Here is a 144,179-nt window from a genome sequence, read left to right as displayed (position 1 = left end):
TCACTTTGCCTGATGTACTAGTTTCTTACTGCTGCCGTAACAAATGATCTCAAACTGATTGGCTTAAAACAAGATGAATTTCTATCTTCCAGTTCTGTAGTTTAAAAGTGCAGCACAGTTCTCACTAGGTTAAAAATCCAGGTGTCAGCGGGGCTGCATTCCTTTCTTTTCCAGCTCCTAGAGGACACCCATATCCTTGGTTCACAATCCTTTCCCTCCATCTCCAAAGCCAGCAACAGGGGGTTTGGTTTTCTTGACACCACGTCACCCCAACTTTCTCTTCAGGCAAATCCCCCGTTGCCTTCCTCTTATGCTGTTAAGGACCCTTGAGATTATATTGGGCCCACCTGGATAATCTACAGTACTCTCCCTATTTCAAGATTCCTAGCTTAATCACACCTGCCAAGTTCTTTCTTGCCATATATGGTAATAGATTAACAGGGTTCCAAAGATTAGGACATGGATATCCCTGGGGAGGGGGAATGGCAGTGGTTAGGGTGTACGTTATTCTGCTACCACACCTGAGAAGAAGTTCCTGCCCCAAGATGGCACTGGGTACCCCTCTTGTGAGGCCCATGGATGCTGCCCTGATTCCCTGTTGAGTTGTCTGTCACACGGATAGATGGGGTGTTCCTTAAAGGCAAGTGTGTCTTCTTTGCCACTCAGTTCCCAGAGTCCAGCACGCTGCTGTTCAACATAACTTAGACGGATCAAATTATATTTAGCTTAAGTTTTCTAGTGGCCACATTAAAAAAAAATAGTTGCACAATACATTTTAAGATTATATTTTATCTAACCCAGTATATCCAATATACTATCATTTCAACAGGTAATCAATATAAAATTATTAGTGAGATATTTTACATTCATTTATTTGGATGAAATCTTCGAAGTCCAGTCTATATTTTTACACATATAGCATATCTCAGTTTGGACCAGCCACCATCCAAATGCTCAGTGGCCATAAGTGGCTGGTGGCTACCCTATGGGACAACTCAGCTCTGGCACGATCCCTGGCGTTTAGGAGTGCTCCATGAGAGTTTCTCTGATAATTGGGGGAGGGGACCGATGCGGGGCCAGCATGAGGGCTGAATCTTAGAAGTGAGCGCCAGCTTCAGGGCGCTCCCGTGTTTGTGGCTTAAGTTTTATTAAATTTTACATAAAAATCAGAAAATCAAATGCCTTGTGCACACGTCTTTCAGTTTCTAATTTGGCAGTGTGCACACTTGGGTGAGGCAGCAGCCACTGCAGTAAACATTTACGGGGAGGAGTCCTCTTCGGGGGCTCCCAGGAGCGGCAGGTAGGTAGCTTGTGAGGTGAAAAACATATTTGCACATTTCCAAAGGTTTACCTCGCTTTCATGTATACCTCTTCCGAAAAGTATCCTCAAACCGCATTTTGAAAGCTGACCCTGCTAACTCTGGCTTCCCAAATCTCTTTGAAGTCACAGAACAACCTGAAAACAAAGCACGTTCACAGTCCTGGGACAGAAAAATAAACACACATCGCCCCTGAAGGGAGACCCCAGCCTCTGAGCCTCAGAGCTCAGTCTGGCAAACAGAGGAGGCTGACTGGTGTCCAGGGCCCTCGTCTCCATCACGATCACTCCAGACTGGTTTTTTGTCCTCTGCTTTGCTCTTTCAGAAAGCCATGGGGATCCTCTTAATGCACGCACGCATTTCCCCACAACCAGAGCACGTGCAGAGTTCTCTGAATTGAGCTACGTGTCGAGCCCTGTGATCTAGGAGGATATTAAACTATAGTTAGAAGCAAATTGTTGCCCTCCCCTGCCAAACGATGGACTATAAACAGAGATAATCACATAACCACGGTATTCTGTGTGGTTCTTTTCCGCTTTGTACACTCAACAATGGAGCAAAGAACCAGCCACATATTAGGCTGCTAAATGGTGTTGAATGCATGCATGAACTCTCCTTTCTTGCTCTCAGCCTTGCAGGGGGAATGGGAGGAGAGACCTATTGCTGGGGTTCACGCCATCCCTAGAACGCGTGTGTAACCAATTCTCATGAAAGAGCACCACGTTTCAATCTGATCTGCTCACTATCAAAGAGAAGACAAAGGGACACACGCCCAAAGATGTTAGGATTCAGGCTTTCACATAGTCTAAAATGAAGACAAGTCTCAAGGTAAGCCAGACACTGCCGAGAACCTGAGGCTCACTTTGTGTTCCGCAGAGCAGAACTGGCAGGTTGTCTGTCTGGTTGCTGCTAGAACTACCCAAGGGCAGGGAAGACCCTAGGATTGGAATGAGCATGAAGATAAAAATCAAGTTGATTGAGGCTGTCTCTGCACCCAAACTGTGTAATAGATTTCTGTCTGTTAAAGTCAGTAAATTGCAGCTTAGTTTATTTCTTTCTAGCTCCCCTGCATGGTTCAATTTCTCCAAGTGTCCTTTCACCCAGTGCACTTAAAAAAGAAGAGAACCTCATTTATTGGGGACATAGAGGGAAAAGTAAAGATAGAAATGGCAACATTGTCTTAAACCTCTTCATCCTGCCACTGCAGGGCCTGAGGCAGAAAGGTCTCACAGGTCTGAGCACAATTCCTCTCGCAGAACATATAGGCTACAGCAGTCATAAGGGTGAGTGTGTTCATGTTTCCAATCATGGGAGAGGAGGTTGGTCCTAGGGCATACCTTTGATAGGGAGCCAGCAAAAGCAACTGCAGAACCTACCTCACCTTCTGTAGCTCCAGCTTCTCACTGCCGCGCTCCTACAAGGTTGCCACGTCAGGGGAGAGATGCGGGTATGTTTATGTGTACACGCGGGAACTTTGTCACTAGCTTATTCCCTCTTAAGACCCAGACAGAATAGTGCCTGATTACTTCTCATTCATGATGTGTTTGAGCCACTTTATAAACTTTGAACAGACTTATATCCTTGACTCTTCCCTTTCCTTCTTTCCTTCCTGTCCAGCAAGAGTGGGGAATCATTGTAAAGGAAACCTGGCACGTGTAGTCTCAAATGCATCTTTAATTGCTAATTCTCCACATTTGATAAAGAAAAAAACAACAACAACAACAAAACTTGGATACAGATGCACTGTGACATGGAAAGGTAAAGTTTTGGGCCAGATTTTTAAGGCCAGATGGTGGACAGTGAAGAATAAAATCAGATTGAGGAATTGGGTGAGGCTGGGGTGTAGCAGCTTTTGCAAAGTAATCATGAGTAGTCGATCTTAGGGAAATGCGGGACCAAGTGGTGTGGGCCAGTTCAGAGTCTTAAGCTTTTTACCTAACTGGGGGAAAGAACAGGTCAGCAATGGATTTCACTTAAGCCAGATGAAAAGAATTACTGGAAAGCAGATTTGGGACAGGTGGAAGTCAGAAAATTTCCTTGGAATCAGTCAAGGTGAGTAGGGACAGGTAAGCCAAAAAAGAAGGTGGAACCACTGAGTCAGTTTTCCTACTGCCTGTTCTGGTTGTCCATGTCGTCGCTGAGTGTCAGCAGCTAAGTGTTGAGGCTTTGCGCTCCAAACCAAAAATGAAGGCTGCTCGTAACTTAAGCCTCTTTGTAGCTACTGGAGCTGACACTTTGTCCATTTTTTTTTTCATTGTAATCATAAAATTGGCTGGAGTTCCATCTACTTGAAAACTACAAAATTTTGGTAGGAAATTAAATGTTTGGATTGATGAGTGTGAGGTTGACATTTCAAATATTTTCTCTAAAGTTAGAGGCATCAATAACATTGATACGGCGACACAAATTTGATTCATCTCTTCAGTGGTGTTTATCCTGGGCTCGTTTTGCTAAATGCTTGGCTGTGGTATTAGGCTATTATGATAGCCAGGTCACTGTTTTAGGTCAAGTATATGGCTCAGAAATTGAGCCCATCTCTCTCTTATCATGTTCTAAATGAGTAAAAATGGTAAATGCTCTATGTAATGAGGAGAATTGGCATGGGGAATGGGGCTAGGAAATGCTGGCTATGTTTCTTGATCACTTATGCTCCTTTGGGACTGGCACCAGCAGCTTCTAAGCAAATGATTTTGTATTTGTATTCTTTTAGTGGTTATACTTACTCTTCTAAAAAATGAACTTTAGGTGAACAAAATTGGATTACTTACAATCCTGAGTCTGAGTATCATACATCCACTTATCTCTTTTCATTTATTTTTTTTTCCTTTTACTAATGATCCTTGGTCCCAAATTTCATTTCTCCTCATCACAGCCACCCGTATTTTTTTCTTTTTAGTCAGTCAATTCAATCTTATTGGATTTAGAATTATATAAATTATGTTTAACACAATGCAAAAATATTTAGTATTTGCAGATTTATTTGTCAAGTGGTATGTTTGTTCTACAACCATATTTTTTTGTACTTTGTGGAAAGTTTTAAATGTCTGATTGAAGAATGGTGCAGTTTGATTAAAGAGGAAATGATACAGCTTCTAAAGCAGGAAGACATAAAAGGCTGAATGATCCCTGCATTTTTCCTTCCCTTTTTCTCTAATCTGGGGGAATCTCTAACCCTTTTAAGAATATCTAATCCTTTTCAAAGTTAATTTTTTATATCAGATCACTCTAACTAGGGAGCAATTTTTTAAAACAGAAATAGCATTGGGCAGACCTTCCAAACCCTCATTTGGCAGGAAGGAAAAATTCTATAGGGTATATACAATTACTTAATTCAAGCCATAGAGAAAAAAGCACTCCCAAGTAAGAGTTCAGGTTAGTTTCAGCTGTTTCTCTTATTCACCAATTCAACTTTATGAGCATTTATCACTCGCTGTGTACAGGATGATCATGCATTCAAGTTTTCCCAGGACAGTCCCCATTTAAGTGTGCTTCCTGCCATCTTTCTGGCGATTATGCCCTGTCACTCTTAAAAGTGTCACAAGCACCCATTCTTGTGCTTTTTAACTTATATAAATATTACTGTATTAAATATCTGTCCTGTTCTGCTTCCTACTTTTTACATTCAATATTAATTACCTCAACATTTGCATATAACACATTTTGCTTTTCATTTCCTATTGGTGAACACACAGGTGATTTCAAACTCCATTACAGAGTGCACGGCAAATATTTTCATACATGTCTCTGTGTATATGTGGTTTTTTTCCTGGAAAATATTCCTAGTTATAAAATGTAGACATAAAATTTTTCACTAAATACTTTCAAACTGGCCCCCCAAATGAGGATACAATTCTCTCCTAACGTTAAAAAAAAAAAAAAAAAAAAGAAAAAAATCCATTAAAGGAGCCATTCGTTATACTGACAGAAGAAGGTATTCTTTTTTTCTCTAGCTTTATTGAGATATAATTGATACATAACATTGTGTAAATTTAAGTTATACATTATGATTTAATAGTCTTATATATTATAAAATGATTACCACAGTAGGGTTGTTAGCATCTCCATCACCTCACACAATTACTATTTCTGTGTGAGAACATTTAAAATTTGCTCTCTTAGCAAGTATGTAATACAGTATTGTTAACAGTAGTCATCCCACTGTACGTTAGATCCCCAGAACTTATTCATCTTGTAACTGGAAGTTTGGGCCCTTTGACCAACATCTGCCGTTTCCCCCACCTCCCAGCCCCTGGCAACCAAGTTTGGCTTTTTTAGATTCTGCACATAAGTGATGTCATACAGTATTTGTCTTCCGCTGTTTGACTCATCTCACGTAGCATAATGCCCTCAAAATTTTTCCCGTGTTGTCACAAATGGCACGATTTCCTTCTTTCTCATGGCTGAATGATATTTATCTCTGTCTATAACTTTTCTTTATTCATTCATCTGTAGGCAGACACTAAGGTTGTTTCCATGTCTTGGCTATTTTGAATAATGCTGCAATGAACATGGATGGTGATTTTCATACCTTTGGGTATATACCCATGATATATAAGGATTCCTTTTTCTTCACATTCTCACCAACATTTGTTACCTCTTGTCTTTTTCATAGTAGCCATTTTAACAGGTGTGAGGTGATATCTCATTGTGGTTTCGATTTGTATTTTCCTGATGATTGATTAGTGATGTTGAGGACCTATTCATGTACTTGTTGACTATTTGTATTCCTTCTTTGGAAAAATGTCTACTTATTTCCTCTGTCCATTTTTTAAATTAGTTTTTTCTTTGCTATTGAGTTGTATGAGTTCCTTATATAGTTTAGATATTAACCCCTTGTTAGATGGTTTGCAAATATTTTCTCCCATTCTGCAGGTTGCCTTTTCATTTTGTTGATCGTTTCTTTTGCTGTGCAGAAGTTTTTTAGTTTGATATAGTTTCATTTATTTATTTTTACTTTTGTTGCCTGTGCTTATGGTGTCATATCCAAAAAACTATTGACAAGACTGATGTCAAGGAGCTTTTTCCCTATGTTTTCCTCTAGGAGTTTTATGGTTTCAGGTCTTATGTTCAAGTCCTTCATCCATTTTTAGTTAATTTTTGTGAGTGGTGTAAGATAGGAGTTCACTTTCTATCTTGTGCATATGGATATACAGTCCATCGTCATATAGGTTGAACATATATTCGTGGGTTTATTTCTGGGACATTGATTCTGTTCCACTGGTCTATGTATGTATTTTCATGCCCATACCATACCAATTAGATTACTATAGCTTTGTAATATAGTTTGAAATCAGAATTGTGATGTCTCTAGCTTCGTTCTTCTTTCTCAAGATTGCTTTGGCTATTTGGGTTCTTTTGTGGTCCTATGTGAACTTTAGGACTGTTTTTACTATTTCTGTGAAAAATGGCATTGGAATTTTTATAAGAATTAATTGGATTGAATCTATAGATGGCTTTGGGTCGTATTGTTAATTTTAACAATATTCTTCTGATCCATAAACAAGGGATATATTTCCATTCATTTGTATTTTCTTCAATTTCTTTCGTCAAAGTCTTAAAATTTTAGTGTACAGATATTTCACCTTTATGGTTAAATTTATTCCAAAGTATTTTATTGTTTTTGATGCTATTTTGAATGATATTGTTTTCTTTATTTTTCAAATATTTTGTTAGTGTATAGAAATACAACTGCTCTTTTTTTAACAAGAAAAGTTCAGCATTTATAATGACAGCTTTTAGATATTATTAAAAGAAGATTAAAGGAATTATTTTCAAGGTATACCCTATTTCTGCATAAGAAGACTTAGAATAATAAAACATCAATTTTTCCCAAAATTATATTTCAAAGTAATTAGAATTACATTGGTCTCTTCTGTCTTTGATGCATGCCATTTGTTTCGTTTTCTTCTCTGAAACAATGTGGAAAATAAAGCACCTCCTAATGGCAGAACTTTGGTTGCTACAGCTCTTCCCTGATTCTTGGTCTGCTTTACTTTTTCTCTACCCATTATTGAATAATTGTTGGTAATCTGTCTTTTTCTAGAAATTATCCATTTTCCTCTAGATTATAAAATTTACTGCCATAAAGGTGCATACCATGGGGTCTGTGCTTGTAACTATTGATACTCTCCCATTTCTAATATTTTGCCTTTTATTCTTTTTCTTTTTTTTTAACATCTTTATTGGAGTATAATTGCTTTAAAATGGTGTGTTAGTTTCTGCTTTATAACAAAGTGAATCAGTCATACATATACATACGTTCCCATATCTCTTCCCTCTTGTGTCTCCCTCCCTCCCAGCCTCCCTGTCCCACCCCTCTAGGTGGTCACAAACCACCGAGCTGATCTCTCTGTGCTATGCGGCTGCTTCCCACTAGCTATCTATTTTACGTTTGGTAGTGTATACATGTCCATGCCTCTCTCTCGCTTTGTCACAGCTTACCCTTCCCCCTCCCCATATCCTCAAGTCCATTCTCTAGTAGGTCTGTGTCTTTATTCCCATCTTACCCCTAGGCAATCCCACTACTGGGCATATACCCTGTCATGTACCAAAATATTCATTGCAGCTCTATTTACAATAACCAGGACATGGAAGCAACCTAGGTGTCCATCATCGGATGAATGGATAAAGAAGATGTGGCACATATATACAATGGAATATTACTCAGCCATAAAAAGAAACGAAATTGAGATATTTGAAATGAGGTGGATGGACCTAGAGTCTGTCATACAGAGTGAAGTAAGTCAGAAAGAGAAAAACAAATAACGTATGCTAACCATATATATGGAATCTAAGAAAAAAAAAGGTCATGAAGAACCTAGGGCTAAGACAGGAATAAAGTTGCTTCCATTTTATCTTGTTCTGCTAATTTAACTTGGTTTTAGAACATAGGACTTAAAGCACAGTAAATCATTGGAAGTATTTCAAGACACTTACCTCTGAGCAGAGCTATCTCTTTGGCTTAAGACCACTCTGACTACTCTCTAGAAAAAACACTTAACCAGATGTTCCCTCATTCTCCTGAGATTCATCTTTCTTAGAGTGGATGGCAAAAAAATGGCTTTGAATAAAATAATAATATCTCAGAATTTTAATATTTAATTTCAGTAGTTCCTCTAAATGAGGACAGAATTTGGCCTGCAAATAATAATGGCTCTTTGAATTTTCTATTTTACCTGAATTTATATCAGTTATTTAAAAACTTGGAAACATTTCTGGAGACTGCTGTTTTTTTCTGGGAGAGGTTAAAGTGATTAAGCAGCTCAAGTGCCATCCCAACTCACTGAGTTTCCTTTCCTGTGGGTTACTACAATATCTATAGAAAATTAAAAAAATTATTTAAAAGAATTTATTTAAAAATTCCCCATAGAGTGATGGAAGTATTTTGTCTACTTTACACAGGCACCTTGAGTACAGCACAAGTAGCTAAACGCCAAGGCTCTGAAATGAGAAAGATTTGTGTTCTAATTCTACTGTTTATGAGCTGTATGATCTTGATTAAATTATGGAAACTCTCAAAGTCTCAATTTCTGTATCTGTAGATTGTAAGCCATCATATTACCTACTTGATAGAGCTGTGGGGATTTAAAGGTGCTAATGCATGAAAGCGCTTAGAGTAAAGCCTGAGATGTGGTAATTTCTCAACAAATAAGAGTAGTTATGATTATTAATCTTTATTAACCTGTACCTTTATACCTAGGAGGTACATAGTGAAATGCTCCTTCCGGTGAAGAGTAGAGAGAACCCCAGTTCTCCAGAGGTCTAGAAACAGTGAAATCACTAAAGAAGAATAGGTATACCCATCAGGATTCTCTTGGTTGTAAGTGACAGAAACCCAGTTTAATCTACTTAAAACCAAAAGGGGATTTATTGGAAGGAGTAATGTGTTGGGCAAAGAACATATGTTGCCTTTTATCAGGAGCAGAAGTCCAAACACTTCCAATCACTGCATCTTGGTATTGGCCTGCATGCATTCCTCTTGTGCTGCAGGAGAGAGACCTTGTCCCCTCCCCACAAGGGACAGATGTAGTACTGGGTTGGGCAGGTGCTACATAACACCTGCCCAGTGTTTTAGAGTTTTCAGCATGTAGGTCTTTCACCAACTTGCTTAAGTTTATTCCTAGGTATTTTATTTTATTTTATTTTTACATTTTTATTGGAGTATAGTTGATTTACAATGTTGTGTTAGTTTCAAATATACAGCGAAGTGAATTAGTTATACATATACCAACTCTTTTTTTTTTTAGATTCTTTTCCCATGTAGCCATTGCAGAGTATTGAGTAGAGTTCCCTGTGCTATACAGCAGGTTATTATTAGTTATCTGTTTTATTTATAGTAGTGTGTATATGTCAGTCCCAATCTCCCAATTTATTCCTCCTCCCCCTTGTCCCCTGGTAACCATACGTTTGTTTTCTACATCTGTGACTCTACTTCTGTTTTGTAAATAGGTTCATTTGTACCCTCTTTTTTTTAGATTCCACATATAAATGATATCATATGATATTTGTCTTTCTGTGACTGACTTCACTCAACATGACAATCTCTAGTCCATCCATGTTGCTGCAAATGGCATTATTTTGTTCTTTTTTTTATTGCTGAGTAGGTATTTTATTCTTTTTGACACAGTTTTAGATGGGATTGTTTTTTAACTTTCTGATGTTTCATTATTACTATAAAGAAGTGCAACAGATTTCTGTATATTACTCTTGTATCCTGCTACCTTGCTGAATTCATTTCAGTTCTAATAGTTTTTGTTTGGAGTCTTGTCTTTTTATAAATTTATTTTATTTATTTATTTGGCTGCGTTGGGTCTTCGTTTCTGTACGAGGGCTTTCACTAGTTGCGGCGAGCGGGGGCCACTCTTCACCGCGGTGCGCGGACCTCTCACTGTCGCGGCCTCTCCTGTTGCGGAGCCCAGGCTCCAGATGCGCAGGCTCAGTAGTTGTGGCTCACGGGCCCAGTTGTTCCGCAGCATGTGGGATCTTCCCAGACCAGGGCTCGAACCCATGTCCTCTGCATTGGCAGGCAGATTCTCAACCACTGCGCCACCAGGGAAGCCCTGTTTGGAGTCTTTAGAGTTCTCTATATAGTGTATCGTGTCATCTGCAAGGAAAGACAGTTTTCTCTCTTCCCTTCCAATTTGGATACCTTTTGTTTTTCTCATCCGAGTGCTGTGGCTAGGACTTCCAATACTATGATGAATAGAAATGGTAAGAGTGGGTGTTTTTGGTGTGTTCCTGAATTTAGCAGATGGCTTCAGCTTCTCACCACTGAGTACTATGTTGGCTGTGAGTTTGCCGTAAATGGCTTTTATTATGTTGAGATATGCTCCCTCTATACCTACTTTGGTGAGAGTTTTTATTATGAATGGATGTTGAATTTTACAAAAACTTTTTTTTGTGACTATTAGGATGATCGTATGGTTTTCATCTTTTCTTTTGTTAATGTGGTGTATAACACTGATTGATTTGCACATGTTGAACCACGCTTGCGGCCCTGGAATGAACCCAACTTGATCCTGGTGTATGATCCTTTTAATGTATTGTTGGATTTGGTTTGCTGGTATTTTGTTGAGGATTTTTGCAACTATAGTTATCAAAGATATTGGCCAAGGCCCCCATTCTCATGTGGCGAAGTTGGAGTAGAAAAACTGCATTACGTGACTGTGTTTCCCAACAGTATGAGCAGCTTGTGGAACTAAAAGTACCGTAGAAATTATTTACATTAATAAATAAAATTGGGTCTTGAAAACCACCAGTTATATCTCTGACTGTCTCTCATGTCTGCTTGTTGGCCTCATTTTCTATTATTAAATGACGTTTTCCCTTGCAGCATAGATCATGGCTACTGGCAATTTCCAGGGCCATATTTTAACAGCTTGGAAACCAGTGAGGAAACAGTATCTCTCTCTCACCTTCTGCTTAAAAAATTCTGGGGAAGGACTCTGGAATCGGTCAGATGTCCTGTCTTTGGACTGCTTACTGTGATCAGAGATTGGGGTACTAAGACAGGCCTAACCTGGGCCATGTGCCCACCTCTGTTACCTGAAGCAGGTGTGTTACGTGTATGCTGGGAGGTGGGGTTGGGTGGGGTTGAGGGTGGAATCTGTATAGCAGAAATGTGACCATTTAGGGAAGAGTTGTTAGAGAATTTTTCCAAACTCTTCAATTTACAGGCAAGAAACTGGAACTCAGAGACAATCAAAGGGTGTTCAAGGTTACCTGGGCGTGGCCTTCCTGATGAAATGTTCTCTGCTGGCTGGAAAGAGGCTTATCTTCATTTGGTCATTGGGGGAATGCAGTCAGTCAGAAGGACTCAAAATACTTCATTAAGCACCCACCAGCCCTCCAGTAGGAAGATTTCTTAGCTGGATTCTCTACATTCGAAGAGGGAGATAGAGCATAAGAGGGCAGGGAAGGTCACAGGACTTCAATTCGCATCTCTTAGAACAGTCGTTTCCTTCAAGCCCGAATGGGACACTAACCCCTCATTGGGTTTGCTTGTGAAGGCACAAGTTCTGTGAACACAAGCTTGGGAGGTTTGACTGGCCACCACAGCAGTCTTGGGCATGAAGCTGAGAACAACTTCACAAATTTTGCAGAGGAGAGAACCAAGTTACAATTTTGCTTCTGAGCACCCCTTCTATCCTCTAGATCCCTATGGGATTCTGTTCAACCTGTGAGTGGCCTGGTCTTATTTCTCAACTGGTATCAGATTCCACACTAGGGTGTACTAGGAGGTGTTCCATGGGGTGTGCTGGGAGAGTGGGAACCGAACATAAACTAAGAGCATTTTCTAGGTTTGACAATTAAAACATGACTTACAATTAAGACAAACATTCAAATATTATGCAGTGGAATTTAAGTAGTATTTCAATGTTTACTATGAATCAAGAGATTTTAAAGTCATTTTGATTTTGTTGTCAGTGTCCTGGCCCTGTGTCCTTGGTTCCCTACGGGTGGGCTTTCATTCTTGTTAACTTCTAGTGGTACCTTAGGTGGAAAGTTTGACAAACACTGGGGAACTAGTTGTACCCAGAGCTTAACTCTGAATTCTGTGGGAGAAAATCATCATACTTAGAAGTAGGCTCTTCCTTGGCCCTGCAAGCTTCCAAAAGTTTGTTTCCTTTTGCTAAGGTGATTCTGGAAATGGAAAAATGCTATTGGGGACAGTGTTATCCTTTGCTTTGAAATTCCAGGCTAAAGAACTTGGAGGTCCTTCATTTTTAAATCAAACTGATTTCCTTTTCTCCTTTCCTTTCATCGTGTTTATTACTTTTCTTATGGAGCTTCCTAGTTCCCTTTAAGTTTAGAATTTGGAAATATAGAATTTAAGAAGCAGAAGATGTAAGAGATTTCCTCACAAATGGAGAGCCTGAAGCCCAGAGAGAGGAAGTGACCAGCTGAAGATCACACAGCTCATCACTGTGGCAGAGGCAGGAATGGAACCCAGGTTTCTGACTCTCATTCCAGGGCTCTTACCATGATCCCTGATGTCCATAGACAGTACCCCCAAAAGGGTTAGGCTCTTGCTAAAGTTTATGAGGTTTTACTTCTCTGCTTGTGAATGTCTGCCTTAAGTTGGGTTGTGTTACCATCTCGAGAGACAGTACTATACTGAGATTCAGCTGTCTTTCAGAATGTATTTGCTCTTATTTCCTTGTATGTGTTGACTTTTATGACTTCCATGGTATCTAGAACATTTTTAGGGACTTTTACATTCACTTGTTAATTTCTGAAGTGTCACTTCCTCATGTTAGTGACACCTGTAGAGTCTTCTCTCCTCATCTAAATTCTGTAACTTGTACGCATGGGACACTAATTTGGCAAAGTTTCACCATCAAGACACAGAGCTTTTTCATCAGAAAGATATGTTCTCTTTCATTCTATTAATGTCATCAGTTATATTAATGGATTCGCTAATGTTAAAACCTCTTTGCATTCTGAAATGAATCCTACTTGGTTGTGATGTATTATTTTTACTGTAATTTTAGATTCTCTTTGATAGTGTCTTATTAACTTTTTGGGTGTCAATATTCATAAATAAGATTTGTGTAGTGCCATCTTAATCTGGTTTTGGTACCAATATTATTGTTATATTCACTTTTTTTTTTTTTTTGGCGGTACGCGGGCCTCTCACTTTTGTGACCTCTCCCGTTGTGGAGCACAGGCTCCGGATGCGCAGGCTCAGCGGCCATGGCTCACGGGCCCAGCCGCTCCACGGCATGTAGGACCTTCCCGGACCGGGGCATGAACCTGTGTCCCCTGCATCAGCATGCGGACTCTCAACCACTGCGCCACCTGGGAAGCCCTATATTCACTTCTTAAAAAGGATTTGTAGACTTCCTTTTTTTTTCTTTCTTTCTATACTCTGGCACAATTTAAACACCTTAGAAATTAACTTATTTTAAAATTTCACAGAATTTCCCTGTGAAACCATTCAGGCCAGGTGTTTTTTTCGTAGAGAAGTTCTTTGAAAACATTCTCAATTTCTTTAATGGAAATTGGTCTGTTTATAAGTTTTGTATTTACTGGGGTTTCACTTATGATTTTTAAAATATGTATCAGTAATTTGTCACTTTGCCACTTCTCATTTTGAATATTCTTCACTCTACCTTTAAAAAAATTAGGTTAGCGTTTTATATGTTTTTTGATTTTTTTGTCCCAATGCTTATTTATTGATTGACTTATTTTTATTTTCTAAATTATTATTCTTTTAGACCAATCACTTCTTTCTGATGTCTTTTATTAGTTTGCTGTTCTATATCTAGTTTTTTGGATCATTCACTTAGCTCTTATGTTTTACAGTTTTATTTAATGCTAAGCATTTTCCTCTGAGCACTCTTTGAAAGCTACATCCCACAGATTCTGATACGTTTTGTTTTCATTATTTTCTAGGAGTTCTAGAAAAGGCTGTTTTGTATCTCCCCTTTATCCCAAGAGTTGTTTAAAACACATTGTTTATTTATGTTGTCCAGGTGGAAAAAACCTTCTTGTTTTGGGGTTTAAAATTTTATTATTTTCTAATAGTTTCATTGTGTTGTGTTCAGAGCATGATACTGTTTTTATCACTATTTTTTAATTTACTGAGGTTTTCTTTGTGGTTGTATAAGTAGTCAATTTCTATATATATTCATTGTGTACTTGGAAGTATATCTTCTAATATTTGGATCTGGACCTTCTATACCCTTAGTATTTTTTGGTCTACGTGATCTGTTTAGCTCTGAGAGAGGTGAAAAATTCGCTTACTAGTATGTGTCTGTCTGCTTCTTTTTATATACTTTTAATAATAGAAGATATTTTTAGCATTTATGAATTATTTTGTTTGATGTATATTTCTTTATATAGCACTGAATTGGATTTTTTAAACCGGTTTAAAAATATTTTTTCTTTATAAATGATTGAAATCCATTTATGTATAAAATATGACATATATCATATTGCTTTATATTTCATACATGACATAAATTCATACTATATGTTATACATACCAAATAAAGTTTTTCACTAGTTGGAATATTTTTATTTCTTATTTCATGGTTTTTAAGAAGGTGTTTATTTTTGTTCTAGTGATTATCACTAACAAATACTTTTTTTATAAAGTACCTTTAGTTATCTCTTTAGATATTTAGGTAGTGTCTCTTGGTTTCCTAATATGAACCATTCTGACATGAGTTATGAATTCTCCTCTACCTCTCCCTTGCCCACTAATTTGTTGTTCAGGGTTTTATCTTTGTAATCTGAGATGAACATCTGTTACTTGATTTTTCAGTTTCAAATGATACTGTTTTATTCTCATCTAATAACAAGTGGCAGTCAGAGACCTTATTCTACTTTATACTTATTACCTTTCTTATTCTCTCAGTTTTTCATTAGTTGCATTATTTCTACATTCTCAGAACACTTGACACTTACTTATAGCTTTTATTGGAGTATAGTTGATTTACAGTGTTGTGTTAGTTTCAGGTATATAGTGAAGTGAATCAGTTAACATACACATATATCCACTCTTTATTAGATTCTTTTCCCATATAGGTAATTACAGAGTATTGAGTTCCCTGTGCTATACAGTAGGTCCTTATTAATTATCTGTTTTAAATATAGTAATGTGTATATGTCAATCCCAGTATCCAGTTTATCCAACACCTTTCCCCCCTGGTAACCATAAATTTATTTTCTACATCTATGACTCTATTTCTGTTGTGTAAATAAGTTCACTTGTACCATTTTTTTAGATTCAACATATACGTGATATCATACGATAGTTGTCTTTCTCTGTCTTACTTCACTCAGTATGACAATCTCCAGGTCCATCCATGTTGCTGCAAATGGCATTATTTCATTCTTTTTTATGGCTGAGTAGTATTCCAGTGTATGTATGTACCACATCTTCTTCTTAATCCACTCCTCTGTCGATGGACATTTAGGTGGCTTCCATGTCTTGGCTATTGTAAATAGTGCTGCAATGAACATTGGGGTGCATGGAGCTTTTCAAATTATGGTTTTCTCCATATATATGCCCAGGAGTGGGATTGCTAGATCATATGGTAGTTCTATAGTTAGGTTTTAAGGAACCTCCATGCTATTCTCTGTAATGGCCGTACCAGTTTACATTCCCACCAACAGTGAAGGAGGGTTCCCTATTCTCCACACCCTCTCAAGCATTTATTGTTTGTAGATTTTTTTTTAACATCTTTATTGGAGTATAATTGCTTTACAATGGTGTGTTAGTTTCTGCTGTATAACAAAGTGAATTAGCTATACATACACATATATCCCCATATGTCCTCTCTCTTGCGTCTCCCTCCCACCCTCCCTATCCCACCTCTCTAAGTGGTCACAAAGCACTGAGCTGATCTCCCTGTGCTATGTGGCTGCTTCCCACTAGCTATCTGTTTTACATTTGGTACTATATATAAGTCCATGCCACTCTCTCACTTTGTCCCAGCTTACCCTTCCCTCTCCCTGAGTCCTCAATTCCATTCTCTACATCTGCGTCTTTATTCCTGTCCTGCCCCTAGGTTCTTCAGAAGCATTTTTTTTTTAGATTCCATATATGTGTTAGCATACAGTATTTATTTTCTCTTTCTGACTTCACTCTGCATGACAGTCTCTAGGTCCATCCACCTCACTACAGATAACTCAATTTCGTTTCTTTTTATGGCCGAGTAATAGTCCATTGTATATATGTGCCACATCTTCTTTATCCATTCATCTGTCGATGGACACTTAGGTAGCTTCCATCTCCTGGCTATTGTAAATAGAGCTGCAATGAACATTGTGGTACATGACTGTTTTTGAATTATGGTTTTCTCAGGGTATATGCCCCGTAGTGGGATTGCTGGGTCATGTGGTAGTTCTATTTTTAGTTTTTTAAGGAACCTCCATACTGTCCTCCATAGTGGCTGTATCAATTTACATTCCCACCAACAGTGCAAGAGTGTTCCCTTTTCTCCACACCCTCTGCAACATTTATTGTTTGTAGATGTTTTTAATGATGGCCATTCTGACTCGTGTGAGGTGATACTTCATTGTAGTTTCGATTTGCATTGTCTAATAATTAGTGATGTTGAGCATCTTCTCCTGTACTTTTTGGCCATCTATATGTCATCTTTGGAGAGCTGTCTACTTAAATCTGCCCATTTTTGGATTGGGTTGTTATTTTGATATTGAGCTGCGTGAGCTGTTTGTATGTTTTGGAGATTAATCCCTTGTCGATCGCTTCGTTTACAAATATTTTCTCCCATTCTTTGGGTTGGGTTTTCATTTCTCTTTATCGTTTCCTTTGCTGTGCAGAAGTTTTTGAGTTTCATTAGGTCCCATTTGTTTATTTTTGTCTTTATTTTCATTACTCTAAGAGATGGATCAAAAAAGATACTGTTGCGATTTATGTCAGAGAGTGTTCTGCCTGTGTTTTCCTCTAAAAGTTTTATAGTATCCGGCCTTACATTTAGGTCTTTAATCCATTTTGAGTTTATTTTTGAGTATGGTCATATAACAGTTTTAAATCTGCCTATTTACCTACATGTACATATAATTTTACGTTTTGGGACACATGCTTGGTAGGGCATTTTCTGGGCCTGCATGCATACCAGTATGTGGTTATATTTAGCAGTATGGTTAGTAACCCAGAATTCCATACACCAAGTCTATAATTGTGTTGTTCCTGTGTTCCCCACACCACTACACTCAATAAGAAGTAGGTTTCTGTGTTATACTCTCATAGAATTCGGTACTCTTCATTTTTGACACATCACATACTGTAATTATATAGTAGTTGTGGGCTGTGTTACATTCCTGAGGCTGCCATGACAAATTGCCATAATTTGGTGGCATAAAACAAGAGAAATGTTCTCACACAGTTCTGAAAGCCACAAGTCAGAAGATCAAAATACTGGTGGGGCTGCGCTCTCTGGAGGCTTTGTGGGAGAATCTGTTCTTTGCCCCATCTAGTTACTGGTGATTGTAGCCATTCCTTTGTGTTCCTTGGCTTGTGGTTACATCACTCCATTCTCTGCCTCCATCCTCATATCTCCTTCTCTGTGTGTCTGTCTAATCTCCCTCTGCCTTTATTTTATAAGGACACATGAGATTACACTTAGGGTTGACTCAGCTTATTCACGATAAGTTCCTTCTTTCTACATGTTCAACTTAATCACATCCTTTGCCATAAAATGTAATACAGGTTCCAGGGATTAGGATGTGGCCCTATGTTTGGGCCCATCATGTAGCTCATTTCTTGTATCAGCCCTCCTACCAAATATCTGGTTGTTTTAGTTCCTAACCTTGATGAAGTCAAGATCATATCCTTTTCTCTCTTGATAAATCCCTAGTTTCCAGCACTGTACCCAGTCCATTTAACTAATATTAACTAATGGTCAATAAGTAAATTATTGTGGTATAAGTAAATAAATCCATGAATTATGTATAATTGCATCTCTAGGTTTACATTTAGTCTGCGGCCTTAGCCTTGAGCAGTCTGCTCAACCTATAATTGAATGGGGAAGTGTCTAATGAATTCTAAAGGATCACACCACACTTATAAAGTGTGTATAAAGATATGGTATGATGCAAGAGACAGCTCTTCTTGTACTGCATTAAGTGCTTTCTAGAATACTGGAAGCATTTCTTCATTTTACCAGACTGAGAGCTCCATGAATAAACTTCTTACATGACTCATAGCAACTATTTCGGTGACCTTTTGTCATCAATTTTTCTTGTATGTTCAGCTTCGTGGAGTTGTATTAAGACAAGCATTGCTTCAGGGCTGATAGATTGACTACCTTAGTGGCCAGCCATTCTCCTAATTGTGTTCAGCATTTCTTTAAAAATTAATGTCTACCCTGGCTTCTTTCAATGCAATTTTGAAATAACTTCCATGCTTAATCTCAACAAGCAGAAAATAAAAATGCTATTTAAAATATAGAAACCAGGAAAACAAACCCTGGGGACCTGCAGTTTGCAGTCCCAGCAGCGGGGCATCACAAGACATCAACACAGAGTAGAACATAGAAGCTGGCATAGCATAGTGGAAAGTGAAGTGCACTAGGGGACTGAGATCCAAGTTCAGCCCTATTACAAGCTTGCTATGTGATTCAGCCGTATGGCTGACAGGGTCTTGGTGCTCTGGCCTGGTGTCAGGTCTGAGCCTCTGAGGTGGGACTGCCGAGTTCAGGACATTGGACCACCAGAGACCTCCTGGCCCCACATAATATCAACTGGCAAGAGCTCTCCCAGAGACCTCCGTTTCAATGCTAAGACCCAGCTCCACCCAACGGCCAGCAAGCTCCAGTGCTGGACTCCCCATGCCAAACAACTAGCAAGACAGGAACAAAACCCCACCCATTAGCAGGGAGGGTGCTTAAAATCATACTAAGTTCACAGACACCCCAAAACACACTGCTGGACGTGACACTGCTCTCTAGAAAGACGAGACCAGGCCCACCCACCAGAACACAGGCACAAGTCCCCTCCACCAGGAAGCCTACACAAGCCACTGAACCAACCTCACCCACTGGGGACAGACACCAGAAACAACGGGAACTATGAACCTGCAGCCTGTGAAAATGAGACCCCAAACACAGTAAGTTAAACAAAATGAGAAGACAGAGAAATATGCAGCAGATTAAGGAGCAAGGTAAAAACCCACCAGACCAAACAAATGAAGAGGCAATAGGCAGTCTACCTGAAAAGAATTCAGAGTAATGACAGTAAAAATGATCCAAAATCTTGGAAATAGAATGGAGAAAATACAAGAAACGTTTAACAAGGACTAGAAAACCTAAAGAGCAAACAATGATGAACAACACAATAAATGAAATTAAAATTTCTCTAGAAGCAATCAGTAGCAGAATAACTGAGGCAGAAAAACAGATAAGTGAGCTGGAAGATTAAATAGTGGAAATAACTACCAAGAGCAGAATAAAGAAAAAAGAATGAAAAGGATTGAGGACAGTCTCAGAGACCTCTGGGACAACATTAAATGCACTAACATTCAAATTATAGGGCTCCCAGAAGAAGAAGGGAAAAAGAAAGGGACTGAGAAAATATTTGAAGAGATAGTAGTTGAAAACTTCACTAATATAGGAAAGGAAATAGTCAAGTCCAGGAAGCACAGAGAGTCCCATACAGGACAAATCCGAGGAGAAACATGCCAAGACACATATTAATCAAACTATCAAAAATTAAATCAAAAGAAAAAATATTAAAAGCAGCAAGGGAAAAGCAACAAATAACATACAAGGGAATCCCCACAAGGTAAACAGCTGATCTTTCAGCAGAAACTCTGCAAGCCAGAAGCGAGCAGCAGGACATATTTAAAGTGATGAAAGGAAAAAATCCTACAATCAAGATTACTCTACCCAGCAAGGATCTAATTCAGATTCGATGGAGAAACTAAAACCTTTACAGACAAGCAAAAGTTAAGAGAATTCAGCACCACCAAAACAGCATTAAAACAAAGGACAAAGGAACTTCTCTAGGCAGGAAACACAAGAGAAGGAAAAGACATACCAAAACAAACCCAAAACAATTAAGAAAATGGTAATATGAACATACATATCAATAATTACCTTAAATGTAAATGGATTAAATGTTCTAACCAAACGACATAGACTGGCTGAATGGATACAAAAACAAGACCCATATATATGCTGTCTACAAGAGACCCACTTCAGACCTAGGGACACATGCAGGTTGAAAGGGGATGGAAAAAGATATTCCATGCAAATGGAAATCAAAAGAAAGCTGGAGTAGCAATTCTCATATCAGACAAAATAGATTTTAAAACAAAGACTATTAAAAGAGAAAAAGAAGGACACTACATAATGATCAAGGGATCAATCTGAGAAGATGTAACGATTGTAAATAGGAGCACCTCAATACATAAGGCAAATACTAACAGCCATAAAAGGGAAAATTGACAGTAACACAATCATAGTAGGGGATTTTAACACCCCACTTTCACCAACGTACAGATCATCCAAAATGAAAATAAATAAAGAAACACAAGCTTTAAATGACTAAATAGACGTCACTGATATTTATAGGACATTCCATCCAAGAACAACAGAATACACTTTCTTCTCAAGTGCTCCTGGAACATTCTCCAGGATAGATCATATCTTGGGTCACAAGTCAAGTCTTGGTAAATTTAAGAATCGTATTAAGTATCTTTTTTGACCACAACTCTGTGAGACTATATATCAATTACAGGAAAAAAAACTTTAAAAAATACAGACACATAGAGACTAAACAATACATTTCTAAATAACCAAGAGATCACTGAAGAAATCAAAGAGGAAATCAGAAAATGCCTAGAAACAAATGACAGTGAAAACACAACAACCCCAAACCTATGGGATGCAGCAAAAGCAGTTCTAAGAGGGAATTTTATATCAATACAATCCTACCTTAAGAAACAAGAAAAATCTCAAATAAACAACCTAAGTTTATACCTAAAGCAATTAGAGAAAGAAGAACAAAAAAAATCCAAAGTTAGCAGAAGGAAAGAAATCATAAAGATCAGAACAGCAATATATAAAAAGAAATGAAGGAAACAATAGCAAAGATTAATAAAACTGAAAGCTGGTTCTTTGAGAAGATAAACAAAATTGATAAACCATTAGCCAGACTCATCAAGAAAAAAAGGGAGAAGACTCAAATCAATAGAATTAGAAATGAAAAAGGAGAAGTAACAACTGATACTGCAGAAATACAAAAGATCATGAGAGATTACTACAAGCAACTCTATGCCAATAAAATGGACAACCTGGAAGAAATGGAGAAATCCTTAGAAAAGCACAACTTCCAAGACTGAACAAGGAAGAAATAGAAAATATCAACAGACCAGTCTAAAGCATTAAAATAGAAATTGTGATTAAAAATCTTCCGACAACTAAAAGCCCAGGACCAGACGGTTTCACAGGTGAATACTATCAAATGTTTAGAGAAGAGCTAATACCTAACCTTCTCAAACTCTTCCAAAATATAGGAGAGGGAGGAACACTCCCATACTCATTCTATGAGGCCACCATCACCCTGATACCAAAACCAGACAAAGATGTCACAAAAAAAGAAAACTACAGGCCAATATCACTGATGAACATAGATGCAAAAATCCTCAACAAAATACCAGCAAACAGAATACAACAGCACATTAAAAGGATCATACACTGTGGTCACGTGGAGTATATCCCAGGAAGGCAAGGATTTATCAATATATGTAAATCAACCAATGTGATACACCATATTAACAAATTGAAGGATAATAACCATAGGATAATCTCAGTAGATGCAGAAAAAGCTTTCAACAGAATTCAATACCCATTTATGATAAAATCTCTCCAGAAAGTAGGCATGGAGGGAAAGTACCTCAACATAATAAAGGCCATGTATGACAAACCTACAGCCAACAACATTCTCAATGGTGAAACTCTGAAACCATTTCCACAAAGATCAGGAATAAGACAAGACTGCCAACTCTCACCACTGTTATTCAACATAGTTTTGGAAGTTTTAGCCACAGCAATCTGAGAAGAAAAAGAAATAAAAGGAATCCAAATTGTAAAAGAAGTAAACTGTTTGTCATGTCACTGTTTGCAGCTGACATGGTATTATACATAGAGTATCCTAAAGATGCTACCAGAAAACTACTAGAGCTAATCAATGAATTTGGTTAAGTAGCAGGATACAAAATTAATGCACAGAAATCTCTTGCATTCCTATTGACAAAAAATCTGGAAGAGAAATTAAGGAAACACTCCCATTTACCATTGCAACAAAAAGTATAAATACCTAGGAATAAACCTACCTAAGGAGATAAAAGACCTGTATACCAAAAACTATAAGACACTGATGAAAGACTTTAAAGATGATACAAACAGATGGTGAGATATACCATGTTCTTGGATTGGAAGAATCAACATTGTGAAAATGTCTATACTACCCAAAGCAATCTACAAGTTCACTGCAATCCCTATCAAACTACCAATGGCAATTTTCACAGAACTAGAACAAAAAATTTCACATTTTTTATGGAGACACAAAAGACCCCAAATAGCCAATGCAATCTTGAGAAAGAAAAATGGAGCTGGAGGAATAAGGCTCCCCGACTTTAGACTATACTACAAAACTACAGTAATCAAGACAGTATGGTACTGGCACAAAAACAGAAATATAGATCAATGGAACAGAATAGAAAGCCCAGAGATAAACCCATGCACCTATGGTCACCTTATCTTTGATAAAGGAGGCAAGAATATACAATAGAGGAAAGACAGCCTCTTCAATAAGTGGTGCTGGGAAAACTGGACCATGTAAAAGAATGAAATTAGAATAGTTCCTAACACCATATACAAAAATAAAGTCAAAATCAAAGATCTAAATCTAAGGCCAGATGCTATAAAACTCTGTGATGAAAACATAGGCAGAATGCTCTATGACATAAATCACAGCAAGATTCTTTCTGACCCACCTCCTAGAGAAATGGAAGTAAAAACAAAAATAAACAAATGGGACCTAATGAAACTGAAAAGCTTTTGCACAGCAAAGGAAACTATAAACAAGATGAAAAGACAACCCTTAGAATGGGAGAAAATATTTGCAAAGGAAGCAACTGACAAAGTGTTAGTCTTCAAAATATATAAGCAGCTCATGAAGCTCAACAGCAAAAAAACAAACAACCCAATCCAAAAATGGGCAGAAGGCCTAAATAGACATTTCTCCAAAGAAGATATACAGATTGCCAACAAACACATGAAAGGATGCTCAACATCACTAATCATCAGAGAACTGCAAATCAAATCTACAATGAGTTATCACCTCACCCCAGTCAGAATGGCCATCATCAAAAAATCTACAAACAGTAAATGCTGGAGATGGTGTGGAGAAAAGGAAACCCTCTTGCATTGTTGGTGGGGATGTAAATTGATACAGCCACTATGGAAATCAGTATGGAGGTTCCTTAAAAAACTAAAAATAGAACTACCATATTACCCAGCAATCCCACTACTGGACATATACCCTGAGAAAACCATAATTCAAAAAAAGACATGTACCACAATGTTCACTGCAGCACTATTTACAATAGCCAGGACACGGAAGCAACCTAAGTGTCCATCGACAGATGAATGGATAAAGAAGTTGTGGCACATATATACAATGGAATATTACTCAGCCATGAAAAGAAACAAAATTGAGCTATTTGTAGTGAGGTGGATGAACCTAGAGACTGTCATACAGAGTGAAGTAAGTCAGAAAGAGCAAAACAAATACCGTAAGCTAACACACATATATGGAATCTAAAAACAAAAAAATGGTTCTGAAGAACCTAGGGGCAGGACAGGAATAAAGATGCAGATGTAGAGAATGGACTTGAGGACACGGGGAGGGGGAAGGGTAAGCTGGGATGAAGTGAGAGAGTAGCATTGATGTATATACACTACCAAATGTAAAATAGATAGCTAGCTGCTTCACACAGGGAGATCAGCTGGGTGCATTATGACGACCTAGAGTGGTGGGATAGGGAGGGTGGGAGGGAGATGCAAGAGGGAGGGGATATGGTGTATATGTATAGCTGATTCACTTTGTTATACAGCAGAAACTAACATTGTAAAGCAATTATACTCCAGTAAAGATGTTAAAAAAATAAATTAATTGAAAGAAAAAGATTAATGTTGATATTAGAAGGGATTAATTGTATATGCAGACTGTGTAAAGGATCAGTATACTTGAGGATGTTAATTGTATGTAATATCAAACAAAACAGTTGGTTGAAAAGTTTAAGAAAATTATTTGGCATACTGTAAAACAAATAAAACTTGTTTCACTGCAAAAAAAATATCACAAATCAAATTAAAAAAGGAGAGGTATAGTTATATTAGATACTCAGGATGAGATAATTATTGTCATCATGTCCTAAGTTAAGCTCTGTTATTGTGGTTATAAAAGAAACAATACTTAACAAATTAAAGAAAAAGGAAAGTTCATTAAAGGATGTAATATTTTTCCTGACTCTGGATTCTAGGAGGAGGAATTTAGTGTATATATTTTGCTTACGATGTGTCATTGGTTATTAATTATAATCATTTCACCCCATTCACTATGTTCTTTCTGAAGCTACTGTCAACCACAAATTTCTTTGTGGCTTTGTGGTAATGTGTCAGAGTCAAGGGGAGGTTGAAGGGCAGGCAATAGTGGGGTGCCTTAAGACTTTTCCCCAAATTCATTTTGCTTCTAAATAATGGACATTTAAATAACTGGAGTGATTTTATAAAAAATTTCTATAATTAAGACTGAGGAGTCCTTCAAAATGTTTGATAATTGATATGCTCACCCCGCTATTGGCAGAAATCACTAGCCTGTAGTAGTGTTCTACCGAATGCATACCTATTTGGCATGTAGCAATAATAAATGAATAAGTCCCTGAAGAAATTAGGGCATTATGAGCTAGAATGCAGCTCTACTTTCCTTCCCTACTTTACATAGATCCCCTCAAGCTGTGTAATTCCCCATTGCCCCTGTTTCTGATCACAAGCTTATCTCAACTTTACAGTCTTTCCTTTCTCTTTTGTGGAGTTTTTTCTCCTCTTTCCTAAGATTAATTCCTATACCTTGTTCAGGTCCTTTTGATCTCATAAGGAACTTGGTTCTACCCATCATTTGTTCTCCTTCTTGTAATTTCAACTACTCTATTATCTCTTTTCTTTCTGTATGTAAACATTTAACAAACAGCTATATGACTCCTATTAGAATACAGTAATGACCAAGGCACCCCCAAAGAGTAATACCCCCAAAGAGAGTATAATAGGACAAAGGGTCAAGTAAACAGGCAATTCTAATACAAAGTAACGTGTTAGGTGTGAAATAAAATGTTACAGGCTCTTTACTGTTCCTTCTTCAAGAGGTGGTGTCTAACTCCCCTCCCCTTCAATACAGGCTGGCCTTAGTGATTGGCTTGACTAACAGAATGTAGTGGAAGTGTGACATTCAGGGATTTCAGTCTAGGTCTTAAGAAACCTTGCAGCAGGACTCCTCAGAAACTTTAATATGTTGAGGTTCTTTGTAAATCTCCAGGAAGTAGAAATTAATTATTCCTTTTTCCCCCCTTGCTAGCTGTCCCATGGTATGTCAGCATGGAAAATACTATTCTATTGCGTTTCTATATTTGAGTAAAACTTGAGAAAATAAGAGAACTGTGAGTGACAGTGGCTTTGTAGTTCCTTCTCAGAGATGATGTGGCATAGTAGGAAATAGGTTCTGGGAATTAGGCTAACCTTGCGCTTCCATTTTAAGTACTTGTTTGACATTAAATTCCTTACCTTTTATAAGCCATAGATTGTTTTAATCAAAAAAGAAAGGTTTTGATCTTGATTACAGAATTTTGGATATAGGTTCCACAGAGCACCTGGGTCCATGAACCTTTTGAAATTATACATATGTGGGTTTTGGAGGGAGAGGATCTCCTCTATTAGTTTCTCAAAAGGGGTCCTGACCCAAAAGAGGACAAGAACTACTAGGCTAGATTATTTCTAAGCCTAGCCCAGGTGAATATTGATTCAGTACCATTTCAAATAAGAAAAGCATTTATTCAATCTTTATTGATTTTTAAACCATATGCTTGCACTAGCTTAAATGACTGATTCAATTGCAAGAAATATTTTATTATTTTCTTTAAAAGATTAAAAAACTCATTTTCTCCTTCATACTGGAAAACTCCCAACAGTTTTGGTATGCTTTGTAGAGTAACAGGAAGCCCAAAGCTCAAACAATTATGTGTGCAGAATTGATCTTGAATTATCAAATCAAAATTGAGGTTGCATTAAAAATGCTTTGAAAGTGATTCTACTCTTGAGTTTTTAACTGATTTTGTTTTAGGCATTAAGAAGAATACTGAGCTGCGTGAGTGAAGAATCTTCCCAACTCGGAAAACATTCACAGTGTGGCTGGAAAGCACGGGATGAAGCAATTATGTAAATATATAAGAACTAGCTTAAACTATTTAAGCTCTTATCTTAATTGCATACTAGATAGGAATGATTTCTTCTTTAGGGGCTCAAATTGTCTAGTTGAGTTTGTCCTGATTAACTTAAGTAGATGGATAGACGTTTGCTTTCTTTCTTACTCTTTCGTGGCAATCACCCTGACATATGTATTTTTACAGATGTTTCTTCTAAACTTTTACAGGTAAGCTTTATTAGTTGAGTGGAGAAATATCTCTTTATTAAAACTCAGTTTCTTCGTTTCTTAGGAGTTACTTTTGGAGCCTCTAGCTGTTACTTCTCTGGTATCAAATTGAGAAGCTGGTAAACAGGGTCTGGGAATCCATGTACCAGATGCGGTTATGGATTGGGGTGTTTTCCTGGCACCACTGTTTGTCCGCTGTTTGTCACTTCTTGCTTCAGGTCTTCTGTTCGTTTCTTGATCTCCGTGTTTCACTAAACCAATAGCAGTTGCTAACATCCCTTTCAGGTGAAGTTAATGGGATCTTATCCTCATTGATCTTCCAGGGATGGTCTACATTTATTCCTGCAGAGGCCCAAGGCGGGGTCACTGGTCTAATGGTAACTTGTTTTTAGTCTCCTCTATGGTTGATATAATTGGGTGAGAAATGGACTCAGGTCTATTCCTGAAAGGTATACTTTCACACCTACTGTATTCTATCTTGTAGTTATTTTAGGAGCCAGAGAAACCCAAGTGGTTTTTAGATGGGGAGTGCATAAACTACTGCTGGTAGTGCTGGTGCCAGTTTCCTATTGCCATAGGTACGTGGTCCCATCCCCAGAGCCCGAGAGGGAGGATCGGCCATCTGAAGAGCTGACGTTATCCCGACAAACTAGGGGTGGTGTTTTCTTCAGCAGTGTTAGGGGATTACATAATGGGTTTTATCATAGCTTCTTCATGATGGGAATTTTATTCTGCTGGAGAGAGAAAATCATGTTTAGAGATAGGGAAACTGATAGTGATGATCTGGACCACCCAAATGCTGAGAGCTAGAAGGATGCCTTGGGTAGTCAGCTGCTCAGTCACATTAGCGGCAAAGAAAAAAACGAAGAGTTTGATCCCCTAGAGAAGACAGAGTTGGATTTTTCCTTTGAATACTACTTAATGGTCACCTCAGTGAAGCTTACCCTGAACATCCTACATCCTATTTAAAATCAGACTCAGTAACACTCCTGTTCTTCCTTTGTTGGCTCTATTCCACCTTTTCCATAACCCTTATCTTTTCTGTATATTATACATGACTTGTTAATGACTTAAGTTTACTGTTCATCATACCGTGTTTCTCCATTCGTATGTAAGTGCCACACAGGCAGAGATCATTTTTTGGTTCATGAAAATTCAACTGAACCATATAAAATGAAATTCCATTTTGGGAGATGAATACAGTATGATGTCCCAAGAGTATAGAACTGTGCCTGGTACATAGGAGGCCCTCAATGAGTATTTATTGATTGAATAATATAGAAGCAGCAGTGATTCTGCACATCAGTAGGACAGCAAGAAGGAGTGTGTGGGAAACATTTTCGTTGATGGTTGAAAAATTTCTCTCAAGCTCTTCCAGAAAAAGGAATAGCTCAAGATAATTACTCAACGGCAAATTTTTTGGCATGCTAATGTGTGTAAAGTATTATGGGAGGAACTGGCATTGCACCTCTACCCATCCCTCTTCCAAAAGCTCATATCAAGCATCCCACTGACTGCCAGCCTGCTAGCATTCTCCCTTTAGCAGAACAGGAGGACTCCACTCCAGTGAGCCTGCAGATTTTTCCTCATCGATTTACCCTTTGCCTCCTCACTGCCATTCGTATTCTCCCTAGTTCCTCATTATAAGTCCTTTGTAAATCCCCTCACTCCACTAGTTGTCCCTCCCTCCTGTCATCGCATCTGCTTGATGAACCCTCCACACCGTCTTAGACCAGCTCCCTGAGAAATTGAACCAATGTCTCTTTTTTCACATAAGGAGACCAGAGCTCAGAATCAAGAGATTTATTTAAGGCACACTTAGTTAATAACAGTAGTAATTTTAATAATAACAAATGCTCTGTGTCAAGCATTGACACAAATACAATCTTGTTTCATTTTCATAATAAACCTTTTCCCCGTGTAGATAAATAAATAGAGGTGCAAGGAGGCTGAGTAAACTGCCCAGTGTCACCCTGCCTGTCATTCAGGCATTCAGTCTGACATTCAGTCATTCAACAACTGTTAATTGAGCCCTTAATCTCTGCAAGCAGTGAACTGGGGACTAAGTCTACAGTGGTGAACAGAAGAGACATAGTCCTTGCCCTAATAATGGCACAATAGTGGGCAATATTTATTAAGCTTTTACTAGGTCCTGGGTATTATTTTATTTCACTCTCGCCACAACTCTGATATAAATACTGTTAATATAATATGCAATTTTCAAATGAGAAGTTGAATCCTGAAGAAGGATATTCCCAAGGCCCTATTGCTGGTAGATGAACAGGTTGGGACAGGTATATGAACCCTGACTTCAAAGTTCATTCTTCTTATCACCATGCTACGGTGGGCATGGACACTAACAGTAAAGCACAAATAAACACACGAGAATTTCAGGTTGTCTTATAGACCCATTGGAAGGGAAATCTAGGGCCAGTGGACCTCTTATTACCCTTCAATAACATCACCTTCTTCTGGCCTGCCAGTCCACGGGGGTTAAGGAACTGTGTGCGTGGGTGTCAGCCAGGTTGTTCATTCTTGTAATTTGCGTGACGTCAAGCAAACCCAACTTTTATAGAATGATTTCTATTGAATGTTTAAAAACAAACAAACAAAAAGCCTGTCAAGTTAAATAGAAAGAAAGTGCTTATAAACATTCTAAACATTGTTTTGTGTTGGCTGGAGTTGGAGTCTAAATAAAAGCTCCAAGTGTGACTAATAATTATAATCTAATTTAGTGCACTGAATTGGAAAGGAGTAATTACTGCATAGGACTTTTTGGAGTAAATGATTTATGGTTGACCTACAGTAGATTATTAATTTGAAAAGGGAGGAATTTTAATGCAAATTAATTAAATTTGGAGCCCTTTCTGATTAGGTTGATAGAATAGTGGAAAATTCCAGGACCTTATTTTATTGGCTGAATTTGGACTTGGGATATGGGATAAACACTGTGTTGGTGTCTGTAGGACTTAGGTGTGAAGACACAGGCCTCATGCCAGACCCAGAGCTTTTCTGATCTGTTCAGAGAAGAGCCCTAAAAGAAAACCTGTCTTTCTTCAACAGGAAAATGTACCCTCATAGAGTGTTTACGTGCTCCAGGATATTTGTACTCTTTCCAATTTGTTGGTCTCTGGAGCCAACAAGAACCATCATCACCACCATTTACTGAGTGCTTGTGGTGAGCCAGACAGATGTAATGTTCTGGGGTTCTCAACCTTCACAAGACTGACATTTTGCTGTGGGATGCTTTTCTGTGCACGTAGGATGTTGAGAAGCGTTCTTTGCCTCTACTCATCAGATGCCATTAGCATTTCCCATTGTGACAACCTCAAGTGTTTTCAGACATTGTTGAATATATCCTGTGTGGGTGAGGGCACAGTTGCCCCTGGTAAGAACCACTGTGCCAGACACTCGATGTGCGTTATCTAGTTCATTCCTTACAATACCCTGTAAGGCAGATGTATTAGTGCCCGTTTCATAGGTGAAAAGACTGAGGCTTACAGAAGTTATACTTTACTAGAGTCACATAGGTAATACATGTGGAAGCCAGGATTTGAATGAGGTCAGAAAGAGAAAAACGAGTACCGTATGCTAACACATATATATGGAATCTAAAAAAGAAAAGTTCTGAAGAACCTAGGGGCAGGACAGGAATAAAGACGCAGACGTAGAGAATGGACTTGAGGACACGGGGAGCGGGAAGGGAAAACTGGAACGAAGTGAGAGAGTGGCACTGACATATCACCTACCAAATGTAAAATCGCGAGCTAGTGGGAAGCAGCTGCATAGCACAGGGAGATCAGCTCGGTGCTTTGTGACCACCTAGAGGGGTGGGATAGGGAGGGTGGGAGGGAGATGCAAGAGGGAGGGGCTATAGGGATATATGTATATATATAACTGATTCACTTCATTATATAGCAGAAACTAACACACCATTGTAAAGCAATTGTACTCCAATAAAGATGTCAGAAAAAAACAGCAGACCTATATTGACTCAAAGCCCCTATTTTCAGATGAGTGATGTTTTTGAGGTTGTTACCTCTCTCATTTTTAATAAGTAAGCAGAAGTAGGGCAGTTTAGTGATTTGGTCAAAATTATATAACTAATTTGTAGCAGAGGTTGCTCTACAACTTAGGCATCCTTAAACAAGCTGGTCATGGGAAGTGGAGATTCAGCTGATAAGTGAAAAGCACATTCGCAGTGACTTTGGCTGTGTTTCTGGTCTTAAGTTTTTTCTCTCTTTTCGAATGTTACTCTTTTATTTGTACAGTTTAGCTTTTGGGTATAAAAGGGTCTTTAAACTTGTGTCCATTAACTCTCAAACACATACCGAGAGTTTAAAAAAATTTTTTTTAATATTGGAAAGAAACAGACCCTTGCACTGCTGCTACTTAATTATGAAAGCATTCCAACCCACTCAAATGTTTTGCCAGCCCATCCTCCCACCAGCAAGTAGAAAGGAAGCCAAAAAATCCGGTGAGGATTCTGTGCTATTCCTAGCATACTCTGGTACTACTGGTGGGCCAGTGGGTAAGGGGGTAAGTAGCTGCCTGACTATAATAAAACAGCTTCAGACAGCCTCACATTGGGTCTTTGCAGTGGTCACTCTAGCCAGCATTATTATTCAAATCCACGTGTAATACAGTGGGGCCTGTTCTGAAATTTCTGCCCGGTGGGTGCCTAACCACGGAAATCAATGTTTTCTCCATAGTAGATAGGCAAGTGCTTTCGGAATCTGTTAGGCTGAAGAAATCTAATAGAGATAACTGCATAATTAGCTCTTTGACTAATCTTGCTCTTGCCTTGGGGTACGAGGCAATTTAAGCTGTAAAAACAGTTTCAAATATTTGAACTGCAGGAAGAAGATGTTCAGGATTTGTAGACTTTTCAGATGCAGGGCAAGGCACTTATTCTTCAAATAGAATGTCCCTGGAAGATCTTCGGCCTTTCGGAATACAGAGTTTCCTGGTGGTGAGCAGGTTTCTTCAGGCTCAGAGATGTGCTGGGTTCTGATGAATGTGTGCTCATGGATTATCTGAGGCTAGGGATCCCAAGCACAGATGTTGTCAGGGCGTAGGACTGGACCAAGGTGGAGAAGTCAGCAGGGCAGAGTGAGAATTAGCAGGCAAGTAATACCTGCCTGGAGATGATAGATGATATAAAGGAAATTATTCCAAGATTTTTAAAACACAGTATAGTACATCTTTTAGGCTTTCGGGTTGACTCTGCTAGAAGGAACCACTGTAGACATAGAGTGTAGGGTTCGAAAGCTCATCCGTGGAGTCAGATCACCTGGGTTCCAATCCCAGCTCTCCCTCTCACTGGCTGTGTGACCTGGGGTGAACTGTTTAATTTCTTTTGGCTTTGTGGATCTCATCATAGGACAGGTTTATAGTAAGAGCAACCTCATGGAGTTGCTTAGAAGGGTTAGCTGAGCCAATGCCAGTGAAGATTTAGATCTGGGCATAACACATAGCACTTAGTGAATGCTGGCCATTATTGGACATTCTAGCTCACAAATGGGGTAAGTAGGGCTCGGAAAAGTAAAGGCAGAGCTGGGCTCCATGTTTTCTCCATTCCTAGAATCAAAGGACTGTCATATGGATTGCTAGAGCGCCTCCTTACAGTACCACGGCAGGGCAGGGAAATGACATGAAAAGACTCTAGTGGTAGAGTAAGTCTGGCACAGGTGGGAGCTTTCAGAGCTCCTGAAAAGAAGCACAAGCTCCTTTGCAACCGAAGAACCTCCTCCTTCCACACAGTGACTTCTGGGGATGTGAGCCATTGCTGTTGAACATGGGAAAATTAAACATTGATACCTATCTCATCTTTGTTCATTCAGGACACTACTGGGTACACATATGCCTGATTGAAATTTTAGAATCAAGCAGAAGATCCTAAGTGTTTATAGGAGAATATTTCTATCAAAAAGTAGAGATTATCATACCTTGAGGAAAGGTAAAATTAGATCCCTCACTACATAGATTTGGGTTTAGATGTTGAATATGTTTTGGTTGATAACATACCCCTTTAAGTACATAGAGTAAATACAGATTTTAACTGGTCAGCCTATCACAGCCGCAATTGCTTTAGGTTTTACTGCCTAATAAACTAGGTCTTTCCAAGCAAGATAAAGCAGTTGAACTACTAATCACTGGATCTTCTTTGAACAGTCATTGAGTAAGTCAGTGAGCAGTAAATCTCAATTTCTCACACATTAGTGAGGGTGGACAAATGAACTGGGCCTAATGGAAGGAGCCAGTGGAACAGAGAATGTGGACCAGACCATGAAAAGACTATACCGCAGTCACATGGTGCACCTTGGAGGTCAACCAGATCCATCCTCTGGTCTTCTGAGATCCCACCCTATTCTTCCAACTTTCTCCTAACCAATCCAGTAATCACAGCAAAGCGCAATCCAGCCTAATCACAGTTTAGGAGTGGGGTGGAGTTGGGGGTGGGGTGTGGATACTGCATCCATCGCCGTCCATCTTCATCTTCAGAATGCCTAGGTCATTGATATATCCTTTCCTGAGACTAGGATAAAAGAATGGGAGAGACGGATGATTGGTGTTGCGTTTTTTCTCTGTCCACTTTCCTCTTTCAAAATGCTCAGTTTGATCAGACCATGTTGAAGTAAAAAGGATTAAAGTAATCCAGGATCAGTTCCTTACTAACACAGGTGACATTTGTAACAGGGTTATTGCACATCCAGGGAGCCAATAAGGTCTTTTGGACATTGAGGAAAAAGCACTTACTTTTACATTACCAGGCTCCAGGAGTGGGGTTAGAGGTTATTAGAGATCAGGGTTATTAGAGTGATTAGAGTTATTAGGTTATCAGAGATCAGTGTCACGGATGAGGTGACACTTTAACTTCAGGAGATCAGGATTTGGAAAAGTGACGTCACTTTTTCTTGGACAGCCAGGACAGCTCTTGAAGACTCTGTACATCTCTCTGATGTGACTGTTGGTGCTTGATAAATGGAAAGATGGTTTATTTATGCTTTTAACATTTCCCATGTCATCTTCCAACTTCAGGTTAATGACTTTCCTTCTTCAGTATTGTGGATGCATTAGATTTTCACAGGCAAAAACACACAATCTGCAAATTTATCATTTTTTGAGGCTATGGATATCAACAAAGTTACTGATTTTCAGGAACACAGAAATAAAGAATATGATTTATGTTATATAAACTCGTTAAATTGAGTATACATACTTCCAAGTTGCTCTTAATCTTAGGAAAGCAATTTGAGGATTTTATAGAACTTAATGACAGCTTATACAATTAAATTTTTTTAAAAAAAGAAATTAATTTTGTTCCAAAACATTTTGAGGCATTTCATCACTAATCATTGTAGGAACTACCAAAGATCGTTAACAATCCTTTAAGTACAAAAATCCCATGGGCCCTTGTGTTAGTGAAAGAAGTAAAATGCTAATTTATCATTTAATCCAATCATAATACATTTACTCATCTCAAGAAAAAAAGGACTTATTTAGAAGTAAGAGCGTATCCAGTTTTAAATACTGATAAAAATGAAACAGAACACAAAGATAACCAAATTAGAAATTTTTATTAAAGAACACATCACTGCAGTAAAACATATCCAGGTTCTGACATTTACAAGCTATGTGACTTTGGATGAAGGGCTCACCCTCTTTATGCCCTGCTTTCCTCATGCGGAAGGTATTGATTCTAGGAGGTTTAATTGAGATCGTGTCTATAAAGTGCCTGGCACTGTGCTCATTCCAGAGTAACCACTCTACAAATATTATTATTTTTTCTTACCTACTTGGAATTTATGTATCTTGTTCAATTTTAAGTGGCCATAAGACACGTTTAAATATTTTTGGAACAGGCAGGAGTAAATTATAAATTAATATATTCATTGTGTGGTAGCCACGGAAATGGAGAATGACCCTTTGATGTGGAATTGCTTATTGTATTCTTATCTCAAAAAACCCCTCTATTCTACTGAACTGGAGACAGGGACTTGACCAACGCATGGAGGAGAGCGAACGTCCTAAATGGGGAATTGTTCAGACAAACTTTTCAGAGGGTAGGATAATCATATATCTGCAGAAGAACCATTGTGGCTTATGCCTGTTGTTTTGGCATAATTACTTATAGCTCCCCTTACGCTTGTTGTGGTTGGGCAATACAATTTATGGTCACTCTAATGATAACTCCACTAGGATTTCCCTGGAAAGAGAATAAGTTGATACTGACTAAGACAGGGGCTTTGAGAGAAGCCAGGGAATTGTTGCATAGGTCTTGGCCAAAAAGTTGACCTGTGTCATCTTACAGAAAAGACTTTTTCAGTGTCTCAGTCCTAATGTCTTAGGAAATTTTTCCATGATTTCATTAAATATGAAAAAATATAGCTAAGCACAGTCTGATTAATTAGATCAATTGGGTCTTAAGTCTTTGTTTTTCTTTATTTCAATATATTAAAGTTAAGGACATGACCAAAGAAGTCGTGGATGTGAATGAGCTGTTTCTTTGGACGCACTAGGGGGATTGAGCCTTGGTGGAGGTCACTGGAGTTTAGGGTCTGGTCCTCAGCTGTGCAGATCCACAACTTGGATTTTCTAACAGGCTTCTCAGAGCCCAAAGACTGGGTATAGCGGGGAGAAAACTGCTGGTTTCAAGGACGATGAAAATAATAGCTAGCAAGTGTCAAGTACTGTTCTAGGCACTTTGAGTCATTTGAACTCTTTTGTTTCAAAAGCATAGCGTGTGAAGCCGAGTTTTCCTGGGGCATGATCATGCTTAATCATAGCAGACACTCAGGGTCATGGGTCATGCTGTGCCCAGCTTTATGTAGTGTCTAAAAAGATTTATATACATTTCAAAAAGACAGAGAAAGAACTTAGAATTACACATTTTCTAAGGTAAATGCCCTAGGTAAAGGAAATTCTAGGGGGAAGTCTATTTATTCCCTTATTTTCAACAGGGAGAATTGAGCCTCTTACTTTATGTAATTTATATTTGTCTCTACACCATTCAGATATAGGCAGCTGATTTGGGAAATAAAGACAAAGACAAAACAAAACAGAAAACCTTGTTTTCCTAACAAGAAGGTTGTGAGTTGATGGCTTTGGAGAGTTGGGCATGCTGAAAACGCCTTCATGATCTTAGTTCAAATCCATTGGAGGGAAGCAGATTTTTCTGACCATACTGTCAGTATGTGATAAGCTTATTTTAAATTTTTGTCTCAAAGTTCCCCAAACATTACCCAAAGGGCGAGCCTCTTCTTCCCCTGGCTCTGAGGACTCACGCTCTAGGCTAATCAGCAAGCCCTAGATGTGTTACTATAACCCATTGGAACTAGACTAAGAGTTCAGAAATGATGAAGTCAGCTTAGAATCACAGATTGTTGAAGCCCAAAGGTGCCTTAAAGAACACAGTCCAATATTCACCTAAGGGCACAGCCCAGCTGAGGTAAGTGTTAGTGTCTAGAGTAGGAGAGAGGAGCCAAGTAGCTTATTTCTCTGCATAGAGAAAGCTCCATGCCCAGATAGTCTGTCTCTGGTCTCTAGTGATTGTGGAATCTGGGAAATGCCATGTCAGAGCAATTGCATTTGGGATTCAGTGTTTTCTCAGCTGTGTGTTAACTGCTTCCTCACTGATCATCATGTAAAGCAAGTGTGGTGAAGTCATTTTGTTGGTGGTGATTACAGAAGACAGTGACATCCAAGGAGAGTTTCTGGCTGAGATTGGGAGACCTAATAAAAAAGAAAAGCAAAAATGAATCTAGACAAAGAAACTTCTATAGCGTTAAAAACCTGGAAATGCCTGAGGGGGTATCATCCCTTCACTACTTTCATTTTGCAGACGGGAAAATGGATGAACAGAGAATGTGTTCTCGGCTCTGAGAGGCAGGGTGAACAGCCTTGAAGGAGAAAGAGATCTTGGCTTGTAGACTCCGACCATTCCAGAAGATCTATAAGATGGTTCAACTCCACTTGAACTGTATTTTTCTCTTTACTTCTGCAGTTCACTCCTAAGTGAAGTTGAGCATGGATGATGTGATGTTGGTGGGCCCTAAAATCCCATCATGCTGTAACAGTGTCACATGCCATGTCACTACACACCAAGCTTACTCACGACATCTCTGCCTTCATACCCACTCCAGGGGAAAACAAGTCTGGTTGGTTATGGAAAGACTAGAAGATTTTATGGGGATAAGCAGGCATAATGTAGAGCCCCCAGTATCTGAAAATGATTGACATTGCTGGTTCTCACACTGTCAGTAATTCATAGTCTGCTTCTAGCACATTCATATTTAGAAAAACAAGGGAAACTTAGGGATTTTTTCTTCTCTTTCAGATTTCTTTAATTTACGTGTTTTGGGAAAATGTTGGCTTCCTTCCCCAATTCTTCAGCTGTTGTCTACTGCAGTGAATCAGCTTGAATTTCTCAAGTCATTTCCTTTTTCTTTCCAACATAATGGAAGAATAGAAGCCCTCCCAGGCATATCACACCGAGAGATATTGGGGAAAAAAATTGATAAAATGGGTTCTGTGAAGAAATTTATGGCTGACAACATGACAACATTAGCAACATGCTTGCTGTGTGTTAGCACATAGATGTCTTTTGGGCTTCTCTTCTTTTCTTTGGAAATGCATCAAGCCTTTCATAGTTGAGTGCTGTTCGTCCCAGGGAGTCTCAGTGTTCCTGGTCCAATGCTATTGTGTTTACCATTTCAGGGTTTATAGATGAAACTCTTTTCCATGTCTTCTTTGCATTTTGCATCTTGGGCCTACAAAATGAACCCATTTCCATATATTTCAGATGATCTTCTTCTTCATTCCACTCATATGTTTCTCTCTGAATTTTGGACCTTTTGATACTTTTTTAAAGCATTTTTACTAAACAGGCAGATTTGAACAAACCTTAAACAGACATTGAAAATAATTCTTTAAAGTTCTTTTTTAATTTTATGCGCACTTTTTCACCATTTAGCCAGGAGTTTTTTTTTTTTTTTTGCAGTACACGGGCCTCTCACTGTCGTGGCCTCTCCCATTGCAGAGCACAGGCTCCGGACACGCAGGCTCAGCGGCCATGGCTCACGGGCCCAGCCTTTCCGCAGCATGTGGGATCTTCCCGGACCGGGGCACGAACCCGTGTCCCCTGCATCGGCAGGCGGACTCTCAACCACTGCGCCACCAGGGAAGCCCTAGCCAGGAGTTTTGATCACCTAGATTATTTTCAAGTACATGGCACAGAGTAGGCAGATGTCAGAAAATCAAATGGTAACCCGTATTTGAGGGTTAATATCTAGAATGCATTTTGAAAGCAAGCAAGACTCCTAAAACTCAAACTTGAATTCTACTGAGCTACTTTTGTAACTTACAGAGCAACTTCATTTTCCCTTAACTCAGTCTTCAATCCTCCTCCCTTCCGGTCTGCTTATGCAGAGTCAACTGCCACTGAGATTCCTGCTGACTTATTTCTGTTATGGGATCTGACCTGCTGCTGAGCTAGTCAACATCTTGTCTCTTATTTGGGTCTTCTCTCTTCCATATCAGCTCCTGGCGTTTTGTCAGCTTATTGGGCCTCTGGTCCTCAGAAAGGACCAAGCTTGGGAGGAGAAGGAGAAAGGCAGGCCCCAGTTGATGTCTATCGCTCATTAATCCAGGCAAGCCCTTCTTCTCTAAACATGAAATCCCTTACCACTAGTGGTTCCTAAAATTTATCTCAATGTTAATAGCTTTATTTAAGAAAAAAAAAAAGTTTTCTGGTCAAATACATTTACGTGAGCAGTTCCCAAAATTAAATGAGCTTCTTTATTGCAGACCTTCCCCAAGCTTTTAATATGCTAATGTGCATTGTGAATTTCTTAGAGGGTGATGTAGTAGGCAGCTTTTTCCAAACTCATTTTACTGAGAAGCATTTTTTTTTTTTCTGGGAACATATTTTGAGACTAATGTTTTATGGAACATTTTTTACTTAAATAAACTTACTTGAAAAGGAAATTACTGTAAAGGGAAAATAGGATCACTTGCCATAAATAGAAAATAATCATGAAATTCAGTAGAATGAAGCAAAGTTATTAATGAAGTCAATTCAAAAATAAACTAAAAATAAATAGTGAAATACAGGCAATTATATATTGTGAGTGAGAAAAAATAATTTTCCCTCTACCCATCTAAATTCCTGGCTGAGGCACCCCTGTAATAAAAAGACAGGCCAACAGGAGTAAAACAAACAGACATTTAATAACACGTGTACCTCCTGTAACATGGAAGCTACCTAGGGAAACTGAGAAACTCCCTAAAATGGTCCAACCCCTCACTTAACATCTCTAGCTAAAGACAAAAGAAGATATTGGGGAGGGAGAGGAATCAAATATGGGAGGTTACCCGGAAAACACAGTAAACAAGGGTAAGGTTGCTATGCAGGTCTAAGTCATTGCCTTCTTCATTGATGAGAGTTTCTAGTGATTTAGAGTCATCCATCTCCTCCTGGTTAAGAGAGGGAGACCCCTTTACAGATAGAGATTTCCCTTGTATACGTAAATGTCTCTCACAAAAGGGTAACTTCTACTCAGTTTTCAGAACTCTTCTTATGTCTGCTGTTTCCTAAAAATAATCAACCTACAATAATCCTTATGCCAAAGAGGCATATTTGAGGTGGTATATTCTGCTCTCCTTCAATATTAAATTGATGTATAAAAATGCATGCTTGAGGATAAGTCCCCTTGAGAAGAAAGGAGCCAATAATAATCAAATAATAATAGAAACAATCTGGTCACTGTTGCTTACTTTGGATAATTATGAGGATTCATTATCAAGAGAGTTCTGTGTTTTGGTTGATAGAGAATTTTGATTCCTCTGTGCACATAGTCAAAAAGGCCAAATGTTATTTAAACACTTTCTGAGGTAGAGCTGGATATTAAGAACTGAGTTCTTAAAAAAATCTTTTTTGCCAGGGGCTTGGTTTTTTCACCTTATTATTTTTTCCTGTTTAATGAAAATTTTCAGACACAGAATGTAGAAAGAATGCCACAGTAAGTGTACAATATCCATCTCTCCCAGTCAATAAATATGAACATTTTTTCCATATTTACTTCATTTCTCAGCTGAATTATTTTTATGTAAACTTTATATTGACATGACAGACATTATTGCTGAACTATTTTAAAATAAATTAATGCTATACTTCATTCTTAAATTTTTTAGCATGCATCTCCAAAAATAATATTTTCCTACATAACCACCATACCAGTATCTATCATACCTAACAAACAACAGTAGTTTCTTAACATCATATAATATTAAGCTCCTATTTTAAAACTTTTGTTCAAGAAAACTTTATTTCAAGAAACCACGGAATGTTCTGTAGATGATTTTCTTTGGAAAATGTCAAGTTACTTGATACTGTCCAATGTTAAAAGATAAACTAAGGCATATTAAAAACTTGCAGAGTTTATTTGAGCAAAAATAGATTTGAATCAGGCTGCATCCAATCTAGCAGAGAAAAAGGAGTGCCGCAGAACCACACAAAATGAAAGACTTTTATAGCCAGAAGGGAGCAGGAACCAGGAAGTTATAGTAGACAAAAAAGCAGGTTGGTTATTGCAAAGTTACTTTCCTTTAGGGGATGGCAGGGGCGTATCAGGCAGATTACCTAACTAGTACTGATCTGGTGATTCTTTTTTTTTTTTTTTTTTTCCCGGTATGCGGGCCTCTCACTGTTGTGGCTTCTCCCATTGCGGAGCACGGGCTCCGGACGCGAAGGCTCAGCGGCCATGGCTCATGGGCCCAGCTGCTCTGTGGCATGTGGGATCGTCCCAGACCGGGGCACGAACCCGCGTACCCTGCATCGGCAGGCGGATTCTCAGCCACTGCGCCACCAGGGAAGCCCGATCTGGTGATTCTTGATTGTCTGGTTTAAGATTCCATTTCTGGGAGAGCTGAAGTTGTAGTTAAGTCTCAGTTTGTGACAGGGGTCTCCTAAGTGACTCCATTTAGGGGCTGTTGTCTTAACACCAGAAAGCGATAAAAAGAATATTCTTTATCCATTCTCCAGTGCCATTTAATTTGGGGAAATACTGATGAAGTCTTTTTATAAATATTTCCACTTTCACTTCATAACATTCAAAATATTTTTAGTGAGTTTTTCAGATGAGTTGATAAAACATTCCACTTATGTGAAGGTTTCGATATTTGTTTGTTGTGAAATAGAAGAACAAGATTAGAGAATAGCGCCCTGGCAGTGCTTTGTCTGATGGATAGAAAGAAAAAGTTACTATATGTTGGGTGCTTACCATGTGCCAAGCACTAGGCTAAGCACTTTGTATCTCAAAACACCTATGAAATAAGTACTGGATTATTTCCAGGGTGGCTGCATACAGTTGGGCAAAGGGGTAAGTGGGGCATGAAATCCAGCTTCTGTTCCACTGCCCATACTGTGTCCACTGGGAGGTTTAAGGGCCTTCTCCCAGTTCACAACAGATTCATGCATGCTGGCTGTAGCCACATGGGGTTTTGCAGCTGAGACATCTGAAGTGTAGGGCAAGACCCCAATCCATGTCTCTTGTAACTAGAATTGTACTCTTTTTTTAGTATTTTAATTTTATTGGAGTATATTGATTTATAATGTGGGAGTTTCAGGTGTATAGCAAAGTGATTCAGTCATACATATACATATATTTATTCTTTTTTAGATTCTTTTCTCATATGGTTATCACAGAATATTGGGTAGCGTTCCCTATGCTATACAGTAGGTCCTTGTCGGTTATCTACCTTATATATAGTAGTGTGTGTGTGTTCATCCTAAGCTCCTGATTTATGCCCCCCCCCACAAATGTTCCCCTTTGGTAATCACAAGTTTGTTTTTGATATCCATAAGTCGGCTTCTGTTTTGTAAATAAGTTCATTTGTATCTTTTTAAAAATTAGATTCCACATATGAGTGATATGATATTTGTCTTTGACTTACTTCATTTAGTATGATCATCTCTAGGTCCGTCCATGTTGCTGCAGATGGCATTATTTCATTCTTTTTTATAGCTGAGTGATATTCCATTGTATATATGAACCACATCTTCTTTATCCATTCCACTGTCGATGGATATGTAGGTTGCTTCCATGTCTTGGCTATTGTACATAGTGCTACAATGAACATTGGGGTGCATGTAGCCTTTCAGATTATGGTTTTCTCTGGATATATGCCTAGAAGTGGGATTGCTGGATCATATGGTAGTTCTATATTAGTTTTTTAAGGAACCTCCATACTGTTTTCCATAGTGGTTGTATCAATTTACCTTCCTATCAACAGTATAGGAGCGTTCCCTTTTCTCCACATGAATGTCTATTTTCATGCCCATATGTTATACTGCCTTCCTTTGGGATATCTAGGAAAAAACTCTTTGTGGTTTTCATTTGAGGGGGCTCTGGAGCTAAGGAAGGCTGTTAAATTACCCACAGTCATTGTCTGTTGATTAACTGGTAGGCAGGAGGAGGAAGATGGGGATGAATAAACTAGAAGGCTCAGTTTGACTGTTGGAATCTACAAATGAGATGTGAGCTCTGGAACAGAAACAACACTTCTATAAATAGAGTTCGGTAGGAAAAAGAACCAAGAAAAGGCATCCTGACCAGGAGTGAACAGATGTTGAGCAGGTAGGAGGTATCTGGAGGACCAACATTTTAATTTTAGCCTAAAAGGAAAATCAGACAAGTCATAGAAGGCTCCACTTTTCTCCTCCCTCCACTTTGTTCTTTTTTTGGTTTTTTTTTTTGCGGTATGCGGGCCTCTCACTGTTGTGGCCTCTCCTGTTGCGGAGCACAGGCTCCGGACGCACAGGCTCAGCGGCCATGGCTCACGGGCCCAGCCGCTCCGCGGCATGTGGGATCTTCCCGGACCGGGGCACGAACCCGTGTCCCCTGCATCGGCAGGCGGACTCTCAACCACTGCGCCACCAGGGAAGCCCTGTTATTTTTTGTAATTCAGCTTTATTGAGGTATAATTGACACATAAAGTTATATGGTATTTAAAGTGTACATCCTGGCAATTTGACATATACAGACATTATGAAAAGATTCCCCCCATCCCATCCAGTTAATTAATGCATCCAGCACCTCACATGTTTAGCTTTTTTTTTTTTTTTTTTTGGTGAGAATATTTAAGTTCTACTCTCTTAGCAAATTTCAATTAAGCAGTTCAGTGTTATCAACTATAGTCACCATGTTTTCCATTAGATTCTTAGGCCTTAATCGTTTTATAGCTGAAAGTGTGTACCCTTTTTACCAACCTCTCCCTATTTCCCTCACCCTCTAGATCCCGACAGCCACTTTTCTACCTTTCTTTCTATGAGTTTGAGTTTTTTTCATATTCCACGTGTAAGTGATACCATGCAGTATTTGTTTCTCTCTGGCGTGTTTCTAGCATATTGACCTCAAGTTCCATCCACGTTGTTACACATGGCAGGAGTTCTTTCTTTCTCATGGCTGAATACTATTTTTCCTCTCTCCACTTTCAACTGTGGTATGAAATAAGTCTGAAGAGGAGTTTAGAACCAGCTTTTGGGGGGACTTTTGACACCCTGTTAAGCACTAGAGAGAATTATAAGACTCAGAGTAGGCAGTTATAGAAACAAAGCTTTATCTAATAAAAGAATAAGAGAAACACATTTGGTTTTGAATATTCCATGAAAGTTCTAATAACTTAAGGTGTTAAGGTGAAGTTGTTTGATAAACATTTTTTCACTATTTTTCATATGACACAGGAAAAAAAGTCTAAATATTTTTTCCCTTAATCCTAAAGCTCAAATTCAGACAGAATTCCAACCAAATCTCAGTCCCTTTGCGAATGACCTTGGACAATGTCTTAACTGAAGACCTGGTTTCATAAGTTTTAAATGTGGTAATTATGGTATTTAGTTTTTGGAGCTTTTGTGAGAATCAAATGAGATCCATGTGAAACCCTTACTTAAACATTTGGCAAATGTTGGCTCTAAGAAAGTTCTGTGGCTTCTAACCCTGCAGTCATAGCGATCCCTATTCCCCACCACCAGGGGTCAGTATATCTAAATTTCCAGGGATGTTCCTCAGGTAAATCAATTCAATTCAACAAATATTTATTGAGTACTTAATATAGGTAAGACACTCTGTTAGACAATGCTGGAGCCATAGCTGAATAATATGGTCCCTGATTTTAAAAAGTTTATAACAAGGATTACAAACTCTGGCTAAATTGGACAGGAAGAATTATTTTATTTGGCTGACATGTTTTTATTTTTGTTCTGTTTTTTTATTTTAAATTGATTTAAATGTATTTAGGTATGGTATATACTCTGTTTCACCCTACTACTTCCTTTTCTCAACCCAATAATGTTGACTTTCTGGCCTGGTAGACTTGAGATGGAAACCCCTGGTTTACTAATGGGTTAAGTGAAGAATTATTCAGCATAGGAAATATAATATTTTGAGAGCTGAATCTGCACAAACGTGCACTGACAGGAGAAAGGTAAACTGGGGTGAAACTAATTTGGCCTATTTAATAGTTTTGCTGAAGCCAACACTGCTCTATCTGCTACATGAAATTGTTTCCTGTTCTATTCGCTCAAATTGCAAGAAAGTTACAAAATAAAGAAAAGACAAAAACTGCTGATTGGTTTCTAAAACTTTCCACATGAAAAGGCTGAATAATGAAGTGTATTTGTACTTATAAAATGAAGCCTCATATGGGAGATATTAAAAAGTAGGAACTGCTATAATGGGTTGGAACATGATACTGTAAGCCCAGTGTTTTAGCTGATTTTTACAGCTGCAGGGAAGAGGCTTCACTTCTAGAGTCATAAAATCTCAGCGTTGGAAGGGAAATAGGTTTTATAAATGGGGAAACTGAGTGAATATATAACTAGATGACTTGTCCAAGGTCCTACAGATTGTGGAAAATGGCAGTACACAAATAAAACCCCTGGTTGCCCAACTTCTAGTGGCTCTTTTCACACTGTAATAATGGAAACAGATAGTATTTTTGGCTTGAATAATTCAGATTCTTGGTCTATATGATCTATAGTTACCAATAGTTCTCACTTCATTTCTATGTTTTCGGACCTTGGAATTCTGGGTAGGTGTGTGTACATGTAGCAAAGATTTAGCTTCAGCTAATAGTTAGGTTGTATATCACCAGGAAAAGTGAAATAGAAATTTCACCTTGTCATTTGAGCAGTTCAGGGAAAAATAACAATAATCTGCTACTGAAGGGGAAGAAAAGGGTGTTCAAAATTGATTTCTGACATTGATTCAACCTACTGGATCTTTGCCCAATTCCTCTCTCTTCTTTATATAAATGGAGCCAAGAGTCATAAAGATAAATCAGGATCAACTAGTTCAAACGATATGACTCAATTCAGAGATTTTATCTCTGAGGAGAAAGCTTAAGGATAAAAGTTCCGTTCTCTAAGCTGCTCTTGTAGTGGGCTCCAATTCAATTTTGTACTTTTCTGAAATTGGCTACATCGTAGCACAAAATGTGCGGGCCTTGGGTTATCTTTAGAGTAGTCACCACTCTTTGAAATTTGTTCCTGGGTTCCTTCATTCTTTAAACAAATTATTGCTCGTGTTAAGGGGGTATTTATGGATGAAGAATAGGATGAGAATGCTGCTCTTAAGGAGCTGATGGCTTTCTGAATAATGGGGCATAAAATAAGTACGGGCATTTCTCCCATGCCAAGTAGACTGTAACAGTGGAAATCTGCTATAAATAGTATCGGGGGAATCAGAACTAATCACAAAAGAGATGTCATTTGTGTGGGATCTTGAAGGCTGGATAAGAGTTCTATAAGCCTTGACTCATGCAGGTCTCTCCACTTAGAACCCTACATTTTGGTTGATAAAAAGTAGTGAATGAATCATTATTTTATCAAATACTATTTGAAAGCCTACGATGTTCTGTGAAAAACTCTATTCCACCTTTACAGCTCCATCTATGCTACCATCTCATTTAAGCTTTCCGGGAACATCTCAGCAAAGATTTCTTCTTTGCATTTCTGGTCTACTTAATTGGTGATGATTATTTTGCACAAACCACATACCTAGGACTGTGGATATTTGTGTATGTGTTTCATGTATGTACTTCGCTTATAAGCACCTTGAGGGCAGGTATGGTTTTGTGTGTTATTTTCATTCAGCCCAGCCCTTAGTACAGAGTGGGAGTTTAGGAAGACTTTATTGACTAAAATGAGCTAGGTAATTGTCCAATCTTTACTTTGTATTTGTGTGTGTAAGTAGTCTTTGTCTGTCAGTCATTTGTCTTCATGACATATACCACCACCATGGTCAAACTTCCATGAGCTATATTTCAGATGATTAAAAAATAAAATGATCAGATGGATAGATTTTGAAGTTCTCTGTTCTCTGTAATGTCTCCTGGGCACAGCCCGGTCTATTCTAATACCTAGTTTTCATGGAAATGGTTTTGAAATTTATTCCAAACTATTCTCCAAAGACAATGAAATATAACGTTGGTAGAAACTTATATAAAGATATATAATTTTGAACTCATGGGGTTTCGATTGTTTGTTATATGTGTGTTAGCTCTTAACATCTTTTAAAATCAGAAAGCTTTGGAGACTAAAAACTAAAAGAGTTCGTGCAGAAGACTGCTCAGGGGCCGAAATGATAGAGCATCTCATTATTTTCTACACTTACCCATCAGTTCAAACGTTTCCTTTTGTCATATAAAAATTACTGATGTTAATAGGCTGGTTTCAGCCTTGTTCCCCAATCTGCCAGAGGGGTTTAAAGTCAGAATCTGAAGGATGCATATGACATACATTATTGAGTCTGCCTGAATTGTCTTTACACACAGACCCACCAGTAAAATAAGACAGCTTCAGAGGCTCAGGTTCTTTGTTCCAGAATCCAATGGGATAACATTAAGCATTCGGAATAACTAAAGCTAACACAACTTAGAATGTATGCTGTCATTTTTCATGCTCAAGAATGATAAGAGGTAGGTACTTTTATTATGACACAAACGAGAAAATTGAAGCTCAGAAAGTTTCTGTAAGCTGCCCAAGATCACTCAGTTGGTGAGTGACAGAGCAATGATTTGAACCCAGGCAGTCCAAATCTATGCCAACAATATTAATCCCCAAGTTATTTTGCCTTTGTTGGAATTCCACCTCCCAATTTTATGTGACACTTTGAGAATATGCCCACTGTCCTCTGAGGAAAGAGACTGACCACAGAAGTAGATTCCATTCTAGGTTCTAGATTTTACTACAAGTTGGTTCTTGAACCTTCATGGAATACAGTCTGGTATAATTAAGTGCTACATAGATATTCCCTGAATGAATGAATAGCATGCCCCTAGGTAGATAACTTCTTTACTAAACTCTTTATTGAAATTTTCATTAAATCCTCAATTGGATTCAGTATTGTATAGTCAATGGAGTCTAAGAATATTTCCTCTTTAATTCAAAGGCTGCCTCAAAAAGGAAAGCATTTGGATATGAGTATTAGCAGGGTATTTTCCATGCACTCTATTGCATTTGTGAAATTGCTATTAATTTTCCTCAATTCCCTGCCATTTTAAGAGCTACTAGGCTGATTATATAGAAATTTACTTACCATGTTTTCCTTTTCCATCAACAGTGCCAATGCATAATTAAGCCATGTGCTCTGAGGAAAAGATACTTTTGAGTACAGAGGTAAAAGCAAGATATTGTCTCAAAAAAATAGCACAGAAACCAATTTAAATACCAAGTTAACATTGGTATATTAATGTCAGTATATGCTTTGGCAAGGGGAACTAACTTGAACAATTTGTTTCCATAGTGCTTTTTAATTTACTGATAATGTATTATTGTTGAAGTTTGAAAATATAAAGTTCTCAGCCATAAGATCATATATATAACATGTTTTATATAACATAAAATAATTAGAAAAAATTAATGATCATTTGATTATTTAGATGTAGCAGTTTAAAAAAGTGACAAGTCTCTGAGTATTCAGAAAATAATAAGTATATCAAATACTTCAATATAATTTTTAGGGATTTTTTTTTTTTTTTTTTTTTGCTATAAATAAGACAGACATTCTAAGTATATAGCTGGCACAGGATGAGCAGATGCAAATGAATGTAAATCCCCTGGACTCATTTTGCACAACTTACTTTGGCATTTTCCCATTTCATAAATAAATGTATCCTATTACATTTATTTATATTTAGCTGCAGGCTAGTAGAGAAAACCCATTTAGCAAATATCAGGCTAAACTCTGCATGATAATTTGGCAGGGTGCATCTCATGGGGTAAGGCAGCTATGAGCTCTAAACATGAGGCACAGACAAACTAAACACATGCAGAACACCATTTATGACTCACCATTGGCTTGGGTATATTCTACAGATCATGGGCTAGAAGGAAACTTTCTGGAATTTCTCCTTTTTCCTTTAACTGCTTTTCACCCTGAGAACCTAAGTCAATGCTGCTTTCCTTCATAAACCAGCTGACCCTTTGCAATGAAATGATTGTTCACCAGGAAAAAATAGCAAAAGTACTCTGGTGTAGGAGCTACTGGATTGGTGAGCCCTTTAAGTTCCTCACAGTCTAACCTGATCCCAAATGGCAGAGGAATGCCACAGAGCTCTGGGCAGCATCTTCCAACCTTCTTTGGTCAAATTCAGGGACACAAGGCAGAACAAGAGGAAATGAATCTAGAACAAAGGAAAAATACTTTTGAAGGGATCCGTCTATGAATCTTGGGGCCCACTTCATAGACCTTAAAAACTCAATTTCTCCTTAGAGTGAATTTGAATGATTTACAGTGAATTAGCATGAAAGAGAGCACCCCTTGGGTAGTGATGTGCTGGACCCTGGGCTCTCTCAGGGGGAAAGGCTGAACCTTCTATGATGCTGTTTGCATCACGTGACACTACATGCTAAACTTCCAACATTTGGGACCCACCCATCCAGTATCCTTTCCACTGAGAGGGGTATCTTCCTTCAGCAGAGTAAGTTTTCAGGGTCCTCGTTCTTGTCTTCATGTAATCATTTTAAGGAGTTTTGTATTTTACTGTTCAATGAAGGACTACTTTTTTTTTTTTACATCTTTATTGGAGTATAATTGCTTTACAATGGTGTGTTAGTTTCTGCTTTATAACAAAGTGAATCAGTTATACATATACATATGTTCCCATATCTCCTCCCTCTTGCGTCTCCCTCCCTCCCACCCTCCCTATCCCACCCATCCAGGTGGTCACAAAGCACCGAGCTGATCTCCCTGTGCTATGCGGTTGCTTCCCACTAGCTATCTATTTTACGTTTGGTAGTGTATATATGTCCATGCCTCTCTCTCACTTTGTCACAGCTTACCCTTCCCCCTCCCCATATCCTCAACTTCATTCTCTAGTAGGTCTGTGTCTTTATTCCCGTCTTACCCCTAAGTTCTTCATGACATTTTTTTTCTTAAATTCCATATATATGTGTTAGCATATCTGTTTTTCTCTTTCTGACTTACTTCACTCTGTATGACAGACTTAGGTCCATCCACCTCACTACAAATAACTCAGTTTCATTTCTTTTTATGGCTGAGTAATATTCCATTGTATATATGTGCCACATCTTCTTGATCCATTCATCTGATGATGGACACTTAGGTTGTTTCCATCTCCTGGCTATTGTAAATGATACATGACTTTTTTTGAATTATGGTTTTCTCAGGGTATACGCCCAGTAGTGGGATTACTGGATCATATGGTAGTTCTATTTGTAGTTTTTTAAGGAACCTCCATACTGTTCTCCATAGTGGCTGTACCAATTCACATTCCCACCAGCAGTGCAAGAGTGTTCTCTTTTCTCCGCACCCTCTCCAGCATTTATTGTTTCTAGATTTTTTTTTTTTTTTTGCGGTACATGGGCCCCTCACCGCTGCGGACCCTCCCACTGTGGAGCACAGGCTCCAGACGCGCAGGCCCAGCGGCCATGGCCCACGGGCCCAGGCGCTCTGCGGCACGTGGGATCCTGCTGGACCGGGGCACTAACCGGCGCCCCCGGCATCAGCAGGCGGACTCCCAACCACTGCGCCACCAGGGAAGCCCTGTTTCTAGATTTTTTGATGATGGCCATTCTGACCGGTGTGAGATGATATCTCATTGTAGTTTTGATTTGCATTTCTCTAATGATTAACGATGTTGAGCATTCTTTCATGGGTTTGGTGGCAATCTTCTTTGGAGAAATGTCTGTTTAGCTCTTCTGCCCATTTTTGGATTGGGTTGTTTGATTTTTTGTTATTGAGCTGCATGAGCTGCTTGTAAATTTTGGAGATTAATCCTTTATCAGTTGCTTCATTTGCAAATATTTTCTCGCATTCTGAGGGTTGTCCTTTGGTCTTGTTTATGGTTTCCATTGCTGTGCAAAAGCTTTGAAGTTTCATTAGGTCCCATTGGTTTATTTTTGTTTTTATTTCCATTTCTCTAGGAGGTGGGTCAAAAAGGATCTTGCTGTGATTTATGTCATAGAGTGTTCTGCCTATGTTTTCTTCTAAGAGTTTGATAGTTTCTGGCCTTATATTTAGGTCTTTAATCCATTTTGATGTTATTTTTGTGTATGGTGTTAGGGAGTGTTCTAATCTCATACTTTTGCATGTACCTGTACAGTTTTCCCAGCACCACTTATTAAAGAGACTGTCCTTTCTTCACTGTACATTCCTGCCTTCTTTATCAAAGATAAGGTGACCATATGTGCGTGGGTTTATCTCTAGGCTTTCTATCCCGTTCCATTGATCTATCTTTCTGTTTTTGTGCCAGTACCATACTGTCTTGATTACTGTACCTTTGTAGTATAGTCTGAAGTCAGGGAGCCTGATTCCTCCAGCTCCGTTTTTCGTTGTCAAGATTGCTTTGGCTATTCGGGGTCTTTTGTGTTTCCATACAAATTGTGAAATTTTTTGTTCTAGTTCTGTGAAAAATGTCAGTGGTAGTTTGATAGGGATTGCATTGAATCTGTAGATTGCTTTGGGTAGTAGAATCATTTTGACAATGTTGATTCTTCCAATCCTAGAACATGGTATAACTCTCCATCTGTATCATGTTTAATTTCTTTCATCAGTGTCTTATAATTTTCTGCATACAGGTCTTTTGTCTCCTTAGGTAGGTTTATTCCTAGATACTTTACTCTTTTTGTTGCCATGGTAAATGGGAGTGTTTTCTTGATTTCACTTTCAGATTTTTCATCATTAGTGTATAGGAATGCCAGAGATTTCTGTGCATTAATTTTGTATCCTGCTACTTTACCAAATTCATTGAATAGCTCTAGTAGTTTCCTGGTAGCATCTTTAGGGTTCTCTATGTATCATGTCATCTGTAAACAGTGACAGCTTTACTTCTTCTTTTCCAATTTGGATTCCTTTTATTTCCTTTTCTTCTCTGATTACTGTGGCTAAAACTTCCAAAACTATGTTGAATAAGAGTGGTGAGAGTGGGCAGCTTTGTCTTGTTCCTGATCTTAGTGGAAATGCTTTCAGTTTTTCACCATTGAGGACGATGTTGGCTGTGGGCTTGTCATATATGGCCTTTATTATGTTGAGGAAAATTCCCTCTATGCCTACTTTCTGCAGGGTTTTTATCATAAATGGGTGTTGAATATTGTTGAAAGCTTTCTCTGCATCTATTGAGATGATCATATGGTTTTTCTCCTTCAATTTGTTAATATGGTGTGTCACATTGATTGATTTGCGTATATTGAAGAATCCTTGCATTCCTGGCATAAACCCCACTTGATCATGGTGTATGATCCTTTTAATGTGCTGTTGGATTCTGTTTGCTAGTATTTTGTTGAGGATTTTTCCATCTATGTTCATCAGTGATATTGGCCTGTAGTTTTCTTTCTTTGTGACATCCTTATGTGGTTTTGGTATCAGGGTGATGGTGGCCTCGTAGAATGAGTTTGGGAGTGTTCCTCCCTCTGCTATATTTTGGAAGAGATTGAGAAGGATGGGTGTTAGCTCTTCTCTAAATGTTTGATAGAATTTGCCTGTGAGCCATCTGGTCCTGGGCTTTTGTTTGTTGGAAGATTTTTTTTTTTTTTTTTTGTGGTATGTGGGCCTCTCACTGCTGTGGCCTCTCCCATTGCGGAGCACAGGCTCCAGATGCACAGGCCCAGTGGCCATGGCTCATGGGCCCAGCTGCTCCGCGGCATGTGGGATCCTCCCGGACCGGGGAACGAACCCGTGTCCCCTTCATCAGCAGGCGGACTCTCAACCACTGCGCCACCAGGGAAGCCCTGTTGGAAGATTTTTAATCACAGTTTCTATTTCAGTGCCTGTGATTGGTCTGTTCATATTTTCTGTTTCTTCCTTATTCAGTCTTGGCAGGTTGTGCATTTCTAAGAATTTGTCCATTTCTTCCTGGTTCTCCATTTTACTGGCATAGAGTTGCTTGTAGTAATCTCTCATGATCCTTTGTATTTCTGCAGTGTCAGTTGTTACTTCTCATTTCTCATTTCTAATTCTGTTGATTTGAGTCTTCTCCCTTTTTTTCTTGATGAGTCTGGCTAATGGTTTATCAATTTTGTTTATCTTCTCAAAGAACCAGCTTTTAGTTTTATTGATATTTGCTGTTGTTTCCTTCATTTCTTTTTCATTTATTTCTGATGTGATCTATATGATTTCTTTCCTTATGCTAACTTTGGGGTTCTTTTTGTTCTTCTTTGTCAATTGCTTGAGGTGCAAGGTTAGGTTTTTATTCAAGATGTTTCCTGTTTCTTAAGGTAGGATTGTATTGCTATAAACTTCCTTCTTAGAACTGCTTTTGCTGCATCCCTTAAGTTTTGGGACTTTTTGTCTCCATTTTCATTTGTTTCTAGGTATTTTTTGATTTCCTCTTTGATTCCTTCAGTGATCACTTCGTTATTAAGTAGTGTATTGTTTAGCCTCCATGTGTTTGTATTTTTTACAGAACTTTTCCTGTGATTAATATCTAGTCTGATAGCATTGTGGTTGGAAAAGATACTTGATACAATTTCAATTTTCTTAAATTTACCAAGGCTTGATTTGTGACCCAAGGTATGATCTATCCTGGAGAACGTTCCATGAGCCCTTGAGAAAAATGTGTATTCTGTTGTTTTTGGATGGAATGTCCTATAAATATCAATTAAGACCATCTTGTTTACTGTATCATTTAACGCTTGTGTTTCCTTATTTATTTTCATTTTGGATGATCTGTGCATTGGTGAAAGTGGGGTGTTAAAGTCCCCTGCTATGAATGTGTTACTGTCGATTTCCCCTTTTATGGCTGTTAGCATTTGCCTTATGTATTGAGGTGCTCCTGTGTTGGGTGCATAAATATTTACAATTGTTATATCTTCTTCTTGGATCGATCCCTTGATCATTATGTAGTGTCCTTCTTTGTCTCTTCTAATAGTCTTTATTTTAAAGTCTATTGTGTCTGATATGAGAATTGCTACTCCAGCTTTCTTTTGGTTTCCATTTGCATGGAATATCTTTTTCCATCCCCTTACTTTCCGTCTGTATGTGTCTCTAGGTCTGAAGTGGGTCCCTTGTAGACAGCATATATATGGGTCTTGTTTTAGTATCCATTCAGCCAGTGTGTATCTTTTGGTGGGAGCATTTAATCCATTTACATTTAAGGTAATTATCAATATGTATGTTCCTATTCCCATTTTCTTAATTGTTTTGGGTTTGTTATTGTAGGTCTTTTCCTTCTCTTGTGTTTCCTGCCTAGAGAAGTTCCTTTAGCATTTGTTGTAAAGCTGATTTGGTGGTGCTAACTCTCTCAGCTTTTGCTTGTCTGTAAAGGTTTTAATTTCTCCATCAAATCTGAATGAGATCCTTGCTGGGTAGAGTAATCTTGGTTGTAGGTTTTCTCTCCTTCATCACTTTAAATATGTCCTGCCAGTCCCTTCTGGCTTGCAGAGCTTCTGCTGAAAGATCAGCTGTTAACCTTATGGGGATTCCCTTGTGTGTTATTTGTTGTTTTTCCCTTGCTGCTTTTAATATGTTCTCTTTGTATTTAATTTTTGACAGTTTGATTAATATGTGTCTTGACATATTTCTCCTTGGATTTATCCTGTATGGGACTCTCTGTGCTTCCTGGAGTAGATTAACTATTGCCTTTCCCATATTAGGGAAGTTTTCAACTATAATCTCTTCAAATATTTTCTCAGTCCCTTTCTTTTTCTCTTCTTCTTCTGGAACCCCTATAATTCGAATGTTGGTATGTTTGATGTTGTCCCAGAGGTCTCTGAGACTGTCCTCAGTTCCTTTCATTCTTTTTTCTTTATTCTGCTCTGCAGTAGTTATTTCCACTGTTTTATCTTCCAGGTCACTTATCCGTTCTTCTGCCTCAGTTATTCTGCTATTGATCCCATCTAGAGTATTTTTCATTTCATTTATTGTGTTGTTCATCATTGTTTGTTTCATCTTTAGTTCTTCTAGGTCCTTGTTAAATGTTTCTTGCATCTTCTCTATTCTATTTCCAAGGTTTTGGATCATCTTTACTATCATTATTCTGAATTCTTTTTCAGGTAGACTGCCTATTTTCTCTTCATTTGTTAGGTCTGGTGGGTTTTTATCTTGCTCCTTCATCTGCTGTGTGTTTTTCTGTCTTCTCATTTTGCTTATCTTACTGTGTCTGGGGTCTCCTTTTTGCAGGCTGCAGGTTCATAGTTCCTGTTGTTTTTGGTGTCTGTCCCCAGTGGCTAAGGTTGGTTCAGTGGGTTGTGTAGGCTTCCTGGTGGAGGGTACTAGTGCCTGTGTTCTGGTGGATGAGGCTGGATCTTGTCTTTCTGGTGGGCAGGTCGACGTCTGGTGGTGTGTTTTGGGGTGTCTGTGACCTTATTATGATTTTGGGCAGCCTCTCTGCTAATGGGTGGGGTTGTGTTCCTGTCTTGCTAGTTGTTTGGCATAGGGTGTCCAGCACTGTAGCTTGCTGCTCGTTGAGTGAAGCTGGGTGCTGGTGTTGAGATGGAGATCTCTGGGAGATTTTCACCATTTGATATTATGTGGAGCTGGGAGGTCTCTTGTGGACCAACGTCCTGAAGTTGGCTCTCCCACGTCAGAGGCACAACACTGAGTCCTGGCTGCAGCACCAAGAGCCTTTCATCCACACGGCTCAGAATAAAAGGGAGAAAAAGTAGAAAGAAAGAGAGAAAGAGAGAGAGAGAGAGAGGGAGGGAGGGGGGGAAGGAAGGAAGGAAGGAAGGAAGGAAGGAAGGGGATAAAATAAAGTAAGATAAAATAAAGTTATTAAAAAATTAAATTTTTTTTTAAAAAAAGTAAAAAAAAAACATGGACGGATAGAACCTTAGGACAAATGGTGAGAGCAAAGCTATACAGACAAAATCTCACACCGAAGAATACACATACATGCTCACAAAAAGAGGAAAAGGGGAAAAAATAATAAATCTTGCTCTCAAAGTCTACCTCCTCAATTTGGGATGATTCGTTGTCTATTCATGTATTCCAGAGATGCAGGATACATCAAATTGATTGTGGAGACTTAATCTGCTGCTCCTGAGGCTGCTGGGAGAAATTTCCCTTTCTCTTCTTTGTTCTCACAGCTCCTGGGGTTCAGCTTTGGATTTGGCCCCGCCTCTGCGTGTAGGTCGCAGGAGGGCGTCTGTTCTTCGCTCAGACAGGACGGGGTTAAAGGAGCAGCTGCTTTGGGGACTCTGGCTCCCTCAGGCCAGGGGGAGGGAGGGGTGCGGATGCGGCAGCAGAGGCCAGCGGGACGTTGCAGCAGCCTGAGGCGCGCCGTGCGTTCTCCCGGGGAAGTTGTCCCTGGATCATGGGACCCTGGCAGTGGCGGGCTGCACAGGCTCCCGGGAGGCGAGGTGTGGATAGTGACCTGTGCTCGCACACAGCCTTCTTGGTGGCGGTAGCTGCGGCCTTAGCATCTCATGCCCGTCTCGGGTCCGCGCTGATAGCTGCGGCTCGTGCCCGTCTCTGGAGCTCCTTTAAGCAGCGTTCTTAATCCCCTCTCCTCGTGCACCAGGAAACAAAGAGGCAAGAAAATGTCTTGCCTCTTCTACTGGTCCAGACTTTTTCCCGGACTCCCTCCTGGCTAGCCGTGGTGCACTAACCTCCTGCAGGCTGTGTTCACGCCACCAACCCCAGTCCTCTCCCTGCTCTCCGACCAAAGCCGGAGCCTCAGCTCCCAGCCCCGCCCGCCCCGGCGGGTGAGGAGACAAGCCTCTCGGGCTGGTGAGTGCTGGTCGGCACCGATCCTCTGTGCTGGAATCTCTCCGGTTTGCCCTCTGCACCCCTGTTGCTGTGCTCTCCTCCGCGGCTCCAAAGCTTCCCCCCTCTGCCACCTGCAGTCTCTGCCCACGAAGGGGCTTCTAGTGTGTGGGAACCTTTCCTCCTTCACAGCTCCCTCCCACTGGTGCAGGTCCCGTCCCTATTCTCCTGTCTCTGTTTATTCTTTTTTCTTTTTCCGTACCCAGGTACGTGGGGGGTTTCTTGCCTTTTGGGAGGTCTGAGGTCTTCTGCCAGCGTTCAGTAGGTGTTCTGTAGGAGTTGTTCCACGTGTAGATGTATTTCTGGTGTATCTGTGGGGAGGAAGGTGATCTCCGCGTCTTACTCATCCGCCATCTTCCCCCTCTCCCCCAGGACTGCTTTTTATAATAAAAACATAAACAAAACAAACATATCCCCTGATTCTATCAGTGGGTGAACCTAAGAATAAAACAAATCCCTCAGAGGCTTGATACAGACTAAATCTGTGTAGCTTCAGAAGTTTCGATATGGGCATACTGGTGTCCTCCAAAAGTTATCAAAACTTGGGGAATTGCTCAAACATGGTTAATCCCATGGGGTTGCTCTTTGTGTACATATGAGATGTTTGACAAGTAAACATCAGACTGACCTGAAGGTGGATGATCACTGGGACACTGATTATCTATTTGTTATATTATGTAACATTTAGGTATTTTATAATATTTTGTAATCATTTTTCAAAGTTATGAAATTGTGAAATCCTATTTTGAACGCATGGCAGACGCCTTTTATTTCAAGGAATCCAATTGTATCTAAGCACTAGATATGCTGGTTTTCCAAGTAGAGATTCCAGCAATATAAGGCATTAATAAAATAATGCTCCCCTAAAGGCCCACAAGGAGATACAACCTTCAAGGCCTTAAACATTCTCAGCTGATCGTAAAGTTGAGGACACAGGCCTGGCCCGGGTTTCCTGTGTGTGTCTCCCCTCATCAAAGTTACCTGCATTACCAGGCTCAAGTCCAGGCCTGTGGCAACTCCATTTGAGGCATGTTAATGCTGAAAAATGGGGTAGAAATAATTATCCATATTCCAAGGGCCGTAAGTCATTCATTTGAGGCAACCAACGGTGTCTGGTATGAATTCTGCAATTAGGCTGTCAGTTTTGTTTAACGAATTCATTCAACATACACTTAGTGAGTTCCTTTCTGCAGAGCCTTGTCTTAAGTACTGAAGGGGAAATGAAGATATAGAAACATGAATCTTTTTAATTAGTAGCCCTGTTCCTCCTGTTTTAGTAGCTGTGGCCATTTGGCATCCTATGGTGAATGAAATGGAAAATTATTAAGAGATGTCTTTGGCCCGACTTTCTCCTGTGTAGAGGGGCTGGGTAATGCTCAGCTTCAAGCCAGCATGTTAAAATACCCCAACGACTCACCATCCCTAATTCTACCAATTCTATCCCTCCCCACATGTGGTGATCCATATAATAAAAGAGGAAAGAGATGGGTTCAGATTCTATCTTAACTGGGAATCTTGTCACATCCTGAGATCTTTCTATGGTTTGCAAAATCACCAATAGGTTCCGAATTATTGGCTAGACTGATTTTCACCAGGGAAGTGATATTCAAGTGGTAATTAAAGCAATTATTTGAGGCAAAAGGAAGAACATTATATAAATGCCTGACCATTCCAGGTCATCTGCCTTGTGGAGGCTTGGCAGAGAGGAGGGAAGACGGAAGGTTTGAAAGTTCTCTGTCATAGGGCTATTCGGCTTGCTTATCATTAACATCTGCAGGATTTTTAATATTATTCCTTAATAATAATTTCTTATTCCATTTAAGAGATTTCAGTTTAGTGGGAGTGGCTGCAGAGTCACTAGCCCATGTCCTGTCTCCCCTCTCTTGTTTACTTTTGGGGGGCTTTTCACAGGCAGGTTTCATTGCAAACAGAGTGTTACCCATTCCACAAAGGAGCCATAGAATGTTCTGCTTAAGACTTAGATCTGTGTCGCATTTCCTTTCCAACAAATTCAGAATCCTCTTTGGCCCAGGACTTCAGAGCTCATGCTAAGTTTTTTGGCAGCACCAATAAAGATCAGTTTCATTGTGTTCCAGTGTTTTTCAGTAATAAGCTTTTTTTGATTTCAATGAATAGATGAGCTCTTTTTATATAATCGACTAGACTAACTTGCTTATTTCATCTTCCTTTTTTTTAAAAAAAAAAAAAAAAACAGACTGAGAGAGGATACCAGATCCTGAACAACCGTTTGTACAGCTTGGGGCAATCTTAATATAACACGTAACAAGGCACGGGGTTTCTATCTCAGAATTTTGCACACTTTACCTGGATATCAGAGAGGGTAGGCTCTGTTCTCTCAAATCCCTGAGAGGGTTTGTGGTTGCGGTGGGAGGGCTGTGGTGGAAAAATTTGTCTCCTCAGTCCCTTTTTTTAATCTTTTCATTTGATAATTATGTTTTTTATGTAGATCCTCAGAGGATTAAAAGAAGGCACTTAACATATGATATACTCAACATTTCTGTACCACAAGGTATATAAGAAAGTCACACATTGTATATCACATATTTAGTATTTATGCCTCTCCCCTAATAATAGAACAAATGTATTATGGGGACATTAAATAAATGATAGAAGGCATTATATGAGAAAAGTTACAAAGAAGTGTGCACACCATTTAGCCTTGATATGTTATCTGTCATTTCTCATATACTTAATTTATTTAAAGTTTCATTATTTTACTTTTATTTCTGTTCCTCTCTTTAATTTTGGTTTGATTTTCTGGCTGTTTCTTCTTCTGACTCTTCTTACCCTATGCTAGGCTTCTGCATTCTCCCCACGCATGGGGGGGATTCTCTCTCAAGATCAAGAATCAACGCTATTGACAAACACTGTATTTGCAGATAGAAGGCGGTTTCGTTGTTAAAGCAAGCAGCAGCTTCAACCGAGAGTTGGCCCTGCTTTGGAGAAGGGTCACAGATCAACTGTTCTGGAAGTTGATTCAGAGTTATGAATCTGAAAAGTTATGATTTTGGTAGCTGTACTCAGATGTTGCCTGGTTATAGATGTTATAGATGTCATCTCTTTGCAGTTTTATCCATCCCCTTCTCCCATCACTCACTTGGCATTAATATTTTTTCGGTTCTACAAACATGTTCCTGCTTCCAAGCTTTCACATATTTGTTCCTTTCTTTTCATCTTCCCCCTTTAGTTTAAATGCCACCTTCTAAGAGAGGCCCTCATGAACCATCAAATATGTTACACTGTATGATGAACTTTTCCCTCCCTCAGGTGCTTGTTAGAATTTGTCACTGTGTTTTTCAATTCTCTTGCTTCTGTTGTCATACTAGAATATAATTTTCATGAGGCTGGGAATACGTCTGAATTGTTCATTATTGCATCTTTATGATTTAGCTGAAGCCTGGAACACAGTAGATGGTCAACAAATACATGCTGAATAAACAGACAGTAGCCTTCATAGCAATTTAATATCATTTACTTAGCTTGGTATATATATCTTTAACTTAGTTCATTGTGGATATATGGGTATATTAGGAATTAGCTTGACTTAAACTACATGGTAAATTTATTGAATCTGTGCTTGGTAGAGTAGAAGTTTGGGAACTCAGTTGTTCATCTGTGTCTGTTAATGTGAATTTAAATATTTTATAAAAATCTGAATTTTTTCTTAAAGTTGTAGTACATATTGTGGAGAATTTGGAAAACATAAATATGGCAAAGAAAGTATAAAACTACTGACCATCAGTCAGCAAGTCATTAATATAAGTTGCGTTATCTCTGGCTTTTAGTGGAATATATATATATTTTTTTGACGGGTGAAGGATATTTATTATCTTGATTGTCATGATGGTTTCATGGGTATAGACTTGTGTCAAACTCATCAAATTGTACTCTTTAAATATGTGCACTCTATTGTATGAATTATTCCTCAATAAAGTCATAAAAATAGTACAATATAATTTTTTTAAAAACCCACCCACAAACATTGGCCCCAGTTTCAAATGCCTAGCATGAACAGTTTCCAGATGCATAGAACTAGTTACCTCAAAAAGAAGAGTTTATGAATTTCTTTTCTTCCAGTTTTACTGAGATGTAATCGACATACAGCACTGTATGAGTTGAAGGTGTACAACATCATGATTTGACTTACATACATCATGAAATGATTATCACAGTAAGTTTAGTGAACATCCATCATCCCATATAGATACAAAATGAAGGAAATAGAAGAATATATATTTTTCCTTATGATGAGAACTCAGGATTTACTCATAACTTTCATATATAACATACACCAGTGTTAATTACATTTATCATGTTGTATATTATATCCCTACTATTTCTTTATCTTGTAAATTTTTACCTTATGACTACCTAATCCAATCTCCCTACCCCATCCCCCACCATTGATAACCACAAATCTGATCTCTTTTTCTATGAATTTGTTTACTTTTTTAACATCTTTATTGGAATATAATTGCTTTACAATGGTGTATTTGTTTCTGCTGTATAACAAAGTGAATAAACTATACATATACATACATCCCCATATCTCCTCCCTCTTGCATCTCACTCCCACCCTCCCTATCCCACCCATCTAGGTAGACACAAAGCACCGAGCTGATCTCCCTGTGCTATGCAGCTGCTTCCCACTAGCAATCTGTTTTACATTTGGTAGTGCATATATGTCCATGCCACTCTCTCACTTCATCCCAGCTTACCCTTCCCCTCCCTGTGTCCTCAAGTCCATTCTCTACATCTGCATCTTTATTCCTTTCCTGCCCCTAGGTTCTTCAGAACCGTTTTTTTTTTTTTTTTTAGATTCCATATATATGTGTTAGGATACGGTATTTGTTTTTCTCTTTCTGACTTACTTAATTCTGTATGACAGTCTCTAGGTCCATTCAACTCACTGCAACTAACTCAATTTTGTTTCTTTTTATGGCTGAGTAATATTCCATTGTATATATGTGCCACATCTTCTTTATCCATTCATCTGTCGATGGGCATTTAGGTTGCTTCCATGTCCTGGCTATTTTAAATAGTGCTGCAATGAACATTGTGGTACATGACTCTTTTTGAATTATGGTTTTCTCAGGGTATATGCCCAGTAGTGGGATTGCTGGGTTGTATGGTAGTATAATATTTAGTTTTTTTGAGGAACCTCCATACTGTTCTGAATAGTGGCTGCATCAATTTACATCCCCACCAATAGTGCAAGAGGATTCCCTTTTCTCCACACCCTCTCCAACATTTATTGTTTGTAGATTTTTTGATGATGGCCATTCTGACCTGTGTGAGGTGATACCTCATTGTAGTTGTGATTTGCATTTTTCTAATGATTAGTGACATTGAGCATCCTTTCATGTGTTTGTTGGCAATCTGTATATCTTCTTTGGAAAAATGTCTATTTAGGTCTTCTGCCATTTTTGGATTGGGTTGTTTGTTTTTTTGATATTGAGCTGCATGAGCTGTTCATATGTTTTGAAGATTAATCCTTTGTCCGTTGATTTGTTTGCAAATATTTTCTCTCATTCTGAGGGTTGTCTTTTCATTTTGTTTATGGTTTCCTATGCTGTGCAAAAGCATTTAAATTTAATTAGGTCCCATTTGTTTGTTTTTACTTCCATTTCTCTAGGAGGTGGGTCAAAAAGGATCTTGCCGTGATTTATGTCATGGAGTGTTCTGCCTATGTTTTCCTCTAAGAGTTTTGTGGTATCTGGCCTTACATTTAGGTCTTTAATCCATTCTGAGTTTTTTTGGTGTGTGTATGCTGTTAGGGAGTGTTCTAATTTCATTATTTTACAGGTAGCTGTCCAGTTTTCCCAGCACCACTTATTGAGGAGGCTGTCTTTTCTCCATTGTGTATTCTTGCCTGCTTTATCAAAGATAAGGTGACCATATGTGCATGGGTTTATCTCTGGGCTTTCTATTCTGTTCCATTGATCTATATTTCTGTTTTTGTGCCAGTACCATACTGTCTTGATTACTGTAGCTTTGTAGTATAGTCTGAAGTCAGGGAGCCTGATTCCTCCAGTTCCACTTTTCTTCCCTAAGATTACTTTGGCTATTCAGGGTCTTTTGTGTTTCCATACAAATTGGGACATGTTTGTTCTAGTTCTGTGAAAAATGCCATTGGTTTTTTGATTGGGATTACATTGAATCTGTAGATTGCTTTGGATAGTATATTCATTTTCACAATGTTGATTCTTCCAATTCAAGAACATGGTATATCTCTCCATCTGTTTGTATCATCTTTAATTTCTTTCAACAGTGTCTTATAGTTTTCTGCATACAGGTCTTTTGTCTCCTTAGGTAGGTTTATTCCTAGGTATTTTATTCTTTTTGCTGCAGTGGTAAATGCGTGTGTTTCCTTAATTTCTCTTTCAGATTTTTCATCATTAGTATATAGGAATTCAAGAGATTTATGTGCATTAATTTTGTATCCTGCTACTTCACCAAATTCATTGATTAGCTCTAGTAGTTCTCTGGTAGCATCTTTAGGATTCTCTATGTATAGTATCATGTCACCTGCAAACAGTGACAGTTTTACTTCTTGTTTTCCAATTTGGATTCCTTTTATTTCTTTTTCTTCTCTGATTGCCATGGCTAAAACTTCCAAAATGATGTTGAAAAATAGTGGTGAGAGTGGGCAACCTTGTCTTGTTCCTGATCTTAGTGGAAGTGGTTTCAGTTTTTCACCATTGAGGATGATGTTGGCTGTGCGTTTGTCATATATGGCCTTTTGTCCATATTTGTCATATATGGCCTTTTGTCCATATATGGCCAGGTAAGTTCCCTTTATGCCTACTTCTGGAGGGTTTTTATCATAAGTGGATGTTGAATTTTGTCAAAAGCTTTTTCTGCATCTATTGAGATGATCGTATGGTTTTTATCCTTCAGTTTTTTAATATGGTTTATCACATTGATTGATTTGCATATATTGAAAAATCCTTGTATCCCTGGGATAAATCCCACTTGATCATGGTGTATGATCCTTTTAATGTGCTGTTGGATTCTTTTTGCTAGTATTTTGTTGACAGCTTTTGCATCTGTATTCATCAGTGATATTGGCCTGTAGTTTTCTTGTTTTGTGACATCTTTTCCTGGTTTTGGTATCAGGGTAATTTTGGCGAATAGAATGAGCTTGGGAGTATTCTTCCCTCTGCTATATTTGAGAGAGTTTGATAAGAATAGGTGTTAGCTCTTCTCTAAATGTTTGATAGAATTCACCTGTGAAGCCATCTGGTCCTGGGCTTTTGTTTGTTGGAAGATTTTTAATCACAATTTCAATTTCAGTACTTGTGATTGGTCTGATTATATTTTCTATTTCTTCCTGGTCCAGTGTTGGAAGGTTGTGCTTTTCTAAGAATTTGTCCATTTCTTCCAGGTTGCCATTTTATTGGCATATAGTTGCTTGTAGTAATCTCTCATGATCCTTTGTATTTCTGCAGTGTCAGTTGTTACTTCTCCTTTTTCATTTCTAATTCTATTGATTTGAGTCCTCTCCCTTTTTTTCTTGATGCGTCTAGCTAATGGTTTATCAATTTTGTTTATCTTCTCAAAGAACCAGCTTTTAGTTTTATTGATCTTTGCTATCGTTTCCTTTATTTCTTTTTCATTTATTTCTGGTCTGATCTTTATGATTTATTCCCTTCTGCTAACTTTGGGGTTTTTTTTTTATTCTTCTTTTTCTAATTGCTTTAGGTGTAAGGTTAGGTTGTTTATTTGAGATGTTTCTTGTTTCTTGAGGTAGAATTGTATTGCTATAAACTTTCCTCTCAGACTGCTTTTGCTGCATCCCATAGGTTTTCGGTCATTGTGTTTTCATTGTCATTTGTTTCTAGGTATTTTTTGACTTCCTCTTTGATTTCTTCAGTGATCTCTTGGTTATTTAGTAGTGTATTGTTTAGCCTCTATGTGTTTGTATTTTTTACAGATTTTTTTCCTGTGATTGATATCTAGTCTCATAGTGTTGTTATATCTTTTTCTAGGATTGATCCCTTGATCATTATGTAGTGTCCTTCTTTGTCTCTTGTAATAGTCTTTATTTTAAAGTCTATTTTGTCTGGTAAGAGAATTGCTACTCCCTCTTCCTGTTGATTTCCATTTGCATGGAATATCTTTTACCATGCCCTCACTGTCAGTCTGTATGTGTCCCTAGATCTGAAGTGGGTCTCTTGTAGACAGCATATGTATGGGTCTTGTTTTGGTATCGATTCATCCAGTCTGTGTCTTTTGGTTGGAGCATTTAATCCATTTACATTTAAGGTAGTTATTGATATGTATGTTCCTATTTCCATTTTCTTAATTATTTTGGGTTTGTTATTGTAAGTCTTTTCCTTCTCTTGTGTTTCCTGCCTAGAGAAGTTCCTTTAACATTTGTTGTAAAGCTGGTTTGGTGGTGCTGAATTCTTTTAGCTTTTGCTTGTCTGTAAAGATTTTAATTTCTCTATCGAATCTGAATGAGATCCTTGCTGGGTAGAGTAATCTTGGCTGCAGGTTTTTTCCTTTCATCAATTTAATATGTCCTGCCAGTCCCTTCTGGCTTGCAGAGTTTCTGCCTAATGATCAGCTGTTTACCTTATGTGGATTCCCTTGTATGTTAATTGTTGCTTTTCCCTTGCTGCTTTTAATATTTTTTCTTTGTATTTAATTTTTGATAGTTTGAGTAACATGTGTCTTGGCGTGTTTCTCCTTGCGTTTGTCCTGTATGGGACTCTCTGCGCTTCCTGGACTTGATTGCCTATTTCCTTACCCATGTTAGGGAATTTTTTAACTATAATCTCTTCAAATATTTTCTCAGTCCCTTTCTTTTTCTCTTCTTCTTCTGGGACCCATATAATTCGAATGTTGGTGCATTTAATGTTGTCCCAGAGGTCTCTGAGACTGTCGTCAATTCTTCCCATTTATTTTTCTTTATTATCTTTGCAGTAGTTATTTCCACTATTTTATCTTCCAGGTTACTTATCCTTTCTTTTGCCTGAGTTATTCTACTATTGATTCCTTCTAGAGAATTTTCAATTTCATTTATTGTGGTGTTCATCATTGTTTGTTTGCTCCTTAGTTCTTCTAGGTCCTTGTTAAACATTTCTTGTGTTTCCTCCATTCTATTTCCAAGATTTTGGATCATCTTAACTATCATTACTTTGAATTATTTTTCAGGTAGACTGCCTATTTCCTCTTCATTTGTTTGGCCTGGTGGGTTTTTACCTTGCTCCTTCATTGCTGTGTATTTCTTTGTTTTCTCATTTTGCTTAACTTTCTGTGTTTGGGGTCTCTGTTTTGGAGGCTGCAGGTTCATAGTTCCCATTGTTTTTGCTGTCTGCTTCCATTGGGTAAGGTTGGTTCAGTGGTTTGTGTATGCTTCTTGGTGGAGGGGACTGGTGCCTGTGTCCAGGTGGATGAGGCTGGATCTTGTCTTTCTGGCGGGAATGACCATGTCCGTTGTTGTGTTTTGGGGTGTCTGTGAACTTATTATGATTTTAAGCAGCCTCTCTGCTAATGGGTGGTTTTGAGTTCCTGTCTTGCTAGTTGTTTGTCATAGAGTGTTCAGCACTGTAGCTTGCTGGTCATTGAGTCGATCTGGGTCTTAGCGTTGAGATGGAGAGCTCTGGTAGAGCTTTCACCATTTGATATTACATGGAGCTGGGAGGTCTCTGGTGGACCAATGTCTTGAACTCAGCTCTCCCACCTCAGAGGCTCAGGGCTGACATACAGCCAGAGCACAAAACCCTGTCAGCCACACTGTTCAGAAGAAAAGGAAGAAATAGAAAGAAAGAAGGAAAGAAAGAAGGAAAAAATAAATAAAATAAAGGTATTAAAATAGAAAAAAATTATTAAAAATAAAAGTAATAAAGAAAAAGAAAGAAGAGAGCAATGAAACCAGAAACAAATTCACCAATGATAACAAGTGCATAAAACTATACTATAAACAAAAAAAACCAGTCAGAATCCTAGTACAAATGGCAAAAGCAAAGCTATACAAAGTCACACAAAGAAGCATACACATACACACTCACAGAAAGAGAAAAAGGAATATATATATATATATATATATATATATATAATAAAAAAAGGAAGAGAGCAACCAAGTCAAGAAACAAATCTACCAATGATAATAAGCTCTAAATACTAAATACGATACACATAAAACCAGAAACAAATTAGATGCAGAAATCAAACCCCAAGTCTACAGTTGCTCCCAAAGTCCACTGCCTTAATTGTGATATGATTCATTGTCTATTCAGGTATTCCACAGATACAGGTACACCAAGTTGATTGTGGAGATTTAATCCGCTGCTCCTGAGGCTGCTGGGAGAAATTTCCCTTTCTCTTCTTTGTTTGCACACCTCCTGGGATTCAGCTTTGGATTGGCCCCGCGTCTGTGTGTAGGTTCCCTGAGGGCGTCTGTTCCCGCCCAGACAGGATGGTGGTAAAGTAGCAGCTGATTAGGGGGCTCTGGTTCACTCAAGCTGGAGGAAGGGAGGGGTACGGAATATGGGGCAAGCCTGCGGTAGCAGAGGCTGGTGTGACCTTGCAACAGTGTGAGGCGTGCCGTGTTTTCTCCCAGGGAAGTTGTCCCTGGATCATGGGACCCTGGCAGTGGCGGGCTGCACAGGCTCCTGGGAGGGGAGGTGTGAATAGTGACCTGTGCTTGCACACAGCCTTCTTGGTGGCTTCAGCAGCAGCGTTAGCGTCTCTTGCCCATCTCTGGGGTCCGCACTGATAGCCGTGGTTCATGCCTGTCTCTAGAGCTCGTTTAGGTGGTGCTCTGAATCCCCTCTCCTCACTCACCCTGAAACAATGGTCTCTTGCCTCTTAGGCAGGTCCAGACTTTTTCCAGGACTCCCTCCTGGCTAGCTGTGGTGCCCTAGCCCCCTTCAGGCTGTGTTCATGCAGCCAACCCCAGTCCTCTCCCTGGGATCTGATCTCCGAAGCCAGAGCCTCAACTCCCAGCCCTTGCCCGCCTGGGTGGGTGAGCAGACAAGGCTGGTGAGTGCTGGTCAGCACCAATCCTCTGTGCGGGAATGTCTCTGCTTTGCCCTCTGCACCACTGTTGCTGGGCTCTCCTCCATGGCTCTGAAGCTTCCCCCCACACACCCCTCATCCCCGCCAGTGAAGGGGCTGCCTATTGTGTGGAAACTTTTCCTCCTTCACAGCTCCCTCCCACTGGTGCAGGTCCCATCCCTATTCTTTTGCCTCTGTTTTTTCTTTTTTCTTTTGCCCTACCCAGGTATGTGGGGAGTTTCTTGCCTTTTGGGAAGTCTGAGGTCTTCTGCCAGCGTTCAGTAGGTGTTCTGTAGGAGTTGTTCCACATGTAGATGTAGTTTTGATGTATTTGTGGGGAGGAAGGTGATCTCCATGTCTTACTGCTCTGCCATCTTGAAGGAGCCCCCCATATATATTTATTTTAAAAATCTATATATTGGGATATACAGTATGAACTTTTACTTGAAATTTGCTTTTTTTTTGCACTTAATGTCATGAGCAATTTCAGAACCATTAGGTATTGCTCAAAAATGTTATACGAGGCCACATGGTAGTTAATCCAAATCCCTTCTTTGAGCCTAAATTGGTTGGAATTGGGTTTCAGGCCTTATAACCAAAAGAATCTGCAAAAATATAAGTACCAAGGACTTTTACATATGGTTTTGCACTACGTGAGGTCAGTGAAAAATCTTGGCTAGTTATAGAAAATGATCTGAAAAAATTCTCTTCTAGAAAATCTTATTTCTATCCCTGAATTTAGTTACAGGAGCAGAGTGCTATAATCCTCAATTATTTTGCATTGGCCCCTTTTAGAATCTAAACTTTGGAGTGAGGGAATCAGCAGATACATTGGGACCCATTAAGAAAGAGCCCACATAATATATTGCCATTTGTGCTGGAAAGGATGCTATTTAGGATAGTGTCTATTTCATTACTGAGTGTCTTTATATGTGGACCTTAGTTAGAACTTCCTGCCTTGTCTTGGTATAAGGCAATTTCAGTAGATGACAGGGGCAATATTGTGTTCTGTGAATCCAATGTCTATTTTAATATACTGTACTCATATCTTAAGATTGAATGAGACAGAAGATGGTGGATATTTCTGTTTGCAACCTCACTTGGCACCACTAGGAGGCAATAGCATGACCACAGTCTATAATTCACTTGATGCAACAATCATGAAGTTATGCATTAAAAAATTGGGGGAACCACTATTTCAAAATTTGTGCAAAAGTGGGAGTTTATTACTAGTTTTTTATTGCATTACTTGACGTTCTCATAAAATGCAATTACACTCTATTAGGAATGGTTGAACTTCTCTTGGAAAATTGTTCTGTTTGTATCTTGTGAACATTATGGGTTATGTAATTGATCACATTTCCCCATTTTTGTTGTTAGCTAAAAATCATAGAGATAAATTTGTTTCCCATTTATAGAAAATGCATAATTATAAAATTTAACCTCATGTCTAGTTTGTAATTAACCTCATTCTTGGATTCAGCTTATATCCATGCCTTCTGCTTACCCACTTACTTATAATCTATTTTATCTTCCTTTGGCTCATGAATATTATAAATTTAAATTCTTATTGGAAAATAATGAAATATAAGAAGATAAAAATATTTTTGTTACCTCTTTTAAGATGATACTTCTGGGTACGCCCATTACCTTGTCCAATGACTATCAAGTCTTTTGTTTGTTTCCTTCTCCCCCATTCCTTTCCTTTGGTAAGGGTATATTCCTCCTCCAATTTCATGTACAGTGTTTTAGCCAGCACCTGATGTTGTAAAATACCCCATGGCCTTTTGTTTTGTCTTAATTCGTCTGGTACACATCCTCTTAAAAATTTATTTATTAAGAAATCCATCAATTTTTATTTTTATAAGTATAGTTTAAAATAATTCTTTGCATAATTCTCTTCTGAGCTTTTTTTTTTAGTGATGCGAACTTTGTTACTCAGTCTTGCATCAATTTTTATATATTTTATGATTTTGTTTTTAGAGTGGTTTGTCTTGAGGTGAAGGTTCCACTGTGGCCTCATGAGGATGACATGGCAGGGGTTCCCAGTTCACAGCATGCCAGTCTCACTGCTAGGATCACAGTGAGACTAACAGTTGGCATTAGAAAGTATTCAGTCTTTTCTTGTTTGGTAATTATAGCTTCCATTTCACCAGGTAGAATCGTTTCACAGCTAGAGATCCACAGCTAACTAGGGAGCATAAGCAGAAAAATAATTATGCTGCTTTACTATTGGTTAGACTTTATCTTTGTCACATGGTGTGGTTTTAGATGCTTACTTTTTTCCCCCATTTTTTAATTACCAGTATTCCTTTTTCAAATCTCATCTATGTGATATCATTTATATATATATGCGTATATATGTGTGTATATATGTATACATATGTGTATATATATACGTGTGTATATATGTGTATATATATATGTGTATATATACACGTATATGTTTCCATTTTCTAATGCACTAGTGACTTCAGGATGATTCTTAGCTCATAACAACTTCATTTCTCTGAGAACTGTCCCCACCAGTAGGGAAGGGTCTTTGCAGACAATTTGTATGATTCTGTCCCTTTGCCAAAACACCTGATCTGGATGTCCAGTCATATCTTCCCTCTGTGAGTGAGCCTGTGTGGGTGGCTTGAAATGACATAAAGCTGTGAGGAAGTCATCTTCCACCACCTTCTGTGCTGGGAAAAGGAAGTGAACTCTTAGAAGTAGGGATGGAGAGAAAGCCTGGCTGGTTTTCTTGGTAACTTTCCTGTTTCCAAAGCCCCTGAGGTCTGGCTGTCCTTGAGCTTGGTGTGTTACTCAATATCCTTCTAATAACTTTTTTTTCCCTTTCTTAAGGCAGCTTCAATTACTTTCTGGTACCACTAGAAGAAGTGTGACAAAGTCATGTTATTAAGAAGTGAAGAGCCTCCAATATAGTATTTTAGAAACAGCAAATTCCCTTCTTTATGTTCCATCTTGTTTTTCTCACAAAGTCTACATTAGTATCATCTTCCCTTAGAGACCTATAGGAACATTGTGCCTTGAGTTCCTTTGGCACACCTGTTACATGTTCCTGTTGTGAATTGTGCTTTTGTCCCAAGTTCACATGATTTTTCTTACTCTGTCAGGTACTCCTCTGAGCTTTCTTCTTCTCTGTCTCTTGCTGTGCTTCTTGCCCTCTTTTAGGTTGGGATATTCCACATTCTTTTGGACTCAAGTTCCATCTGCAATGGGCCTGTTGTTCTCTTTGGCTTTGGTCTCCCTCTACATTAATCCCCTTGCATCTTTTCTCCTCACTTCCATTCATTCTCTCTGGGTTTTTGACAGAGCTGCTCCTACTGGGGCAGGTACCTTTGTCTGTTTTCTTCTGCAAGAACAATTTTCTTCCTACACTTTTCTCATGGTAGCTCTTTTTCATCGCTAGACTCTTCCCCTTTTCCTTTTATTTATTTTCCTCTTGGAACATAAAGTTTCTTCTTTATATTCATTGAGCTGTTCCTGGAGTCGTGTCTTACTGTGTTCTTATTGGCCCACGTGTCTCTTCTGCATTCATTGAGGCTGAGATCCCAGCTTAGTCAGGCAGCCTGAATATGGCCAGTTCTTAGGAAATCTGTCTGAGTAGGTCCTTTGTAGTTCCAGAGGTTAAAAAGGGGAAGAATGTATTAGTCTGGGTTCTCCAAAGAAACAGAATATATGTATGTATTCCTAATAAAAAATAAGGAGTTGGCTCATGTGGTTTTGGAGGCTGAGAAGTCCCAGGATCTGCAGTCAGCAAGCTGTAAATCCAGGAGAGCCAATGGTGTGAACTTCAGTTTTAGTCAAGTCCGAAGGCAGGAGTAGATTGATGTTCCAGCTTGAAGACAGGATAGCCAGAGAGAGTCTCACTCAGCATTTTTGTTCTATTCAGGCCTTCAACAGATTGGATGGAGCCCACCCACATTGGGGAGGGCAATCTGCTTTACACAGTCTGTCTATTCAAATGTTAATCTCATCCAGAAACATCCTCACAGGCACACCCAGAATAATGTTTGACCAGATATCTGGTCAGTCTGTGGTCCAGTTAAACTGACACATAAAACTAGCCATCTCAGAGAGTTAAATAAAATTACCTCAACTGCCCATCCATATCTGGAAGGCATCCGAGACCTGGTGTTTCCCTCAGGACTCACCTTCCCTTGATGTTTCATGGATCTGAGGTCTTGTTCTCAGTGAACTCTTTACTTTTTTTTTTTTTTTTAAACTTCTCTTCCACACTGCTACGGAGAAAGAATGAACCTTTTTTGTGCAAATTCACATAAGGCATTTGAAGATAGCTAGACCTACACATGGGATGGGAAACAGAGAAATTGTATACTATATCAGTGCCATAAATCAAAATTATATAGTAGATAGTTCTATTTTTTAAAAAATACCCAGTCACTCCAACTTCAGAATTTTCTCACTGGGCATCTTTCTCCCACCAGATACCTCAGCTGTGTCCTCTTCTTCTTACTGTATCTCCTCCTCTCTGTTCTGAAACCCACAATTCCTGTTTGATTCATTTGGACAGCAGTTTAGTTAATTCGTTATTGCAGTACAGCCTTCCAAAGTGTAATGTGCAGATTCACTTTTCCTACCCAGAGATAGTTCCCCCCTAAAAAGCTATTAAAATGATAGTTTATTCACTCTGCTTTGTTTATGCAAGTAATCATTCATTCATTAAACTTTAACAAGTACCTATTAAGTGTTCGTTAAACATAGTGAAGCAAAAGAAAGGCAAAAATTGTGTCAAATAGTTTTTTAAGTGGTGCTATTAGCTATTATGTGTTATGAATTTAGTATCTATTGCATTAAGAAAGAAGATTAGAATAAGAAGGAAAGAAATGAATTGTCTCATAGCTTTAGGAATTCCCGCTACCATAAGGGCTAAAAAATAAAACTAAAATATGAATGATGAAAGAAATCACATTTGTTAAGGCTACTGCTTGAAAAACACCACCACCACCACCACCCTTTCCATTGCTTAGAGAATTTACAGACTAGTGGCAGAGACAGATAAGCAAAGAGAAAATTGTAGCACAGTGTGATGCAACAGAGGTAAACATGGGATGGCATGCATGTGCAGTGGTCATCATAGTATATTTTCTAGAAACAGTACCATCTAAACTGAGTTTTAGTTGTTGAGAAGACACAGGCAGTTAATGAAGTATTTGTGTGTTCTTGTGTATTGGCGGGTAGAGGTGAGTGGAGGTGGGACGTGATGATGAGGAGGAGTCAACATCTCCACAGGGATGTCATACTGATAGGACTCAACATATCCTAAATTAAACTCTTATCTTCTTCTCTAGTTCTGCATTTCTTCTACCATTCCCTCCTCAGTAGATGACACGAACACTCACCTAACTGTTCAACCAAAAGTTGGGCAACATCTTAGTACATCCTGTCCCTCAACAAACGTATATAGTCCATCAGTTACCAAGTCTGGCCATTCTGAACAACTTTCAAAATCCTAAATATTCTGTGACTCCTTTTACCTCTGAATGTTTATTTCCTCTGTATGGAACAGGGTTCCTCTCTCACACATCACCCACCTTAGCTTGGCTAACTCATACTCATTTTTTGGTTTCTTTTCATTTTTTAATTGACTTACAGTTGACATACAATATTATATTAGTTTCAGGTGTACAACCTAGTGATTTGAGATTATATACATTGTGAATTGATCACTACGACAAGTCTAGTAATTGGCTATCACCACAAAAAGTCATTGTAACATTACTGACTGTATTCTCTATGCTGTACATTACATCCTGGTGACATTTATTTTATGACTGTAAGTTGTACCTCTTAAACTCCTTCACCCATTTTGCCTAACCTCCCACCCCCTTCCCCTCTGGTAACCATCAATTTGTTCTCCACATCTGTGAGTCACATTCTCCTTTGTTTATTCATTTGTTTTATTTTTTAGATTCCACATAAAAGTGAAATCATATGGTACTTGTCTTTCTCTGTCTGACTTATTTCACTTAGCATAATACCCTCCATGTCCATCCATGTTGTTGCAAATGGCAAGATTTCATTCTTTTTTATGGCTGAGTAATATTCCAGTGTGCGTGTGTGTGTGTGTGCATGCGTGCATGCGTGCGTGTGCGTGCGCGCGTATGTGCTCATGCATGTGCATCAACCATATCTTCTTTATCCATTCATCTATTAACGGGAACTTAAGTTGTGTCCATAACTTGGCTACTGTGAATAATGCTGCAGTGAACATAGGGGTGCATAAGTCTTTTTTTTAAAGGTCTATTTATTATTTATTTATTTTAATTTATTTTTGGCTGTGTCGGGCCTTAGCTGCGGCATGCAGTATCTTTGTTGAGGCATGCAGGATTGTGGCGCATGGGCTCTTTATTGTGGTGCACAGGCTTCTCTCTACTTGTGGTGTGCGGGTTTTCTCTAGTTGTAGAGCGCAGGCTCCAGGGCACGTGGGCTCTGTAGTTGTGGTGTGTGGGTTCCAGAGTGCATGGGCTCTGTAGTTTGTGGCACGTGGGCTTTAGTTGAGGCACGTGAGCTCAGTAGTTGTGGCACACAGGCTTAGTTGCCCCACGGCATCTGCAAATAGTGACAGTTTAACTTCTTTGCAGTTTGGATGGCTTTTATCTCTTTTTCTTCTCTGATTGCTGTGGCTAGGACTTCCAATACTATGCTGAATAAAAGTAGTGGGAGTGGACATCCTCATCTTCTTCCTAATCATGAGGAAATGCTTTCAGCTTTTCACCATTGAGTGTGATATTAGCTGTGGGTTTGTCATATATGACCTTTATTATGTCGAGGTATGTTTCCTGTATCCAAACTTTGTTGAGAGTTTTAATCATAAATGTATATTGAATTTTGTCAAATGTTTTCTTCTGCATCTATTAAGATAATCATATGATTTTTATTCTTTGTGTTGTTAATGTGGTATATCATGTTAACTAATTTGTAGATATTGAGTCATTCTTGCTCGCCTACCTGGAATAAATTCCACTTGATCATAGTTTATGATCCTTTTAATGTATTGTTGAATTTAGTTTGCTAATATTTTGTTGAGGATTTTTGCATCTATGTTCCTCAGGGATATTGGCCCATAATTTATTTATTTATTTTTTTAGTCTCTTTACCTGGTATTGGTGTCAGGGTAATGTTGGCCTTGTAGAATGAGTTTGGAAGCATTCTTTCCTCTTCAATTTTTTGGAATAGTTTGTGAAAGATAAGTATTAAATCTTCTTTAAATGTTTGGTAAAATTCACATGTAAAACCATCTTGTCTTAAAGTTTTGTTTGTTGGGAGTTTTTTGATTACTGAATCAGTTTCATTACCAATGATCTGTCCAGCTTTTCTATTTCTTCCTATTTCAGTATTGGAAGATTGTATGTTTTTAGGAATTTATCCATTTCTAGGTTGCTGAATTTGTTGGCATATAATTGTTGTGATGTATTTTGATCCTCTGTGTTTCTGTGGTGTTGGTTGTAACTTCTCTTTCATTTCTGATATTATTTATTTGGATCCTCTCTTTTTTCTCAATGAGGCTGTTTAAAGGTTTATCAATTTTGTTTATCTTTTCAAACAACCAGTTCTTACTTTCACTGATCTTTTCTGTTTCTATTTATTTACTTTTTTAGTCTCTATTTCATTGATTTCTGCTCTGATCTTTATTTTTCCTTCTTTCTACTAATTTTGGGCTTTGCTTGTTCATCTTTTTATGGTTCTTTTGGGTGTAAGTTTAGATTATGTATTTGAGATTTTTTTTGTTTCTTGAGGTAGTCCTGTATTGCTATAAACGTCCCTCTTAGAATTGCTTTTGCTGCATACCATAGATTTTGGAACATTTTGTTTCCATTTTAACTTGTCTCAAGGTATTTTATGACTTGCTCTTTTATTTCTTTGTTGACCCTTTGGCTGTTTAGTAGCATGTTGTCAAGCTTCCACGTGTTTGTGTTTTTTGCGGTTTTCTTCTTGCACTTGATTTCTAGTCTCATACCATTGTGGTGGAAGAGATGGTTGATATGATCTCAATATTTTTAATGAATTGAGACTTGTTTTGTAGCATATGTAACCTATCCTGGATAATGTTCCACGTGCAGTCAAAAATAATGTGTATTTTGCTGTTTTGGGGTGGAAGGTTTTGTTTATATTTATTAAATCCATCTAGTCAAATGTTTCATTTAAAGCCAATGTTTTCTTTCTTTCTTTTTGAAAAATATTTACTTATGTATTTGGCTGCACTGAGTCTTAGTTGTGGCACGCAGGACCTTTTTTAGTTGCGGCATACAGGATCATATGATCTCTTAGCTTCAGCATGTAGGATCTAGTTCCCTGACCAGGGATCGAACCTGGGGCCCCTGCATTGGGAGCACAGAGTCTTAGCCACTGGACCACCAGGGAAGTCCCAAGGCCAATGTTTTCTTAGCGATTTTTATCTGGATGATCTGTTCATTGATGTAAGTGGGGTTAAAGTCCCCTACTATTATTGTATTCTTGTCAGTATCTCTCTTTAATAGTTTCTTAAGTATTGAGGTGCTCCTAGGTTGATGTGTAAGTATTTACAGGTGTTATATCTTATTGTTGGATTGATTCCTTTATCATTATGTAATGCACTTATATATGTATTTTGTTATAGTGTTTGTTTTAAAGTCAACTTTGTCTGATGTTAATTATTGCTACTTCAGCCTTTTTTTACTTTTCATGGAATATCTTTTCCATTATTTCACTTTCAGTCTTGTGTGTGTCGTTAGATCTGAGGTGAATCTCTTGTAGCAGCATATATATGGGCCTTAGTTTTTGGGTTTTTTTTTTAACCATTCAGCTACTCTATGTCTTTTGATTAGAACACTGAGTCCATTTTTTAATTAAAAAAATTTAATTGAAGTATAGCTGACTTAGTCCATTTACATTTAAAGTAATTACTGATAGTTATGTACTTATTGCCATTCTGTTAATTCTTTTCTGATTGTTTTTTCTGTGCCTTTCTTCTCTTGTTCTTTATCCTTGTGATTTTATGACTTTCTTTATTGTTATGTTTGTATTCCTTTCCTTTATTTTCTGTGTATGTATTATAGGTTTTTGGTTAGTGGTTACCATGAGGTTCATATATAATAATTATATGTAGCAGTCTGTTTTAAGTTGATGTTGACTTAAGTTCGAATGCATTCTAAAAGCACTACATTTTTACTTCTCCCCTTCCAAGTTTTATGTTTTTTACATCATATTTTACATCTTTTAATTTTATGTATTACATAAATAATTATTTTAGATATAGATGATTTTTACTAATTTTGTTTTTTAACCCTCATACTAATTTTTTTTAAAATTAATTAATTAATTTATTTATTTATTTTTGGCTGTGTTGGGTGTCCGTTGCTGCACACGGGCTGTTCTCTAGTTGCGGTGAGCAGGGGCTACTCTTCGTTGCGGTGTGTAGATTTCTCATTGCAGTGGCTTCTCATGTTGCGGAGCACGGGCTCTAGGCATGTGGGCTTCAGTAGTCGTGGCTTGCAGGCTCTAGAACGCAGGCTCTAGAACACAGGCTCAGTAGTTGTGGCACACGGGCTTAGTTGCTTCACGGCATGTGGGATCTTCCCAGACCAGGGCTCAAACCCATGTCCCCTGCATTGACAGGCGGATTCTTAACCACTGCACCACCAGGGAAGCCTCATACTAATTTTATAGGTGGTTGATCCACTAGATTTACTATATGTTTGTCTTTATTGTTGAGATTTTTTCTTTCATAATTTTCTTGTTTCTAGTTATGACCTTTCCTTTGCCATTTGAAGAAGTCCCTTTAACATTTCTTTTAAGGCTGGTTCAGGGGTGATGAGCTCATTTAGCTCTTGCTTATCTGGGAAACATTTTATTACTTCTCCTTCAATTCTGATTGATAACCTTGCTGCGTAGAATATTCTTGGTTGTACTTTTTTTCCTTTCAGAAAGTTGAATGTATTATGCCAGTCCCTACTCTCCTGTACAGTTTCTACTAAAAACCTAGCTGATGGTCTTATGGGGTACCCTTATACACTACTAGTTGTTTTTCTCTTCTTACTTTTAAGGTTCTCTCTTTAACTTGTGACGTTTTAATTAGTGTGTCTTGGTGTGGACCTCTTTGGGTTCATCTTGTTTGGAAATCTCTATGTTCCTGGACATGGATGTCTGTTTCTTCCTTCAGGTTACAAAAGTTTTCAGCCATTATTTCTTCAAATATGTTTTATGTCTCTTTCTCTTTCTCTTATCTTTCGACCCCCATCATGTAAATGTTAATTTGCTTGATGTTGTCCCAGGGATCTCTTAAACTATGCTTATTTTTAAAAAACGTTCTTTTTCTGCTCTGATTAGGTGATTTCCACCACCATGTCTTCTCCATTGTGGATCCATCTTCTGCATCTTCTAATCTGCTGTTAATTTTCTCTACTATATTTTTCACTTTTATTATTGTATTCTTTAGTTTCAATTGGTTATTGTTTATATTTTCTATCTCTTTGTTGAAGTTCTCACTAAGTTCATCCATTCTTCTTCCAAGTTCAATAAGCATCTTTAGGACAATTGTTTTGAACTCTTTATCTGGTAAATTACTTATCTCTGTTTTGCTTAGTTCTTTTCCTGACATTTTTGTCTTGCTCTCATGTTTGGAATGCCTTCTTTTGTCTCCTCATTTTGCCTCTTTGCGTTTGTTTTCTATGTATAAAGTGTACTGTCTACATCTCCTGGTCTTGAAAGAGTGGCCTTATGTAGAAGTTGTCCTTTTGGGGACCAGTGTTCCAGAGGTATCCCCAGTGTGGGCTGTGTGTACCTTCCTATTGTGGTTGGGCTGCTATTGATGCAGTCACCCTGGTAGACAGGGTTTGTCCCCCAGACTAGCTGTCTGTGTGGCTTGGCAGAGAATGCTGTGGACACTCTAGAGGGTGGGGCTGGTCCCTCACCTGGCTGTCTAGTAGACCTGACCGTGAATATGTGGGTGTACTGGTGTGTGGGGCTGATCCCCTGGAGTGGGAACCACTTTGGGAGGGTGCTTGTGCTGGCTAAGTCCTCCCATCAGGTGGACAGGGCTAGCCCTCCAGAGCTGGAGCCGCTTTGGAGGGGTGCCAGTGCCAGCCAGGGCTGCCCACTGGGTGGAGGAGGGTGGGAGCCGCTTTGGAGGGGCTGTTATTTCTCAGGGGAACACAAGGTGTCCAGTGTTAGCTAATCTGATGGAGAATGACAGAAATGGCACCTGCCAGTGCAAGACCAGCTAGGTGAAAGAGTTAAAAAAAAAAAAATGTCACCTGCTAGTGCATCTGTCTCTGGAAGAAGTTCTACCAGATCACTGTCCTTCTATCACACACCCTAAAATTCGTCAGTAAATTTTCCTGCATGGCCCAGGTGCTTGGATGGCTCAGCTGCAGCCTCTGCATTGGGACTTAGAATGAGTGAGTTTGTGCAAGAGTCCTTCAAGAGTGCAGTCTCAGTTTCCCACAGCCCTCTGGCTCTCCTGGATGTAAGCCCCACTGGTTTTCAAAGCCAGACATTATGGGGGCTCATCTTCCTGGTGCAGGTCCCCCAAGTTGGGGAGCCCGACATGAGGCTTGGACCCCTCATACCTCAGGGGTACCTCCATGGTTGTGATATCCCTTCTGCTTGTGAATTGCTACAACAGGGGTATGTGTTCTGAATAGACCATGTCTCTGTCCCTCCCACCTGTCTTGATGTGGCCTTTTCTTTATATCTTTAGTTTTAAAAATCTGTTCTGCTGTTCTTCAGGTCATTTTCAGAGATAGATGTTGTAGTTTTGATGTGTTTGTGGGGAGAGGTGAGCTCAGGATCTCCATACTCCACCAGCTTGATTTGGATCCTGTCCCTCCTCTTGGCCTCTTCATACTCATTCTTTTTTTTCTTTTATTTTATTGAAGTATAATTGATTTACAATGTTGTATTAATTTCTGAAGTGATTCCATTATACATATATATATATTCTTTTTTATACTCTTTTCTATTATGGTTTATTACATGATATTGAAAGGAGTTTCCTGTGCTATCGAGTAGGACCTTGTTGCTCATCCATTCCACACGTAACAGCTTGCATCTGTCAATCCCAAACTCCCAATCCATCCCTCCTCCACCCGCTCCCCGTTGGAAACCACAATTCGGTACTCTATATCTGTGAGTCTGTTTCTGTTTCATAGATAAATTCATTTGTGTCATATTTTAGATTCCACATATAAGTGGTCTCATATGGTATTTCTCTTTCTCTGTCTGGCTTCCTTCACTTAGTATGATAATCCCTAGGTCTATTCATGTTGCTGTACATGGCATTATTCATTCTGTTTTATGGCTGAGTAGTATTCCTGTGTATATATGTACCACCTCTTCTTTATCCATTCCTCTGTTGATGGACATTTAGGTTGTTTCCATGTCTTGGCTATTGTGAATAGTGCTGCTGTGAACGTAGCGGTGCATTTAACTTTTCGAATTAGAGTTTTGTCTGGATATACACCCAAGAGTGGGGTTGCTGGATCACATGGTAGCTCTATTTTTAGTTTTTTAAGGAACCTGCATACTGTTTTCCATAGTGACTGTACCAACTTACATTCCCACCAACAGTGTAGGAGGGTTCCCTTTTCTCCACACCCTCTTCAGCATTTGTTATTTGTAGACTTTTTAATGGTGGTACCTCATTGTAGTTTTGATTTGCATTTCTCTAATAATTAGTGCTTATACTCCTTCTTAAAGTTTCAGCTTAGACTTCACTTGTACAGGAAGCCTTGCGTGACAACCTGTATCCAGATCAGATGTTCTTCCTGTGGGTTTGCCAGCAAAGCATTCCTGTCATTCTATTGTAATTGCCTGTTAGTTTCTCTGTCTCCTTCATTAGTTTGTAAGTTCCACAAAGGAAGAAATATTGTCTTTTTTAACTGTGACTACTTTTACAGTGACTAGCACAATGGTTGGCACAAGGAAGGTATTCAGTAGGCATTTGTAAAATGAATGAGTAAATGAAAGATTGAAATGTCACAGGTAGAAAATTCCAATGACGGTAAAAGCCATGGTGTGTTTATGGTTCTGTGTGGCACAATAGAGGTGGAGTTGAAAGTCACCAGAATTGAGAAGGCCAACGACTTGTCTACCTCGTAGGTGTCTGGAGGGATTGAAGTTGTTCAGGATGATAGAGGAGTCATGATGCAGATCGAAAGATCATGAACCACAGGCAAGGTCTTTAGTGAACATAGTGAGTAGACCATGAGGTCAACAGATCAGAGATGAGAAAGGGTAAATCGTGCAATAGCCGGAATCTAAGAGTGTCAAGGAAAGAAGGAATTTTGTACAAACACGAAGGAATTTTTTTTTTACACCAGAAACATTTTTCCTGTCCGTACAAAGCTCTCAGATTTTCTTCAAGCCCCATCTCTAGCATATATTTACTGGCCTTAATAAAGCTTTAATATTGGACCCCTAAGATGGAAGTATGTGGCGAATATTTTCCACTGTTGCCTTTCAGTTTTTCGTTTCCAAGTTCAGACTTCAAGTCTGCCACTCCTTTTATTGAGACCGCCAGTCCAACATAATGCCTTTGAAAACAATCACAGTGCCTCCTACAGCAATTGTTTCCTCCCTGGAGAGAAAAAAACATGTTTTTAATCTTAGCTTTCAAAGTACGCTCTCTCACTGGCTCATTCTTTTTCTTTTAATACTCTTCAAAATCCAATTTTTCTAATGCTTTGTGGCTCACACTGAATCACTTATTTCCAGAGATTTGAATTGCTGCAAGCGGGTCTCTTGGGTCTATCCTAGTGAAATCAATAATAGGCATTTCTACCATGTAACAACGTGCCAGGAGGTGTTTTGTATCCCTTTTTATTTAGATCATCCCAGTGAATCTTTATATAATGGTGTCCTTCTCTGCAAGAGGTTTCCCTTTTTTTTTTTTTTTTTGCCTTCCTTCTCAACTCCTGTAGCTGGTAGGAAAGGCATGATGGAGAAATCAGTGATGTTAGTTTCTTTCTTTCCCATCTTTCTCACATTCACCTCTAGTTTTCTACTCTTTCTCCCATTCCAATTCTTCAGTTGTATCTTGCTGGCCACTTTTAAGAGGCTGACAGACACAGAGGCACCTGAGAGACTCTCTCACTCTCAATGAGACAGTCTCACTCTGAAGGACCCACAGTGCAGACCTTTGATCTCTGGTCGCATGGAAGAGGCTCCTCCCACCTTGACTCTGCCCCCCCGTCACCCTAGGGTTCTGCATGGTTTGAACAGACCCCCACTCCCTGTCATCACTGCCCTCTACTCTGTCCTTTCTTGTACTTCACTTAGGTCTACTGCAGTACCCCCAACAGTTACTCACCCTACTGAAGGACATACATTTCCACTCCATGAGACCACAACTTGATTTGGATAATTGAATTTCATCAGATATTGAAGGAAAGGCGGCCTTTGAAATGATCTCTGTGAAGACATGTTAACTGATTGGAGGCCTCCCAGCAGAGTATAATAAATAAAATAGTGCCATTTAAATTAGTGACATGTGAATATCATATGATATTGACAGAATTGGGTCATTATTTCAGAAGGTCGTCTTCTTTGACCTTGAAGGAAGCTTTAGTAGGAAGCATGAGAAAGGAGAGAGAAATTAAATCAGCCTGGTAACCAGTGTGTGACAGATGTCATTGATAGATCATGCTTCTGGAGTACAATTTCTTCTCACAAAGCCAAACAGGAACAGTGGCAATATAAATGTTGGCCTGGGGCCTGCTTTCTCTTCTTGGTGTTGTAGAAAGGCTGAAGTTGAAAAGAAAAAAAACAGAAGTCTGGGGTTTTCTTGAAGCTGATAGTTTTTCTCTCAATACTAGGATACCCTGATAAATACTCCTTGACTTTCCAACTTCTGCCTTTCTAGGTTATTAGAGGAGACCACACAGCCTTTCTCAACTGTATTTCCCTCTTAGAAATTCCTTTAAAAGAAATACTGATATAGAGCCCTAGGCCTCTTCTTGCTGCTGGTTCTGACGCTTCTCTCCAGTATGAGAAGCAGGCAGAGGAAAGGTCAGAAGGACAACTCTTCCAGTTCAAGATGAATTGCCGTAGAGCATACAGCAAACGCATGCCCACCACCGACTCCAGGGTGAAGATGTGGGCCTTCAGAGGCGGCTTGTGTTCCTACAGTGGGGTGGGAGCCAGGACAGGTATCTCTGTGTCTTCTCTGTGCTTTTTATAGTCCATTAGGTAGGTGGAGAATACTGTGACACCATTTTAGAAATGAAGTGGAAGCAAAGCAAGGCTCTGTGTCTGGCTAGAGGACAAACACAGCAGAGATGCAACTGAGCCTAGGCCTCAGGTCTTCTGACAACCTGGCTTCTTGCTGTTGGTATAAGTTGCCTCCCCCAAGACTCCATTCTTGGTCAGAAGTCCTATTATTCTGAACTAAAAGAAGCAGCTACATTAAAAAAAATTCTAAGCATGTTGTTTGTTCTCCAGGCACTGAGCTGAAGCGTTGATGTAATCTGTACACACAGAGCTTTGACTTCATCGTGCTTTGCTAGAATCACATTCCAGGGCTTTGTGGTCGATATTATGCGATGCCATTTTGCTGGTTTGTGCTCTGCCAGTTTTTTGGAGCAAGCTTAAATATGCAAATATTTAATGTTTGATAATAGATTATTCATTTTAGTTATGCTCATTTATTTTTTATGCATGGCCCCCATTACTTGGACAGAGCTTAGTAACAGCTCATCTGACATCTAACAAGAAGACACAGGCAAGGACATAATTCGGATGCAGGTCAACTGCTCTTATGAGCGTCGAGCTGCATGAGGAAAGAGCACATTTGAGGCAAGGCCAACTATTTCTAGGGAAAACGCCAGCTGTTATTGCCTGTCTGTTACTCCCTCAGAGGCCGTTTCATGGGATAGGAGGAGCAGTGACAGAGGCAGTAGGACATTACTTGAAATTATGGGTTGAAGGTGAATGGAAAAGAAACCTGTTTGGTCACTTCCACTGATTCCTAAACTGCAGCATTTCCCCATTTGGGCCACTTCTAGCTTTAGGGATAATAAAAAGGGACCTGGAGGGAAAGCATTATCACTTGGGTGGTAAATACTTTAATTAATTTGCACGAGGATGTTTCTGTACCTTAGAGGGAGTCACTAGGTTCTTACTTACCTAGTGTCTTACCAGGAAACCTCCTGTCATGGCAAAAGGAAAGAACAGTAGCCAGTAATTCCATTGCACCTTTGTGTGCTTTGCTATTATGATTCCTGGATTTTGACATTGCCCCTTACCTCAAGGTGAGGAGAAATGGGGAAGGCAGAGAGGATAGAACTGTTTTGTCTGTGGCAGGGATGTGGTGGAGCAGTCACCTGTCTAAGGGATGGGGTTGGTTTCTAACTGCTAGTTGGATGATAAATTGGACGATAGCAGAGAATTTTTCTTTAGATTCAGGCACTCATTACCTGTCCTTCCAGATATGCTCAAAGCATCGTTTTACTTAGGCCAGTGTAGCTCCTTGACAGAAGCTTTCATTTATGAATGGATAACTTTTTCCTTAGGGTCAAATTTTTCTGGCAGTGGGTGTTCTATTTCAAATGCCCACTTTTTCAACCAATAACATTCAAATGCTTTAAAGATTTAAGTTATTCTATCAGGTATATACTCATAATACTAATTCTCTTATAACCTAATTAAACCCATTGAATTTGAAGAGTCATACAGTTCTTGCCAATACACAATTCAAGCCATTGTTTCATAATAACTTGTTTAAAACTGCAGGGTCCAGGAGTGCAGTGGCCTCCTGAAACCATCACCTGGGAGGCATCCCAGTATTTCCTATCGGGGACATGCTTGTCCTCACAGGGGATTTATCAGGATTGCCCAGTACAGACAGTTTGGGATGCTTTCAGTGGTCCTAGGATGGGATGCTTTCAGTGGTCCTAGGATGGGATGCAGCAAATGCTAACAGGGTCATGGTTTGTACAATATCTAGCATGAGGGAGAGTGAGGAGTGGGCATAGTGGCTTCTAGTGCTGTATTTCTAAAACAAAAAAATTGTGGTAAAGTATACGTAAGTGTACAACTTGGTGGCATTAAATACTTCACAAAATTATGTAACTATCACCAGTGTCCATTTCCAGAACTTTCTAATCATCCCATACAGACACTCTGTACCCATTAAACAATATCTCTATTCCCTCTTCTCCCAGGCCCTAGTACCCTCTATTCTACTTTCTGTTTCTCTGAACTTGCCTATTTTAAGTACCACATATAAGTGGAATCATGCAATATTTGTCCTTTTGTGTCTGGCTTATTTCACTTAGTATGTTCTCAAGGTTCAGCCATGTCAGAGTATGTATCAGAATTTCATTTCTTTTTATGGCTAAATAATATTCCATTATATGATGTGCTACAGTTTGTTTATCCATTCATCTGTTGACGGACAGTTGGGTCGTTGCCTTTTTCTGTTGTGAGTAATGTTGCTATAAACATTGGTGTACAAGTATCTTCTAAGTCCTTGCTTTCAATTCTTCTGGGTATATATCCAGAAGTGGAATTTCTGGATCATACAGTCATTCTATGTTTAACTTTTTGAGGGACTATAAAACTATTTTCCATGAAGTTTGTACCATTTTATATTACCGTCAGATGTGCACGAGGGTTCCAATTTTTCCACATCGTTGCCAACACTTGCTGTTTTCTGGGGGTTTTTGTTTTTGATACTAGCCATGATAATTGCATGAAGTGGTATCTCATTGTGGTGGTGCTGTATATTCGATAGAGCAAAGGGAAGCAAGGAATAGGAAGAGTACTTTTGCTTGGAAATTTAGCCATTGACTATATCCCAGAAGAGGCAAGTTCTACATTGCAGTTATGAGGTCCATCTAAAGCAAGTTACTTGGAGAGTTCTCAAGATGGCAGAGTGGGAAGATCCTGAGCTCACTTCCTCTCATAGGCACTCCAAACTTACAACTATTTACAGAGAAACTATTGATGAGAAATACTGGAAGTTACCGGAAAAGACCTTCTACAACTGAAGCTATAAACAAGGAACCACAACAAGACAGGTTGGAGTGGCAGAGCCGCAGTATAGTCAAGATCCATACCCCTAGGTGGGAAACCCACAAATGGGAGAATAACTACAATGGAAGAAGTTCTCCCCAAGGAGCGAGGGGTCTGAGCCCCATGCTGTGCTCCCCAGCCTGGGCTTCCTGCACCAGCAGGCAGAGCTCCCAGAATGTGTGGCTTTGATGGCCAATGAGGCTTACTTTCGGGAGGCCCAGAGAGCTGTGGGAAATAGTGACTCCACTCTTAAATGGCTCACAAAATATCACATGCTCTGGGACCCAGGGCAGAAGCAGTGATTTGAAAGGAGCCTGGGTCAGACCCACCTGCTGATCTTGAGCATCTCCCAGAGAGGCAGGAGGCAACTGGGACTCACCCTGGGGACACAGACACTGGTGGCAGCCCTTTTTGAGTGCTGTTCTAACAGGAGGACCCTGGTGCTAACAACCACCATTTTGGAATCCTCCCTGTAGCTTATTAGCCTCAGGACCCAGACCCACCCCTGCCCACCAGTCTGTAGGCACCAGTACTGGGACACCTCAGTCCAAACAACAATCAGTGTTTGCAGATGACATCATACTATACATAGAAAATTCTGAAGATGCTACCAAAAACTACTAGAGCTCATCAATGAATTCAGTAAAGTTGCAGGATATAAAATTAATATACAGAAGTCCATTGTATCTCTTTACACTAATAATGAACTACCAGAAAGAGAAATTAAGGAAACAGTCCCATTTATAATCACATCAAAAAGAATAAAATGCCTAGGAATAAATCTAACTAAGGAGGTAAAAGACCTGTACTTGGAAAACTATAAAACTATAAGACACTGATGAAAGAAATTGAAGTGACACAAACAGATGGAGAGGTAGACTGTGTTCATGCATTGGAAGAATTAATGTTTTTAAAATGACCGTACTACCCAAGGCAGTCTACAGATTCAATGCAGTATCTATCAAAATACCAATGGCATTTTTCACAGAACTAGAACAAATAATTTTAAAATTTGTATGGAAACACGAAAGACTCTGAAGAGCCAAAACAGTCTTGAGAAAGAAGAACAGAGCCAGAGGTATCATATATTCCCAGAGGTATCATATATTCCCAGACTTCAGAATATACTAAAAAAAACGACAGTAATCAAAACCCTATGGTACTGGCACAAAAATAGACACATGGGTCAGTGGAATAGAATAGAAGGCCCAGAAATAAGCCAATGCAATTGTGACAAAGGAGGCAAGAATATACAACGGAGAAAAGACAGTCTCTTCAATCAGTGATGTTGGAAAAACTGGACAGCTACATGTAAAAGAATGAAATTAGAACAATTTCTTATACCATATATAAAAATAAACTCAAAATGGAGTAAATACTTACGTGTTAGACTGGAAAGCATAAAAATCCTAGAGTAAAATATAGGCAGAACACTCTGACATAAGTCATAGCAGTAATTTTTTGGAACTGCCTCCTAAGGCAAGGAAACGAAAGCAAAAATAAACAAATGGGACCTAATTAAACGTAAAAGCTTTTGCACAGCAAAGGAAACCATGGACAAAATGAAAAGACAGCCTACTGAATGGGAGAAAATACTTGCAAATGACAGATTAGGGGTTAATGTGCAAAATATATGAAAAGCTCATATAACTCAATATGAAAAATAGAAACAATCTGATTAAAAAATGGGTTGAAGACCTGAATAGACATTTTTCCAAAGAAGACATACAGATGGCCAATATGCACATGAAAAGGTGCTCAGCATCACCAATTATCAGAGAAATGCAAATCAGAACCACACTGAGATATGCACCTCACACCTGCAGAATGAGTATCATCAAAAAGACCACAAATAACAAATGTTGATGAGGATGTGAAGAAAAAGGAACCCTCGTACACTGGGAAAGAAATTTGGTGCAGCCATTACAGAAAACAGCATGGAGGTTCCTCAAAAAATTAAAAATAGAACTACCCTGTGATCCAGCAATTCCACTCCTAGGTGTTTATCCAAAGAAAATAAAAACAATAATTCAGAAAGATACATGCATCCCAATGTTCACAGCAGCATTATTTACAATAGCCAAGATATGGAAGCAACCTAAGTACCCATCAACAGATAACTGGATGAAGAAGATGTGTATACATATACAATGGAATACTACATGGCCATAAAAAGTGAAATTTTGCCATTTGCAACAACATGGATGGACCTGGAGGGTATTATGCTTGGTGAAATAAGTCTGACAGAGAAAGGCAAATACTGGATGTTATCATTTAATATGTGGAATCTAAAAAATAAAGCAAATGAATGAATATATCAAAACAGAAACAGACTCACAGAGAACAAACTAGTGGTTACCAGTGGAGAGAAAGATGTGGGGACGAGCAAGATAGTGGTAGAGGATTAAGAGGTACAAACTACTATGTATAAAATAAATAAGATACAAGGATATACTATACAGCACAGGGAATACAGCCAATATTTTAGAGTATTATCTATAAAAACTTTGAATCACTGTGTTGTATACCTGAAACTATTATATTGTGAATCAACTATACTGCAATTAAAAAAAAAACAGTTAAGAAAAATAAAGTTACTTAATCGCTGACCCTCTTTTCTTCCCCAGTACCTGTGATCATGAAGCTTAGAGTAAATAAATCCCCTAGGGAATACCGCCTGCACCAGCGTAAGTTCAGCGCACATGCTGAATGGTGGGCCACGTTTCTTGCTGATTTATTTGCCTTTGATAGATTATAGATACAGCACAATTTGATTATGACCAAAGTATAATAGACTACATTTTTTGAAAAGATAAACATTACAGCGCCTAACTAAAACCTTTTACTTAAAACACATTCCGTTCAAAATACTAGCCACTTTACTTTCTGAAACTATGAGTTTCTCAAGCTAATATTTTAAAGGAAGGGCCTGTGGGATTTAGCCACTGCTGCTCTATGGGGATAATAGTCACTTCATACAGGATTCTATCAGGAATAATATAGAATTTTTTTTTTTTTTTTTGCGGTACGTGGGCCTCTCACTGTTGTGGCCTCTCCCGTTGCGGAGCACAGGCTCCGGACGCGCAGGCTCAGCGGCCATGGCTCACGGGCCCAGCCGCTCTGTGGCACGCGGGATCCTCCCGGACCGGGGCACGAACCCGTGTCCCCTGCACCGGCAGGCGGACTCTCAACCACTGTGCCACCAGGGAAACCCACTTGTCATTTTTATTGACCTTCAGTCAGCTTTTGGTTGTGAACAAAAAAATTGATTAAATCAATTCAAAATAACTTTCTCTCTCTCTCTCCCCCACAGTGCTCACCTACTGATGCTTATGAAGAATCTGAAAATAATATCCCACAAGACTCCGAGTGAGTAGGGGTGCCCCTTAATCAAACAGGCAAGCTTTTTCAGTGAGACAAAGCATGGCTATGTCCTGACTTCCCTTCATTTTAATTAGTTTCTTATCATCTGATAACACACTGGGATGAACTTTCTTTTATGTAAGGCTGCTGTGTTTTCAATATTGTGATCTAGGAGAGATCTTAGTAGACAACCTAACATGCCATCTAATTATTACAGAAGAGAAAAACTACAGATTGTGTATCCTAAAAGGAAAACTATTTTGCAGCGAATTACTTTTTAATTAATTCATCTTTAATAATTTTGCACAGCAAGTCACCTCAGTGCTCTTGGTACACGTTTCTCATATAAGAAATAGCAGGAAATAACATTCCTCAATATTAGGCATTCCGTGAATGACATTTTAAAATGGTGGAGCCGTCATTTGGCTGTGGAATATTCTGACTTAAACAAGTTTGGCCATTCTATTTAGAGCCTTCTGGAATGTAGATTGCTTTTTAGTCTGTGAGGTTAAGATAGAGGGATGCAGATATCAAGATGAATACACACTCAACTTTCTTACCACATCTTGCCTGAATCCCCTCGCAGAATGGAGGTGAGATGTATATCCTTGTTAGGCTTCTCAAATTCACAAAAGAACGTCAACTGATCCTCTAACTCAGCTTCAAAAGTGCCCAAGCCAGGTAATTGTCAAGGATTACAAATCTGAATTCTCTTGGGCTCTATTCAAACACTTAGTCAAGAGAAAAATGGTTGTAGAGAAGGGCTTGTAGGATAGACAATCTATTAAGTCGTCCAGATGAGTGCTTCTCAATTTCTCTTAACAAGGGAGATAATAAAATTAGTATTTATTAAAAACAACGTTGCTCTTTGACACCTGGTACAGCACTTGCACTGACCAGTCGGGATGGATGGTGGCTGTAAAGGACTATACTGCACTGGGGTTGTGTCTTTGAAGATGGAGTTCCTTTGCGTATTGTGAAGTCATGTGGAGCCCCTCACCCACCATTTCCACATGATAATAATTTTACTTCTAGTGTCTCTTGTCAAGTAGAGAATGAGAAAACAAGCCTCCATGAATTCTGTACCAAATTTAAGTGTATTTTCCAATCATAATAATAGCTATACATATTTGAACATTGTTCATATATCAGTGAGTGAGACAGTTATTTATGGCATAAATATATGGGCACTACCTTTGCAAAAACTTTAAGTTTCGCCAGGAATTTGTTGTGCAGAAGTTAGAAGTCACAGAGTAACCTAAGTCAATTATGCTGTGTGATCACCAGATGAAAACCAAAAACATCTCTTGGAGGGTGCTGAGGGCCTGGTTTGTTACATCACACAATGCCAGACCCCTTCAGTGAAATTTTTCACTTTATTTATGAAAAACTATTGCTTTTCTTCTTGGCAAATAGTTTGATTTTATCTTTGGGAAGCAGAATCCTATGATGGACAAAACAATTTAACCGTTAAAAAATCTGGAGGCAAATGTGCCACTTTCCTATAACGGGCAAATAGTGCTTCATGAAAGGTATTTTATATCAGCCTCATTTCATTACTATTGTATTCCCGTGCTTTCTCATCATCATCTATCTCTAATTTCTTATCTTGACATATATGTCTTTGATAGATAACGTAAATCTTTTTCGGAATATAGCCAGATATCAATACACAAGTGGCTGCTGTCTTTAGGTTGGCAAGTCGACATAAGCAAAAGGACAGAGGTATGTATTTGTTGATTCCTTGTGTAAGCTCTCTGGCCATTTGAATATGATGTCAAGATTTCTCTGCAAATCCTGTAAGCCCCTGCTTCCCTTACAAGGTGGATAGGTGCGGTATAGCTGGGGAAATCACTGGAGTGAGAGGAAATTCTGGGCTTTAATTGTTAGCTTTGATGTTAACTAACAGTATTACCTTGATCAGGGCTTTGAGGCATTTGTTCTTTTACAAGTCAGGCGTTGATCAGTTCAGAAATCAGAGCTCAGTGCTTTCAGGGGTCCAAGGAACTCTGTAAGACAAAGGCAGAGGTGGGTACTTTGGGGAATGGAGAGCCCCTGCCCCACCTGAGGCACACCAACCTTTTCAGTACTCTGTGCCAGCTGAGCAGTGGGGGTCAGATTTGCCCAGAGGCTGTCAAGTGTTTCTTTTTCTTTTCTTCTTTGTATAACCCCTGGTCCCAGTGATCCTACAGGCTCCCGCTGTTCTGTCATTCCGTGCTGATAATTCCATTGTTCAGCAGAGTCCACCTCTTTCAGGCTAGGCAAGTGTGAAGAACGAAATGACAGCCAGAGTGTGAGCTGAAGTAGGGGATCGCAGGCGGGGAGACAGGAGAACCCTTTTAAGAATTCATTGACAGCCTCCGGCACCAGGGCAGAGCTGCAGCGGGTTGGGGAATGGTAGCAGCTCACAGACCTACATGACAGGCTGCTGGGAGGGGCGGGCTGTCCTCGCCGAGCTGGACTTTGGACTGACGGTGAATCTAAGAAGCAGAAGCACAAATAGTGACAGGCGGTAATAAATAACTCTTTCCCAGCTTCCCTTTCTTCCCTCCCCTAGACCCTTAGGCATCCAGCCTACTTTCTGCTCCTTTCAACAGCGTTCTCATTATATTCTACCTGTCACTCAAGTGCAGTTCAATCGCCAGTTTCTCCTCGAAGCCCTCCTGTCTCTGCTGTTGGAATTCTCTGTGCTCTGTGTTTGGTTTGGGTTTCACTGGGTGCAGACTGCATTCTACCAGGCACTGGTATTATTATACATAGTCTGTTTTCCCCTGCTGGAATGTAAGCTGCTTGGGAGGAGGGATCACCTTCTCCCTGCTTTTCTGTCTCCCTCTTGGTGCCTAGAACAGTGTTTTGTCAATCAGGTGTTCAGGAAATAAGGTAAAAAAGCCTAGGCTCTGTGTCCAGAAACACAGACTCAGTCTGGGCTGCTGGACCCATTAGCTAGGTGACTTTGGATGAATTGGCAACCTCTCCAAATTTCAGAGTTTATTATTAGTTGTTTGTTTTTAGGATTATATGATAAACTCGCACACAGTTCTCAGCACAATAATACCTGTTGCCTGGATAAATGTTAAGAACTATGTTGCTTCGTGTTGCATTCTATGCTCACTGTAGCCAGTCCCTTTCTTCATTATCTGAAAAATGAGTTTATGCGTGTTGATGAAAAATGGGGCTTTGGAAATGAAGGCTTTAAGATGGACCAGAAATGTACTGACAAAAATTGGAAAACAAGGATTTGGCATCTTAGATTTCGAGGAATAGGGAGAAAAGGTGACTGCTATTGGAAAGCAGAAATTGCAAACTAATTATGAAGAGGAGGCCTGAGGTAAACAAAGTAAATTTAATTAAGATGAGCAGTTGGTTGGGCTGTCCAGAATGACAAATGTTTTTTCAAAAAAAAAAAAAAAAAGGATAGAGTCAGAAGTAAAAATGAGGTAAAAAGTGAGAAAAATTCAAAGAGAAAATCTCCTTGTGGAATCTGTCCTAGGACTAGGGTGCATAGCTGCGGTGGAGAGGGACCAGGAATTCCTATGTATGGATACCTGAGGGTTGAGCAACCCACCTAGAGGCCTAAAGCTGTGCCTGGGACAGGAGACTCATACCAGATCTCACCAGAAAGGACCAGGCATCCTCAAAGCTCAGGGATGGACTAGTAATCTCCCTCTTACCCTAGAGCCAGGATTTCAAAATTCCTTATAATTTTGCAAGTTGATCTTCATTTCTAAAGCACCTATGAAGTGAGTGAACTAAGGTTGCAATAACGGAAGGATTTGGGAGTGGATGAAGTTTCATATGAAGCCAAATAATCAGAGGTTGCTGGCTGAGCATGGAATTAAACTATCATATTTCATTATTTCTAAGATACATATATTATCACATTTATTATGATATGTATTAGACAATGGTGTCTTATTATCATGCTGGCCAGGCAGCAGTCGAGATGTGCTTGTCAAAATCTGCATAACTTAAAGTCAAAAGTGCTAGCATCAAAACTTGCATAATGGGTGCGTGTGACTTTTTGAATTAGGGTTTTCTCAGGGTAGATGCCCAGTAGTGGGATTGCTGGGTCGTATGGTAGTTCTAGTTTCGTTTTTTAAGGAACCTCCATACTGTTCTCCATAGTGGCCGTATCAATGTACATTCCCACCCACAGTGCAAGAGGGTTCCCTTTTCAACATACTGGTATATTAATGGACATATGTGGAATCTAGAAAAATGGTACAGATGAACCTGTTTACAGGGCAGGAATAGAGACACAGAGGTAGAGAATGGACATGTGGACACGGTAGAGAGAGGAGGGTGGGATGAATTGGGAGATTGGGATTGACAAAGGTGCCCTGCCATGTGTAAAACAGATAGCTAGTGGGAACCTGCTGGATAGCACAGGGAGCTCAGCTTGGTGGTTTGTGGTGACCTAGATGGGTGGGATGGGGGGGGGTGGTGAGGGAGGGAATATATGTATACATACAGCTGATTCACTTCGTTGTACAGTAGAAACTAACAACATTGGAAAGCAACTACATCCCTATTAAAAAGAACAAAAACCTTGCAAAATGGGTCAGCACCTTGGGAGAAAATCTGGAGACACATGTGAATAACTGTTTTAAGAAATGTGAACTCGCCACGACATTGACGGCACAGGGGCTGGAAAAGAACATGAGTGGCTCTTACACAGAAAGTGCTTAGGAAGAATCAGGTTTACATTGTGAAGAAATTTCAAAAAAGAGTTTTTATTTCACTTATATTTTTCAATTTATGTGGGTAGACGATAAAAACGCCTAAATCAGTTTCTATCAGCTAAGACTCAACAAGAGGCTGTTTACACATGCAGTAGGGAAACACAGGGGTAGTGGAATAGTACTGTGACCTGGGAATGGTAACAGCGAAGCCTTTGCCACCACTGGGCAAAGGGCTGGGGTGCAAACTAGAGGCCAGAGTGAGAGAGTTGTGAGATAGGGCTTAGGAGGAGGGAGCACAAGTGACCCTGCAGGGAGAGAGTTGGGGGAATAAACATCCCCACCTCTCTCTCCCTCATTCTCTGATCTCTTGCAGGGGCTCCCCATTGGTCATACCCAGTTGGAAGTCAGAGGTAAGAGGATCCATTTACGTAACCTACCAATTTTCAAGCTTTTTGGTCTCAGAACTCCATTACGCTCTTAAAAATTATTGAGAACTTCTGTTTATGTAGCTTATATCCATTGATACTTAGCATATTAGAAATGAAAGCTAAGAAACTAATTAAAAAGTAATAAACCCATTGTATGTTAATACAAGAAAAATTTCAATGAAAAACAGCTCCTTGTTTCAAAAGCTAGTGAGTATGTGGCATTGTTTTACATTTTGGAGAAATGCTAATGTTTGGCTTCATGGAGGACACCTGGATTTTCATGTTGATTTCTGCATTCAAAACGTGGTGACATATTATTTTGGTTGAAGTGTATGAAGAAAGTATAGCCTCACACCTACCTGCAGTTAGAAAAGGGGTCTTTTCAGTATCTTTTCCAAAAGTCATGTACAGTCTTCTTTAATAATGCACCAAAGCTCAGCAAGTAGTTTCTTAAAGGTTAGTGCAATGTGGAATCTGAAATTATAACAATGAACTTTTTGTGTTTGGTTACATTAAAATCCATTGGTCTATATCACACTTTGAATGTACCTTTTACCCATGCATGATTTTGTAGTTTTATGCCTTGGTCGTTTGGAAAATATGGGTTTAGTGAATTAGGCAGATCTACTACATATTGACACATTTGAATATACAATATCCAAAAAAATAACGTATCTGAAAAATCTTTAAACTTTGGGAAATTGTCAATCTCATTGTAGCAGATATGTTTCAAAAATTCTAATATTTGCTTAAAAACTCAAATTTTATCATGGGCAGCAAATATGTCTTTCTCAAAATGATAGACTCACTTGTGTTATTTTCAAGAAAATACCTGCCAAAAGCCAATTCTGAGTAACTACAGTTTATCTGTTAGTCTTATTTCCAAATGCTGTTCCATGAGAAAAGCAGATATTCAGCCTGCAGTTGAAACAATCCTGTCGATGCTTTTCTTGGAAATAACCATCATGCTTTGGTGTACCACAGAAGTATGCTTTATGCATACTGCCATTTCATTACATGGAATATTAAAAAGACATTTCATTACATGGAATATTAAAAAGACATGGACGCAAAAGATGTGAGACTGAATGCAATTAATACTGTTTTTTTGCTGTTTTGTCATGGGCATTCTTAAATGAAACTGGCATTTCTTAAAAGATTGCGTTAGTGAAGAACACGGTGACTGCCAGCAGGTTGGTGCCACTGCCTTGATTCCTGCTAAGGCTCCAGAAGTTTTATCCACCTTTGATTTTTGCACCATCAATTCAAATTGAAAAAGGCAAGTACTGTCTTAGTATTCTTATAAAGATACTTCTGACCTGTATACCTCCTGAAAAAGTCTTGAGGAAAACTGGGGCTTTGGGGACTATACTTTGTGAACTGCTGAGGTAGCCTATCCAGGTCAGTCCCCTGAGTCAGAAGGCAGCATGGAGAAAGGGGAGGAGCAGATTTTGGAGTGGTGGTGGGCAATAGGAAGATATGCAAAATAAAGCCTTCATCAGCACTCTGCTTTCGTATAAAATACAAAACAAATCTCCATTATAAGACTACTTAATCTTTGGTTCCTAAGAGCTTGCAGTTTAGGAGAAGGGATAAGTCAAGTGTTCAGGTAACAACAGAAACTCAACAGTGGATGGGATCAAGATGGCAGAGTAGGAGGACGTGGACCTTACCTCTCCCCAAAAATCAATCCACAAGTGGAACAATTTTCACAGAAAATCAGCTGGAAACTGGCAGAAGATCTCTCATACGACCGAAGCTGCAAGAAAGACCACCTCCACCCCCGCCATGTATCCAGGTAGGCAAAAAGGCTTCAGGATGGGACTGGCATCCCTAGGAGGGATCTGTGAAGGAGGGAGGGTCCCCACAGGCAGACCTTCATCCTGGGAAGCCTCCCTGTAGCCTGGGACAGATAGAGGGGTTGTAGGAGCCTGGACTCTGTTCACGAGGAGTGCCTGTGTACTAGCTTGCTAGCAATCAGGGTAGAGAGAGACCAGTGCTGAGGACTGCCACCTAGCTGCACTTCCTAGCCCAAAACATGAGCCCTGTGGGGCTGCTAATACGCACAGCACCTACGTGCTGAAAATTGGGCAGACAAACCCTGTGGTCGGGGCTGAACCTTAGAGCCCATTGTCAAGGTGCCTAGAGCAGGGCACGGCTTCTGCAGTGGCAGACTTTGTTAGCACACACATGGCTGGGGCAGGGCTGACATCTGAGCCCATTATCAGCACTCACAGACTTAGGGCAGAGGGGAGGTCCGAGGGTGAGCCCAACACCTGTGGACTTTGTCGGCATGTACACCGGGTAGTCAACAGCATCACAGATTTGCACAAGTCCAGTGGAAAGCCCCTGGGGAGAAGTATGCAGGGGTTCCTTTCCTGGTGGGAACACTCTGGTTCCACCTACCTCACACTGCAGCTTGGAGATGGATCTGGGGCAGACAAGTCCTGGGAAAGCCCTAATAGAGAGGCAGCCCAGGTCCCAGGCAACAGCGAAACTGCCTTGATTCCTGCAGGCACCATACTCCAGGCTCTGGTGACAGCCCAGAACTAGGTCTGGAATGAACACAGTAGACAAAGGAATGCGACCTTGGGCTGCTTCTGGGCAGAACTGTGGATACCTGCACAGGTGCTGCACAGGTTCACTGTGACCACATGGGCATCACTTGCTTCAGCACTAACCTCCTTGGGGACAGAACACACACTTAAGCACAAGGGACCCTTACTGAACCTGACTCTCAGGCCTTCTACTTCAAAAACTGGAGAGCAGACTCTGCCACTGCCAGGGCTGTGACAGCCATGGAACAAAGAGGAGGCCCTGCCCAATATCCACTGCAGGCTCTAGACACCACAACATCAATCACATCCCCTATCAAGGGGATAACAGCCAACATACTCTGAGGAAAGATGTGGCAGCATCCATCCCAAAAACAGCCCTTGCATAAAAATATTGGACTAACACAGTCTATACAGGGCCACTCCCACATAATAACAACACTTTAAGACCACGGTAGATAAATTTCTCTGTTTCTATGAATTTAGGAAGAATAGTTAAAAAGCAGAGAAAGAACAATACCCCAAAAGAATAATGAAAATGACCTTGCCAGTCCACTAGACCCTGAGTTCAGAAAGTAATAAAATGCTAAAGGAATTAAGAATTATTGATAGAAATTCAGATCAGTGTAACAAGGAACTAGAAACTATCTTTCAAAATTAGACAACTCAATTACTGAGATAAAAACCAAACCAGAAGCAATGAATAGCAGACTAAATAACAGAGAAGAATGAATAAGTGATCTGGAAGATAGGATAATGGAAAGCACCCAATCAGAACAACAGAAAGACAAATGGAAAAAAAAGAAAGCAACATACAAGATTAATGAGATAATATAAAGCATGCCAACCTATGCATAATAGATCTTCCAGAAGGAGATGAGAGAGAGAGAGAAAGGGATTAAAAATGGATTTGAAGAAATTATGTCGGAGAATTTCCTGCACCCAAAGAAGAAAACATATCCAGGTACAGCAAACACAGAGGGTCCCAAACAAGATGAACCCAAACAGACCCACACTGAGACATATCATATATATATATATATATTTTTTTGATGTGGACAATTTTTAAACTCTTTACTGAATTTCTTACAATATTGCTTCTGTTTGATGTTTTGGTTTTTTGGCTGCAAGGCATGTGGAATCTTAGCTCCCTGACCAGGGATTAAACCTGCACCCCCCTGCAGTGGAAGGTGAAGTCTTAACCACTGGATGTCCAGGGAAGTCCCGTGACATATTATATTTAAAAGGCAAAAGTTAAATATTCTAAAGGCAGTAAGAGAAAACAAAGAGTCAGTTACAAGGGAATTCCCATAAGGCTATCAGCTGATTTCTCTGCAGAAATTTTGCAGGGCAGAAGGGAGTTGCATGATATATTCTAAGTCCTGAAAAGGAAAAATCTGCAACCTAGGATACTCTACCCAGCAAGATGATCATTTAGAATAGAAGGAGAGAGAAAGAATTTCTCAGACAAGCAAAAACTAAAAGATTACAGCAATACTAAACCTAACCTAAAAGAAATATTCTATTTCTTCTCTAAATAGAAAAGGTAGGAATCTATAGGAAAGGAAAAATCACAATAGGAAAGGCAAATAGATAAAAAAGATTGAGTATCAAGTAAGTCAGTACAAAGATTAAAAGCCAATAAATTTTCTTTGTAAAAGTGATTGTAACCACAATTAACAGCAGAAGGTAAACATGAAGATGTAAAATAGGACATCAGAATCACAAAATGTGGGGGAAGGGAGTAAAGAAAATGTAGATCTTTTAGAATGTGTTTGAACTTATATGACCAGCAGTCTAAAGAAATAGATATAGTTATGGGTTAATATACATGAAAACCAGGGTAACCACAAATCAAACACATACAGTAGATTCACAAAGAACAAAAAGAAAGGAATTCAAGCATAATACAAAAGAAAACTATCAAACCATGAAAGGAGAAACAAAAAGAACAAATGAAGAAAGAACTATAAAATCAACTGGACAACAAGGTTTGGCAATAAATACATGTGTAGCAATAATTACCTTCAATGTTAACGGACTAAGTGCTCTGATCAAAACATGAGTGGCAGATTGGATTAAAAAAACAAGAATATACAATATGCTGCCTACTTTAGGGTGAAAAGCACACACATATATTGAAAGTGAGAGGATGGAAAAAGATATTTCATGCCAAAGAAAATGACAAAAAAGCAGGGGTAGCAATACTCATATCAGACAAAACAGACTTTAAAAACAAAGGCCATAAAGAAAGAAAAAGAAGGACACTATGTAATGATAAAGGGATCAATACAAAAGGATGATATTATACCCAATATAGGAGCACCTAAATATATAAAACAAATACTAACAGACATAAAGGGAGAAATTGACAAGAATACAATAACAGTAGGGAATTTTAACACCCCACTGGTATCAACAGACAGATCTTCCAGACATAAAGCAAGAGATCCTAAATGACACAATAGAACAGTGAGACTTAGTTGATATCCAAAGGACACTACTTTCAAAAAAGCCAGTGTACACATTCTTTTCAAGTGTGCATGAACATTCTCTAGAATTGCCCACATACTAGGACACAAAATAAGCCTCAACAAGTTTAAGAGGACAGAAATTATTTCAAGCATTTTTTCCTAACCACAATGGCATCAAACTAGAAATCAACCACACACACAAAAAAAGAAAAAAATCACATGTAGACTAAACGACATGCTACTAAAATATTAATGGGTCAATGATGAAATCGAAAGAGGAAATCAGAAAATACCTTGAGACAAATGACAATGAAAACACAACTTTACAAAATCTATGGAATGCAGCAAAACCACTTCTAAAAGGGAATTTCATAGCAATACAGGCCTTCCTCAAGAATGAAGAAAAATAACCTAACCTACCACCTGAAAGAATTAGAAAAAGAACAAACAAAACCCCAAGTCAGCAGAATGAAGTAAATAATAAAGATCAGAGAGGAAATAAACTATAGGTCAAAAAACAATAGAAAAGATAAAACCAAGAACTAGTTTTTTGAAAAGATAAAGAAAATCAATAAACCTCTAGCCAGACTCACCAAGAAGAAAAGAGAGAGGAACCAAATAAAGAAAATAAGAAATAAAAGAAGAAGAATAATGACCTATACTGCAGGTACAAAAAAATCATAAAATACTATAAACAGCTATATGTCAACAACTTGGACAGCTTAGAAGAAATGGACAAGTTTCTAGAAACATACAACCTGCCAAAATTGAGTCAAGAAGAAATAGATAATTGGAACAGACCAGTCACTAGATGTGAAATAGAATCTGTAATAAAAAAAAAAAAAACTCCCTGCAAACAAAAGTCCAGGACTGGATAGCTTCTACCAAATTCTAATTTGGTAGAATTACCAAATTAGAATTCTACCAAAATAGAATTCTACCAAATATACAAAGAATTCTACCAAATATACAAAGAAATATACAAAGAACTTATACCAATCCTTCTCAAACTATTCCAAAAGACTGAAGAGGAGAGAACACTCCCAAGTTCATTCTATGAAGCCACCATCACCCTGATACCAAAACCAGAAGATACTACAAAAAAAAAATTATAGGCCAATATCTTTGATGAATACAGATGCAAAAAACCTCAACAAAATATTAGCAAACTGAATCCAACTACAAAAAAAAAATTATAGGCCAATATCTTTGATGAATACAGATGCAAAAAGCCTCAACAAAATATTAGCAAACTGAATCCAACAATACATGAGAAGGATCATATACCATGATCAAATTGGATTAATTCCACTGTTGCAAGGATGGTTCTACATACCCAGATCTATCAATGTGATACACCACATTAACAAAAGGCAAAAAACATATGATCATTCTCAGTAGACACAGAAAAAAAAACAATAAAATTCAACATCCATTCATGATAAAAACTCTCAACAATATGGGTATAGAGGGACTATATCTCAACATAATAGAAGCTATTTATGCCAAACCCACAGCCAATATAATATTCAATGGTGAAAAGCTGAAAGCCTTCCCACTAAAATCTAGAACAAGACAAGGATGCCCACTCTCACCACTTCTATTCAACATAGTATTGGAAGTCCTAGTCACAGCAATCAGACAAGAAAAAGAAAGAAAAGGTATCCAAATTGGAAAAGAATTAAAGCTATCACTGTTTGCAGATGACATGATACTCTATAGAGAACCCTAGAGACTCCACACAAAAGCTATTAGAATAAATAAATTCAGCAAGGTAGCAGGATACAAGATTAATATACAGATATCTGTTGCATTTCTTTATACTAACAAATATCAGAAAGTTAAAAAAATCCCATTTAAAACTGTCAAAAATAATAAAATACCTAGGAACAATCTTAACCAAGGAGGTTAAAGACCTATACACTGAAAACTCTAAAATATTGATAAAGGAAATTGACTATGATCCTAAGAAATGAAAATAAATCCCATGCTCTTGAATTTTTAAAATGACCATACTACTCAAAGCAATCTACAGATTTACTGTGATCCCTTATCAAAATACCCATGACATTTTTCACAGAATTAGGACAAATAATCCTAAAATTTATGTGGAATCACAAAAGACCCAGAATTGCCAGAGCAATCCTGAGGGAAAAAATAAAGCTGGAGGCGTAACCCTCACATACTGCAGACAATACTACAAAGCTACAGTAATCAAAACAGTGTGGTATTAGCACAAAAACAGACATATAAATCAATGAAACAGAATTAAGAGCCCAGGAATAAAGCCATACACCTATGGTTAATTAACCTATGACAAAGGAGACAAGAATATACAATGGAGAAAAGACAGTCTCTTCAGCAAATGGTGTTGGGGAAGCTGGACAGCTGCATGTAAATCAATAAAATTAGAACACTCCCTCAAACCATATGCAAAAATAAACTCAAAATGGTTTAAAGACCTAAATATAAGACACGGCACCATAAAACTCCTAGAAGAGAACACAGGCAGAACCACCTCTGACATAAATCATAGCAATATTTTCTTAGATCAGTCTCCCATGGCAAAAGAATTAAAAGCAAAAATAAACAAATGGCAACTAATCAAACTTAAAAGCTTTTGCATCAAAGGAACCCATCGATAAAACAAAAAACAACCTATGAAATGGGATAAAATATTTGCAAAGTAAGAGACCAACAAGGGATTAATTTCCAAAATATACTAATAGCTCATACAACTCAATATCAAAAAAAAAAACCAAAAACCCAACCCAATTAAAAAAATGGGCAGAACAGGGGTGGGGGACAAAGAGGGATGGACTGGGAGTTTGGGGTTGGTAGAGGCAAACTATTATATTTAGAATGAATAAACAAGGTCCTACTGTATAGCACAGGGAACTATATACAGTCTCCTGGGATAAACAGTAATGAAAAATAATATAAAAAAAAGTCTGTGTAAAACTGAGTCACATTGCTGTACATCAGAGATTGGCACAACATTGTAAATCAACTCTACTTTAATAAAAAAATGGGCAGAAGACCTAAATAGACATCTCTTGAAAGAAGACATACAGATAGCCAACAGGCACATGAAAAGATGCTCAACATCAATAATTATTAGAGAAATGCAAATCAAAACCACAATGAGGTATCACCTCCCACCAGTCAGCATGGCCATCATCAAAACATCGACAAATAATAAACCCTGGAGAGAGTGTGGAGAAAAGGGAACCCTCCCACACTGCTGGTGGGAATGTAAATTGGTGCAGCCACTATGGAAAATGATCTAGCAATCCTACTCCTGGGCATATATTTTGAAAAGATGAAAACTCTAATCTGAAAAGATACATGCACCCCAATATTCATAGCAGCAGTATTCATAATTGCTAAGACACGGAAACAACCCAACTGCTCATCAACAGACAATTGGTTTAAGAAGATGTGGTATATATTTATACAATTGAATATTACTCAGCCATGAAAAAGAATGTAATACTGCCACTGGCAGCAACATGGATGGACCTAGAGAATTCTATGCTTGGTGAAATGTCAGAGAAAGACAAACATCATATATCACTTACATGTGGAATCTAAAAAATAATATAAACGAACCTATATACAAAACAGAAACAGACTCACAGACATAGAAAACAAATTTATGGTAACCAAAGGGGAAAGGGTGTGGGGGAGGGAGAAATTAGGAGTATGGGATTAACAGATACTATTACACATGAAACAGATAAGCAACAAGGATTTACTGTATAGTACAGGGGACTATATTCAATATCTTATAATAACCTATAATGGAAAATAATCTAAAAAAATAACTGAATCACTTTGCTGTATAACTGAAACTAACACAATATTGTAAATCAACAATATTCGGTTAAAATAAAACTCAAAAAGTATAGCTTAGTGTAATTGTAGCTTTTTTTCTTTAGTGGTATATAAAATAAAATACATCTTTGAACTGATTCCTTAAGTCTTACATTCTATGATGTACGATAAGTAGAGAGAATCAAACGAATCCCATGTTGGAGTGACCTGATGCATCTCTGTCCATTCTAAGGTGTAACTGCCACTGGGACCAGTCCGGTCAGTCTTTGGGACAGATTTCCTGCTCCCTACGTGGAACACCATGCATACTTATTTTAGAAACACTTGGTTTTCTAGCCTTCCATTGTTTATGAATCTCCTGAGAGATATATTTTATCTTCTAAACTTATGAATGTACAAATGAATGGGTGAATGAATAAATATGAATGGCCTAGAAGTCATTGCGCCTCCTTCAAGGGACTTCGCCTGTCCACTCTGGTGGGATGATTTTGTACCTATCATCCCACCAGAGATGATAATTTCTCTGGTGTCCAGTTTCCTTTCACCCTTGGATAGGAAGGATCATTTTACTGTCACCCTGTACTCCTTGCTCGCTATGCGTATGGACTTAATAAAGAAATGAGGCAGACGGATACACTATACTGCCTTCAGTCACTCTTCCACGAATGCCCAGCCTTGGCTAAAGAGGAAGGTAACGTTATCTGCAAACTGCAATCACCTGAGTTTACATTTGCAAGGGAAATGGTAACCTAGGAACAATCCTTTACTTCGAGGGGATTAGCACTTCAGCTGATTTTGGACTCTCTTATTTGTTTCTATAAATTTTTAACAGCTTGAAATGGCATTAAACTCTGCAGAGAGCACAGTATAATGCCACTAATCCTGTTGATCTTACATTGCTTTACAGAGGCAAGAACAGCAATAAATCCTTTTATGTGTAAATCAGGAGAGATGTTAGCCATTTCTCTGCAAGGACATACTTTATTACTAGAGTTGGCTGATATAAGTTAGAACTCAAGTATTAAATTTGAAATGTCTTGTCTTCTTCCTTTGCTAGTCCACTGATTCTCTTCCTTCTCCCATTTCCCCTTCCCCAAATAACTGAACCTTTCCTATATCCATCTATCCATCCATCCATCCATCCATCCATGCATCAACTTGCAAAATCTCTGTGTCTGACCATCCTGCCATTTTAGGACATATTTCTGTAAAGCATTGTGACAGATGCTTTCTGAGGGAACACAGTAAGACCTGGTTTCTAAGATCTTGCTGTCTAGTGGGAGGGATAAGTCAAGTGCACAGGTAACAGAAACTTAAGGTTGGATTTGACAGGATATTGGTTAAGGGCAAGTGCTCAGCAGATAGTCTATGCTTGTCTCTATCATTTCCTACCTGTACATCCTCAGGCAAATCCTTTGATGTATCCGAACCTCAGGTTCCTCATCTGCAATGTCAACCACATATGATTGTTGTCATGATTAAATAAAGCATAAGTATTTAGCACAATGCTATTTATTGCCCTAAATAATATTAAATATAATTTGTGCTCAGAGATATATAAGCAATAACCAAACTGACCCCTAAATTATTAATAGTACATTTACCTAACCACCAATAAAATGTATCGAATTTGGTTTTCACTGTATATATCTTTCAGAAATAAAGCTAGCCAAGAGGCCCTGAGCTGTCACCAGCATTATACATATAGTAAAGTTGTTTCTTACACAGATGATATGGCTATGCCTAAGAAAAGATGCTCCCTGAATTATCTTTCTTATGGTAGACATATGTTGTGGGAAGCCACCTGCACTGTTTCAACTGATCCCTACTCTTAACAAGCAATGATATCCAAATGTGTTACCTTCCCAGGGCTGGATTTATCCAGACCAAAGCTTGTCATGTCCAACATAGGTCATCATATTTGCTGTGCTTGGTCCTGTACAAACCAATCCCATTGCCTTCAGCCAGTTGCTGGTTTGGCTGACCCCTGTGCTTGGTTTCTGCCCATCTCATCTTATACTAGTTTGAATCCCATCAGTTTCTACTCTTGAAGCACATCCCCCGCCCCACCCCATGCCAACACAGCCATCACTGATTCATATAGGTTCTGGGGAAAGAAAGGACCACAGTCTCCAGAACTTCAGAGGACCAGAGGAGACCAATCTACTTCAAGACATTGGCAGTGTGGAGTTCCCACTGGAAGAGAGGAACAATGGGGGAAAAGGTAAAGGGCCTAGAATCAGAACCTCAGAGGGACCTCTGACCCCAGTTCTGATTTACTCTGTCATGCTGAACAAATTACTGAGCTTGACCCATCTACACAGTAAATGTATTGTGCTGACTAATCTCAGCTTATTGCATTCACCAGTTCATCCATTTAATATTTATAAAGTGCACAATTCTGCACTGTGCAGAAGACACACTTCTATAAGGGCTACACACACACACACCATGGCTCAGAATGTTATATGAGCCACAAAGAAAGATACAAAATGTGAGGGGTTGCAGCTGTTCTGTTGTGGGTCTTTAAGCTACTTCTCAGTTCTAACCATCAGGCAAGACCTATCCTTTATCTCTTCAAGTTCACTAAAATGCCACGGAGCATCATCTCTCTGGGGCTGTTGTCTCCTCTGGAAAATGAAGCAAACGAATTTAACAGCTATTTCCAAGAATTTCTTTTGAGAGGGGAGGTGAAGAGGGGAAAATGCATAGGGATATATAATTCAGTGGTCACATAACTTTATCACATTTGTCTCCGAACCTCACTGTGAATTGGCCAGTGAAGATATCCTTATATTATTATTATTATTTTTTTTTTTGCGGTACGCGGGCCTCTCCCGTTGCGGAGCACAGGCTCTGGACGCACAGGCTCAGCGGCCATGGCTCACGGGCCCAGCGGCTCCGCGGCATGTGGGATCTTCCTGGACCGGGGCGCGAACCCGCATCCCCTGCATTGGCAGGCGGACTCCCAACCACTGCGCCACCAGGGAAGCCCCCTTATATTATTTTGATATAGCAGGAAACTGAGGCTCATAGAAGCTGAAGCACTTACTGGAGGAAAAATCAGGGTGAGGATGCTCGGTATAGTGCTGTAAATATTATGCAGAGAGAAGTAACGGCTAGGTTAATTCTCCAAACCCAAAACTCACTTTTGCCATCAATATTTTCTTCTCCTGATCTATAACACATCCAGGGGAGGGGATGATGTAGGGTGACACCAGTTTCTTGGTTAATAATCTTCATCTGAGTTGAGGTTTGTGTGTTTAGGATGAGCTCAGCCAGATGATGTTTCCTCCTGCCAGTAGGTGCCAGGGGAGGCAAATTTGTCTGAGTGGAAATAAAATCCGAAAGGAGGGAGCTTGGGTTGGTATATCCTGTTTGGTCACCCTACATTTAGCAAGCACCCACACTGCAAAGCCCACTGCAAAGCAGTAAAGACTTGAAAAAGACAGGGTCTCTACATCTTTTGGAGTTCCTGGTTAGCAGATGCATTACAAAAACAAACAAAACACCTTTCCCCTTTTCTAACAGGAAACATTATGCAAATAGTTTCAACTAGAGTAAAAGAAACAACAACAAAAAAATGCAACTTTGTTAAAGAAACTCCACATTTCTTACCCTCTCTCAATTTGACACATTCCTTAGTCTTAACTCTATAGACAACTACTCTGACATTAAGGACACCAGACTTTACTAATAATGAACCCTAGACAAACGAAACAAAACAGGGACTTCCCTGGTGGCGCAGTGGTTAAGAATCCGCCTGCCAATGCAGGGGACACGGGTTCGACCCCTCGTCTGGGAAGATTCCCACATGCCGTGGAGCAAGTAAGCCCATGCACAACTACTGAGCCCACGTGCTACAACTACTGAAGCCCACGCACCTAGAACCCTGTGCTCTGCAACAAGAGAAGCCACTGCAATGAGAAGCCCACACACCGCAACGAAGAGTAGCCCCTGCTCACCGCAACTAGAGAAAGCCAGTGCACAGCAATGAAGACCCAATGCAACCAAAAATAAATAAATTTAAAACAAAACATACATCAGCAATAAACCCCCCAAACTTCAGCTCAAACCGAGGGCCCTCAGCCTTCTCTGAAAGAAAGAAATGCCCTTTTCTTTTACTATCAACAGATACTGCCTAAAGAACTCTAATATTTTCTCTAGAACAAGCTGTCTTCCATTCATTTGAATGACCGAAGGAAACCCACTGAAACTATGATTTAAAGCTTACATAAAGAAGACACCACTTGTGAAGGATATTCTGAATTTGTCCAATTACATACTGAATTAAGTAAAAGGCAAGGAGTGGAGGTTGAAAATACCAAGAGACTCTTATTTATGGTCTAAAACTCAGCAAAATCAGTGTCTCCTTGGTTAAGGTCTTCCTGTCTTTTAAATTTATTCTTCCTCTCTTCTGGGTTCTCATAGTACCTTCTACCATCACATACACTTATCCTAGGCTCTTTTAACTAATTTTTTTTAATCTGTATATTTTGCTCACCAAACTGAGATCTTGGAGGTCATGACCATAAAATTAGTCATCTTGTTTCTACAGTACCAAATACAGTAATCATTAATTATCGGTTGAAGAAATCAATTTATAACTAGACAGATAAGTGAGAAGGAAGGACTGGGATGTTATCTAAACTGCATCACCATTTTTAGAGGAAGGCTGAGGTGACCATGGAAAAACGGAGACATGACAAGAAGTTTGGTGACAGCCTTTGTGACACATTAGCTGTAACACATTTCAGAGCCATATCTTAATTCATATATGACTCTGTCACATATTAGCAAATAATTTAGCATCTCTGAGCTTGTTTACTTATGTAAAACGGGAAACATAATGCTTCAAAGAACTGTTACCAGCGTAAGTAGCTAATAAGCAGGTTTAAGTTACGCATTTTAACATAACACACATATAAAGGATGGTGACTACTATTATCTCTGCAACAAACCATTTTCTCTTTGAAATGATATCTGATATCTTTAGAGTCAGCAAAATAACTAGCAAATCAAAAGTAGTTTATTCTTTTTGTTGTATCACCTGACTTTGCTCCCAAGGAAGTAAAGGCAATTTTGCAGGTAAAAAATGGTTGATGCATTGAAGGAAAAAATGTACTTGCATTTGTGATTTATTTGTACGATTTCCTCTTATGAACAATTTAGAAATGAAAAGGACTTATTTTGGGGTGTTGATTTTTACGCTGGATTTTAAAAGCGTTTTTGTAAAGACACTGAATTGTGTTATCTATTTGATAGCTCTTAGATGCTTTTTTTCTGGAAGACATAAATTAAAATTTAATTTGGTGGAATATAATTAAAAATAGGACTTTAAGTTGAAATTGAGGTCTGTGAAAGTTTGAAAATAGAGAACCTTTTTGGCAAAGAGAAAATGCTTGAAATATGTTTGTGGTTCATCAAGTTGCTTATAGAATGATTCAAGAACTGTCGCTGGAAAATCAGAGGACTGACAATCCTGTTAAATCGGCTGTGTTACCAATGGTTGTACAGTCTCCTCCTTCCAGCTCAATCCTGGGTCATGGTACCTGCATCCGTAGCTGATGGGTCAGAATGCATATGAGGAAAAAATGTCTCATCAGACAGTAGAACCTATGCATTCTAGGGCCAGACACCAGATCCTACCATAATTAAAGGACCATAGAACAATAGTAGGAAGTGACACAATCTCCACATGCTGAATTCACCTCAATTCCTTAAAGTTATTTTTTTCTTGAGGACGTGCAGCTTGCAAAGCCCATGCTTTAAAAATGTACTGTAATTTTATCACCCCCACCTCCTGTCTTAAGCTCTGTCCAGAAGGATTTGTTCTTATTTATGTCTGTGGAATGAGATTTTCTTTTCTAGTGCTTGGGAGCTTTCCATGGTGTCCTGTGGATGCTTCAAAATGAAGCCTTCTCTTTTTTAATCCTTTCCTTTTCTTAGACAGAATTGCCTTTTGTAATTTCTTCTTTCTTGTTAAAAAAAAAAATCAAAAGAAAAGAATAAAAAGCAGCAGAAGGAATCTAGTTCGAGACTGCAGCCCAGGTGTTCTAGAAGACAATTCCTATAATTAGTTGTTAAAAGTGGCTTTGCCATCATTTTCCCCACAGATTGAAACTGACTTTTCCTCTCAACATTTCATTCTGGGGCTAGGGAAATTAACCAATTAATTGATTTTAATGAAATAAGTGTTTAAAACATGTTCAAGTACTGGCCTCAAAGAGAAACAAAAGTGTTTTCAAGCATCTCTCTCCTGAACCAAAATTTTGCATAATCTACATGGTACAGTGTGTGAGTGCTGGTGTTCAAATGCTAAATCATTCAAGATCTGTTCTCAGTATACATTTTTCTCATTGAGAAATCTCACACATGATTTGGCATAAACTGTAGCCTATTGTAATGACCATCCATAAGTGAAATACTCTCATTTGTGTTAAACTGTTGTTAACTGATTGGGGCAATCTGAAAAAGATCACGTGATAGCCATGTATAACTACTCGGGAAAAAGAAAGAGGTTTCCCAGGAAATGAACCTTACTCTCGACTGCTGTGGTGAACTTTGGAGTGTCCAAGATCCCTTCAGTCATTATTGGAATATTGTGGCACTATGAGTGACACAAGTTAGTACAAGAGAATAGCCTCCATGAATACAAATAACCAGCCTACAGGTATGAGCAGTCTCCTACTTTGCGGATACCAACTTTCTGTAGGAAAATTTGGAAATACCTTGAGAAAATATAAAAATGTGCCCATCCCTTGGCTCCTCAATTCCATTTCTAAAAATGTATCCTAATGGAATTTAGGATGTGTGTAAAGATTCATTTACAAAGATTTTCATTGTAAAATTATTTATGATAGAAATCAGAAGCAATCAAACTAACCAACAATAGGGTACTTATAGTACTGGCTAAATAAATCATGGTATAAATTTCAACAGTGCTATACCACTCAGCTTGAACTGTATTGTGAAGTCAGTGGAAACAGGTTACAAAAGTATTATATGTGGATATAATTCCTTTTTTTTTTTTTGCAACTAAAGCATATGAAAAAATTCTAGAAAGTATACTTTAAAAGCTTACTAATATGGTTATCTAATAAGTTGTGGGGTTATAGGTTTTTTTTTTAAATCCTTTTGCTTCCTAGTATTCTCTACTTTTTCTACAATGAATGTGTGTTGCTTGTATCAATATAATAAAGTTGCCCACTGACCCCCACTCCTCCACTTTGACATGGCTCAGAGCCTCCCAGTTCACCTCAAAATAGCCACAGTAACCATCCTGGGCAAAACTAGAATCTTTATTCTAGAACATGGAATTGGAATCTCTTTAGAATCTAAAGATTTCGCCATTGTAACATCTTAACACTTTCTCATTTCACATTATCTTTTATATGTCTTAAATATATACTTCCTAAAAATACGATATTATACATGTTAATGTTTTAAAGCAATATATTTATTCTTATAAATTTATTTGAATATCTCTTGTGATAACTGTTTGCATAATTGGGAACATCTAGGGCTTGGAATCACTCCTTCAGAAAGTAAATTTGTTTTAGGCTCTACTTCATAGATTTGAATCATTTTAGTAAGCATGCTAGGTAGTGATCTTTAGAATTCTTTTCAGTAGATGGTGAAACAAAGAACCATATTATGGTCAGAAAGAAAAAGGAAGGGTAAGTAAGGAGAAAGCCCCTCTATCTTCATTCCTATACAGTTATCCCTGGTAACTACAAAATGTCTTTAAGTTCCGTGAATGGGACCAGTGTACTCTCTCCCTATCTCCATTATGCCTGGAGTTCAATAGTCATGATCTGGGTCAAAGAAGAGAACACAGGTTAAACATTCTCCAACATAAATCATAGCAATATTTTCTTGGATCGGTCTCCCAAGGCAAAGGAAATAAAAGCAAAAATAAAGAAATGGGACCTGACCAAACTTAAATGCTTTTGCACTTCAAAGGAAACCATCAACAGAATGAAAAGACAAACTACAGAATGGGAGAAAATATTTGCAAACAATGTGACCGACAAGGGGTTAATTTCCAAAATGCACTAACAACTCATACAACTCAATATCAATAAAACAAACAACCCAATCAAAAAATGGGCAGAAGACCTAAATAGACATCTCTTGAAAGAAAATACACAGATGACCAACAGGCACATGAAAAGATGTTCACCATCACTAATTATTAGAGAAATGCAAATCAAAACCACAATGAGGTAATACCTCACACCATCAAAAAGTCTACAAATAACACATGTTGGAGAGGATGTGGAGAAAAGGATACACTTGTACACTGTTGGTGGGAATGCAAATTGGTGCAGCCACTATGGAAAACAGTATAACATTTCCTTAGAAATTTAAAAATAGAACTACCATGTGATCCAGCAATTCCACTCCTGGGTATATATCTGGAAAAAATGAAAACACTAATTGAAAAAGATACATGCACCCCGATGTTCATAGCAGCACTATTTACAATAGCCAAGACAAAGAAGCAACCCAAGTGTCCATCAATAGATGATTAGATTAGGAAGATGTGGCACATATATACAATTGAATATTACTTAGCCATAAAAAGTAATGTAATACTGTCATTGGCAGCAACATGGCTGGACCTAGAGAATATTATGCTTAGTGAAATAAGTCAAACAGAGAAAGCCAAATACTATATATGGATTCAAAAATAATACAAATGAAGCTATATACAAAACAGAAACAGACTCACAGATACAGAAAACAAACTTGCAGTTACCAAAGGAGGGGCAAATTAAGAGTATGGGATTAACAGATACAAACTACTATATATAAAATAGATAAGGAACAAGGATTTACTGTATAGCACAGGGAAGTATACCCATTATCTTATAATAATCTATAAAGGAATACAGTCTGCACAAATACTGAATCACTATGCTGTACGCCTGAAATGAACACAATCTTGAAAACTATATTTCAATTAAAAAATTAATCAGCCATGTATTTTTGGGCTCTAATGGAAAACAAACCATATCATTCATCCTTCAGGTGCACCATTTTTATAATTTTCTAAAGAGCATTATTCTCAACCATTGCTATGCCTGATATCCCAAGGTGTATATCCAGGTTTTCTACTACCATTATATCCTAACGCTAATCAGCTTTAACTACATCAGTGTGTACACCCTTGTTAGTAAGCTTGTATTGCCTTTTTGACTAGGTCCTCAGAGGGGAGTGAACCTAGAATTAAGGTTAATGGCGGGAGAAGCAATTTCCATGAAAATTGGGTTAAGGGACCTTGCTTTTGTGTGAATCGAACTAATAATTCGTTTATTTGGCTTGCTTTTTTCAGACTGTGGGTTCATGCTAAATGACCAAATTCTAGATCTGCATTTCACCCAGAATTAGGAAGATTTTGCATTCAACTAACTCTCTCACTATTTTACTATTTGGTTAGAAAACTACTGAGCTTAGCAGACACCAAAGTAATAGTATCTCCAAAATTCCCATGTATTGCAGTAAATTTCCCATGACATCTCCTTGTAAACATATCCAACCCTCCCAAATACCCATCCTCCCAGATGGTTAGTTAGAGGTTTTTTCCTCCCCAATAATACATTACCTTGTAAAATCTTTATCATAGCACTTAGGCTATTATATAGTAACTGTTTGTTTTTTTCATAGTAGACTTTGAGCACCTTGAAGGCCAGAACTGTGACTAATTCATCTTTCCATATCCAAATCCTACTTATGCCATAAAATAGGCAATCGATGCATTAGATACATGTGGAATGAATGAGGAGATAACTAAGAATTTTTGTTTTTTGGATTTAAACTTTAACATCTCTATTGAAGTATAATTGCTTTACAGTGTTGTGCTAGTTTCTGCTGTATAACAAAGTGAATCAGCTATATGTATACATATAACCACATATCACCTCCCTCTTGTGTCTCCCTCCCACCCTCCCTATCCCACCACTCTATGTGGTCACAAAGCACTGAGCCGATCTCCCTGTGCTATGTGGCTGCTTCCCACTAGCTATCTGTTTTACATTTGGGTCGTATATATGTCCATGCCGCTCTCTCACTTTGTCCCAGCTTACCCTTCCCCATCCCAGTGTCCTCAAGTCCATTCTCTATGTCTGTGTCTTTATGCCTGTCCTGCTCCTAAGTTCTACAGAACCATTTTTTTTTTTAGATTCCATATATATGTATTAGCATACGGTATGTGTTTTTCTCTTCTGACTTACTTCACTCTGTATGACAGACTCTAGGTCCATCCACCTCACTACAAATAACTCAATTTCATTTCTTTTTATGGCTAAGTAGTATTCCATTGTATATATGTGCCACATCTTCTTTATCCATTCATCTGTCGATGGACACTTAGGTTGTTCCATGTCCTGGCTATTGTAAATGTTGCTGCAGTAAACATTGGGGTGCATGTGTCTTTTTGAATTATGGTTTTCTCAGGGTATATGTCCAGTAGTGGGATTGCTGGGTCATATGGTAATTGTATTTTTGGTTTTTTAAGGAACCTCCATACTGTTCCCCATTGTGGTTGTATCAGTTTACATTCCCACCAACAGTGCAAGAGGGTTTCCTTTTCTCCATATCCTCTCCAGTATTTACTGTTTGTAGATTTTTTGATGATGGCCATTCTGACCTGTGTGAGGTGATACCTCATTGGAGTTTTGATTTGCATTTCTCTAATGATTAGTGATGTTGAGCATCCTTTCATGTGTTTGTTGGCAATCTGTATATCTTCTTTGGAGAAATGTCTATTTAGATCTTCTGACCATTTTTGGATTGGGTTGTTTGTTTTTTCAATATTGAGCTGCATGAGCTGCTTATATATTTTGGAGATTAATCCTTTGTCAGTTGCTTCATTTGCAAATGTTTTCTCCCATTCTTAGGGTTGTCTTTTCGTCTTGATTACGGTTTCCTTTGCTGTGCAAACTCTTTGCAGTTTCATTAGGTACCATTTGTTTATTTTTGTTTTTATTTCCATTTCTCTAGGAGGTGGGTCAAAAAGGATCTTGCTGTGATTTAAGTCATAGTGTTCTGCCTATGTTTTCCTCTAAGAGTTTTTTTATAGTGTCTGGCTTTACATTTAGGTCTTTAATCAATTTTGATTTTATTTTTGTGTATGGTATTAGGGAATGTTAATTTATTTATTTTAGTTTTGGCTGGATTGGGTCTTTGTTGCTGCGCAGGGATTTTCTCTAGTTGCAGCGAGTGGAGGTTATTCTTTGTTGTGGTGTGTGGGTTTCTCATTGTGGTGGCTTCTCTTCTTATGGAGCATGGACTCTAGGTTCACAGGCTTCAGTAGTTGTGGCACATGGGATCAGTAATTGTGGCACACAGGCTCAGTTGCCCCACGGCATGTGGGATCTTCCCGAACCAGGGCTCGAACCCGTGTCCCTGCATTAGCAGGCGGATTCTTAACCACTGCGCCACCAGGGAAGCCCTAGAGAGTGTTCTAATTTCATTCTTTTACATGTAGCTGTCCAGTTTTCCCAGCACCACTTATGGAAGAGGCTGTCTTTTCTCCATTGTATATTCTTGCCTCCTTTATCAAAAATAAGGTGACCATATGAGCATGGGTTTATCTCTGGGCTTTCTATCTTCTTCCATTGATCTATATTTCTGTTTTTGTACCAGTACCATACTGTCCTTGATTACTGTAGCTTCGTAATATAGTCTGAAGTAAGGGAGCCTGATTCCTCCAGCTCCGTTTATCTTTCTCAAGATTGCTTTGGCTATTTGGAGTCTTTTGTGTTTCCATACATATTGTGAAATTCTTTGTTCTAGTTCTGTGAAAAATGCCATTGGTAGCTTGATAGGGATTGCATTGAATCTGCAGATTGCTTTGGGTAGTATAGTCATTTTCACAATGTTGATTCTTCCAATCCAAGAACATGGCATATCTCTCCATCTGTTTGTATCATCTTTAATTTCTTTCATCAGTGTCTTATAGTTTTCTGCATACAGGTCTTTTGTCTCCTTAGATAGGTTTATTCCTAGGTATTTTATTCTTTTTGATACAATGGTAAATGGGAGTGTTTCCTTAATTTCTCTTTCAGATTTTTCATCATTAATGTATAGGAATGCAAGAGATTTCTGTGCATTAATTTTGTATCCTGCTACTTTACCAAATTCATTGTTTAGCTCTAGTAGTTCTCTGGTAGCATCTTTAGGATTCTCTATGTATAGTATCATGTCACCTGCAAACAGTGGCAGTTTTACTTCTTTTTTCCTGATTTGTATTCCTTTTATTTCTTTTTGTTCTCTGACTGCCATGGCTAAAACTTCCAAAACTATGTTGAAAAATAGTGGTGAGAGTGAGCAACCTTGTCTTGTTCCTGATCTTAGTGGAAATGGTTTCAGTTTTTCACCATTGAGGAGGATGTTGGCTGTGCGTTTGTCATATATGGCCTTTATCATGTTAGGTAAGTTCCCTCTATGCCTACTTCTGGAGGGTTTTTATCATAAATGGGTGTTGAATTTGGTCAAATGCTTTTTCTGCATCTATTGAGATGATCATATGGTTTTTATCCTTCAGTTTGTTAATATGGTTTATCACATTGATTGATTTGCATATATTGAAGAATCCTTGCACCCCTGGGATAAATCCCACTTGATCATGGTGTGTGATCCTTTTAGTGTGCTGTTAGATTCTGTTTGCCAGTATTTTGTTGACAATTTTTGCATCTATATTCATCAGTGATATTGGCCCATAGTTTTCTTTTTTTGTGACATCTTTTCCTGGTTTTGGTATCAGGGTGATGGTGGCCTCAAAGAATGAGTTTGGGAGTGTTCCTCCCTCTGCTACATTTTGAAAGAATTTCATAAGAATAGGTGTTAGCTATTCTCTAAATGTTTGATAGAATTCACCTGTGAAGCCATCTGGTCCTGGGCTTTTGTTTGTTGGAAGATTTTTAATCACAGTCTGAAGTTCAGTGCTTGTGATTGGTCTGTTTATATTTTCTATTTCTTCCTGGTTCTGTCTCAGAAGGTTGTGCTTTTCTAAGAATTTGTCCATTTCTTGCAGGTTGTACATTTTATTGGTATATACTTGCCTGTAGTAATCTCTCATGATCCTTTGTATTTCTGCAGTGTCAGTTGTTAGTTCTCATTTTTCATTTCTAATTCTGTTGATTTGAGTCTTCTCCCTTTTTTTCTTGATGAGTCTAGCTAATGGTTTATCAATTTTGTTTATCTTCTCAAAGAACCAGCTTTCAGTTTTACTGATCTTCACTATTGTTTCCTTCATTTCTTTTTCATTTATTTCTGATCTGATTTATAGGATTTCTTTCCTTCTGCTAACATTGGGAATTTTTTTGTTCTTCTTTCTCTAATTGCTTTAGGTGTAAGCTTAGGTTGTTTATTTGAGATTTTTCTTGTTTCTTGAGGTAGGATTGTATTGCTATAAACTTCCCTCTTAGAGCTGCTTTTGCTGTATCTCATGGGTTTTGGGTCGTCCTGTTTTCATCGTCATTTGTTTCTAGGTATTTTTTGATTTCCTCTTTGATTTCTTCAGTGATCTCTCTTGGTTATCTTGTAGTGTATTGTTTACCCTCCACGTGTTTGTATTTTTTACAGTTTTTTTCCTGAAATTGATATCTCGTCTCATAGTGTTGTGGTCAGAAAAGATACTTGATACGATTTCAATTTTCTTAATTTTACCAAGGCTTGATTTGTGACCCACGATATGATCTATCCTGGAGAATATTCCAGGTGCACTCGAGAAGAATGTGTATTCTGTTGTTTTTGGATGGAATGTCCTATAAATATCAATTAAGTCCATCTTGTTTAATGTATCATTTAAAGCTTGTGTTTCCTTATTTATTTTCATTTTGGATGATCTGTCCATTGGTGAAAGTGGGGTGTAAAAGTCCCCTACTATGATTGTGTTACTGTCGATTTCCCCTTTTATGGCTGTTAGGATTTACCTTATGTATCGAGGTGCTCCTATGTTGGGTGCATAAATATTTACAATTGTTATATCATCTTCTTGGATTGATCCCTTGATCATCATGCATTGTCCTTCTTTGTCTCTTGTAATAGTCTTTATTTTAAAGTCTATTTTGTCTGATATGAGAATTGCTACTGCAGCTTTCTTTTGATTTCCATTTGCATGGAATATCTTTTTCCATCCCCTCACTTTCAGACTGTATGTGTCCCTAGGTCTGAAGTGGGTGTCCTGTAGCCAGCATATATATGGGTCTTGTTTTCATATCCATTCAGCCAGTCTATGTCTTTTGGTGGGAGCATTTAATCCATTTATATTTAAGGTAATTATCGATATGTATGTTCCTATTCCCATTTTCTTAATTGTTTTGGGTTTGTCATTGTAGGTCTTTTCCTTCTTTTGTGTTTCCTGCCTAGAGAAGTTCCTTCAGCATTTGTCGTCAAGCTGTTTTCGTGGTGCTGAATTCTCTTAGCTTTTGCTTGTCCATAAAGGTTTTGATTTCTCCGTCGAATCTGAATGAGACCCTTGCTGGATTGAGTAATATTGGTTGTAGGATTTTCCCTTTCATCACTTTAAATATGTCCTGCCACACTCCCTTTTGGCTTCCAGAGTTTCTGCTGAAAGATCAGCTGTTAACCTTATGGGGATTCCCTTGTATGTTATTTGTTGCTTTTCCCTTGCTGCTTTTAATATTTTTTCTTTGGATTTAACTTTTGATAATTTGATTGATGCGTTTTGGAATGTTTCTCCTTGGATTTATGCTGTATGGGACTCTCTGTGCTTCCTGGACTTATTTCCTTTCCCTTATTAGGGAAGTTTTCAACTATAATATCTTCAAATATTTTCTCAGTCCCTTTTTTTCTTCTTCTTCAGGGACCCCTAAAATTTGAATGTTGGTGTGTTTAATGTTGTCCCAGAGGTCTCTCAGACTGTCCTCAATTCTTTTCCTTCTTTTTTCTTTATTCTGCTCTGCAGTAGTTATTTTCACTCTTTTATCTTCCAGGTCACTTATCCGTTATTCTGCCTCTGTTATTCTGCTATTGATACCTTCTAGAGAATTTTTAATTTCATTTATTGTGTTGTTCATCATTGTTTGTTTGCTCTTTAGTTCTTCTAGGTCCTTGTTAAACGTTTCTTGTATTTTTTCCATTCTATTTCCAAGATTTTGGATCATCTTTACTATTATTACTCTGAATCCTATTTCACGTAGACTGCCTATTTTCTTCTTCATGTGTTTGGTCTGTTGGGTTTTTACCTTGCTTCTTCATCTGCTGTGTATTTCTCTGTCTTCTCATCTTGCTTAACTTACTGTGTTTGGGGTCTCCTTTTCACAGGCTGCAGGTTTGGAGTTCCCATTGTTTTTGTTGTCTCCCTCCAGTGGGTAAGGTTGGTTCAGTGGCTTGTGTAAGCTTACTGGTGGAGGGGACTGATGCCTGTGTTCTGGTGGATGAGGCTGGATCGTGGAGATCCCAGAGAGAGTCACTGCATGCCATGCAGGGCCACAGAGGAAGCTCCAGTTTTTGGTCAGGTGGCAAAGACAGGACAAGAGAAAACTCTAGGCCAGAGCCTTTAATGGGGTTTCTGAACTTGAGTTTACTTGGGAATAGCAGGGGAACTGCAATTCTAGAAGGCACAGCGTTGCAAGTTACAGGCCAGTCTGTGGAGAGTTCAGGATGCGCTGTATTTCAATAACTGTAAAAATTTGACATTCTCCTTGTGAAGAAAGCATAGGATAGAATGTCCATTTACTATTAAACTAACTTTATGTCTGTACTCATAGTGATAAAAAGCAAGAAAGGAAAGCATTGTTTTATCGTGCCCATTTGATGATGTATAAGGCCTGAGGAAACGTAGGAGTTTTTCTCTCTATTGCACAAGTCAGTTTGAAAAAGTGGTTACTTTACAGCTCTTTGACTGCTGGGGCATATATATGCATATTCAGTTACTGCTCAATCTCCTCAGACAACTTTTTTTCCAATAAAATTGCAGCTAACTTCTGCAAAAAGCTGATATGATCCTGTCACTCAGAAATCTTACACTGTATCAGAGTTGCTGCACCAAACATTAGCCACACACCCAAGCTTGTCTGGAGCAACGAACAGTCAGTACAGTGGCAGGTTTCATTTCAAAACTGCAGTGGAATTAAAGAAGCTTTTACTTTCTCAGGCACTAGAAATGTTTGAGTGTATCATTACTAAGAAAAAGTACATTCTTTCTGTGTATTTTTCCTCTTCTGCTCATATCTGTTTATTTCTATAACGTATGAAGTTCTAGTCATCACATGTAATTTAGGGGGAAAATGTCTCATAATGACAGAATCAAGGAACTGCTGAAGTAGCCTGAAATTCATATAGTAAAACACATTGGGTTAAAATCTTGTCTTTAGCTGTAGGACTTGGAGGGTGTGAGTTAGACACTTCTCCATTCTTAGAGGTCAGTTCAACAGCAAAATATGTTAGGTGTAAATTAAGTGTCAGACAATATGCTGGGTTCCTAGTGGGTGTTGGGAACAGAAGGAGGAATAGGTTGAAATGGCTTTTCTTGAGGGGCTCACAGTCTGGTAGGGCAATAAGACAATAGGATACATTGTAAGGACAACCAGGGAGGGCTTTGAGGTCCTAGTGCAGGGACATATCTTCTTTTGCAGTTACATTCATTTTCTGATTTTTATCACTTGTAACTCTAGGGTCCTGGCTATTGATAGTCTTTTAGTTCTAGTAAACCGGGATCATCATTCCCTAGTCCCTGTAACCTATACAGTCTCTCTTGGGATCCATAGCTATGTCCCTGGTCTTTGATCTCTGTCCTCCTCTTGGTCTGGGACAGTTCTCAATACCTACTGCCAGAATACAGCTGATATTCCTGGGTTTTCAAACTGCTCATTTGTCTCACTTGGTTACACACTCCTGTCTTTTTCACTCCAGGTTTTTCCTCTGTCTATCTCTTCCTGGGTCCAAACCACGGCAACCCAGTCACAGAATTCTGTCGGCAAGTTGCTGAATGCAGCTGCCAGACAGGGACTTCTGTCTATTGTTTCAAAAGGCCAGTGGATTTACCGTTGTGCCATGGAACCCTAGGGGACACCTAGCCCTTTCTAGTTGCCACTTTAAGAGACAATTAGGTCAGATGAGGTCCAGTAGAATGGAAATTTAATTAAGCAAATGATTTCATATTTATTCAGTGAGCATTTACTGAGCACGTTTTGGGTGTCTGGCACTGTGCTCGGAACTGGAAATTCAGAAATGCTCTCAGGTAATTGATAGCCGAACAGGGGACACTGACATCAAACCAGATAGTTACACTGTCATGGAAGCTAAATAGAGACTTTGAGGGGGCAGAGGACAGACCTGGAGAACGGAAGAAACCTCCACAGAAACAGTAACATTTCAGCTGGTCCTAAGAGACCAGGACTTCATCAAGGAGTACAGAACAATCTGTTCCGAGGCATCGGAGTGGGAGAGAATGCAGTGCGATTGGGTAACGATTTTAGTGCAGCTGTGGGAAGAAGAAAGAGGATTCAAGGGATTGACAAGTTCTGCCTGAGATCTAAGTGGGTTGTTCTCCTGCCTGTGCATTTCCCGTTATGTTTTTCCTCTCCTTATGTTTTTCCTCTCCATTTCCTCTCTTCCTGCTAGAGACCAGATATTTAATAGCTCACTATTCTCAAAATATTGATTTCAACATGTTTTGGGGGGAAATGTTACATTTTGACCGTGACCAGGGATGCTAAACTTCATTAGGTGGTATCCAGCTGATCTGAAAGAATGAATACAATTCTTTAAAAGTGAAATTTACCCAGCAATTTACGTTTAAGAAGTAGTTAAAACACTTGCTGTATCTGATTCAAAGTTTTACCATCATACAAAATGGGGCCCTGCAGCTTATAAACAACTGCTCTCAGGGTATATGCCCAGTAGTGGGATTGCTGGGTCATATGGTAGTTCTATTTGTAGTTTTTTAAAGAACCTCCATACTGTTCTCCACAGTGGCTGTATCAATTTACATTCCCACCAACAGTGCAAGAGGGTTCCCTTTTCTCCATACCCTCTCCAGCATTTATTGTTTGTAGATTTTTTGATGATGGCCATTCTGACCTGTGTGAGGTGATACCTCATTGTAGTTTTGATTTGCATTTCCCTAATGATTAGTGATGTTGAGCATCCTTTCATGTGTTTGTTGGCCATTTGTATATCTTCTTTGGAGAAATGTCTACTTAGGTCTCCTGCCCATTTTTGGATTGGGTTGTTTTTTTTTTTATATTGAGCTGCATGAGCTGCTTGTATATTTTGGAGATTAATCCTTTGTCAGTTGCTTCATTTGCAAATATTTTCTCCCATTCTGAGGGTTGTCTTTTCATCTTGTTTATGGTTTCCATTGCTGCACAAAAGCTTTTCAGTTTCATTAGGTCCCATTTGTTTATTTTTGTTTTTATTTCCATTTCTCTAGGAGGTGGGTCCAAAAGGATCTTGCTGAGATTTAAGTCATAGAGTGTTCTGCCTATGTTTTCCTCTAAGAGTTTTATAGTGTCTGGCCTTACATTTAGGTCTTTAACCCATTCTGAGTTTATTTTTGTATATGGTGTTAGGGAATGTTCTAATTTCAAAAAGAGTCATGTACCACAATGTTCACTGCAGCACTGTTTACAACAGCCAGGACATGGAAGCAACCTAAGTGTCCATTGACAGATGAATGGATAAAGAAGATGTGGCACATATATACAATGGAATATTACTCAGCCATAAAAAGAAATGAAATTGAGTTATTTGTAGTGAGGTGGATGGATCTAGAGTCTGTCATGCAGAGTGAAGTAAGTCAGAGAGAGAAAAACAAACACCGTATGCTAACATATGTATATGGAATAAAAAAAAAAGTTTGTGAAGAACCTAGGGGCTGGACAGGAATAAAGACGCAGATGTAGAGAATGGACTTAAGGACACGGGGAGGGGGAAGGGTAAGCTGGAATGAAGTGAGAGAGTGGCATTGACATATATACACTACCAAATGTAAAAGAGACAGCTAGTGGGAAGCAGCTGCATGGCACAGGGAGATCAGCTCAGTGCTTTGTGACTACCTAGACAGCTGGGATAGGGAGGGTGGGAGGGAGACTCAAGAGAGGGGAGATATGGGATTATAAGTGTACATATAGCTGATTCACTTTGTTATACATCAGAAACTAACACAACAATGTAAAGCAATTATACTCCAATGAAGATGTTAAAAAGAATGATAAACAGCTGCTCTAGTAAAGTACTTTACACCCATAAAATGATCTAGACAGCTTGCAGTCATCAAGGAGAGCCTTTGTGTTCTTAAACTGAAATACTAATATGATGAGTAAGAAGATGACTCATACTATAGGCATTCACACTTTGGGAATTTTAATTTTTCAAGACTGAAGATGAACAGTTTGGAGAGAGACAGACCAAACTAGTGATTCTCAAGCTGGATGTACATCAGAATCACACATGGAACTCGTTAAAAATAAAGAGGGAAGGATCTGGAAGTCAAAATTTAAAAAAATTCCACGGGTGGCTCTCGTGCACAGTCAGGTTTGTAAATTCCAGGGTCTGATGACCTTTTGTGATACATACAGTCATAAGACTGTTAGGCAGTTTTCTCAGTGAGTAACTAAACGATGTAAAAATAATCCACCTGAATCTAAAAACACAATACAAATGAATGTATATGTAAAACAGAAACAGACTCACAGACATAGAAAATAAATTTGTGGTTACCAAATGGGAGGTGGGGGGAGGGATAAATTAGGACTATGGGATTAAAGTATATAAACTACTATATCTAAAATAGATAAGCAACGAGGATTTACTTATAGTACAGAGAATTATACCCATTATCTTGCAGTAACCTCTGATGGAACATAATCTGCAAAAATACTGAATCACTATGCTCTATACCTGAAACTAACACAATCCTATAAACCAACTATATTTCAATGAAAAAAAACCCACCTCTTCTAGATTGAATTGTATATATAAAGAATTTGTTGGAGTAGAATGCCCAAGTGTTTTTTTCTGAATTGTGTAAGATTGTGTTAAAAACCGTATTTGACCTCAAACCATTCCGTGGGCCCAGTATAGCAATAGATACACAATATATACACTATATATAGTTCAATATAACCGAGAGGAATCTAGAGTTTACCTGTTCTTTGTGTTCTTCTCATTCCTATTAGCAATACTTCTCTCACTTTCGGTCATTGATTCATAAGTGTCTTCACCCCCAGGCAAACACAGGTGGGAATGTGCTGTTACTTCTCTTGGTGAAAGCAGGTAACCACTTCTTGTCTTTTTCCTTTTTCTCCTTGTCCCTCTTTCCTCCAAGTTACTTCCCTGTTTCTTGTCAAGATGAATGTAAAGTTGGAGAACTGTACAGAGAAAAGGTTTAGGGAAAATGAAAAAAGTGTTGTGAGAGAGAAAATAAAATAAAAATAAGAAATGAAAGCCTTAAAGACAGTCTGTTGCTTTGCTATAGAAATAGAGACTAATGCAGGCCTTGCAGATTGAGGTAAATTAGATGGAAAGAGTCATGGTCACTAGCAATTGGCAAAGCTTTTAAACTATTCTTTTGGACTTTTAAGACTCCTTTCTGAAGATGCGTGAAGTGCAAGAGGATTCTTCCAGGTGTCTAAAGGGATGGAAACTGTCCTGCTTCCTCTTCCATGGCTTGGAAAGCAGCCTTTAATACAAAGCTTCCTAAAGTGGGATGTGGGAGGAACAGAGAAACAGAAAATCAGCTTTGACACGAGAAAAGAACTTGAAAATGGGAAAATCGAAAAGACAAGCACTTTTGCTTATAATTGCTTAGACGTCACCTGTGGTTCTATGTGGACGAAATTTTCACTAAAGGCATAATGTAAGGAGGTCATGGTTTTGAAGACTGTTTGGTGAAAGGGTAAAGGTTTAGGCAGCTGTATATGGAGTTCATTCCATAATTTTTTGAGGTTCACTTTTATTTTTAATAATGGAAGCAAATATAAGTTACCATCTAAATTTAGACTTGCTAATGGATTTGAGGCACGGACATCATAAACTCACAGGATTTTGGCAACTCTGACCCATGTGAAGGCCTTTGTGGGAGGAAGGGAGATTTAATGAGCCACAGGAAATAAGGTTTAAGTTTTAATTTCAGATGCAATACACACTAGCCTTAGCGACTTGCACAAGTGGTGATTTCTAAAGCAATCTCACAACTGCGAAATGGGGAGGAGATAATGAGCAGTCATTTTAATGACCCAACATAGTGAATGCCTACTTGTCATTCCCAGTACACATCCATCTCAAGTCAGCAGGCGTGTCCTGCTCATTGTAGCCACATAGGGACACAGGGTGATGGAGGCTGTATCTTGATACATGTTTTTATAATCACCAAAGCGAGGAAAGATGATGCAGTAAATCATCTTTCTTAAAGTTTCTGCCAGAAAGTGACACATGTTAGTTCTGCTCATAATTGAAAGGCAAGTCATGGGACCACATCTAACCTCAAAGCGGGAAGAGAAGGGCGATCCTCACACCCGGTTATAGAATAGGAATATATGCAAACAATTCCGTTGCTGACTACACGTAGCGAAGGCCATTTAATACAACCTGAATGAATGCATGTGAAGAGCATAAGTATAGGGCTGAGAATACCTTATCCTGTCGTATTAAATGGTTACTTTAAGTAGTCACTGACCCTAAACTCTAGAGCCTTAGCTCTTGACAGGATCCCATGTATTAGAGCAGCGGTCCCCAACCTTTTTGGCACCAGGGACTGGTTTCATGGAAGACGATTTTTCCATGGACTGGCGGGGTCGGGGGGGATACGGTTTCAGGATGATTCAAGCGCATTACATTGATTGTGCACTTTATTTCTATTATTATTACATTGTAATATATAATGAAATAATTATACAACTCTCCGTAATGCAGAATCAGTGGGAGCCCTGAGCTTGTTTTCCTGCAACTAGATGGTCCCATCTGGGAGTGATGGGAAACAGTGACACCCGAAGTGTGTTGCTTATGTCCAGTCTACTCCATAAGTTGCAGCTTAATTGTCACTTGCCACTCACTGATAAGGTTTTGATATGAGTCTGCAAGCAACTGATTTATTATGGTGTCTGTGCAGTCAAACCTCTCTGCTAATGATAATCTGTATTTGCAGCTGCTCCCCAGCGCTAGCTTCACCTCAGATCATGAAGCATTAGATTCTCATAAGAAGTGCTCAACCTAGACCCCTCACATGTGCAGTTCACAGTAGGGTTTGCACTCCGATGGGAATCTAATGCCACCGCTGATCTGGCAGGAGGTGGAGCTCAGGCGGTAATGCAAGCGATGGGGAGCGGCTGTAAATACAGATGAAGCTTCTCTCACCTGCCGCTCACCTCCTCCTGTGCGGCCTGGTTCCTAACAGGCCACAGACCAGTACCAGGGGTTGGGGACCCCTGTATTAGAGTGTTGTTTCTCCTTCTGATGACATACTTCCACACCTTTTTATCTTGCAGTCAGAGGGTACCATCCTTTGGCTCCCAGAGTTTAATGATTCTTTTCCTTTTTCTCAGGATAAAGACAACCCATTTTCACCTCAGCCTTACTGACACTGGCATTACCCATTTCTCTTAAGATAAATCTTCTGCCACCGCTGCACCGTATGTGACATGGTCTCCATGACCCAGGTAAATACAGTGTTCAACAGACTAGTTCCTAGTGGGCTGTTCAATCTGAATGTGGGAACTTTCTCCCCCTCTCACTCTCTTTTCTCTCTACTGCATTTCACTCTTTCCTTGATTGAGGTATTGGGTAAAAATGAAAAATGGTTGATGATCTGTTGGCATAACACTGGAAGTTATGAGAAGTGGTCAAATCAAGGTATTGGGTCTCCTAGCTACAGCAAACCCTAGAGCGGTAGAAGGCACATTATTCTTTGCCCCTGTGATGTAGTCATGTTAATTTGCATGAATTTGTCCCCTCTTGAAACACTGGGGAAAAGTTTCTCTGCTTCCTTGTTTCTCCAATTGCAATGCTATAGGATTTGCTTTTCCTTAGCCTCAGGTTTGGGGTATAGTTTTTGGCTCAAATGCATAACTTCCCTGATCCCTTGGAGTTCCCAAGGGGTCAAAAAACCTGCTCGCTTGCTCGGTCTCTCTCTCTCTCTCTCTCTCACACACACACACACTCACACACACACACACAGACACACACACACACAACTACACAAATTCCCAGGGATATTTCTTTGATGGCAAACCCTCTCAAAGAACTTCAACCTTCAAATGCTTGCCCTAGGCCTCTCCACTCCTGGGACTGTAGCTCCTGCCTAATGCAAAGGTAAACTACGTTCTGTTCTTGCCTTTAACTTTATAGCAGGTGTGTCATAAAGGCTATTCCAGGGTGCCCATTTTAGTTGTTGTTTTGCTTTGGAGATAATGCAGAATGGGACTTGGAAAGAATAAGACATCAGCAACACACACTCAAGTACCATCTTCCCTAAATATCTACTCACAGAAACATTTGCTTACCCCATCTGAAAGGATAATTCTTGATGGGAGGATACATTTCTGTATATTCCTAGGCTTATTTATGGCTTCTAGAATATTGTTTCCTTGGGCTACTTCCTGCCCAAATTCTCTCCCTTTGGTGATAATATAAAAATAATTATTTAAGTGACATTTCTGAGCCTTTATGGTCTGCCAGATTCTGTGTTAAGCACTTTATGCATATTATTTCATTTACTTCTCTTTACAGGCCCACGTGTAGGTGTTGTTGTTTCAGTCTAATGGATTCCAATTCCAAGATTACCAAGGAATTAGAAGAAGAGTCTGATTTTGAATCTAGGTGTTTACCACGCAGTTCATATGCTCCATGTATATAGATAGATTATTCTTCTTCTGTCTAACTGTGGCTCATAATTCTTTATATTTACTTACATAATAATAGTATTGAATGATACTTAAGTGATCTCTATGCGCTCAGCCCCCCTTTAGGAGAAAAAAAAATAGAAAAAAAAAAACAACAAACAAAAGGAAAAAATAACAAACAAATGAAAATCCAATAACCCAATGTTAAATAGCAATTTCATACTACAGTTTTATCTGCCAGCCACTCCACTGAGGTTGTGACTGTTATACAGAGGAATGAATCAATTGCCCCTTTTGCTAGTCTCAGCTTTCAGGCTGAGCACGTCTCTATGTTGAATGTAGTTCAGACGGACCCTTAACCCTTAGCTGAAGTCATTGACTTCATCTAGGGCTCATCAGAGGAAACCCCAACAGGGAAAAACACAGGGAAGAAAGCTGCTCTTGAAGAGTGATGTGCATCAGTTTCCAGTATGGTACCCTGCTTAGGGATTTTTAAGGATAATTTTCATCAGGCTCATTCTTGCCTTCTGCTGGCATCAGAGCACACCATGACACTTTCATCATGACATGTGCAATATCAGAGAAGGGACCTTAAAAGCCATTTGGAATAACCCCCTCAAAGTATAAAGACAAGGAAACTCAGGCAGAAGAAGTTAAATGGCACATATAACAAGACTAGAGTGAGTTACCCCAACCCCCACCCTGTGGGTAGTAGGCAGTGCTCAGGACTAGGATTCAATGCCTGAGTTACAGACCCAGCTCTGTCGTTACCATCTGTGTGCCTATGAGATTTATTTCTGTCCATTCACAGACGAATAAAATAATATCTCGGGCTTCCCTGGTGGCGCAGTGGTTGAGAGTCCGCCTGCTGATGCAGGGGACACGGGTTCGTGCCCCGGTCCGGGAAGATCCCACATGCTGTGGAGCGGCTAGGCCCGTGAGCCTGCGCATCCGGAGCCTGTGCTCCGCAACGGGAGAGGCCACTATGGTGAGAGGCCCGTGTACCGCAAAAAAATAAAATAAAAAAATAAATAATATCTCCCCTTTTTTTCTTTTCATTGCTGGTAAGTGAAATAATCCATGTAAACCTGACTTCTAAAATACTAGTATAAATATAAGGAATTACATTGTTATAATTTTATCTATACTAGGCTGCCTCTTTTTACCTTTGCCCTGTCTCTTCTGCTTCCTCTGTCTCTAAATTCATAACTGTCTACTGTTTGATGCTTCTCTATCTGTAGTAAACCAGTAGTTTTGTAATTCTGACCCCCGTGCAGATGTTTCCCGCATGCTTATAGGGCATAAGCTTGGGTTAAGAGTCCAAAAAGAATCAGACTGTGTGGGTAGGAGATATGTGAGCCTCTCTGTTAGAAGGAAGAAAGAATTCTCAAGTTTGATGCCTCACAGCTTTCTTCTTCATCTTTCCAGGAAACTAACAATCTTTATGACAGCGGAGTACAAACAGCCTTGTGAGGAAGGTCCGGAAAAAGGGCTTGATTAGCTATTTATGTGTCCATTAGTATATACAGTGTTCCATGTGGGAGTGACAGTTGCTTTTTTCTCAACTCAGAGGTTTTTGTGCTCACTCAATGTGATGGTCATGAAACCTAGATGTGATGAGTGAGATTAGTAGTATCACATGTGGGTTAAAAGTATCTTTGGGTAAAAACCTCCTGGGTGGAGTGAAAGCTCTGAGAATGTCCAGTTTTGTGACTTTCAGCAAATTATTTAATCTTTCTGAGTCAGGATTTCCTCATGTTAAAAATGGATACACGGATGTGTCCATCTCCATTCATCAGTTGTAACAAAGGTACCACTGTGGTAGGAGATGTTGATAATGAGGGTGTCTGTGCATGTGTGGGGGTAGGGGATTTATGGGAAGTCTCTACCTTTCTCTCAATTTTGCTGTGAACCAAAAGCTGTGTAAAAAAGTCTTCAAATAGTAAAAGATATAGATACACTGTTTTTACTAACCTTATTAGTGTTGCTGTGAGAAGGATCTAATTATGGATGTATGATACTATACATAGAAAATCCTACAGATGCCACCAGAAAACTACAAGAGCTAATCAATGAATTTGGTAAAGTCACAGTATACAAAATTAATACACAGAAATCTCTTGCATTCCTATACACTAACAATGAAAGATCAGAAAGGGAAATTGAGGAAACAATCCCATTTATCACTGCAACAAAAAGAATAAAATACCTAGGAATAAACCTACCTAAGGAGGCAACAGACCTGTATGCAGAAAATTATAAGATACTGATGAAAGAAGTCAAAGACGACACAAACAAATGGAGAGATATACCATGTTCTCAGATTGGAAGAATCAACTGTGAAAATGACTGTGCTACCCAAAGCAATCTACAGATTCAATGCAATCCCTGTCAAACTACCAATGGCATTTTTCAAAGAACTAGAACAAAAAATTTCACAAATTGTATGGAAACACAAAAGACCTCAAATAGCAAAAGCAATCTTGAGGGAAAAAAATAAAAACAACAAACGGAGCTGGAGGAATCAGGCTCCCTGACTTCAGACTGTACTACAGGGCTGCAGTAATCAAGTATGGTACTCGCACAGAAACAGAAATATAGATCAATGGAACAAGACAGAAAGCCCAGAGATAAACCCATTCACCTATGGTCGCCTAATCTATGACAAAGGAGGCAAGAATATACAATGGAGCAAAGACAGCCTCTTCAATAAGTGGTGCTGGGAAGAATGGACAGATACATGTAAAAGAATGATATTAGAACACTCCCTAACACCATACACAAAAATAAACTCCAAATGGATTAAAGACCTAAATGTAAGGCCAGATACTGTAAAACTCTTAGAGGAAAACAGGCAGGACACTCTTTGATATAAATTGCAGCAAGGTCTTTTTTGACCCACCTCCTAGGGTAATGAGAATAAAATAAACGAATGGGACCTAATTAAATTAAAAGCTTTTTCACAGCAGAGGAAACCATAAAAAAGATGAAAAGACAACCCTCAGAATGGGAGAAAATATTTGCAAATGAAGCAACTGACAAAGGATTAATCTCCAAAATATACAAACAGCTCATACAGCTAAATATCAAAAAAACAAACAACCCAATCAAAAAATAGGTGGAAGATCTAAATAGACATTTCTCCAAAAACATACAGATGACCAACAAACACATGAAAAAAAATTATTAGAGAAATGCAAATCAAAATACAATTAGATATCACCTCACGCTGGTCAGAATGGCCATCATCACAAAATCTACAAACATTAAATGCTGGAGAGGGTGTGGAGAAAAGGGAACCCTCCTGCACTGTTGGTGGGAATGTAAATTGATACAGCCACTATGCAGAACACTATGGAGGGTCCTTAAAAAACTAAAAGTAAAACTACCATGTGACCCAGCAATCCCACTCCTGGGCAGATATCCAGAGAAAACCATAATTCAAAAAGACACATGCACCCCAATGTTCACTGCAGCACTATTTACAATAGCCAGGACATGGAAACAACCCATGTCCATCAACAGAGGAATAGATAAAGAAGATGTGGTACATATATACAATGGTATATTACTCAGCCATAAAAATGAATGAAATTGGGTAATTTGTAGAGACATAGATAGAGCTAGAGACTGTCATACAGAGTGAAGTAAGTCAGAAAGAGAAAAACATATATTGTATATTAACGCATATATGCGGAATCTGAAAAAAAATTGATATAGACAACCTTATTTACAAAGCAGAAATAGAGACACAGACGTAAAGAACAAATGTATGGATCCCAAGGGGGAAGGGAGGTGGGGAGGGATGAATTGGGAGATTGGGATTGACATATATACACTATTGATACTATGTATAAAATAGATAACTAGTGAGAACCAACTGTATAGCACAGGGAACTCTACTCAATGCTCTGTGGTGACCTAAATAGGAAGGAAATCCAAAAAAGAATATATGTATACGTATAGTTGATTCACTTTGCTGTACAGTAGAAAGTAACACAACGTAGTAAAGCAACTCTACTCCAATAAAGATTTCCAAAAAAAAATCATGGTGTTTTTAAAACATAATTGCAAATTCTCAGTTCCCATCCAGACTTGGAGTGTATGTCCCTTCTCCTCAAACTTGGACAAAACTTTGTGATGACCTGGATGAAGAGAATGCAGTAAAAGGACACGGCATAGCTTTTGAGTTTAGTTTGGAAAAGACCATGCAACTTCTGCCTGTCTTCTCCTGGGATTCCGGCAGTCTTCACCTGCCAAGTAAGAAGTCTAACTAATGCAAGTTCACTATTTAGAGAGATACCAAAGAGAGAGGGAGAAAGAAAAAGACAGAAAGATAGAGAGAGAAAGAGGTGTCTGAGCTCCAGCTGGTCCAATGCCCAATTTCTGAGTCTTCTAGCCCAGGTTCCATGTGAATGAAGAAGCTTTCAAGACGATCCCAGCCCTAACCCTTGTCTACCTGCGTCTGTCTGAGAGACCCCCAGCGTGAACCACCGAACTGAGCCCAGTCAACCCTCAGAACCTTGAGAAATAGTAATAATAATAAATAAATTATTGCTGTTTAAGGCATTATTTTTGTTATACCAGAACAGAGCTTAACACCTAAGGTATTGTTCTGAGTTTCTCTCTCTATGCTTAACTCATTTAATCCTCCTAGCTCTAGTATTCTTCCTATTTTACATATTGGATAGTTGATACACAGAGAAGTTAAATGCATCAGGTGGTTTTTTTCTGTGTAACAGATAACCGCCAATCTAGTAGCATAAAATAATAATTCTGCCGATCTGGGTGTGGCTGAAATGATCTTAGCTGGCCTCGTTCATGCGTCTGTAAGTAGCTGTTGGCTCACGGAGGGGTGGGGAGTCTACAGTGGGCTCACTCACTCACACTTCTGGCCATTGATGAGTTGTTATCTGGGGATACTGGGGTGACTGGGCCATGTCATCTTTCATCACCTAGCAGGCCAGTCTGGGCTTGTTCACATGGTGGTGGCAGCGTTCCAGGAGAACGAGTGAAGCACTGAAGGGCTCCTGAGGTCTAACCTTGGGACTAGTACCATGTCATTTCTGCCATATTTTGTTCATTAGAGCCAGTCACAAGGCCAGCCCAGAGCCACGGGGTGAGGAAAATAGAATCTGCCTCTTGATGCAAAATCATGTTACAAAGGGTGAGGATACAAGACGGAGATTCCTAGGGCCGTTTTGCAACAATTGGCCATGTTATGTAATTCGCCCATTCCTATACAGGTTATAAGTGACAGAGCCAGGATCTGAACCCAGGCAGCAGGGCTCCAAAAAGCATATTTTACTGCACTGCCTCTGAGTAGATTATAGCTATTATTCTTGGTGAAAACCACCTTAAAAGACAGGCTGGCTCTTATATCAAATCAGGATCCCCAGGCTTTCAGAGTATGTTAGAGCAGAGAGTTTGAATCTTTGCTTAATTACTTGCCAGCTGTTTGTTCTTGGGTAGTTTACTCAAACTCCTCAAATCTCAGTGTCCTCCTATGAAAAATGATAATTGTTGTAAGAATTAAACAATAAGGTACAGTCAGTTCTACTGTAACACGACATATGCATTCCCTAAGATCACTGTACTATGCAAGATTACAAAATAAAACCCACAAGCTTAAGGGCTTCCTTGGTGGTGCAGTGGTTGAGAGTCCGCCTGCCGATGCAGGGGACACGGGTTCGTGCCCCGGTCCGGGAAGATCCCACATGCCGCGGAGCGGCTGGGCCCGTGAGCCATGGCTGCTGAGCCTGCGCGGCTGGAGCCTGTGCTCCGCAAGGGGAGAACCACAAGCTTACAGGAAAGATGAGGTTCACTAAAACAAAGGTGAAACACCACAAAAAAAAGAAGAGGACACTTTAATGAAAATGGTAGTGCAATTTTACATGATAAGTGGTTAAGAAAGATATAGCTACTACAATAAATATGTCCCTTTATGGGGAAAAAGACCTGGAGTTTTCTGTGGAACTGAGTGTCCAAAGCGTTGCAGCTTGTGAGTTATCGTGGAGCAGTGGATGGAGGGTTATCTGAAATTGGAAGGAAAGTTGTGACACTGGATATGGCTGAGTTGACTCATAACATGTGGGGAACTGAGGCAGCTGGTAGGTGTTATATGTATGTATATGTATGTGCTTTGTGTGTTCATAGCAGTTGGATTCAGCAGAATAAAGTTTTTCTTTTGGCCTAGAGGTTCCTGCAGTCAAAACAGTGTATAAGCAAACGAATTCTCATTATGTTCCAATCGTTCCCTAATATATCAATTGTTTCGGAACAAGTTTGTGTTTTCAAAACAAGCATTTAAGCAGAACTGACTGCGGAGTGAGCATACATCCACCACTTATTACCACTCAATAAATATTAGCTCATGACAATTGATAATGAGGACTCATTGAACGTAGAAAAAAGACAGACGCTATTCAATGGCATTAATGCATGTGAAGACAGAATATGTAGGTGTCCAGCAAGGAATCTAGAGAAAGGAAGGCCAGTGAGCAAGAATTGTTAATCTGTTTCCAGCACTGGCCAGAAAATCCAAGTGTCTTGCCTTCCTGGCAGGTCGATCTCAATTTGGAGATGGATGTGTCAGACTTAATGACACCAGCTCTTAAGGCCATCCAGCTTCTCCTGCCCCAAGTCCATGCTCACCTAGCAAACTTCTGATTATGATTTACCTCCTCATGCCTTCAGCAGGCTTCATTCTCCTGCTGACATAAACATTTGGAACCACTTGGCAGTTACATTTCTTAGTATAAATTGCTGAATTGGCACTCTGTACATCAGTCTCTTGTAAATTCCCAGGGATTAATCAACTACAAGCACACTGACACATTCCACTTTCTGGAGCTGCAAAGCTGAGGAACAGATGCTGGAATGCTGTGACCCTGAGACATGACTGCGCCCTGCCAGGCCCAACAGCTGCCTCTCCAGATGACACATTTACCCCTTCTCCAACCGCAAGTGTACTGGCATGTAACTGCATCAGATCTGGACACGCATGCATGTGAACAGATAGAAGGTAGGATGCGTCTAAGGTTCCATTTCTTGTGGAATTCGGACCAGTTTCTTTTATCATTAGCAATTCATTTCAATAGCTGGAATCTGAACCTCAGTCAGAGAACCTTTAGTTACAACACTTGGATTTTGGAAAGCTGACTTTGAATGAATTTGCACCTGCAAAAACTGATTTTTCTTTTTCTTCAGGGGGTAAATTACCTTAGAAAGAAAAAGAGTATGACATTCAGCTGTCTATTCTATTCCCTATTCATTTTGAACCAAACCTGAACTAACAAAAAGCACGCATGATTAGTGTCATCAAAGACAGAACTTGGAGAGAAATAGACACTTTACTTATTTCTTTCACTGCAATACTGTCAGACATCTAACTCCATGATTGGGTCTGAAATGCGCCACTTTTGAAGATGCCAGGTTTGCCATCTTTTCTGTTACCAACTGAGAGAATCTGTCGGCTTTACCTACGGATGAGCACATACTAGTGCGAACAAACCAAAAATCTGCAAAAAGATGTTTTCAGATATTTGTTGTAGTTTAAAGGCAAAAATAATTGGCCAGTTAGGTAAACTGGAACCATTACCATTCTCTGAAATTTTTCAAAACTTGTAAAGTTCAATAGATCAATACCTGTCATTTTATAAGAATACCTTAATATTTAACTCAATTGTAGTTTGTATATTTCAAGGATGAAACAACAATTTTCTATGGCTGCGTGCATTTTCATTGTCTTTAAGTATTCACTCAATGAGTTAATGATTTGTTCAACAAACATCTATTAAATGCATTAAATCAATTCCCGGCAGCATATTATGTGCTGAAGGTGTAACAATTGTATGATCCCTGGCCTCTAAGAGTTTGATGTTGGCTTGATGCAAAATACAAATAAATGAATGCTTCTGCAAATCATTCATTCGTGTATTCAACACATCATTATTGAGCAGGTAAATGTCAGGAATTATCCTAAACATTGGGAATGCAACAATGAACCCAAGGTACAAGGTTCCTGCTTTGGTAAGCTTGCATTGTAGGGAACAGTCAATGAATAAGTAAACAAACAAGATAACTGCAGATGGCCATGAGAGCTATGAATAAAGTAAAGTGGGTGAATTGGCACAGATGATGCACTAGGGAGCCCAGTACTTTTCTGGGATCGTTAGAACAGCTGCTCTGAGTAGGTGACGTCTATGCTGAGATCTGAATATGAGGAAGTGGCCAGCTGTGAGCATCTGAAAGAGGAGATTTCCAGGCAGGGGAGTAACAATTTCAAAAGAAACAAGTTTGGCATCAGAGAAGAACAAGTTTGGCATGTTGGAGACACCATAAGCAAGCCAGTGTGGCTAGAGCAGGACATGGGGTCATAGATGTAGGCAGAGACCTCGAGACCACGGTAAAGCATTGAAATTTTATCCTCAGTGTGATAGGAGCTGCTGTGGTGGGGAGTTGCTGAACATTGAAATAGCCTGACTCATGTTTTTAAAAGATTATTCCGGCAGTTTGTGCAGGGGCTAGATAGAATTGGGTCAAGAAGTTGGCTTTTGCTCTAACCCGTGGGGAGATGGGTGATGGCAAACAAACTCAGCAGTGACTCGAGTTACAATGTGATTGGTGTTATGACACTGTATATAAAAAGAGCCATGAAGGCACAGATGCAAGTTGGTTTAATTCTGCTTTGGAAGGTTGGGTCTTCATCAGGAAGGGCTTGTGGACTGCTACATGTGAGACTAAAGCAGAGATTGGCAGATTTCTGTGGAGGATCAAAGGGAAACATTTTAAGCTCTGAGAGATATATAGTTACCTGTTGCAACTATTCGATTTTGTTGTTAAAGCTCAAAAGCAGCTATAGATAATGTGTAAATAAATGGGTATGGCTGTGTTCCAGTAAAACTTTATTGACAAAAACAGGCAGCTGGGCTTCCCTGGTGGCGCAGTAGTTGAGAGTCCACCTGCCGATGCAGGGGACACGGGTTCGTGCCCCGGTCTGGGAACATCCCACATGCCGTGGAGCAGCTGGGCCCGTGAGCCATGGCCGCTGAGCCTGCGCGTCCGGAGCCTGTGCTCCGCAACGAGAGAGGCCGCGGCAGTGAGAGGCCCGCGTACCGCAAAAAAAAAAATAAAACAACAACAACAACAAAAAAACAGGCAGCCAGTGGATTTGGCCTGTGGGCTGTGGTTTGGCCACCTCTGGTCTAAAGGTTATTGTTTCTAGCACTGCTGAGTTTCTTCTTTTGCTCCCTTATGTCTTATGCCATTTCTCTTCACCCTCACTCTTCTGATTTCATTTATATTAACTTTGAGAACCCAGTATTTTTACATTTATTGAACTAATTTACAGCAGAATCAACCATGATGTCCCTCACCCCCCAAACTTTTGCTCAAAGGATTGGTCTGATGGCCTGTGATAGGTCTGAAACCTGCCCTAGACTCACAGCAACTTCTTTTTTTAAATATATCTTTTTTAAAAAAAATTTTATTGGAGTGTAGTTGATTTACAGTGTTGTTTTAGTTTCAGGTGTACAGCAAAGTGATTCAGTTATACATGTACATATATTCATTCTTTTTTTTTAAACATCTTTATGGGAGTATAATTGCTTTACAATGTTGTGTTAGTTTCTGATGTATAACAAAGTGAATCAGCTATATGTACACTTATAATCCCATATACCCGCTCTCTTGAGTCTCCCTCCCACCCTCCCTATCCTACCCCTCTAGGTAGTCACAAAGCACTGAGCTGATCTCCCTGTGCCATGCGGCTGCTTCCCACTAGCTGTCTATTTTACATTTGGTAGTGTATATATGTCAATGCCACTCTCTCACTTCATTCCAGCTTCCCCTTCCCCTGCCTCGTGTCCTCAAGTCCATTCACTACGTCTGCATCTTTATTCCTGTCCTGCCCCTAGGTTCGTCAGAACTATTTTTTCTTTTTAGATTCCATATATATGTGTTAGCATACAATATTTGTTTTTCTCTTTCTGACTTACTTCACTCTGTATGACAGACTCTAGGTCCATCCACCTCTCACACCAACTTCTTAGTGGAAAACCTACAGCAGTCTTCATTTCTTAATCACTGCTCTATCTCTCAAGTTCATTTTCTGGCACTGAAATTGATTGGTTACAAAGATATTGGAGTCATATTTTATTAGTCACTGTCTTCAGCTCCTATATGAAATAAAATAGAAAGTTCTATTGACTCTTCCTCCTAAAGTTTTCCATCCAGCTATTACCGTTGACATAAGTCATGATCCAACCAGAAAACAAAATACTCTTAAGTGTTTAAGATTTCACAGAGTGACTGGGTATCACCAGTGGTGAACCTAAAGAGATATATAGGGAGCAGTAAGATAACTCAGAGATAAGCAATAACAGGAAGCTGCTAACAACCTAGGCGGGGGTGGGGTGGGGCAGAGAAAGGAGCTGGGGTTACCGTAGCCCAAGGACTAGAGTCACCAGGCAGAAAGTAGAATTCCTGGTTTTTGGCAGGAGCTGGAGCCATGGAAGAGACACTGCTATTGCTGAGACAATGCCCGACATAGGGAAAGGAGAAGGGAAAATCTGTTCCTTCCTCCCTCCCTCCCTCCCTTCCTTTCCACAATCGCCTGCCTGTCCTTCCACAGGCCAGACTTAGCCAGAAGCCAGCTGACACAAGAGCCTGCAAAACAAAGTGAGACACAGCAGAGCAGAGAAAGGGCAAGGAGCAGATGCGAGAGAAACAGAGATCAAAGTGAGGAAGGGACTCGGTATCCTTTCCTAGATGGAAAGCTGAATGGGAAACACACACACACGCACACGCGCGCGCGCACACACACACACACACACACACACACACAGAGCGCCAAAGGCTACCATCAGGTGGGCAGACAGAAGAGCAAGGCCTGGAATCAGCGGGTACTCTGTGCTCTGATACGGGGTGAAACGTGCTTATCACAGGCAGTTAGAACAACAAAAATGTGCAGTAGTTGGTCTTACAAATCTAAATATTTTCAAATGTACTTAGAGGGACAGTTAGCAGAGCAGCCTCCTGTTTCCCCCAGAGGGACTCACTACCAGGTTTGTTTGTCAGAAGGAGGACTGCCTCCCGGCCAGCTTCCCCAGACCCTTACTGCCCATCTGTGATGTGAGTTGTTTCAAGGAAAAGAGTTTGGAGTTTGTCCAACCAGGCACTAGGGACAGACTGCCTCAGAGCCAGAGGTGATCCAAAATGTCTTTGTCATTCACAGCTGATTGCACAGCCTCAGCTGAGCTCACCCTGGCTGGCCTGGGATATCCTCCTTCGCTGATGGAGCTTCTCCACAAATCAGCAGCTGCAGCTTTCACAATTCGTGATTTTGTGCAAACATAAACCTGACACATCTTGGATAAATAACAGGGTGATGTAACGTGCAACCCAGGCATTTTCATTCCGTAACATCTACTAACAAACAGCTCTTCCTCCACCCATAGGGATGTCCCTTGTAGTTATGCCAGAAAGAAGTCCTTGCTGGCTTCTTTCACTGCCTAATGTCCTTCAATACCAGGATCTAGCCCTCCAACCCTTGGGGTAATGGCACAAAAGAGCTAAATCAGTAAGAGTTCAATGGCTCTACTGAAGGAAATTCCTCTGAAAGAGGTACTCTTTAAGAAGCCACTATGGAGAACAGTATGGAGGTTCCTTAAAAAACTACAAATAGAACTACCGTATGACCCAGCAATCCCACTACTGGGCATATACCCTGAGAAAACCATAATTCAAAAAGAGTCATGTACCACAGTGTTCACTGCAGCTCTATTTACAATAGCCAGGACATGGAAGCAACCTAAGTGTCCATCATCGGATGAATGGATAAAGAAGATGTGACACATATATACAATGGAATATTACTTAACCATAGAAAGGAACGAAACTGAGTTATTTGTAGTGAGGTGGATGGACCTAGAGTCTGTCATACAGAGTGAAGTAAGTCAGAAAGAGAAAGACAAACACCGTATGCTAACATACATATATGTGGAATCTAAGGGGAAAAAAAAGGTCATGAAGAACCTAGGGGTATGATGGGAATAGAGAAACAGACCTACTAGAGAATGGACTTGAGGATATGGGGAGGGGGAAGGGTAAGCTGGGACAAAGTGAGAGAGTGGCATGGACATGTATACATTACCAAACGTAAAATAGCTAGTGGGAAGTACCTCATAGCACAGGGAGATCAGCTCAGTGCTTTGTGACCACCTAGAGGGGTGGGATAGGGAGGGTGGGAGGGAGGGAGATGCAAGAGGGAAGAGATATGGGAACATATGTATATGTATAACTGATTCACTTTGTTATAAAGCAGAAACTAACACACCATTGTAAAGCAATTATACTCCAATAAAGATGTTAAAAAAAAAAAGAATAAAAGAAGCAAAGTCATGTTTCTCCTTCCCAGACCCAGACAAAATAGCTTAGTGATCTGGAAGAGGTCATCAGTGACTCCAGGTGACCTGGAACATGACAGAAGCAGTTGCAGTAGTTTGGTTTATATGCTGAGACATCACTGCCTTCTTCAACCTGATGATGTGGATACTTCAAAAGGGAAAGTGGTCGTATCTAGGACCCACAATTTCTGAGACCTAGGAGATGTTTGAATTATGTGTTTTGGAGGAATCTCAGAACTATTTGGGGAAGGTCAACCCTCCTCTCTGGCTAAGAGTATTTCTAACTAAAGAGCAAACGGGGAGCCTTCAGAGCAGGAGTTTTATGGAATTAATGTAAATGCATTTCATTTGTACTCTCAGTTGGCTGGCGATGCCCAGAACATCCGGGTTTCATGAATAGTTTCCTAATAGTGAGAAAGATCTCAAGACTGCATTGTCTCTAGTGAAAGTGAGTTCTTGAGTGACTCAAGCCTGGACACTTCTAGTAAGCAGGGATTATTGAGGGGATTTGGGTTTCCTTTTCCAGGTGATCATATGACTCTTGAAGTCCCTTCTAATCCTCATAGTCAAAGGTAAGAGAATTTCTGTATACCATTCATATTGAGCAGCCCTGAAAAATTCTCTTATCTGTCCCTTGGACTCTTCTGTGTTGTCATGAGCCTGCATATGTCTTTATCACTTTAGTCAGAAGTTCTTATTTTCATAGTCAAGAATGTGGGAGAACGTGAGGACAGAGTGGCAACAGAAAAGAATCACGAGAGGCCGCTTTGGAAAAACAAATCTTCTGTAGGCTTATACATCTTATAGGAATTTAGTTCACAGTTGCCTTGAAGATCCTGGATGGCTGCTGAAAGTCTGTGCAGTAGGATGTGAGGCACTTCAAGTGCCAAATTATGCTCTCCATCCTTCCCACTTGCCCGTATGGCCACATCAGAGTTATACAACTGACGAGAGATTTTTATAGATTTTCTCAGCAGGATAGCACATTGATCATTTGGGGGCCTACTGAGGAAAACTGTCAAGCAGTCAATGGACGCTTCCACCTTGGCAAGCTGGCCCCATTACTAACCTGGTTTAAATAACTTGGCAGCACAGAGTGTCAACAGTTCAGGCTCTGATGGATCACTTTAGACAGGGGAGAAACTAAATTACGCTTCCAATGGGTTGATAAGGTTGAAATATGTAAAGAGAAGCAGTTTTCTCCTTAGAAAAAGTCCACTATAACACTTGAATCATAATGTAGTAGAGCCTTACAGCAGGAAGATTAATGATAATCTACTAGAGTAAAATGAAGAATTGGGGCAATTTTATGGATGTGGTAACCCGGAAGTCTCCCGCTTTGCTCTGTCAGTACGGGCATAGAATGGGACTGACGTCCTACCTGGTGCTACCAGGGGGAAATGACATTTTGCAAAAACAAACGCACCAACCAAACCAACAACCAGTTCAAGATTATTGTGCTACTTGTGAGCTTCATTTTATTTCACCTTGTCCTTGTACGTTAATGGGTCAAGACAGAAGTCCATTGCTAGAGCTGTTATTTTCTATAGTTTATTTAAATTGCTTTGTTTGTCAGGAGAACGTCAGCCTCTTTAATTTTCTGTGTGTGCAAAAGCTTTTGTTTATAATATTAAATTTTCTACTGGATATTTTATGGTGTAGATAACCTTTATCAACTTCTGTTTTATCTTTGTCAAAATATTGCCGTATGCTTCTTGTGTAAATAGTAAAATCCTCAAGCCACTCCTGCATGAAATTCATTCTTCTTTTGCAAAGAAATTGGAGAAGCTAGCTGATTGCAGTTAACGTATTAAATATAAAAGCTATTACTGCCTCCGTATACTTAACGCACTTTTGCCTTTTGCTTTTACCTAAAAAAAAAATCTTTTTAGCCCATTATTTAGAATCAGTGCAGAGACTCAAAACTGCCTTGGGGCTCATCAAGCCTGAGTAACAAAATAAATCAGAGAAAGGAAAAAAGGAGCAGAAAATATAGGACAAAATATTATAGTCTCCTCAAAATAGTTGCAGAATTGAGGTGAGTATGAGGTGTGGGTCTTTATTTTTCAGATATCACTTTAATTCTCTATTTCACACTGAATGTTTTGACTTGGTCACTGTTAAGTAGTTTTAATCAGTTGTGGTAAAATATTTTTGGCTTTCAGCTTGAGTTAAAAAAATATATTATGCATATACATATGACTATGAAAGTTACCTCTATATACAGAGATGGAACATGATGTTAACTTGGTTTTTGGATTAAGTAAATAGAGGAGTCTGCATTATGTCTGAAATCTTTATACAGCAAATATATTCTGAGCATATGCTATGTGATAAGTCTTCTGCTAGGTGTAAGTTATGCAGATATCATGGGGTCAACATTTTTTTATACAATGTACTCAGGTGTCTAAAAAAGAGTTGATATATATATTAATCAGAAAGATTTCCTTCCAAAGGGGCTGGGAGTTGTTGGAAGAACCATCTTGACAACTCAATGTATCTCAGTCTCTGCTAGGATTAAATAGTTTCCTCTTGTTTAGTTCAGTCTCTTTTGGGTTCAAGGTTCATCTCCCTACCAGGCTGTGTTTCCGTTTCAAGTGTTCATCTCATATTGTCTCCCTCACTGCCTCCCCAAGATGGAATCTGTAAGGATGGCAAATCACTCACGTCCTTTGGAGGACAGAGGCAGCTGTTGGGTGTATGGGTCCTTGTGTCATCCTGTAGTTCTTTTCTTTTTTTTTAAATTTTATTGAAGTATAGTTGATTTACAATGTTGTGCTTAATTTCTGCTGTATAGCAAGGTGACTCAGTTATACATATATACATTCTTTTTCATATTCTTTTACATTATGGTTTATCACAGGATACTGAATATAGTTCCCTGTGCTATACAGTAGGACCTTGTTATTTATCCATTCTATATATAATAGTTTGTTTGCATCTGTTAATCCCAAACTCCCAGTCCTTCCCTGCCCAACCCCCTTTTCCCCTTGGCAACCCTAAGTCTGTTCTCTATATCTGTGAGTCTGTTTCTGTTTCATAGATAAGTTCATTTGTGTAGTATTTTAGATTCTGTATATAAGTGATATCATATGGCATTTATCATTCTCTCTCTGACTTCTTTTGCTTAGTATGATAATCTCTAGGTCCATCCACATTGCTGCGAATGGCATTATTTCATTCTTTTTAATGGCTGAGTTACTGAACTCTGGTTGAGATGTCCTTGTCCGTGTCCACTGAGTGACCGGCTCTTATCTGAGGTACGTGGCTGGTGAAACTCATGTCCTATTCTCTCAATCCAGGCAACATTCCCTGGGAGTTCCGCCATCTCCATGCTGACCAGCAGAGGCCTGGCCCATCTGCCTTGAAGCCCTCATTCAGTGCACTTATTGGACCAGAATCGTCAGCTACCTGACTGTCTTCTGTGAGGCCACGGGAGCTTCTGGTGCCCTATCTGCAGCCCTTTCTCTACCCAATACCCCTGCGCCTCCACCACCACCATTTAACTCTGTGTGGCTGCGTCCTCTGAGGCTGGCTTCTCTCAGGAAGAGGGACACGGATTCTTTCTGGCTCAGCTTCTCCCTCTGCTGCAACATATCTGGGCCTGCTATATATCATCTCCTCTCTCTCAAAAGCGTATATAGAAAGGAGGGGGACTTGCGTAAGGCTCCCCAGGCTCTAGAACCAGAAAGCTTTTCATCTGTTTTCTGTGAGGTGGCGGTTCCCTCACACCACATCACAGCTTGTTTACACGACAGCTCCTAGCCAAGCTTTGCTCTTGTGATATGTGGAGATGAATTGGGTGAACTTTGAAAATCCCTCTTCTCTCTTGAGAAAATTTCCTTTTCCAGACGAATGTTGGCTACCCCAGGTTTTACAGGTGAGTACACCTCTCTGTGAGGCGGGAATTTAACGTACTCTCTTGAGGTGGGAGATACCAAGATACCACAGTTGTCTGCAGCTGATGAGAAAGAAAAAGAGGCTCATTGGGGTCCTCCGTGTGACCTCTCCCAGGGCAGCTTGCCGTCCCCTCCCCAATGGGGTGCACTCCCAGGCCTGCTCACATCTCCAAGTCAAGTCTATCCTTCTGTCTTATCACATCTTCCCCCATTGCCTCCCATTCTCTCTTCTACCTCTAGACTGTAAGTCAGTCTAGGACTGTAAGTTACTTACACGCAATGCCCTGAGATTTTGGATTGTCATCTTATTCCTTTCTTTATGACAGCTGTCCACTTTTAGACAAAAGGAAGAACCACTCTCCCTACAATAGGAAGCTCTGGGCAGAGCTTTCTCTTTGAGAGAAGAGGAAAAGAGGAGGCAACCTCTCATTTCTGAAATCTGTTGTACGACTGCATTATCAAAGGAAGAGAAGAAATACTTAAAAGGAGAAAAGGAGACTGCTAAAATTTATGATCTATGTTTTTCAACAATTATTTCCCTCAAACCTTTCCGCTTACAACAAGTATGATGGATGCTATCTCTGTGTGTGTGTGTGTGTGTGTGTGTGTGTGTGTGTGTGTGTGTGTGTGTGTGTAAGTGATGATGGAAACATCATTTGCTTGAAATCTCATGTTTTAGTTTAAAAGTGTAAGAGAAAATTTTATTCGAATCTAGAATATATCTTTGTTTTAACAGAAAAAAATGACCTCATAAAGTAAATTTTCCATGTTTATCTTTTGGTAGAACTCCAACCCCTGGTTGAAAATCACAGCCTTATTCTCTTCATTGACGAGGGTGTGTGGAAGAGATGGCTGGCTGTCCACCAAGATTCATGCTCCCCTTACACAGTGTAGAGACATTTTGGGGGAAGGAGCTGAAGCCAGGGACTACATTTCTCACCAGTCACCTGTGACTCCACCTTCTCCACCAGCATCTCAGTATGAACTTGTGTGACTTGTTCTTGCCAATGAACTGTGAGCAGAAGAAATGTTTGTTCCCCATGTTCCAGAGCACTGGGCTTAAGAAGCCAGTTTGCACCTCACACTAGTCAGAATGACCATCATTAAAAAGTCTACAAACAATAAATGCTGGAGAGGGTGTGGAGAAAAGGAAACCCTCCTACACTGTTGGTGGGAATGTACATTGGTACAACCACTATGGAGAACAGTATGGAGGTTCCTTAAAAAACTAAAAATAGAACTATCGTATGATCCAGCAATCCCACTCCTGGCCGTATATCCAAGAAAACCGTAATTCGGCAAGATACATGCACCCCAGTGTTCACTGCAGCACTATTTACAATAGCCAGGACATGGAAACAACCTAAATGTCCATCGACAGAGGAATGGATAAAGAAGATGTGGTACATATATGCAATGGAGTATTACTCAGCCATAAAGAA

General features: G+C 39.2%; 2 long non-coding RNA genes across 2 annotated transcripts; both read left to right on the top strand.

The window, feature by feature from the left end:
* Window positions 1-26,717: 26,717 nt before the first annotated feature.
* On the top strand, window positions 26,718-90,321 carry LOC138842370 (uncharacterized). Its single transcript, XR_011376784.1, has 3 exons — window positions 26,718-26,788; window positions 88,590-88,645; window positions 90,298-90,321. It is a non-coding gene; the product is annotated as an uncharacterized lncRNA (long non-coding RNA).
* Window positions 90,321-125,185, top strand: LOC138842369 (uncharacterized). Its single transcript, XR_011376783.1, has 5 exons — window positions 90,321-90,364; window positions 93,695-93,731; window positions 94,908-95,028; window positions 95,465-95,547; window positions 125,136-125,185. It is a non-coding gene; the product is annotated as an uncharacterized lncRNA (long non-coding RNA).
* Window positions 125,186-144,179: the final 18,994 nt, after the last annotated feature.

Source organism: Globicephala melas, chromosome 16, assembly GCF_963455315.2.
Source record: "Globicephala melas chromosome 16, mGloMel1.2, whole genome shotgun sequence".
Taxonomy (NCBI): Eukaryota; Metazoa; Chordata; class Mammalia; order Artiodactyla; family Delphinidae; genus Globicephala; species Globicephala melas.
The sequence above is the reverse complement of the archived record's forward strand: the minus strand, read 5'-3'. Positions and strand labels throughout refer to the sequence as shown.